A 144,179-nucleotide genomic window follows, 5' to 3' on the forward strand; every position below is an offset into this window, starting at 1 on the left:
TCTTTTCATGTCCATTCGGCCAGCTTCTGACCCTGTCTACACTCTCATCTCCCCTTCAGACAGGAGATGTCAACATAGTCTCATGTGTCTGCTTGATCCAAGAAGCTCACTCTTCACCAGTATCATAGTCTATCCCATAGTCCAGTCCAACCCCTGTCTGAAGAGTTAGCTTTAGGAATAGTTCCCGTCTTGGGCTAACAGAAGGTCTGGGGACCATGACTTCCAGGGTCATTCTAGTCTCAGTCAGACCATTAAGTCTGGTCTTTTTACAAGATTTTGGGGTCTGTATCCCACTGCTCTCCTGCTCCCTCAGGGGTTCTTTGTTGTGTTTCCTGTCAGGGCAGTCATTGGTTGTAGCCAGGCATCATCTAGTTCTTCTGGTCCCAGGCTGATGTAGTCTCTGGTCTGTGTGGCCCTTTCTGTCTCTTGGGCTTATAATTACCGTGTGTCTTTCGTGTTCTTCATTCTCCTTTGCTCCAGGTGGGTTGAGACCAATTGATGCATCTTAGCTGGCCGCTTACTAGCGTTTAAGACCCCAGGCCCTATGCTGCAATCTTTATAGGAGCAGATCGCCAGGTCTTTTCTCCCATGAAGTCACTAGTGGGTTCAAACCACCAACCTTTCAATTAGCAGCTGAGTGCTTAACCATTGTGCCACCAGAGCTCCTTTGTTCTTCTGCTTGTGTGTTTTATTCTGTCATTGCTTTTTAAGATTTTCTCTTTATCACTGGCTTGCAGCATTTTAATTAAAATGTGCCTTGCTGTGGTTCTCATTTTTATTCTACTTAGGAATCATTAAGTTTCTTAGATCTATGGGCTTAGAGTTTTCATCAAGCTTGGAAAATTTCATTTCTTCAAGTATTTTTTGTTTTATTCCTTCTGTGGCTCCAATTACACGTATGCTTGACATTGTCTCCCATATCACTGAAGCAGTGTTCTTTTTTTCCCACTTTTTCTGTCTGTTCCTTTTTGTCTACCTACTCCTCTTTCAAAACTCAGCCCAAGTGCCATAGCCTTTATTAGAGTGTCACCTCTTCTCTGTAACTCATTGGAACCTAAACAAGTTCTTATCACAGGATCTATAATCTTTGAATGCATTTGTATGTCTGTCTCTCCATACCAGACTGTGAGCAAGTTGAAGAAAGAGCTGGAACAGTGCATGGCGCATGACAAATGCTTGAGCAAAAAAAAAAGTTCTCAAATGCTAGTGCCTCACAAATTTTGCTTAGCTCAGACAGACAAAATAATAATTAACTTGACTACCATTCATTTTTCAAAGTGTATCAGTGCATTGGCAAGTCAACTGATTTGGGTGTCTGAAAATCAGGCAACAAGCTGCATTTTTGGATCTCACGTTAAACATAAAAAAAAAGGATAAGTTTAAAGTAGGGACAAATTCTCATATGGAAGCATATGATGTAGCATGCTTTTATAAAAATCATTGTACTGTGACATTATAAATATTTCATTAAAAAAAAAAGGCTGTCACTGAAATTGTGTTTTAAAGTAATTTACCTGGCCTGGAAAGTTACTGCTAGGGTCAGCTGAAATAAGTACACCATCTTTATTCTTTTGAAATCCATTGTGAGACCAATAGGCCAGGTCAAAAGTAAATGTCTTCACATGCTCTGGATTCTTGGGGTCTTGTATAGTCGTGGTGGTCCTGGAATGCATGGAAAAATACATTTGCTCCCAGAATTCTTCTCTCTCTGTAGTCAAATTACAAATTCAAAATCAATCATTATCATTTTTTTTCTCATCCAAGTTAATTGTTTTGCAAGTCTTTTTACCAAGTAAGAAATTAAGCCAGGAATTCATCATTCGTTTTGTTCCCTAACTGTGTTTTTCTTAGCAGCTGTTATGTTAAGCAGTTGCTCTTATACACTGTCAGATTTTTGGAAGGCTCGTCTCTAGTTTTATTAGCTTTCTGAGAATAGCCTGCTCTCCAACACACAACTATGATACTAATATCAATAACCATAGCAGCGGAGAGGTCAACTTCCAGCACGACAGTGTGAAGAGCTCTACTGATCTGCTTCCCACTAAAACTGGTGAAAATTATTGTAAAAACAGAACCAATTAAATCCTCTGGAAATGGTCCTAAGGGCCAATAGCAAATGAAGAAACATTTATTCAAGAAAATCTACAAAATTCAGTAAGGTCAGAGTCTATGCATTTGAAGGAAGACCACTCCCTTTCTCCTCTCAGCTCTGAACGGTGGGGGGGACTCCACTTAATACTTCTACTACCAAAAACACATGGTTCCCTCAATTTCCAGCTCCTGGCCAGTGGGTCTTCTCCCCAGGAAGAGCAGAATGTCAGTGTTTCTTGTCATTCCCTCATCTACTTGTTGCTGAGGCTAAGTCCCACGTGAGTAAGGGCAAGAAGCCTCTCTTCTACTCAGCCCCCACTCATTGGATGGAGGCTCTACCTTGGGTACAACATGCTGAAACTACTGCGGCCTTGATCACAGCCGGCTGTGATGTAGTAGTCTCAGGTTAGAAGAGACAAGCTGAGAGGACCTCAGGCTGCTGCCTCCTCCACTGAGCACTTGGCTTCTAGAGCAGGGGTTGCTATTGTCCCCACCCCCAGCTCCATAGCTGGGATTTAGAGATTTTGCCTTGGGGCAGGGGGAAGCAGGCCATAAAACATAACTCTTAATCTCTCCCCAAAAGAATGGACTTTATTTGCAGAAGATGGTGGGGAAGTGGAAGCCTAAGGCACTTTCAAGAACAGAGGAGTTTTTGGTGAAAAGCCATCGAGAGATTCAAGATAAATGCTAAATTGTTGGTTGGCTAGTTAGCAGGAGAGAACCAGGAAATAATATGAGAAATAAGACATCTGGGAAAAGCCCTCCTGGTATCAAAATAAATATCAAACACTGGCATCAGAAGCTATTCCTTATGAGAATTGATTGGTTAGCTTGTAGAGGTCCAAAGCATTGTTGAAAACAATAGAGCAATCGGCCAACAATCAGTGGGCTTAAACATCTGGGTATGGTCAGGAAAAGGGGAAGGGAGGCCTACCAAAACCATTTTCTTTCCAGGGTGACTGCGGGCATACACAAAGCTATACCTCCCTGGGGGGCAAAATCAGAGGCTTAACATTGTAGAGGGGAAATAGACTTTACTAAAACAATGCAGCTTGTCACTAAACAAACAACAATAACGAGCCCTGGGGTGGAAAGAACAGGACCCAGAGTTGCTACATTATCTAATATGACCAAAAAATTATGAGACATGCAAAAAAATAGGAAAGTATGACCATACATTGGGAAAAAAATAGGCACCAAAGACTGTGGGAGAGACCAGATGTAGGATTTATAAGGACAAGACTTTAAAGTAGCCATTATAAATTAGTTCACATAACTAAAGGAAAGCATGATTAAATTAAAGGAAGGTAAGATGACAATGTTACATAAAATAGACAGTATCAATAAAAAGATAGAAATTATAAATAAGTACCAAATGGAAATTCTGGAGTTGAAAAGTCTAATAGCCGAAGTAAAAAAAAAAAAAAAAATCACTAAAGGGGCTCAGCAATAGATTTGAACTGGCAGAAGAAAGAATAAACAAACTTGAAGATAAATCAATAGAAATAAATAATGCAAGCTAAAGAACAGAGAGAAAAAAGAGTGAAGAAAAATGAAGAGCACCTTAGAGAAATGTGAGAAACCATTAAGTACACCAACCAACACTAACGAGATTACCAGAATAAAAGGAGGGAAAAGAAAAAAATATTTGATAGAATAATGGCTGAAAACTCCCCAAATTTATTGAAGAACAATAACCTACGCATCCAGAAAGCTCAATGAGCTCCACATAAGTTAAACACAAAGAGATCCCAAACCAGACACATAATAAAAATGCTGAAAGTCAAGGACAAGGAGAAAATCCTGAACACATCAAGAAAAAAATGACTTGTTACTTACAAGGGAACTTCAATAAGTTTAACAGTTGACTTCTCAGCAGAAAAAATGCAAGGCAGAAGGCAGCAGGGTAACATATTCAAAGTACTCAAAGGAAAAAAAAAAAAATCACAAACTGTCAACCAAGAATCCTATATTCATCAAAGCTATCTCTCAAAAATGAAGGAAAAACAGAGAGACCTTCCAAGATAAACAAAAACTGAGAGAATTTGTTCCTAGCAGATTTCACCTTACATGAAATACTGAAGGAAGTTCTTTTGGCTGTAAGCAAGTTACCCCAGATGGTAATTCAAATCTACACTGGTAAAGGTATTATATAACTATATAAACAAAACAAAGCAAAAACAACTATATAAGTTTATAAAACTATATAACTCAGTGCCGTCGAGTCGATTCCGTCTCATAAAACTGTATATAACTATATATAAAAAAATTTTCTCCTTTCTTAACTAATTAAAAAGCAAGTTATAATATGTATATATTGTTGGGTTTATAACATAGAAAAGAAATCTATTTGCCAATAAAAACACAAAGGAGGTGGGTGGAAGCAAAGCAGTATTGGGCTAAGGAAAGTAATAACTATAAAGAGTGTCACAGTAAAATAATAATTATGACAATGTATTGTTGGGTTTGTAACATTGATAGATGTAATATGGATAACAATAGTAACACAAAAAGGGAAAAATGGAGTAAAGCTATACAAGAGCAACATTTCACTGGAGTTAAGCTTGTATAAACCTGAAGCTGATTCTGACAAGATGTATATGGCAAACCTTAGAGGCACCACTAAAAAAAACAAACAACTAACAAAATACAGTGAAAAAAATCATTAATTAAAATTGAAAAATTAATTAAAACAAAATTTTAAATTAATTTTAATTAATTAAATTTTAAATTAATTAAAATACTACATTAGAAATTGTGATGGTTAATTTTATGTGTCAACTTGGCTAGGCTATGATTCTCAGTGGTCAAATACTAGACTAGTTGCTGTTCTGTAATATGATCACCTTCCAAAATGCAATCTGATGTAATCAATCAGTCAGTGGAAAGGAGAATTTTCTTAGGGTTGGTCTACCTTGAAACTATAAATATATATTTTGGTAGAACTCTCTCTCTGGACTTCACACTCTTCCTGTCACCTGACTGATGAATCTTGTGACACAAGCCTGCAGAAGTCTCCAGCCTGCTGCCTGACCTATAGATCTTAGACTTGCCAGCCCACTACAATCATGTCAGCCAGCAGAAGTCTCCAGCTGTTGCTGGACTTATTAATTCTGGACTTGCCAGCCTCTACTATTGAGTCAATCACATTAAATAAATCTCTTATCTATCCATCCATCCACCCACCCACCCATCCATCCATCCATCCATCCATCCATCCATCTCTTATCTGTCTATACACACACACACCTCACTGATTCTGTGAGAACCCTAAGACAAAATATTTGCTTAATGCAAAAGAAAGCAGTAAAGGAGGAATAAAGATGTGAGATATAACAAAAAACAGAAAGCAAAATGGCCCAAGTAGACCCAACTATACCGACATTACATGTGATTAAAAAATCCAATCAAAAGTTTTCACACTAGATTAAAAAGAATGACCCAACTATGTACTGATTACAGGAGACATTTTAGATTCAAAGATGTGGGGTAAAGGACCTAGAGTTACCGCAGGTAAGATGGCCTTTGTCTTTGAGTGAGTGCAGAGAAATAACCATTGGAGTAATTGGGACATCTTGATCTGGGACTTCCAAGCAGTATCTGAGAATTTGTTCTGGCAAATAGGAGCTGGCTAGATCAGAAAAGACTCACCTGGGAGGCCGATAGCAACTAGCCTCAGGAAGCATGATTTAGCCTATCATGCAGGACTGATATATAAAAGCCCTGAACCGGGAGATTCAAAGAGCTTCTTGGTTGGTGAGCATATCTGTTCTTGGGAGGGTGGTGCATCCCTTGGGACATGAAAGCACTGCGTTGGGAACTCTCCCAGACCTCGCCCTAGGAGTCTCTTCATTTGTATCCTTTGGGCTATTATCTGTGGTATACTGTCTGTGAATTCTGTGAGTCGTTCCTAGTGAATTACTGAACCCAAAGAGGGGTAGGAGCTAACATGTCAGAAACTAAGGATGCTGTGTAGGCTCCTAAGCTTGTGGCCAGCATACTTAACGGGTTGTGGGAAACCAGCCCCAAATTTGTTGACAGCAGATCAGAAGGCTGTAAATCTAAAGATTTAGAAGCAAACTGCCTCATCTTTCTCCTGTGGAGCAGCTGGTAGGTTCAAACTACCAACTTTTCAATTAGCAACTGAGTGCTTTAGCCACTAGGCCACCAGGTCTCCTGTATTGAAGGTAAAGTATGGAAAAAGATACATTTTGCAAAAAGCAATCACAAGGAAGATGGAGTGGCTATACTGATATAAGACAAACTTTTAAAAAAAAGTCATTAAAGAGGGACATTTTATACTGATAAAAGGGTCAATCTGTCAGGAAGATATAACAATTATAAGCAGATATGCACCTAAAACAAAGCACCGAGATATATGATGCAAAAACTGACAGAAATGAAGGTAGAAATAGACAAGTCAACAATAATAGATGGAGACTTCAAAACATCACTTTCAATAATGGACTGAACAATTAGAAGATCAATAAGGAAATAGAAGGCTTGAACAACACTATAAGCCAACTAGACCTAACAGACATGTATGGGACATTTCACCCAACAACAGAATATATATTCTTCTCAAATGTACTTGGAACATTCTCAGGAGAAATCATATGCTAAGCCATAAAACAAACCTCAATACATTTAAATGAACAGAAATAATATAAAGTGTGTTCTCCAACCACAGTGGAATGAAATTAAAAATCCATAGCAGAAAAAAAAAGGGGAGCGGGCTGGAATTTATCCCAGGGATCTGGAATCTAAACAACACACTCCTAAATAACAAATAGGTCAAAGAAGAAATAAAAAGAGAAATCAGAAAATACTTTGAGATGAATGGAAATGAAGATACAACACATCAAAACTGATTGGATGCAGCTAAAGCAGTGTTTAGAGGGAAATTTATAGCTGAAAATGCCTGTATTAAAAAAAAAAAACTCAAATCAATAACCTAACCTTCCACCTTAGGACTGGAAAATGAGATGCAAACTAAACTTGAAACAAGCAGAAAGAAGGAAATAATAAAAATTAGAGCAAAAATGAATGACATAGACAATAGAAAAAGAGAAAACCAAAGGAATCAACAAAACAAACTTCTAGTTAGATTGACCAAGTAAAAAAGAAGACTTAAATTACTAAAATCAGAAATGAAAGAGAGAACATTACCATCAACCTTACAGAAATAAAAAGGAGTATAAAAGAATGCTATGAACAATTTTAAGTCAACAAATTAGATAATTTAGACAAAATGGACAAATTCCCCAGAAAGATACAAATTACTGAATGTGACTGAAGAATCTAATTAGGCTTTTAACAAGTGAAGAGATTGATGCAGTAATTAAAAACAAAACTATCCATAAAGAAAAGCCCAGGCTAAGATGGCATCACTGATGAATTCTACCAAACATTTAGTAACAACAACTCTTCAAAAACTCTTCCAAAAAATAGGAGAGGGAATGTTTCCCAGTGTATTTTATGAGGCCAGTATTACTCTGTATCAAAGACATCACAAGAAAACTACAGACCAGTATTTCTTATAAATATGGACACAAAAATCCTCAGCAAAATACTAGCAAACTGGATACAGCAACATATAAAAATAATTCTAATCATGACCAAATGGGATTTATCCCAGGGATGCAAGATCGGATCAACATCTAGAAATCAATATAGGACATATCAATAGAATAAAAACAAAAAACACATGATCATTTCAATAGACACAGAAGCAGTTGACAAAACCCAAATATCCTTTCATGATAAAAAAACATTTAACGAACTGCACTTAGAAGGGAAATTTCTCAACCTGATAAACGGTTTTCTACAAAAAACCTCACAGCTAACATCTTACTTAATGGTGAGTGGACATTTCCCCCTAATATCAGAAACAATACAAGGAAGTCTTCTCCTGCTACTTACATTCAACACTGTATTGGAGGTTCTAGCCAGGGAAATTGGCGTGAAAAATAAAAAGCATCCAAATTGAAAAGGAGAAAGTAATCATTAACTGCAGACCATATGACTGACTTATAGTGAGTCTATATGACAGAGTAGGGTTTCTAAGGAGCAGCTGGTGGATTTGAACGCCAACCTTTTGGTTAGTAGCTCAGCACTTAACCACTGGGCTGCGGTTAGCAGTGCTGGGCTGCTAACCAAAAGGTCAGCAGTTCGAACCCACCAGCTGCTCCGCAGATGTTGCAGTCTGCTTCTGTGAAGATGGCAGCCTTGGACACCCTATGGGAGCGGTTCTACCAGGTACTACGGGCTCCCTGTGAGTTTGAATAGACTCTGTGTTTTTTTTTGTTTTTTTTTTTTTTATGGTCAATTCATTTTTTAAAAAGGTGCCCAAAGGTCACGGAAGCTCCACAGACACAAACTCCCTGAGGGACCAAATTACTGGGCCGAGGGTTCTGGAGACCATGGTCTTGGGAAACATCTAGTTCAATTGGCTTAACATAGTTTATAAAGAAATGTTCTACATTCTACTTTGGTAAGTAGTATTTGAAGTCTTAAAAGTTTGTAAGCAGCCATCTAAGACAGTCCACTGCGCTCACCCCATCTGGAGCAAGGAAGAGGAAAACCTAAGACACAATGGAGAGATTAGTCCAAAGGACCAGTGCACCACAAGTACCGCAGCCTCCACCAGACGGAGTCCAGCACAACTAGACAGAGTCCGGCTATCACCACTGACTGCTCTGACAGGGATCACAATAGAGGGTCCCGGACAGAGCTGGAGAAAAATGTAGAACAAAATCCTAACTCACACACACACACAAAAAAGACCAGGCTAGTCTGACAGAAACTGGAGAAACCCCGAGAGTTTGGCCCCCAGGCACCTTTTTAGCTCAGTAATGAAGTCACTCCTGAAGTTCATCCTTCAGCCAGATTAGACAGGCTCCTATAACAAAACCAGACTAAATGGGCACATCAGCCCAGGGCCAAGGAGGAGAGGGCAGGAGACAGGAAAGCTGGTAATGGGGAACTCAATGTCAAGAATCAGAGTGTTGACGTATCGTGGGGTTGGCAACCAATATCACAAAGGAATATGTGTATTAATTGTTTAATGAGAATTTGATTGCTCTGTAAACCGTCATCTAAAGGACAACTAAAAAAACAAACAGAAAAAAGGTGCCAAGACCATCTTCTTGGTTTAAAGGACAGTCTTTTTAACAGAAGATGCTGGATAACTGGATAGCCACATGCAAAGGAATAAAGTTGGATCCTTGTCTCGTACTACATACAAAAATTAACTCAAACTGGATCAAAGACCATTGTAAGAGCGAAAACTATAAAAATTTTAGAAGGAAACACAAGAGTAAATCTTCACGATCTTGAATTTGACAATGGCTTCCTAGACATGACACCAGAAGTATGAACAAGAAAAATAAACATCATCAAAATTTGAAATGTCTGTGCTTCAAAGGACACCATCAAGAAAGTGAAGAGACAACTCACAGAAAGGGAGACAATATTTGCAAATTAGATACCTGATAAGGGACTTGTACCTATAATATATAAAGAACTCTTACAACTCAATAATAAAAACACAAATTAAAAAATGGGCAAAGCACAAATACATACATGTCTCCAAAGATACACAAACAGTCAATAGGCACATAAGAAAATCTTTTAAAAAGTCATCAGCAAATCAATACCACTTCACACGCACTAGGATAGCTAGAATCAAAGTCAGATAACAACCAATGCTGGATATTGGAATGCTCATACACTGCTGGTGGTAACTTAAAATGGTGTAGTCGTTTTGGAAGTCTGGCAGTTCCTCAAATAATTCAATATGCAGTTACCATATGACCCAGAAATTCCACTCATAGGTATATTCTCAAGAAAAATGAAAACATGTCCACATAAAAACTTGTATATGTTTACAGTATTATTCTAAATAGCCAAAAGGCAAAACAGTCCAAATGTCCGTAAACAAAATGTAGCACATCTATACAATGAAGTATTACTTGGCCATAAAAATGAAACACTGCTACATACTACAACAGGGATGAACCTTGAAATCATTATGCTAAGGGCAAGAAGCTAATCACAAAAGACCACATATGATTCCATTCATATGAAAAATCCAGAGTAGGGAAATCTATAGAGACAGAAAAAAATCAGTGGTTCCTCAGGGCTGGAATGGAAGAGGATAGGGGAAAACAGAGGAGGATGATAGCTCAAAAGTAATGGGTGTCTTTCTGACATAAGGAACATGTTCTAAAATTGACTGTGATGGTTATATGTATCTGTATAAAAACCACTGACTTGTACGCTTAAATGGACGAATTGTCTAGTATGTGAATTATATCTCAATAAAGCTGTTAAAAAGAAATTACAGCAAAAAAACTATAGCAGCTGATATTTATGTCAGGCACTGTAGTCAATGATTCACACATATCTCATTTAATCCTTACAATAGAATAGGTATCAATATCTCCATTTTACAGATAAGGAAACAGGTCAGAGTTTAAAAATTTACCTAAAGCTACTCAGATTTTAAACTCAAGTGCATTTGACTGCTTCAAAGACTCTTGAGAATGTTACTGTAAAAAGTCCCACAAAGTTGGTCGTCTGATTCCACAAAGAGATAAAGGTTGGATATGTGGTTAGAAAATTAGGCAGGATCCCAGGTCACCCAGGACCTTGTAAACTGTAGCATTTTCTTTTTAAGCAACTAGAAAGCTTTTAGCAGGGAATTGCAGCAAGGTCATGTCCGAGGTATTGCAGTTATACAGTTGTTACCCACGACCATTTCTCCTCAAATTCTCTTGAATTCATCCTTTTTCCTTCCTTGCTATGTACTCTAGTCTAAGCCAATCAATTTTGCTGCTGGACTTGAATGAAATGCCATCTTTTCACAAAGCAGCCTAAGGGCTCTGTAGCTATTTTAGTGCTCCCTCTTACAAATTCTTCTTTCGTATTAGCTGTTTAAAACTTGCAGTTACTATCCTAGAGGCCAGTGAAAAAAGACCCCTGGAATAACCACTTCCAGTAAGTTCATAAGTTAGATTATAAAATGGTTTTATTTCCTCTTTCTTTCTGGCCACAACATTAGATTCACCGGTTCCAAGATAACTGACGTTTTTGACCAGATACTTGAGAAATCATGCCAGTACAGATGCCTTGTTGCTGAAATATCTTTTTTAAAATATAGATGTCAGGAACAGGAAAGAACTGATACCAAGTGAAAATGGGCACAGCAATACTGAATACTGATGGGAAAGACCTAGTACAAGTTCATCATCATATTCTATTCAGGATCAGTGACTGTCAAGTCAGTCTTCCCATGTTGCTAGCATGCCCTTATCCAAACCTCACTCATCTCCTTTAAAGTCATATATCCAACAGTTCTACCTCCAGGAAGCCTTTAAGTTCTCTCCAAGAGGAATTAAGTATAACTGACCTCCCTCTGCACACCAGGAGTATTCACCCTACTACTATGACACATACGGCTATCAATTATATACTTACATAAGACTGTAAGCTGATAGAGAACAAAGAATTTCCCTTTGTACCCTTGGTATTTAGTATAGCATTTAATCCATAGCAGAGAGTCAAAAGTTTGTCAAACAAGCCAACTGTTCAGAATTATCTGACAACCTAACCAATGCATTGATAATCAAAAGATATGCAATACTAGGTCTTAGAATGAGTAAAAATTCAGTTTTTCCTAAAAAAATGCAACACATTTCAATGAGCAATGTTTTAAAAAAGGTCATATAAATATAGATAATGGATTTAAAATACAGAGTTCAGAATTGGCAATTTGTTTGCTTATAAATTACTGTAGCAAGAAAAAGTTTGGGGTAAAAAGTAAATTTATTAAAAATAGATACCACACATTTATGTTCACCAAATTGCACTGGTTTAAAAAATTATTAACTTGACAGGACATTTTTCTAATCAATTTTTTTATTGTGCTACTTGTGCAAAGGAATGAAATTAAGTGCTTACTAAATTCTGCTTAGATCTTTAAATTACGCATTTGACAAGTTCAGTTAAATAAGTTTAATATTCCATAAATGACAAGCAGCTTAAATACAAATTTTTTAACTATCATTAAAAAAATTAATAAATCAAAGTCATAGTCAAATTTCCCACAAGGCAATGCAGCAGTTATCACTAATCTGACTGAACGGCCGCACCCGCACTGCTACTTTCACACTGTCAGTACTTGGCATAGGCATTTCCATCATTTTTCCCTTATTTGTACTGCTATTTGGTAGAAAAATAATGTCTGGAGCAAACTGCTTATGCTTCAAGCTAAAACATTAAAAGCTTAACCAACAAAAGCAGTTTGTTTCTAGACAATCATTAATGGTCCGTTCATTATACACTCAATTACCTGCTATAAATTATTTTACAACACTTACTAATTGATGAATTTTATAGCCTACATCAAGTATTGCCACTTAATTGCACACAGTCAGACTGCAAACAGTGTTTTTGTTTTTTTCCTCTCCTGTTCCCACATTTAGTCACATTCTTTTCCCATCTTCAATAGTCTTGTGCCTGAGGTCCCATAAAAATTTGCCAGATTTAAAACCTGAATATTAAAACATTTCTGTGATTCAGTAGCAGGTTCCTTCACAGCAAGAATCATATTATAAAATATGTTTGGATTTCCATCGTTCCAGCGTCAGGCACATACGAGGTGCGCTGAACAACCACGAAACTGATTTGTTTTACATTTCTCTTCCTTCTCAAACCCTTTTATGAAATTGCTAGTGAGCAGTGAACCGGTCAATCTAACCTGGATAATTAGTCTCTGAAAATTAAGAGACTTTAAAGATAAATAGCCTTTGAGCTTGCTGAACAAGAAATGCCAACATTATAGTTAACCAATGCATTACTTGAGGTAGATTACACAAAACTTGTTAAACTACAAAAAGGCAGCAAAATTTCATGCCCGTAATTCAATTTCACACAGTTAACACCCAAAAAGAAGAAGAAAAAAAAAAATACATTTTTTGATTAGAAATCTTAATCACAGAAGCAAAGTGCATAAATTATAAAATAGCAACTTAAAAAAAAATTAAATCATTCTTATTGTAAGATGGGCTTAATACTTTAACTGTAGAGAAAGAAAATGGGATCAATTACTACTAGCATACAAAATCATTATTAAAACAGGAATCCCCTCAAAAATCTACAGACACAAACTATTGTGAAGTATACACTTTATTTAACATTCCAATATTAAGCCATATTTACATATTATATAAAGGTATGAAGTCTTAATATAAAATAGAAAAACTACCTATGACTAAAAGAATCACACTCCATATGGAGTTACTTTACTTATTGAAGATCTTTGTTTACAAAAATTTACAATAATTTATATAAACTATTTACTTCCAAATTAGATGATTTTTAATAATCCACACAATTTTGATGACTTTACAAACGGGTGTATGTTAAAAACTTGGAAAAGAATTACAGCATTTTCCTGCGTAAAATTTGCTTTGGAAAGGAAGATGGTTTCTTTCTGCCCCTTCCAAGAACTTTGCCTGTTGCTTCTGTGGTCTTTCTTGGTTTGTTCTTTACTCCATCAATTGGGCTTGCCAAAGGAGAAATCAGCTTAATTTCTACTGGAGGAGGTGACCAAGAACTTTCTTTTTCTGTTTTTCTGTAAAAAAGATACAATTCAAGTAAAAATAAAGGTATTTTATTATAACGTGACTCTCAACATACTTAAAGAAACCTTAGGAATTACCTTGTCTAGTGCTTTCATTTTATAAAAGAGAACAGTTGGAAGAAGTGAAGTGAAGCTAAGGTGAAGCAGTTAGAATTAAAACCAAAGTTTCACTTGGGGAGATGTTTTCTTTTTGATTTGGACGTTTAAAAACAATCATTCCTGAATTTTCCTTTAAATATTTCATATGTTTTAACCAATACTAGCCCAAGCTGGTCCCTGGGTGGAACAAAGAGTTAGGTGCTTGACTACCAGCCCAAAGGTTGGTGGTTCAGACCCATCGAGAGGTACCTGGGAAGACAGGCCTGGTGATCTGCTTCTAAAGAGTCAGAGCTTTGAAAAATCTGCGGCGCAGCTCTCCTCTGCACACCGTGGGCCGGCCTGAGTCAGGATGACTCCACCGCAACGAACAACAATGAATAAATACTATGGGTGACAGCATGGGCTGAGTACTAGCAGTCACTCCATGAAATAGAGTCCAGCAAGTCATGAAACGTGAAAAATGACAATTCCCAAATACCAGCACTTAGCAAATTTCTCAATTAGGAAGCCGTTTTCTACACATACACACAATCAATTACGCATAAATAATTTGGGATTTATAAGTTTATAATTTTACTAATAGTTACCCATCTTTACTAACTAAAAGATTAATGAACCACCCCTCTCCCCTCCCCCATCCACTGCACAAGCAGAGAGATCCATTAAGTGCCAAACTAGCCCCACTTCATCACCCTTCTTAAAAAGAATGGGTTTCACGCTGCACAGAAAAATCCACCTTCACCAATAAAACCCAACGTTAAGGAGTCAGTGCTTGTCGTAAAATGTCCCTAAGCGTTACCGTTTTCTGATGAGCTTCATTTCCCTTTTTAAATTAGGCTCTTCACAAATCTAATGTTGAAAAACAAAACAGATAAAAATTACAGCAGAGAAAAAGTCATACTTGCTTGCTTCTTTTGTCTTTGCAGTCCTGATTCTTTTCACTTTTTGTTTTTCCACAGTTTCTCCTGATTTAGGATCATCTTCCTATGGGTTAGAAGTTCAAAAAACATAAACCTTAATTAATTAAACATTTGAAATTTAAATTCAGAAAGTTCTACCTAGAGTTACGGAATAGTGCCAAACAGTGCTAATAAATTTAAATTCAACAAGTCCGAAGTGACTCCTCTGATATTCAGAAGCAGAAACCTTGGTCATCTAGAACTGCACACACTCGACTGATCCCCAAGTCCCGCCAACTTCATTCTGGAATGTTGCCATTCTCCACTGCCCTTTTGTTCCCACGGCCTCTGTCCAAATCCAAGCTCTGATCATCTCAACACCAATTAGGCTACAAGAGATTATTTTTCCTTCCCAGAACTGACAGAAACTATTTAACATGCAAACACGCTGTCTGCTTGTTCCTTAGTGCATCCCTGCAGCTGCGTGCCTTGCGCCTTTCTTTGCATTTGCTATTCCCTCTGCTGGGAAGGCCTGTCTCCTCTATCTTTGTCTACGGGGATGCTTGGGTATAAATGATTCTCTCACACTGTGAAATAAGTATTTATGTTTCTGCCTCTTCAATTAAACTGTTAAGTTCCTGAAAGACAAAGGAATTTCTATGATTTATTTTTCTACAGTACCTGGCAGATGGCAAATAATTCAATACATGCTTATGAACTGATAATGGTAAATTTAAGGGGCTCACACATACACTCAATCCTTTATTTGTATTTTAGGTTTTGATGCAAGTTAGGCAATTAGAATCAACTCCGAAACACTCTTCTCTGAGTGTGGTCTGTGGATGACGTTCCAGGGTTTGGGAATTCACATTTTAAATAAACACACCCAGACATTAAAACTTAAAAAACCGTTCCATTAACAAGTAATTTAAATTGCAGCTGCCAGTAATACCATCAGTAACAGCCACAAATTTGTCTTAAAGGATAGGGTCTCCAAAGGCACAGATAAGGCAATTCTGGGCTTTTAGTGTAAATAAATGTCTGCTAGCTTTAAAGAAGTTTATTTAGGAGACGTTGCTTTAAAGAACAAATAACAACTGTTTAAACAACCAAGAAAATAAAATGCATTCCTTACCGGTTTGTCTACAAGGTTGGACATATTGGATGCATTTTTTCTCCTAGTCCTCAAAGTAGGAGGTGAGAAGACAAACGATGAAGATAAATCTGAAACCAATTCTTTCAGCTGTGCAGAAGCTTCTACGTTTTTAGCTAAAGAAAGGTTAAAAAAAAAAACCCCACAGTATTTGTAACTATTTACATATATACCCATTGCCATCAACTCAATTCCGACTCATAGGGGCCCTATAGCACAGAGTAGAACTGCCCCATACGGCTTCCAGGGAGTGGCCGGTGGATTCCAACTGCCAATCTTAATGGTCAGCAGCCAAGTTCTTACCCACTGCATCACCAGGGCTCCATTCACATATATAGTTCAACAAAATCTTGGAACAAATGATGTACATTAGAAAGATGCAAATATCCTAAAATCTGGAAAACCTTTGTACCCTAACTCAATTACCCATGTTAGAAGAGAAAGCTGACAGGAAAAATCCCAACATCATTTGGGTAAACTAAATGGTTAGGAATATTTAATGCTTCAAACTAAATAATGCTACCATATAAAGAAAGGACCTAAAAGCAGGTACAAAGCTGTATTACTCCACTAGTTTGGGTCATCACTGCTCCTCCAACATCAATTTGGTATATAACTTGAGCTAGTCTGCTTCATCATTTATACTATTTCAGGGACAAGGTTTATCACACAGGACTTAGTCTCATTTTTTTTGTTTTAATTAGAGGATTTCCATATTAATGGCAATTATCAGTGTCAATTGTGGAAGCAATTTAGGGAATTCAGTGCAGTCTGCCAGGGATTAAATCACAGGTCCTGGAATTAGTAGCCGTGGAACCAAATACACGCAAGTTACTTAAACCTCATAAAGTTATTGTGAGGATTAAAGGGTTAGAACAACGTGTGGTATATAGTAAGTGCTGCAAAAACCAAGCCAAACCCGCAGTCATCAATTCCAACTCATAGCAACCCTACAGGACAGAGCAGAACTGCCCCATAGGGTTTCCAAGGAACAACTGGTGGGTTAAAACTGCCGACAATTTGGTTAGCAGTCGCAGTTCTTAACCACTGCACCATCAGGGCTCCAACAGGTGCTTATATATGCTATGATGTTATTATTTCATGTATAAAACCTTGAACGGAAATTCTCAAATTATAGTTCAATGTTATTTCACATTCTGTGACAATTAAAAGAGTTCTATCAGATGTCAAATTGTTCTTAGAACATACGGTTCTTAACAAAAGGCATGAGGTCAGAAATACAAGCCATCTCTCCCCTCGCTATTAAGTGGCAGAAACAAGAAATCCCAAATTTCTTCTCATCTTCTCCACCCTCATCATCTCACACTAGAAACCAAAAAGCAAAAACAAAAAAACCATTGTCATCAAGTTGATTCTGACTTTTTCTGAAGAATAAGAGTGAAAATGCTCATGAAGTGGGGAGGAAGCAGAATATATACATATATACAAACACATTTTAATTTTTCCCCCCAAAATTATATAAACACACAGAAAAAAAAAAGATTGGCAGAATATACAAGAAAATGTAAACAGTGGTTAGTGGTTCTCTAGATTGCTAGATTATACACTTTCAATTTCTAATTTTCTAAGGAAAGCATAGGAGCCCTGGTGGCACAGTGGCTAAGAGCTCGGCTGCCAACCAAAAGGTCGGCAGTTCAAATCTACCAGCTGCTCCTTGAAAACACTATGGGGCAGCTCTACTGTCCTATAAGGTTGCCATGAGTAGGAATCGACTTGACAGCAACGGGGTGTGGCAGGAATGTATTAGCCAAAAAAAAAAAAAAAAATTATAATAGGTATATAGATGACGAATCTCTAAAAATGACTAATAAGAGAATTACTGAGATATACTTGCTATGCTGTACCAAAATAATGCCCGATTTCTAGGTACACTTCTGAATCCCATGGAAAGTATAAAACAGTTACGTTAATGACGTTCTTTTGAAACTCTCACTGTTGTACTTTTTCATTTTAACTACCATAGCAAAATAAAGGAACAATAAAACGAATATTTAAAACTACCAGCAACCCAAAGCAAACCAGAGGAAGAGATAATTACTAAAAAAGAAAAAAAAAAAGAAAAAAGGTGGTTTAAATAAAACTTAAATAGTAATCTTTCGTTCTCATGAATCTTTTATTCTTTTTCAAGTATCCTGTATAGAAGACCAAGAAAGGGTCAAAGTTCAACTGCCCAAATCTAATAAAATTTGGCTAATCAGCAACTGGTATTTCTGAACTAAAAATACTGCTACACGTCACCTTTAGTTCCACTTATGGAACAAATGGTCTTATTCCACCTTTTGAAATACACAGACTTCCTGGCTCCTCCTCTCTTCCTCATCCTAAGCAAAACAAAATTATGCTTTGTAACTCAGCATGTGCACTGAACTGCTTACTAGCTAAAATCTGATACATTTCATTTAGCCATTTAAACATTTAAACCGTGCTTTCTCGACATCATGAGGAAAGTGAATTACACAGTACTACCAAAATTAAAGGAAACCCTGGTGGCATAGTGGTTAGGTGCTATCTCCTAACCAAAGGGCCAGCAGTTCGAATCCACCAGGTGCCCCCTGGGAACTCTATGGGCAGTTCTAATCTGTCCTGTAGGGTCACTATGAGTGGGAATCAACTTGACGGCACTGGGTTTTTTTTTTGGTGGGGGGGCTAAAATTAAAGGAGCAATTGGGTGGCACAAATAAAGCGCTACGCTACTAGCCGAAAGGCTGGCAGTTCAAACCCGCCTAGAAATGCCTGGGAAGAAAGGTGTGGCCATCTTCTTCTGAAAGGTCCCAGCCTAGAAATCCCACGGAGTGCAGCTGTACTCTGTACATACAGGGTTGCTGTGAGTCAGAATCACCTCGACAGCAACTAACAACGATCTAAATCAAAGGCCTGATCAAACTGGGCAGGAGGTACCCCTACAAGGACAAATTATCTTTAGGACAAAGAATCAATTTCATGGGGAGGGCCCTTTCCTGGGCTCAGGCCATGTAAGGTTTTTGCAGAATGAATGTTTAAGACAAAGTTTCAGTTCACAGATTGTTAAATGGCTTATTTTTCTCTTGGTCTTCAAGTCAGGATGAAATTACATCGGATTTTCACTCACTAAAGGAGCCCTGGCAGCACAATGGTTTAACACTCCACTGCTAACTGAAAGTTCGCAAGTTTAGACATCTCTGAGGGAGACAAGACCCTGTGATCTGCTCCTATAAAGGTTACTACCTAGGAAACTCTACTCTGTCATATAGGGTTGCTATGAGTCAAAATCAACTCGACTGCATGTAATAATACATTTAAAAATATACACATGACAGTTTTTGTTTACCTAACCATTATTCTCACCAGTTCCCTTTAAAACCACCCAAATGGGATCTATTCAGCTATACCAGGGTCTCAACTTCCCCCTTATTCCCTCCCTTCCGCTGAAATTTTTCCCCATGAAATTTTAGTATTTTCTGCATCTCTTTATGTACTGTATGGATATCTGCACTTTATACATAAAAAAGATATTTCTGCCCCCATGGGTGCAGTATCAACCCGATTGAGAAGGATAAGCTGCACCAACCAAACCATATAAACATAAACTCATCAGTGGCAATGAGGGAGTTTGGGCATGCGGCCACGCCTGTGTGTGGGGGAATGATTTAAATAATTTTGGTATACTGGTCAATAAAATCCTACTTCTTTTTTCCCTCAAAACGATCCAGGCTTGTGGTTATCACCTGAGACATGACTCAAATGCAATGGTACTGAGCTTAAAAACGCTGGTTCTACCTGGGAGAAATCAAAACTAAAGCCATTTATGATAGGGCAGAATGAAGATAAATGATACTACTGTAAAAAATTAAACCCACGTCAAGTGAATTTAAGATTTAAAAAGTCACACTGAATCAGGGAATTCTTGAATCAACTCTGAAACATGAATCTTTAATTTTTACTATCAAATGATCAAAATCTTTTTGGGTAGAGAGTTCCTTATAGCTATTTTTTAAATATTTTTAGGACAAAATCAATTACTGAAGGCTTTGTATGAGATGTAAACTGTGCTTTAAAAAACAGAAATATAGAAGTACCTTTCTCTTTTCTTGGGACTTTTGACACAGGAGTAGAAAATAAGAGAGGCTCATTTTTTGGTTCAGAAAGGTCTGGCAACAAGGCGGCCTTGCTAGATCTAGTCCTTGTGCTACGGGAAGATTTAGTCAAAGCAGCTGTGGCCAGCGTTCCTTCCTCCTGGCTATTTGGTTCATGGTGCGTCATTTCATTATCAAAGCGCTCTTCTGATACTGAGTGTAATGGACGTTTTTGGCTTTGACTTTCGGTCCTTTTTGTAAGCTTCTTCTTAGAGCTCACCACAGTAAATAGTTCGTTTGGCAATAAAACAGATTCTTCTAAAGCTGGTTTTTCGACATCAGTATTTTCACTCTTAGCTGGAGTGTTTCTTGTAGATCTCCTTTGAATGCTAAGAGCTTTTCTCTTTTGGGTACTTCTCTCTCCCTCGACAGCCTTCAATCCTAGATCTTCAGCTTGATCTATTTTTCTTGGTCTACCCCGTTTCCTAGGTGTGGTAGGAATATTGAATTCTGCCTGAGGAGTCAGCTGTGATGTACCAAGTTTAGACTGCTTCGTCACATCTGATGCACTAACTTCTCTCTCTTTGACTCTTCTACTATGTTGAGCAGGCAGTTGCTGGTCACTGGATGTTCCATCTTGTTTATATTCTACATCTTCAGGTTTCAAATCAGTGCGTCTCAATTTTCTGATACTTCTGCTAGGACTTGCCACTTTGTTAACTTTTGGATCATTTATAATTTCAACACTTTCCTGATTTTCAATAGACTTTTTAGTTCTTTTAGGAGTCCTTTTTGTAACAGATGTACGTTTAACTTCTTTGTTAAAAGAAGCTTCTTCAGTTGCTGGCTCCAAAAACTGAGATGACTTTGACCTTCTTAATTCCCTACCTGTGGTCTGTAATTCTTGTCCCATAGGGTTAATACTTTCTAATGTGTCTTGATTGACGTCTTTTTTTCTCCTTCCTCTCCTAGGAGTAACTGGATTTTGAGGTATTTGCTGGTTCTGAGATATTCCTTTGACATCTGAGTAGACATTTTCAGAAATTTCTTTTGTTTTCCTAGTTTTCTTCGTAACTGAAAGCCCCAGTATCTCAGGAGTAGCAATATTTGCTGCCTCTTCCTGTTGTGATTTCATATTCATGCTTCGGACACGCTGTCCTCTCGTGCGAGTTCTGGAGGAAATCGTGTCATCTACCTGGCTGACATTTATAGTCACTGTACTGGTTTCCTCAATAGTCTTAAACGTAGACTTGACTAATTTGGTTGAAGACACTACCTTTTGGTTTATTAAAGGTATGTTTTCACAAATGGGCTGCTCCATTGTGTCTGAAGTAATTTCTTTACTTCTTGTGTCTTTAATTACATCTAGTAGGTTTTCTGCAATAGCTACTTTAATTGGTTCAGGCACATACGGTAATGTCTCTACCTTTTGGGACTCTTGATCACTAGTTATGATAGACGGCAAATTGGTAACATACCCATGATTATCACTCTCCCCAATGCACACATGTTTTTCCTCAGTTGCTGTGTTAGCTGCTTTAACTAATACGTTAGATGCTGCAGAATCAGCCATCTCAACTTCTTCTTCACCTTCTAATATCAAGGTAAAATTACTCTGAGCAACAAAAAGTTCCCCATCTACTTCAGCAACATCACACTCAGCAGAGTCTTTATTATCAGGCAAGTCACAAAACTGTTGCTCAATGGTATCAAAATTGTATTGAAGCTTAAGAGTTCCTGAGGGATATAACTCAGTGTATGAACGATTCCTAGCCTCTTCTCCTGTATCTTGAGCTTCAACTTTTTCATGTTCAATCACCTAAAAAGAATTAAAGGGAAGAGATTAGTTACAGAATTTTAACACATATATTTAACCCCTAAAGCGGAAGGGTTTTAAATGACCATCTCACCTTCGGTGTATTTTTAAACAAAATTACATTTGATATGACTTATGGGCTTACTTTATACAATATCCATTTAAACAATCACACTTTCTCACTCAGTCAAAATAACTAAATAAAAGATTTTGAGATTATGACTGGAATTAAAGTAGAAATTCCACATTTCCCTGGCTAAAAAAAAAAAAAAAGACAGTCTTAACAAAATCTTGAAAATTATCATAATGGTAACAGTTGTGAGAAGAATTAAGGACTTATTTCTATTTTCACTCAAGAAAAATTTAACCGGAGAAAAAGAAACAACCCCCAAACTGTGTGTTAATGATAATCCCCAAATTACCTAACTATCCACACTTTTCTCAACAGCATGATCCCCATAAGGTTGAAGAAGAATTCACCTACATAAGCTCCCTTGGGCTAGACTCAATCCTCTTCCCTTTGCTGGGGCTGCATAAACCATGAAATTCCTAAGGCTTTCAAGTTCAGTACCTCTCCTGCAAGGGTTTGGTGGAAGAAGGAATGGTCCTTGCATTTACCTTTTGGTAAGGGAAGGGGAGAAAAAGGAGGAGGTAGAAAGTAACAGAGAGATCTCCTGACCAAGAAGGTTGAACATTACCACCCACCTACACAATGACATTTTCCCACTCCCCAAACATTCAGTGAGATGATAGATGGGAAATACCTAGAAATAAGGATTCCCACTCATACCAGGTACCCACAATTTTTATTAGGTTCCCAGATGAAGGATTAGGGATTTTATCCTTCTATTTCAGAGTGAGAATATTCATGAAGACCAATATGGGTAACTAGGATATTTCTGTGAGTTAAGAAACTTCCCAAATTCTATATAATCAGATTTGTATAAAGAGTTGGTTGTTCTTCATCTTAAATTCATTTACTGTATAGAAGTTGTCTCTTAATAATAAAAGAGATTTGGTGGAATTCTTATAAATCAATAAGTTATATTAAGTACCCCCTCCAAAAAAGATCCTCTCTGGAGTTTATGGGAGGGTTCAACCCCAGCCAGCTGAATACCATTCTCCTCCAAGTAGTGATGGAGAAAAAAATCCTGTCCAGCTGTATCTGATTCTTTTCAGATATATGCTGTGAATAGTTTAAATGTCATACTAGTCTCTGGAATAGCCATTACCTGTTTTCTTATGGCTAAAAAACTTTTCATTTAAACCAGATACTAGACAAAATTAAATTGCTAAAATTATACTTTCTTTAACAGTCTTTGGTTTTCATGAAAACCAATTTTTTATTCACATGTGTTCTTCTGTATTCCACAAAACATTTAAATGCTTAATTTCTAAAACAAAGATTTTCATAAAGAGTTTTTTTTTAGTAGCAGTTGAATGAATTGATGTACTAGGTTTGAACTATGATCTCTTAAGGCCTAACTAAACCAAAACTGAATGACTAAAAAAGAAAAAAAATAATAAATAAAATTTTTTACATGAATTTCTTGAGTATCAGGAGGACCATCAGAAATTGGAGTCTTTTCTTCTGGTAAGTCAACACTTTCTTTTAGTACATCAACTTCTATTTCATGATCTTCTTTAAGGTTCAATGTTATTTCCTGATCAAGCCTATGTTCAGAGACACTAGGACTTTCAGAGGTAACAGGCCCAGAGCTTCCACTATCACTGAGGGCATCTGCCGTAGCTGAAAGAAAAATCGGAGTTAATCCTCTACATTTTACATTGGAAACTATGATCCATACACAATTAAGGAAGCAAACAGAAAGGGAAAGGCTACACTGCATCTGAGAATATTATCTTGATAAACATCATTTGCAAAAAAAAAAGTTTAACATCTAAGGAAAAAGCCTAAAAGGATTTATATACTAGTCCTATTTTCTTCAGTATTCTATCATTCAGTTCAATGTATTTACTTTCCACGAAGAGAAAACATGGAAGATGAATTTCATATTTAAAAAAGATGACACTGATTTTTTCCAACTGCAATATAATTCCTGCCCTTATTGTGAAACTTTAGTGAGATGACAAACGCTGTGAAGAGCTCAGAATGTTTGTTCCTTATTAAATTAATCTGAAAATTATATTCACCAGGTGACTACTAGACAACCAACTATCTTTGTTGAGCCATTATAGAATTAATGAGGAACATGCAGTCTCACCTTTGATCTGCCTACTAAAAGTACTAAATGATTCTCTTTTGGCACAAAGCATCCAAATGGCCACAAATGTACTCTACCACTTTAAAAAATTAACTTCCAACCATCTATATGAAAGTAGTATACAATCTACATCAGAGGAAACAATAAAATATTAAATGCACATATTCCTTGACCTAGCAAGTCCGTGTTAAGAATCTACCCAACAGAAATGCTGACATAGAATGCGCAAAGATAAACATACAGGAATATTCACTGCAGAACCAAAATAGTAAAACAAACAACAAAAGTGGCGTCCAGACCAAATATCCACCAATAAGCAATTAGTTAAATATATCATGGACTCTCCGTATTATGGAATACTACTACAACCATTAGAAATAAGACTCAATCCATATTATGGACACAGAAAGATGTCATAAATACACTGTTAAGTGAAAAATGCAGGTTGTTTTTTGATAATAATAAATGATAATTGATAATAAGGCTAACATTTACTGACCTTTTATTAAGTGCCTAGCACTGTTCTAAACACTTTACATGCAACTCGCTCAATCACATTAACTATGCAGTGGGTACCATTAATATTCCCATTTTACAAAGAAACAGAGGTAGTGTTTAAGAAACTACCCAAAGTACCAGGGCAGAACTCGTTATGATGCAAGAAGTCTGGTTCAAGTCCTGTGCTCTCTAGCTACCATGCATGTCTCCTCTTTGACAAGTTGGAGCAAAATATGCATAGAAAAAAAAGGGCACTTTGAAAAATTAACAGTGAATCCCTAAAATGGGTAACCAGGTTACGGGGATTTTTTACTTTACATGTCAAGATAATTTTCTCTTATTTTACAATAAACATGTATTACATTCTTAACCATGGGACAAAACCCAAGATTGCTCAGCCCTGTTGTAATCCCTATTCATAATGGGACGGGCAAAAGACATCATAGTTAAGAGCAGGGACTCTAGGTCAGATGGTAACTACCTCATAGCATAGCTGTGGAGATTAAATGAGTTCGTACATGTGAAATCCTCAGACAAGTTTTGAGCATATAATAGGCATTCAAGGTGTCTGTGTTCCCTAAACCCAACTGTGAACTCACTAAGGAAAATGTATTTTCCCCATCTCTGTATAACCGGGGTGTAGCAAGGAGTCCAGGTGGTACAACAGTTAAGCACTCAGCTGCTAACAGAAAGGTTGGCAGCTCGAACTCACCCAGCAGCTCTGCGGGAGCAAGACCTGGCAATCAGCTTCCAGAAAGATTACAGCCAATAAAACCCTATGGAGCAGCTTCTGTCACATGGGGTTACTCAGTCAGAACTGACTTGATGGCATTCAACAACAGCAGCTAACAGTAGGCACTCAAAAAAAAAATGTTCACTGGATGAAAAGTTAAATGAGTTCTAGATATTTGTTAATTTCCCTGGAGTAAATCCTTCATTTCTGAGCCATTTCTAATACTAAAAAGCCATTCTTGAGAAGATGCCCCATGTAGATATCTAAGTCCAGCAGATCAGATGGCAGTACACAGTCTAGCTACAAGCTAATTTACATAGCTCCCTTTGGATGTTTCAAAGTAAAACATGTGCATGAAAACCATTCTAGGACTTCTACTATTAGAGTCGCAGAGCGCTTTCCAAGCAACACACTGTTTTGATAGCTGATACACCTCCTCGGAATGCTAGTATTTTGCCAAGGAAGCTGACCAGTCTGAGAGAAGAAGAACTGAGAAAAGAAATCTGGGTAACAGACTCTCTTCTTTCTAGAAAGCGCTTTACTGAAACACTAAAGTGAAATAATCCTGAAGTTAAAAAAAATAATACTTACGCTTATTGTTATCTGTTCTACTTGGAGAGGCGCAGTTTTCAACAGATACTAGTCCTTCATCCAAAACTGGTGCCTTGGATTCCGGAAAGAGGATTTTCCTTTAGAAATAGAAATACATACTTTAGTGTAAAAAAATCCCATTCTGTTCTAACCTTCTCTAACCCTCCCCCCACCAGTTGTCATTTTGCTGATGAAAACTGAGGTTCAGAGAAATTAGTACCATTCAAGTTCATTTTACATAGCACTGTAAAATTTACAAGTGAATTTAAACAATGCTGTACTTGTTTTGTCTATTTTTTGCTATTTTACTATTTTGGCAAAAATGGCACAGACATAAACTACAAATAAGATGATTTAAAAATGTTGGTCAGCTAAATGAAGTACACTCAGGCCAATTTTTAATAATCTGTGGCCAAACTGTTCAAATAAGCCTGTCAGAGTACTAAGGAATATTTCTTATGTATTCAGCAGAGTCAGGTTCAATGTTTAATAATGCCCAGGAAGAGTATATGAATGACTCAGAGTGGGAGACCACCGAGAGCTGTGTACTTATCCATGTGATGAAAATAAGTTCTGGAAATAAGCTGGACAGTGGTCACTTTCTGTTTTGTGCTGGTCCATCTCCCAAACTCAACTAAAGTGATGTGTTGATTTTTAAATTGGACACTTATAAAGTAAATTCAAGGAAAAGCAGGCATTTAGAATATATACACATTTACTTATTTATAGATATGTTTGTAAAAATTATCTCAATCACAGTACTTATAAAAAGGATAACGATAACTGAGAACCAACAATAAATTTCCACAAAATGTCAAATAAATTTATATTTAAAAAGGAACCACCCTGCCGAGATGATGAATATTCACCTAGATTATTATTGGTGCCCACAAAGTTTCTCCTCATGACTGCTCTTTGTGATTGTTAAAATTATCCATTAAACTCATTATAACAAATAACATTTAGTTTTCATTAAATTCACTAAACAATAAACAATTCGGACAATCCTTTCGTATTAGTTTCTCTTGCTTTTTCTATGACGCTTTGCAAAGATTCCAGCTAATCTGACTTTCTCTTCTCAGAGCTAAAGTATGTGATCAAGTTGAACGTTTAAGAGTTGACTATTATGATACTGATTTTTATGGGTAGTATGTGAAGTCATTCTCATTATTACTTACAAAGTAATAAAACATTTACAATCCCTCAAATCATTAATCTTAATAAGTTACCTTTACTGTTTCTTGATAATTGAAGCTGCCACATTTTTTGTATCCTCTGTAACAGTGCCACTCTCAAAGTACTGATATGCAAACTGCTTGTGTCCAGTCTTACGAATGTGCCAGAATGTAAATCAATTACTAAATCAAACTGCTTAGGTTCAGCTGACTTTCAATAAAGAAAGCAGTGTACTTCCAATGTAAGCTGCTTAAATAGTTTGGTAACAGGCATCAATCTAACATACCACAATTTCAATAACACCCCCCCATAGCATCTAGATACACCCCCCCACACCTACAGCATCTGCTAACACCCCCCACACCTACAGCATCTGCTAACACCCCCCACACCTACAGCATCTGCTAACACCCCCCACACCTACAGTACCTGCTAACACCCCCCACACCTACAGCATCTGCTAACACCCCCCACACCTATAGCATCTGCTAACTTCCCCCACACCTACAGCATCTGCTAACACCCCCCACACCTACAGCATCTGGTAACACCCCCCCCACCTACAGCATCTGCTAACACCCCCCCATACCTACAGCACCTGCTAACACCCCCCACACCTACAGCATCTGCTAACACCCCCCACACCTACAGCATCTGGTAACACTCCCCACACCTATAGCATTTCTTAACATCCCCCACACCTACAGCATCAGCTAACACCCCCCACACCTACAGCATCTGCTAACACCCCCCCCACACTGATAGCATCTGGTAACACCCCCCCACACCTACAGCATGTGGTAACACCCCCCCACACCGACAGCATCTAGTAACACCCCGCCACACCTATAGCATCTGGTAACACCCCCCCACACCTACAGCATCTGCTAACACCCCCCCACACCTACAGCATCTGGTAGCACCCCCCCCACACCTACGGCATCTGCTAACACCCCCCCACACCTACAGCATCTGGTAGCACCCCCCCCACACCTACGGCATCTGCTAACATCCCCCCACACCTACAGCATCTGGTAACACCCCCCCACACACCTACGGCATCTGCTAACATCCCCCCACACCTACAGCATCTGGTAACACCCCCCCCACACCTACAGCATCTGCTAACACCCCCCCACACCTACAGCAACTGGTAGCACCCCCCCCACACCTACAGCATCTGCTAACATCCCCCCACACCTACAGCATCTGGTAACACCCCCCATACCTACAGCATCTGCTAACACCCCCCCACACCGACAGCATCTGGTAATACCCCCCCACACCTACAGCATCTGGTAACATCCCCCACACCGACAGCATCTAACACCCCCCACACCTACAGCATCTGCTAACACCCCCCACACCTACAGCATCTGCTAACAACCCCCCCACACCTACAGCATCTGCTAACACCCCCCACACCTACAGCATCTGCTAACACTCCCCTACAGCATCTGGTACAGTGCCTTTTCTGGCACAAAGTGCTCAGTGTTACTGACTGATTGGTAGCAAAACAGATCAATTAGTCATTAAAAAACAAAAACTTAACTAGAGTCTTATCAACCAAATGGTAGGGAACAAAATATCTCTCAGCCATCTCCCCCAGGCTCCACCTTGGTGCTACAGGAGACCTGTACCTGGTCATCCCAAAACCACTGAAAAGGGGAGGACATGGACAAATGCAGGGCTATGAGTGAAAATTTTGGTCTTCAGCAAAATTAGAATCACTAAAGAATGTAAGAGTTTTGTCTCAATTCATCGCATCTGTAAATATTCAGGAAATTCTAAGAGTTTATGGTAATTACTAAATAATACACAATTATAACTGAATTTCTTTCATAACACAGAACACTACCAAAACGGAAATGTCAAAGATCTAAATAAGATTTAATCTACACAAAGACTACATCACTGCTGGTTCATAGTTTCATTAACCCTTTTTGGTAACATCTGAGGTTTTCTCCATCAACTTACCCTTCATGGATTGACGGTGCACTAGGAGAAGCTTCGGCTCCCTGAATGGCGCTTAGGTGATTCTGAAATTCTGAAAGTGCCTCCTCCGGGACTAGGAGACCTTTTGTTTCTGCATCTTCTAAAGTGCCTGTAAGTCAGAAAGATAAGGACACGTAGGTATTTACACTAAACGCTTCCAGATTACTCATGGTCTTGGACTATCATTTTTCTTTTTAAAAGTTCTCGGGTCTGCTGTTTCGTTCTTTAGGTTTAGTCCCTTGGCATCAGACTGTCGGCAGTTCTGTCTTCTAATTCTGAGTCCAGCCCAGGAGACTCCCATCACCTCCCACTTCTCACTTTTGGTTTAACAGGCACTGTTTCAAGTGCTTTACACATTCGGACTCAATCCTCAACATCTAAGGAAGCTGACTATTATCACCATTTTATAGATGAGAAAACTAAAGTTACATAACTGAGGTTATGTTGCTTATTCCAGATCACAAAGCTAGGAAGCAGCTGAGCTAGGACTCAAATCTAGTCTGTGTGGTCCCAGAGTTTGTGTTATACATATGATCCCTCATAAAAACAATACAAATTTCTATTTGAAACTGTCTAATCATTGTAAGAAAAATCAATAAAGCTACTGTCGTGGACATTTGCATCTAATATCTACCACTGAAGTACTTTATTGGAACACGACACATCAAAAAAGCAATGTAAATTTCTAGACGTGTTATTATGCACATAGTCCTAAGGTTCTTAGAGCAATTAATACCTGCTTATTAAGGAAAGACATAAGCTCACAAAATTCACATTTTAAGAAATCTTAGTTCAGCCTTGACAAAAAAACATTTCCCAAAAGCAATCATTTATGACACAGATGTTTATATAAGCCTTAGGTTTTACAGATTAAAAGTCAGGGGTTCCCTTTAAATAAACTTGTAAAACTATGTCTAGAGTAAGCAACATAAAAATAGGCTAAGTTTTCCGATCCACCAATTCTAAGCCAAGTCTTTCTTTTTCCTACTTTGTCCCTCGTCTCTTCTATGGCCTCCAGGATAGCATTTATCATACTGCATTATAATTACTTTGCTTGTCTATATAGGCCACTAAGATCCAAATTCCATGTGGGCAGGTACTCTCCTCACTATCTGATCCTCAATACTTAGCACACGCACAGTAGGAGATTACCTGGTGTACACATATTGAAGGCTAAAAAATTTGCTGATAAATAAATATAAAGAAAATAAATTCATGGGCCTTTGGACATTTATCCTGATTGCCCAGTGATTATTTCTGGTGGTGCGCATGGAGAACAGTTTCTGAGCAGCATTAAAGAAAATTGAGGCTGCTGGATAAGATAAAAATTATAACATCAATCTACTCTGTAAAGTCAGTTATTATTATTTCTCATAGTGATAGGAAGACCTTAAAAAAGTAATCAGAAATCTGACTATGGAATCTTAAATTCCCCTCCTTAAACATCACTGTTCTTTTCCAAATTTCATGGCCAAATAAAAAGAGTAACACACACAAGTTCCCCTCCACCAAATCTCATACCTACTTACAACAAGTGGAACAATGTCCATCTGTCATACTAGTAAGTTGAAAGAATAGCATACAATTATTATTTGACCTTGATGCTTTACTTATGGTGGAAAAAAATTCTATTCCATATTTTACTGAGGGACATTAACAGCAATTTTTAATACTTTGAAACCGAGTTTTTACCAGTTTGTTTCTCTAGGTCTGGAGGAGTTCCTTCTGACTCAGACACATCTTCATCACCTTCCTTCTCAGTCTGCTCAGTTAAATTAGTACGTAGTTCAGTGGAAGGGCCTGCTGGTTTAGTGACTAGGAAAATATCCTCAAAGTCTTCTGGTCCTGGCGCGTCCTGATACTCCAAGGTAGTCTGGTCTGATCTGGTTGAAGCAATGCTGTTTTCTTTGCTCATGTCCAGTTTCTCCAGACTTTGAGAGGGTGTATCCGGTGACCTCATATCCATTTCCTGATGGTCCTTCTCAGGACTAGTCAGGGAAAAAGATGTGGTTTTATCTTTGCTCTTCACCCATTCAGTTTCTGCTGGAACTCCACATTTATGGAAAGGTGTAGTAATAAATACTTTTGTTTTGCTGTCATCTGCAACCTGTAAAGTAGGATTTTGCAAGAAAAAAAAAGTTTAAATTTTACTGTAAAAATCAAGTCAGGTTTAGTCCTATGTTATCCATTCCAATCATACCCACCCTTTCTATACTCCTTATTTCTCTTCCTCATCAAAACTCACTTGTCCTAAATCCGTTCTCTTCAGATACATGATTAAATTTTAATGGCTGTTCCTGTTTCCTTAATTGGTAATAAAATGGTATTTTTAAAACACTAAAACACAGAACAAGCAGGATCACCAACAATCAGTAAATGGGCTCCTATTAAGCTTCAATGGAGCTCTGAAGACACATCTTAAATAGATAACCAATAAGGAAACTTAAATCTCAAGAGAAACAACAAAATACACCAAGAATTAAGAGGTCTGGATTCTAGTCCCATTTTTGCCACCAAATAGCTATTTGACTAACAGGCAGCTGACTTGGTGCTTCTGAGCCTTATTTTCTTCACTTGTAAATTGACAGGTTTGGCTCAGCCAGGCCTTAAGTTTCTGTCAGATCTAATGTTTTCTGATTTCATGACTGATGATTATATAACAAAAATCTACAGTGATGTTATTTAAATTGATTTGTCTAACTTTTTACTTGATAGGAGCTAATATATTTTTATTAAGTTCTTTCTAATGATTATTAAACTTACTCCAGCCGTCCATTTTGTGGTCACGCCTTCTTCCATGAATGAAATTCTAGTTTCTTTAAGTCGTAAAGGAGGAGTAAGAGACCTTCCAGGTGACAAAGAGGGAGATGCTAAAGGTGTTGTTCGAAGACCAGACCTTAGGATGGATTGAGGAGTAAACTCGGCAAATCCAGAGGAAGTAACCGACATGGCCAAAGTTTTAGCTTTCTATGACAAAGAGCAGATGAAATTCCACCATTACTGTTTGTAAATGTCACTTATAAAGGGCAGACTGGGTCAATCCACAGTCACAATAGTGGCTACATTTTCATCTCCAATAAGCACATTTAATCCTATATATAACATAGGCCATGAATAAACATTTTTATGCCAAATTACTAAAAAAATACAAAATTCTAGTCAGAGCTTTGTATATGTGAGGACATTGTTTCTGTTGCTGTTGTGTGCCGACGAGTTGATTCTGACTCATAGCAACCCTGTATCACAGAGTAGAACTGCCCTGTAGGGTTTCCTAGGCCGTCATCTTTATGGGGGCAGACTGCCACATCTTTCTCTGGTGGAGTGGCCGGTGGGTTCGAACTACTGACCTCTCAGTTAGCTGCTGAGTACTTAACCACTGCACCACAAGGGCTTGTTTTATGTAAGGCTACAAAACATAAAATTCCATTCAGAATCATTCTAAAAGCTTTGGTTATTTCCACCGCAATGCAACTTCAAAAATAAACTGCCAAGTAGTAAGACAGAAACTAAGTGTTAGATAGCTAATAATCTTATTAACTTCTTTTAATAGTTATCTTAGGACTAGCATTTATTGAAGTATCTTTTATTCAACTTGAAAAATAAAATAATCCCCTCGTTTTCTGGAGATCCAGAAAGATAACTTAGAAACAATTTAATAAAAGAAGAAGAAAGCTTCTGGGATCCGGGACAGAACACTGGACAAGGAGCTAAAAGGAGATACCATCTGTACAAACACTTTGAAAATGGGAAGGTGTAAGATCATTGCGCTCAGTTACCACTAGTAATGGCAATTTAAAGACAGACACACTGACAGGAGGAAGGAGTAATAGTTTAAAGTCTTATCAACGGAGTCAGAAAATTAAGACAAATAAAATAAACCTAAGAACTCAAAAGCACTTGACAGGTGGAAGAAATAACAGCTTAATGGTACCAGCAACGGAGTTACAGAAAGAGAAGGAAGAAAAAAGCAAGCAAGCAAACCCGAGAAACGCGAAAGCTATTTTGCAAAGAACAAAACCCAATTTACAACAACTACACAGAGCCTTAGAATACATTCCAAACAGAGTGACTGATAACCTTAGGTATCATGTTACTTAAGCAGAGAAGGGTAAATTTAGTAAGCTCCGTTTAAGAAGATATAAAAATATAAAACGTAAGCATTTTAGGAAGACACCTATTTGAAAAAGCAGCAGTAGCTTAAAGCCAGTGATGACCCAGAAATATCAGTTAAAAAGCTTATTTTCTCTCTGACACTTGAAAATAAGAATTCTCTAGCTTCATTTGCTGGGTATATAATACTCACCTTAACAACAAGAGGAGTTTCAAGTAAATGCAATTCTGATGCCCTCGAGGCGTCTTGATGTGATCCTTTTAAGTGACTTAATGGCAATGAAGTGGATGCTAGGTACAAAGGAGATCTTGTGGAGGGGGTCTGGGTTTGCTGAATAAAATCCACATACTGAGACGGCTGGGAAACAGGACGAACCAAATCCAGCAGTCTGTAATCAGAGTACACGTATGAACAGAAAAATCCTGAACACTTATTTATTAAGCTATTCTGAAGAAACAAAAAAATTTAATATTTCATTGCACTACTCAAAACTTCTATAGTGCTATCTATATTCACTAGTAAATATGACAGCCTTATGAAAATATAAATTCAGTCACGTATATTAATGTAACCCAAACTGCTACCATTAGTTCAAAAGGTCAGAAAGTTATTAATTCAGTAGTGAAGAAAAGAACTCTAGAACTCCTCCCTCTCTTTTACCAATATTTACCAAGTCCCTATCATGGGCCAGGCACTTACTTTCAAATGAAAATGAAATGCTAAAAAAATTTTAAATATTGCGACGAAGACTAGACTGATTAAAAAAGGGTTAATTTTTAAAAATGACTTTTGATGACAAAATATAATCTCAAAATTCTACTGAATGCTTTCCCATAATGTCCCAAATCCGTTCATATCAACTAACGCTGATGTCATTGATGGCTTGTATTAAAACATGCATAGTCCCAATAAGCTTAAAAACTTAATTTACAGATAAATAATTTAAACTCTGAAGTGAAATTTTCAGATTACAATTTGTGCTGGATCATTTGCACAGGTCACTTCTCTTTCCCCAATCTACTAACAGTTTTATTTTATGGTTTTATTTTCTAGTGATGAAGCCCTAGTGGCGCAGTGGTTAAGAGCTTGGCTGCTAACCAAAAAAAAAGGTCAGCAGTTCCAAACTACCAGCCACTCCTTGGAAACCTCTATGGGGCAGTTCTACGCTGTCCTATAGGGGCTGCTATGAGTTGGAATTGACTCAACGGTAACAGGTTTGGTTTGGGTTGGTTTCTAGTGATAGAAACAACACCCTTTTACTTCCCCAAAATGCCACTGTGACTTAGTACAGAATAACCAGAAAAATACAGCCTGCTTTAGTACCCAGAAATAAAAATGTCCAGTTGCTATTGCCTTCCTCGTTGCTCTATCTTCTGTTCAGAGGAGATTTTTGCTATTAGGGCTGGTAGACCAACACAGGCCACAGCTGCTTTAACACCCAACCTATTACCCAGTGGAGAAATATTTACAGGAAGCGTTTACTTAATACAGGGTCTGTCCAACTTGTTATTCTGTCCTAAGCACAGCTTTGAGATTTCCATGAACAATGAAGAGATCCAGATATCTCTTTCAGGATCATGCTGCTAGACGTTAATTTTCTGTTCTAATTCTTTTCCTTCTCTACCTTTTTTATATTCAAATTCTGTATATGTAAATTTTTCACTTTTATATCGAGTTATCCAATATGGAACCAAATGGAAATTTGGTTAAATGCTTTCCAGTGTGTAAATATTATGTCTGAGGTACCCATTTATGAATGACCGCTTCCCCAAAGCAGAGCCTGTACAACGAATGGCACAGAGCAAATTATTACACTAATAAAAACAAAATTACGATTATTTAAGTCATACTAGAAAATTTATCAAGGCAAAATATTTTTAATTAAGATACTTAAGAAATTTTAAATACTATATTAGGTCTTGGGATTTCCACAACTGATTCAACAACTTTTTTGATCATGATCCAAATAAGAAATACATTTTGGATCACACACATAAACAAAACAGAAATTACCCTAAACAGCACTTTCCTTTACTATATGCAGTGTCTGCTGACACTATATTATCCTATTTCCTTAAATATGCTAGTCAGAACCCATTAAACTTACTACTCACTAATGCAAACCAGTTTGAAAATACAGAATTAGGGATAGAATAATTTTTATAAAAGATAAATATTCACATTTCAATCGGCTCTCTTCCATCTAAGTTGATATTGGCTTTAAAGAATTCTCACTGGACACATAATACCTCTTTATCAAGCCCTTGGGCCATTCGTAAAAACCCTAAAAACTTTTATAATGTCCCTCGATGCCCTAAAAATCCCACAACTACTCAAGCACAAAAGGACCAAGAGAAAATGACATGAGGAAAATTAAAACTACTGATAGAAAGAAAATGTCATGAATAATGACTTCCATTTAAAACTAGTTTCTTACCATCTCATGAGCATAATTAATGGAAAACAACTAAATATAATGCAAAGAAGAAAAAATCCCTTTAACCTTTGAAAAGATGCCAATTATGCACTCTTCGAACAGCTTTGGCCTCAACTGTTTGTAAATTGTTCTTACCCTGAATATCTTATCCTTAGTATCAAATATTCAGATAATTTATTCCTATAAAATATTTCCGTACTTGATAAAATTTACAATCACAGGTATGTTACTAATGATAAACGACCAATACATTGATTATGAATACTTTTCAATTGGTTATGGTTCTTAAATAAATAATACTTACACTCACAATTTCATCCTGGATGCAAATCTTGAGAAGTATTTACTTTTCTAATACCATAGGTAAGATATAAAAGTATTCCTGTATCATAAACCACTTAAGACATTCTAGTAGTAGCTTCTGTTGTATAGGAGAAAATTTCTAGGAGTCAACCAAATTTAACTAGAAATTAACTATAAAACCAAGTAACTCAGGGGTCAACTGACAAAAAGCTAACCAAAGAAAGTTCCAAGTTTGCTTGTTTCCCCTAAGCAGTCTGAAATCTCTCTTTGAGCAAAATTTTAGGTAGAATACCAGTTGATGCAAAATTTCCTAAAATTACTATACTACTGCTCAAATTAAAATAAAAGCCAAGTACTAAAAAAAACCATTCAAAGGAGGCAATATGGGAACTCCCTGAACCTTACGTACCATTCTTCAGTAGACCTAAAACTGCTCTAAAAAATTGTCTAGTAAATACCAGTTTGGGAGGAGGGGGATCATTCAGAAACTTAAAACAACATTTGTAACATTTTAAAGATAATTAAAAATTATAGCTGTAATTATCATCTAACATTGTGTCCTTAAGAATGATTAAATTTTTACCTAGAAATTTTTTGTGATGTTTTTGAAATTGGTGTTCCAACAAATGCCTCAGGTAGCTCTGGGTCTGGGAGAGAATATGCTATAGGAGATGGTTCTTCTATGTTAGGACTAGAAAGAAAATAAGAATTTAACTTTTGATTATGTATCAAAAGGAACGTGAACTTAAAACTGCTATAAGAAGGTAGGATTCGGTGAAAGAGGAGAGGGCTTTCATCCTTTACTCTGTACATTTCTGTATTATTTACAAATAACGATAAACATGTATCACTTAAATTTAAAGATAAAAACCATTCTTATAAGGAAAGTAGCTAATGTTAAAAAAGTTTTTGCTTTTTATATACATTAATAAGTTACGAGGAAATCCTGGTGGCATAGTGGTTAAGAGTTACAGCTGCTAAGCAAAAGGTCAGCAGTTGGAATCCGCCAGGTGCTCCTTGGCACCTCTATGGGGCAGCTCTACTCTGTCCTATAGGGCTGCTATGAGTCGGAATCGACTCCACAGCACTGGCTTTGGTTTTTGTTTTTTCTAATAAGCTAGGACAATCAGGTTGGCTTGTTTATAAATGTTGCTGACATCCAAAAGAGATTAACAAGTAGTATGAAGAGAAACATACCTAATATAAGGAGAAGTGCTATTTTTAGGTTCACTGCTTGCCCAAACTTCTCCAATTTTAGATAACACATTATTGATGAAAGCAGATCTTGTTAACACAGTCCCTGTTACAGGTTGCTTGGGAACTGCTGATAATGGTCTGGGTTTAGAAACTGTAAGATAAAGAATATAATAGCATTTAATTTCATCTCTACCACCATGGAATTTATTAATAGAAGAATTAATATAAAAGAATGGTTGGAAACAAAGATCATAAAATACGCATAGTTAGAATTATATTTGGTTTAACTGTAGTTAAGCAGGAATTTAACAATTTGGGCTTTTAGGAAATGGTGATAAAAATCATTCTACATTTCTCTAGAAGTTGGACAAGAGTCATCAACGGAAATAAAAAGAGTTATTTCTTCTGCACTATATTTATCAAGTAGGAAGGAAGGGCTGGTGATCTACTTCCAAAAATCAGCCAATAAAGTAAAACCCAATGGCTCACAAAGGTCTGACCCCCAACCGACAGTGGTAATGGAGCAGGACTGGGCCGTGCTTGGCTCTGTTGTACATGCAGTCTCCATGAGTCGGGCCAACTCGATGGCAGCTAACAACACATTACTAAATAAACTGTAAAAAATTCTGACAAAGTCCTGCACTTCTTGGGGAAGAGCAGCCACTAAAAACACAGGGACCTGTGCACAGAGCAGCAAAACAGTTAAATGTCAGAACTTTTTACAGTTTATTTAGTAATGTGTTGTTAGCTGCCATCGAGTTGGCCCGACTCATGGAGACTGCATGTACAACAGAGCCAAGCATGGCCCAGTTCCGCTCCATTTTGGTATCTGAAAGGTAAGCATTCAGTATCTTTTCCAGCAAAATAATTTGCCATTCTTCAATGAAATCTTACCTTCTCGAAAAACTGATGATGTTGTCAGATGGTAAGGTTTAGCTCGTTCAATGGCTAATTTTCGCTGGACTCTAGGAAGAATTTTCCCATATTGGTCTAATATAGAATTTCGAGCCACTGATCTCTCACGTAAACGAGGATCACGATCATTCTAACGAACATATCATAATTGGTAAAAATTTAATCTTAAAAAATGTCAGGTTCTAGGTTTATATATTTACTATTTTATTATAATTATGAATATACAATATTTTTCCCCCCTACATATCCATTCTTCCAAATCAAGGACCTCATACACAAACTTATTTGTTTTACCAATAAATTCCAAGTCTCTGCTAATAAGCCTTGATTCTTCACAACTAAAAAAAGCAATGGCTCTCATTTTACAGGCAACATCTACATGTGTCAGGCAGCATGTTACTTCACACACACCTCTCTGTAGCCTCACAACAGCCTCATAAGGAGAGTGTATCTTTTTACAGATGAAGAAACCCAGGCTCAGAGAGGTAGAGGGAGGTGTCTCAAGTGCACAGAGTCCCAGGAATCCCACGTTCTTTCCCCTATATAACCCTTACTAGGTCTTCTACCTCTTCTTCTTTTCTCTGAGTGAAATCATTAGTCTGGCAGGTCTGGGCACACGTATGAATAGTAACGGCATATATAAAAGAAGCAGGTAAATAATAACACCCTGTTCCCAATTCTGCTACAGGAAGGTGAGAAGGATCTCATATTTCCAAGTTCAAGATTATATAGGACACAATGGTCACCAAACTATAAGATCTTATGTACCAATAATAAAAAAAAGTCTCCAGTTTTCCTTATCCTCTTGTCTCCCATAATAAAACAAGTATAACCATACCATAAGATTAATCTTCAGAGTTTGGTTCAGCTTCAAGGCAGGAATATAATTGGCACGCTGCAAATGGTGAACTAAGAGGAATTCATGATTCTGAACGCTGGCACTGGACTGCAAAAATTTCACTAAACATTCCTAGGAAGAATAAAATAGATTTGTAAGCTACTGGTTTTTCTTCAATTTCTGATATGTTTACACTGATATGTCATTACCTGCTCAGTGTCTGTAAATGGTAACTTCAGTAAATCCTCCATTAAGCCCATTTCCTGACAGACTTCATACGTGTGCTTTAGTAACTCCTCTGCATTCGACCTATTAGAATGGTGTCGTAATAAAGTCCAGGCCTCAACCATGCACCTGAAAGCAGTTCAGTTAGTTTTAGACAATCCATTAAAAATACGTAAAACAAGTAATCCACCTAAAGAATGTGAAAGGTTCTTGTACAGGTGCTTTAAAAGTGCCCTAAAAATCTAGTGAATATTAACCACTGCACAATAAACTTTGCTAATTATGTCAAAGGAAGACAAGGCATCTTTAAAATTTAATTATATGCTGGTCTGTATGATTATTTCAGATTGTAAGTGTAAAATAATGGGAAAGCAAGCATACTGGACTTCAAAGAAGACAACAAACTAATCTGGATTACATGGCTGGGAACTGAAACACTGGGAGGGGTGTAGAGGGAAAAGTCAGTCTTTCAAGGAAGCGACACTCACATAAGAGCGGAAAAGAAAATGGGTAATGGCCCATGGGCAGAAATAAGCACGATGGGTTCACTAGGACGTGGAGGGTATAGTTTGGTAGATGGTTTTGGACAATCTACAGCAAGAGGAGACCGGAAAACTTGTGTCAAATTAGGTATGAGGAGACACTGAGATTTTTTCTGTGGGCAATGAGGAGATCATTTAAACGAAACCACATTTCTTAACAGAAGAGTATTCCAGAATCAGGCAGGGACTCTGGGAGCTTTAAAAAAAAAAAAGCCAATGTTCAACTCCCATACCTCAATGATAGGAGTAGTAAAACTACATACAGGCTAGGACCCAACAATCCCACTGCAAGGAATATAGCATAGAGAAATGGAAATGACACGTACAGACTTATGGACAAGAATATACAGTGATACAGCAGACTACAACGTAGTCCTTTGAGGCAGATATAGATTAACTTGGGCAATCGTGCATTGTTAAGTAAAAAAGGCAAGTATAAAACAGTGAATACAAAAAACAAACCAATAAATAGTGAATACAAAAAACAAACCAATAAACATTATCTGCAAATGTTTATGTATTTATTTAAATAGATAAGAAAAAACCTTGAAAATGGACTTGAAACCTGATACTTTCTTAAATCATTTCAACAAATGCTTCAGGATTTCCTTTCTATGAGACGCAGTGGTGAATGCAACGACAAAAATCAAATGCAAATAATTGCAACACCCAAGCAACCAATATTAACATAAAAATACCAGAGCACCATCCCCAGGATATACTCTCAGAAAATATAATTTATAAACTCTATGTGACTTCATTCTTCCTCTCAATTCCTGGCTTCATTTCAGCAAAATCAACTCTCAATCTTCCATCCAGGAGACTGTCAATGTTGCCAACCATCAACAGATAAAGTTTTAAATCCCAGTTTGACTTTCCCATTTACTCGAGGTACTTCTTACTCATCTCATTATAGAAAAAAGGTGCTCTACATGTTTTTGAATGTTGAAATATCAAAAATTGTAATATGTAATGCAACCTATTACATATTACAACCATTTTTACATTTTATAACCATATTACAACCATTACAGTATAACCCATTACATTATAGGCTGCTACTGTCTTTTTTACCAATTCAAAAATATTAACATATATGATGAACAGTTTAACTGTACTTCAAAAGAACGCACTTGGGAGGTACTGCCTACGGAGTACTGATTTTCTGTTAAGGGGATGAAAAAAATCTATGGCGATGCTTGTGCAACGTAGGGAATATTAGTGATGTTACCGAACTGTACATATAAACAAGTCTGAAAGGGCAAATGTTTTGTTATGTATTTTTCAGCACACAAAAGTTAAAAGGCTATGTACTTACCTGTTAAAAAGCAAAACGGTGAGGTGAAGGATAACATCATTACCACTGGACACTGGCGGCTTCATTGTCTGAATATATCTGAGGGCTTGTCTATGTTCACCCTGAGTCATGAAGGCCTGAATAATCTTTGAATGTTGCCACGGCACAGGTTTTGCAGTAGCTGGGTGAAATAAAAGATCCAAAGCACTCTGCAGAAATGACATGAAAAGTGCTAAATACAAATACAATCCTTTGCATTTAGACAAAGTAGCTGACGTCTAAGAATACAGGCAATACTGACACCACAGTGGATAATACAAAAATTAAGATACAACCAGTTTAAACATAAACTGAAAAAATCTCATCTATGGTATACTTTTTATGGTGTACTTTATTTTCAAGTACAAAAGACTTAGCAAAAGCCTCATATTTTGAGCCTTCTTTAGTATATAAAATCTTTTTATTATCAATTCCATACATCAATGCCAAATCCTGCCTTCTATGGTCCACCCAACACCCCAAACATACTTCTAATAAAACAATTATCATATTTGCACTATTAGTAATTGTTTACTTGTTTGTCTCCCTCTTTAGAGAGTAAGAAAACTAGCTTTCTGAAATGTTTTATCTTTGTGCTCTTGCTGCCTAAGACCATGCCTGGTGAACAGTACTGATTAAACTAAGTCCTTCTTAAACCACCACTAGAAGCAGATCGCATCGTATCTTTAGACTTACCTCATAGTCATTATGATCTAGCAGCCAAAAGCCTTGAATGAGTTTAACTTGGCCCCAAGAAATGGCAAAGGCAGTGGGAAAAGATTCAATTGAAGTATCCGTTTTGTTTGGAAAGGAATACATAATATCAAGCAGCAAATAAATGGTCTTTTTTTTTTTTAAGAAAAAAAAAAAAAAAAGGATTAAGGATAATAAACAAAAACAAAAAACTTCTTTATGTTTAGGATAAGTAGCAAAAGAACGCAGCATAAAAGAGGCTTGAAAGACTTCTTTTTTAGCATAAGAAAGCCATTTTGGATATCCAGCTATGGAAGTACAGTTATATAAAATGTGGGTACAGAAAGTCCTACAACTAACTTTATTCTTTCCCAAGAGTAGGCACTACCACAAAATAGACGACTAAAGCATGGGCTTTCTTCATGAAGTCACGAGCTTAGCAAATTTAAGAAACAAAGCTACAGACAAAATTCCAGTTATCGAGCAAAAGTTGGCAGTTCAAGCAGACACATCACATACCTTGTAAATTATGAATGAAGTATGCATTATTAGACTTAGAAACTATCACAAGCATAAAAATCTTATCTCAAAGACTACAGGACTCAAATGCAATGCCAAAAGTAATATCAAGGCAATTCACAATATATTCTTATTCAGCACACAAGTTAACTCCATTGAGAATAACCACTTGCCAGCAACGTTTTAGAGCAGTTGTTCTCAACTTTCGAGTAACTTGGACACATTTGAGAATCTGATAAAAGCCATCAACCCTATCGCTAGAAAAACAAACATAAAACAAAATTTTCCACACAGTTTCAAGTTAACCACAGACCATCTGAACCCAACCAACGGATTCTGGGTTAAGAACCTTTATCTTAAAAGAAATTCAAGCATGAAAATGAAATGGTTTTAAACGATATGCTGAGTCCCTACTACCTTGAAATCTTATGATTTTGGTAGTACATGAATTATTTGATAAATTTTAAAAGGATACAACAGAGTGCTTGATTGCTTCAGTAACACTGTCTAGTAGGTATATGTCAAGCAGTGCCTACAAAAATAAACGATATAAGCTTCAGTGCATTTTATAGATTCAATTATTCATACTCTTTGTTTTTCCCAGGCCTGTACAAGGTGTGAAAAAATATAGCTAAGCATGCCTCCTCCCACCCCAATTTTGCTTTAAGTGATACCGTTACTGCAAACCTACATGTAGACTAGTAGGAGGATATTTTCCTGTGCCTCCTTCATCTCGCTTCCACAACTTTTCAACTCGATCTCCTAACTGGGAAACCATTCCATCGATCATCAAGCAATCAGGGTTCCACTTCCCTCTGCAATAAAGGCAACATTAGGATTTAATAATTTAATAATTAATAGAAGGGTTAATTATTATCATCAAAACAATATTAAAATTTTAAAAGCAATGAATCCCAATTATTCGTGAAAGGAAAATTGAGAACTGGGATCCATTTAACAACACAAGAACTCCAAACATCAAGGAGAGTTAGTAGATAAACCCCGAAGCTGCCTCAAGTTCTGTCATCAGCAAGCCAGTCAGTTTAGGTCAAGACTCTGTGGAGAAAGTAGTCCAGCCAGCCAAATGCCCAAGACTATATATATTTCACCATCCTGACCAAATTACCATAAAGTATGACAGCCAGCCCAGTGCACTGAAAGTAATACTTCAATTCAATGTCAAAGAATTACAGTTTGTTTCATCACTTGGGTTAGTCATTTAACCTCAGTGATTCCTTCATTCAAAAAATACACAAATGAGCACCAACAATATGATAAGCAGATATCTCTACTTCATCACCTGAAACAAGAGCAGCAGCAGTTACTACTTCTTGAGCTTTTCCTATGAGTCGTGCAATACTAGGTGCCTTGCATATATTATTTTATTTAATCTTATATGCTGACTATAACTTACATGAACAAAAAGGATTAGAAAGCTTGGCTAGCGAACTTGCCTAAGGACATACAGGTAGTCCCCATGCCCTTCCTCCTTCCCCTATACACTGTTTCTACCATGAAGAGGCATTTGTTATCAATGATGAACCAATAGTGATACATTATTACTAACTAAAGCGCTTAATTTACATTACGGTTCCTTGGTGTTGTACCTTGTCTTACGGGTTTTGACAAATATATAATGTCACATATCCATCATTACAGGGTTTACCACTCCCCCTGAATTCCTGGAAACCACTGATCTTGTTAATGTCTCTAGTTTTCCCCTTTACAGAGTGTCCTTTAAGAGGAATCAAAGAGTATGCAGCCTTTTCAAACTGCCTTCTTTTGCTCAGAGATATATATTTAAGGTTCCTCCGTGTCTTTTTGTAGCTTGATAGCTCATTTCTTTTTATGACTGAATAATACGCCATAGTATGGCTGTACTACAGTTTATTTATCTATTCACTTCTTGAATGACATCTTGGTTGCTTCCAATTTTTGGCAATTTTAAGTAAAGCTGCTACAAACACTCACGTGCAGGTTTTTATGTGAACATAGTTTTCAAATCATTTGAGTAAATACCTAGTAGTGCAACTGCTGGATCACATGGTAAGCCCACGTTTAGCTGTACCATTTTACATTCCCACCAGCAATGACCTGCTGGATCACATGGTAAGCCCACGTTTAGCTGTACCATTTTACATTCCCACCAGCAATGACCTGCTGGATCACATGGTAAGCCCACGTTTAGCTGTACCATTTTACATTCCCACCAGCAATGAACTGCTGTATCACATGGTAAGCCCATGTTTAGCTGTACTGTTTTATATTCCCACCAGCAATGAACTGCTGTATCACATGGTTAGCCCATGTTTAGCTGTACTGTTTTATATTCCCACCAGCAATGAACTGCTGGATCACATGGTAAGCCCGTGTTTGGCTGTACCATTTTACATTCCCACTAACAATGAACGGGAGTTTCTGCCGCTCCAGATCTTCGCCAGCATGTGCTGGTGTCAGGGTTTTGGTTTTTGCCATTCTCATTGCTGTGCAGTAGGCGCAGCTAGTACGGATTCCCAGGTGACATCACAAACTGGGAATCAATGTCCATGCATCACTGCTCTAAATGTTACATGCTGCTCTGTAATTTTATTATTGCAACTTGAGAAAGAAGGCTGTTTAATCCCAGAGTAGGGCCAATGCTCTAAAAAGTATTCTTCTACTTCTTCAACTTGGTTCTTTCAAAGGAACCAATTAGGCTAATATTTATGTATTTAAAAAAAAAAAAAAAAACCCAAAAGAAAAAAGAACAAAGTAAATAAATTGTTGAAATGTAACTGTTATGGAAAGAAAGTAAGATAACTTTAACTGGTGATGCATTTTATGCCTTTTTGATGAACAGCAGCTTCTAGTCTTTTTCTGAACAAAAATTATCAGGGGAAAAATGCTTAAATCTCCTCTAGTAAGTCATTCATAAGAATTTCACTCAGGGAATAATAAGCAGCTATCCTGGAATCCAGAAAAAACCATGCATTCTCTGGGTCAGGATAAAACATTACAACTAAAATAGTAATCTGGTAACAAATTCTGATACTCTACCAGGTATTCCACCCACTGAAATGTTTTATAACATGATGAGCTCTAATAACTGGTTTATCTGAGAAAGTTTTGACTTTAAAGGTTTGGGATGTACCATACCTGGATAAACGCTCACACTTCTGCCGACGACTGGTGTAGTAGCTCTGAATTACAGGGTAGTTGTAGCATAACCTTGACAACTGCACAGCATCATCTAGATTTTTTTTAAGAGTTGGAAAAATAGCTAGTAATATTTCCAAAATACGCCAACAACACTTAAGGTTACACAGACTGATATTTTACTGCAATTTTATAATGTTGCATAATTCACAGGCTGGATTTAAGTGATAAAAGAACACTACATGTCCCTTTATTTACAGATGTGCAAACAAGAAAACTTGAGTCTCTCACAAAGTCTGTAACCAACAAGGACGGTGGCTTAAAGCCCTGGAAAGGCTGACCTACATAATGATGTTAAATCTTAGGTATGAATGATAACGAAAGCAAGCAATGTTCACCATTTATTCACGTCAGAATCTAATAAAATTATGAAAAATTATGACCAACAGCAATTACATGCACAGTGACAGAAACATTTCTACATAAAATCCAATGTGCTTCCTGTTGGAAGAAGCTGGAGGCTTCAGAAGTATGCTCTAAACAAATATAGTAAAAGGCTAATTCTCTAATCTTTGTATTGGCATCAATCATTAGATAAAAGGGGTATTTCATTGATGGCAAATAATGTTAGCTAATAACCACATTAAAAGAGCCCAGAAAACAGAAAGAGACTAGCAAAATAAATGATAAAGATCAAAGTTCTGCAGGTCTAAATTATAGCTGGTGATATTGTTGAACACATTTTCAGAAACTATGTTTTCTCAAATTAGCTCTCCTTCTAGATGCAATTAATTCAGTAAAAATGTATGGAGCACCTTCCGAGTACCAGGCATGGGCTGATTCGCTGAAGATACAAAGTAAGGAAGAGGGTAAGAACAGAAGGGAAATAAGTAAGGGGAAAGCAAGGAAACTGGAAGCATTATAAAGATTTAAGAATGTTTCAATTAAGATTAATAGAATAAATAAATATTTTACCTAAGCCCTCTGGTAAAAGCCCAGAATGAGAGAACCAAAGAACCATTTGTGCATATTGACAGATGAGCTGGGTAACCATATGCTTATTGCTTAAGTCCATCAGACCTGTAGAGGATAGAGCTTAACATCAGTTCCTTAACTTTCAATCAGCCAAAAAAGAAAAACCAAAATGCTCAACAGTTTTCAAAAGCCAATTTCTTGGTGATTTTTAACAGTAAGTATATATATACATTTTAACAAATTCAGCTTGCATTTATTTTACTTAGGTCCAAAATGATGGCAGGTAAATATATCCAAAATGCTAGAATAAATAAAACGAGTCACTGACTAATAAGGAGACATTTTAGGTGAATACACTTCCATCTTAGCTGTACTTCCATTTAGCTAATCTCAGGAGTCCAATTTATATAATAATACTAACTAAACACTGTGTGATTAATATAAGTTGTTCCAACCAGGCCTTTAAATGAAAATAGCTTTTCTGGTTTTGTTTAAATGATAAAACAGAAAGAAAAAAAAAACATGGCCTCTGTGAATAAAAATATACATATTTTAAATTTTTGAAATTCCACAGGGAGTATACTATCTTAACAATCATTTAGTTTAATTCCAGAATTTCCCAAGCTTATTTAAGCTTGGCTCATGGAATGTCTAATAATAACATTCTATAGCTCTTCATAAAAAAATTCTAGTATCTGAGATATAATGGCTTCTTTATGCAATGATCCATCTAAGACATACAACTTTATTCTTTTCCTAAGTCAAGAAGTAAAATGTAGTAAAACACATATTTCTATAAACCGAAGAGCACACCTCTCTCAGTGACCTCCTGGGCCTCTGCAGCAAAACAGCTCAAGACGGTATTAAGGTTGCTAAGAAGTAAAATGTAGTAAAACACATATTTCTATAAACCGAAGAGCACACCTCTCTCAGTGACCTCCTGGGCCTCTGTAGCAAAACAGCTCAAGACGGTATTAAGGTTGCTAAGAAGTAAAATGTAGTAAAACACATATTTCTATAAACCGAAGAGCACACCTCTCTCAGTGACCTCCTGGGCCTCTGCAGCAAAACAGCTCAAGACGGTATTAAGGTTGCTAAGAAGTAAAATGTAGTAAAACACATATTTCTATAAACCAAAGAGCACACCTCTCTCAGTGACCTCCTGGGCCTCTGCAGCAAAACAGCTCAAGACGGTATTAAGGTTGCTAAGAAGTAAAATGTAGTAAAACACATATTTCTATAAATCGAAGAGCACACCTCTCTCAGTGACCTCCTGGGCCTCTGCAGCAAAACAGCTCAAGACGGTATTAAGGTTGCTAAGAAGTAAATGACATTGCTGGACGGACTGTACGGTCTGTGGATCGATGAAACGACACGAACCGTCAAATAACGGAGCACCTTTGGAGGATAAAATGTAAGATTAGGTTCCACACAGTAAATCTGAATGAATTTGAATCACAAATGCAAAATTTCTCAAATTCCCACTACCTACAACATTATTCTATAAATTATGGCAAAGAACTTCACGGAATCTAGAAGGTACAAGTTATTATTAAAAATGCAGAATGCGGTAAGCAATGAGCACAGGTGAAGGTGACACAGATCCACTGCAGCTTCACTAGGTAAGTTATATTCATAGGATGCTTCTGATAAATTTACTTTTATATGAGACCTTTTATACATATTTTATAAAAAGACCTGCTTCCTACACTTCTAGTCTTTAAAAGGGGAGACACTAAAATTAAGACACACATAAAGAGACTTGTTAGAAACCCTGGGGTAAAGGCTTATTACAACAAAATTGAATGCTTGTAGACCCTGCTGCTGCCCTTTTAAATTTCAAATTCAAGGCTGAGTTTGACGAATTTATATTTTGGGGGGATACGGGTGTTTTAGTCGCTGATGGTTACACCTTTCAGAGAAATTATATAAAACAGTCTCTAAATAATGTCAGGAATGTTTTAATGGGAAAAACTCCAATTTAAGTAAAGTTTCATTCAAAATCTGATTAAAGAAAAAAGTATACAGCCATAGTTGTAGTAACTGGGAAAATAGCTGGGGTAAGGACTACCTGTGTTTTGAAAAAGTTCCTCAGGTGGTTCTTATATGCCTTAAGGTTGCAAACCAACAGGACAAATTAAAATTGGGTTAAAAACAGTAATAAGCACTGAGCGTTTATTACTTGCCAGGAGCACTTTACATAGATTAATGAACTAGTTTACATCTTCATGAATACTCTGTGAGGCAGGTACTACTACTATTCCCTTTTACAGATGAACAATTTGAGGGACAGAGTTAGGTGACTGCTTTCAGTATAAAACTAATGGGAAAAGATTTCAACTCAAGTAATCTAGATCTAGCGCCCACCCTTACAACCACTACACATCAAGAGATTAAGGCATTTGCTTTGTAATGACCAATTGCATTGTTTTAATATTTATGTGTAATTTGTAAAGAAAACAAATTTCTTAATTCTAAAATCCTTTCTCAAATTAAATTCTCATTTGCTTTACTTTCAAATATACTTAAAACACTTACTATGCTTTGCATTTTAGGTATTCTTACAGTTAAAAAAAAACTCCATTAACCAGTAAGGAGGCTGAAGACAGCAACAATGGCTGAGGTGCCAAGTTTAACCTTAAAACAAATTATGCTGGAATCATATAATGATAATGATCCTACAATTTATGTATTAATTTTTTTCTTTCCTTACATAACTTATATACCGTATTTTTACCTAACTAACACGTGCCTTCTATGTTTCTTTGCTGATTGCTTCCTCCCCCTCGGAAGTATTCTCGTAAGAGCCTCTATGCCATTATTTTTTTTTAAGACGGTGCTGTTAAAAAAAAAAAATAGCACAGCACACTTACGAAATTACCTTGCAGGGGTACAGATTGGTTGGCAGACAAACATAGAAGGTGCACATTATTTGCATAAAAACACAGTTATCAGCCCTGCGAAAACATTTTCCTCTTAAAAACTATATTTTACCCTGATCTTGAATTACTGAGTATTCCAAACTTTGACTGTATTAATTGAAAAATAAAAATATTTAAACCTAATTAATCATTGCATGTTTATATTTTTACAAGCATGTCCTAAAAATACTGCAGACACTCGTATCTTTCCATCAAATTTGGTTGGTTTAGAAATTCTCTGAGAATAACTTCTTGTTGTATGGCATCTAACCGATTCCAACTCATAGCGACCCTGTAAGACAGAGTAGAACTGCCCCAAAGGGTTTCCAACGCTATAATCTTTATAGAAGCAGACTTTCACAGATTTCTCCCACGGGGCACCTGGTGGATTCAAACCATGGCTTAACTACCATACCACCAGAGCTCCTTGAAAATAACTTAGGTTATGAAAAACTATAGTTGAATGTCTTCAAAAGTCCATTTGTTCATTCTTCATGACACAGAACTTACACTTCTAAATAAACTTAAATTTCACTTTCACTTACAGTGCAATTATTAGCCTGTTGCCAGCTTTACAATCTGTCTGCAAAATCTTGGGTCAAAAATTAACTTTGTCATTTTAATGTAAAAAGAGTTTTCTTCCACAACTTCTTTAAACTGTAAGGGCTTATAACTTAAAAATAGTACATATTAAATTTATTACGTACTTAAAACATAAACCAAGACGAGTTTTCTTATATTAAATCCTTCACTTTATCCACAGACTTTTAATACTTACATAGTCTGTCGAATTCCTCTTTTGTGAGGATCACTTTATTCCACGTCCACTCAAGAACAAAACGCAAATTAGCAGCAGAATTTGGTTGTTCTTATTTGTAAATATAAAAAGAAAAAATAAAGAATGATTATTTATGAATTACAAACAGAAAGTTAGTAACTTTACAGTGGAGAAACCTGGCAGATATCACCCTAACCTAGCGAATGAAGTTAATGTCACCAATAATGGAGACACACTGTTACCATATGTCCTTCTCAGTGCATCACATCACTTTATGCAGTGCTCCTTTCAAAAATGTAAAGTTTGAATCTAATTAGGAAGAAAGATCAATAAACACAAACTGAAAGGCAGTCTACACAGTAACAGGCTTGTAGTCTTTAAGAAACGTCAATTTCTCGAAAGATGAAGGCTAAGGAACTGCACCGTATTAGCGGCAGCTAAAAGACACGAAAACTAAATGCAAAGCATGATCCTGGATTTCTTCCTCCTCCTACCCCAGAAAAAAAAAGCTTTAAAGGACATTATTGCAACAGTCGATGAGATTTCAGTAAGTTCTACAGATTACTGTATCAATGTTAATTTTCTTGATTTCTGTAATTAAAATGTGGTTTTGTAAGTAAATGCCTTTGCTGGTAGAAGGAGGCACATACTGAAATATTTAAGGGTAGAAGCAGCATGATACCTTCAACTTATTCTCAAACGGTTCAGAAAAGTGTGTGTGTGTGTGTGAGAGAGAGAGAGAGACGGAGAAGTGTAGCTAGAAAAGGGCAACACAGGGATGCCTGTGGTGACGGAAATGCTCTGTATCTTGACCGTATCACTGTAATACTGTAGGATTTGTGCAGATATTACCATAGAGCCAACCTGGTATGTGAGCTCTCTGCATTGTCTTACGACTGCATGTGAGTCTACTACTACATTAAGAAGTTTAACTAAAAACAAAAGCAGTGAATCGATAATTTAAAACTGTAAAACAAATTTTGTTAGAACTCCGAATCTTACCTTCTGTTATCCACCTTTTGATACATCCAGTCAAAAGTCCTAGAGAACTTGTGTGAACTGCTGCTGACAATATAGCTTCTAACTGTTCCTCCTAAGCCATACGTTAAAACAAAGAACACAAAGGTAAGAATAGAAAAAAGACAGGAGATCGTATCAGACTCAGAGGCAGCAAGTTCTAATTCAGAATATAAAATTTTAAAGGCTTAAAAATCATTACGACCCACTAAAAAAAGGATGGCTATAATCAAAAAGTCGGATTATAAAACAAGCCTCGAGGAGGATGTGGAAAAATTGGAGCCCTCATACGCTGCTGGTGGGAATGTAAAATGGTGCAGTCACTTTGGAAAAATCTAGCAGTTGCTCAAAATGTTAAATATAGTTTTCTGAAGACCCAGCAATTCCACCCCTAGGTAAATACCAAGAGAAATTAAAACATTTATCAACACAAAACCTTTATGTGAATGTTATTCATAATAGCCAAAAAGTAAAAACAACCTAAAAGTTCACCAGCTGATGAATGGATAAACAAAACGTGGTATATGCATACCATGGAATATTATTTCACAACAGAAAGGAATAAAGTACTGATACATGCTATAACACAGGTCGACCCTGAAAACATACTAAGTCAAAGAAGCCAGTCACAAAAAACTTCATATTGTATGACTCCATTTATATGAAGTATTCAGAATAGGCAAATATATAGAGATAGAAAGTAATTAGTGCTTACCTAAGGCTGGGGGAGAAAAGGGAGAAAAGTTGAATGAATCCTAGTGGATACGGTTTTGGGAGAGCTGATAAAAACTGATTGTGGTGATAGTTACACAGCTCCGTAAATATACTGAAAACAGTGAATTCTGTACGTTAAGTTGAATAGCTGAACTGTATGGTATGTAAATTATATCTCAAATAAATACTTACTAAAAAATCAGTATGAATCTGATGTAATATCAGATAAATCTATGATTTCATTCATTAGAGTAGCAAATTTAAGACTTAAAAAGGAGCCACAGGAATAGATAAATACATAAAGAGGAGTAAAGGGAGCTGTACAGTACTTAAAAAAAAAAAAAAAAGACATTGCTGTGAAGTCGACTGCAACTTATAGTAAGTAACCCTATCGGACAGAGCAAAACTGCCCCATAGGGTTGCCAAGGAGCAACTGGTGGATCTGAGCCTCTGACCTTTTGGTTGGCAGCTAAGCTCTTAACCACTATGCCATCAGGGTTTCGTACAACATAAAGGTTCCCCAAAAACAAGAAAAGCATGATTCTAAACAGAGACTCAGTAAAGCCATTTCCATTGAAATCGAGACAAAACGAAGACGTCCGCTATTACCATTATTTACCCTATGGTTTTTATAGGCTCTACCAGGTGTGATGAGAAAATGAAGTACTAGAGAAAAACGGAAAAATGTAAAGGCCTATTTTTGCTAATATGACTATTAAAAAACCCAAAATCCATTGCCGTCGAGTCAATTCCGACTCATAGCAACCCTACAGGACAGAGCAGAACTGCCTCATGGAGTCTTCAAGGAGCAGCTGGTGGATTTGAACTGCCAGCCTTTTCGGTTCGCACTGAAGATCTTAACCACTATGCCACCAGGGCTCTGATATGACTATACACATAGAAAATCCAAGAGGTTTTACAGATATTAAATAAGTACACAAAAATCAATTGCATTTATATACTAGCAATAGCCATCTAGAAATGACTATGGGAAAAATGTTCCATTAATAAAAAACAACAGAAACCATAAAATATTTAGGGATAAAAATAGAAAGAAATCCACAATAACTACAGACTCTTCCTGACAGATGTAAAACAAAACCTGAAAAAATGGAAAGATACTATCATTTAGATTTGAATGGGAAGATTTAAAATCATAAAAATGGCTGTTCTCAGATTAAATTAACATAAAAATATAATAACACTGAAGAATTCCAATGCAAGTACTAGATACGATCATCTTATAATTAATACAAAACAATGCCTACGAACTGCCAAGAAAATTATACAAAAGAGGGCTGCATTACCAAATATCAAAGCAGTATATTAAAATGGCAAAGAAACAGATAAACTTATCGGTGGAACAAAATAAACGCCTAGAAGTAGAACCTAGTACACATATTCATATATGATAAAAGCGATATTTAGTAGCATGGGAAAAGGATTTCTATGTTTTACTGCATAAATGCAGAGCTAGCACAGCTGACTAGTTTTATCTGGGAAAACCTTTACCTGATTTGACACACAAAGATGAATTAAACCCTTAAATATTAAAGAAACCTAAGTGGTTGGAAATTTTTTTTTAAACCACAAGCAATTAAATACATTTGACAATAAAAATAAAGTTTGTATGTGCCAAAAGATACCATCTACGAAAAAAGAGAAAAGGCAAGTATCTATTTAAAAAAAAAAAAATTCTATAAATAAAAAGAAAGCCCAATTAAAAAAATAATAAAATATATGAATACATAATTAATAGAAGAGCAAAGTCTGATTGGCCAATAAATATGAAACTACATAAACGATACCTTTTTCACATATATAGGGATATACAGAGAGATGCAGAAAAGACTGATGAATAAAATATTAAGTGCTTCCACACATTTATTTTCTGAATGTAAATTATCTGTTTATTATTTATATAAGAAAAAGAAACCAACATGACAGATGTAAAACAAAGATTACCAAGTTTAAAATATTCAGATTACTAAATTTAAAATATTCACAGAAGAAAGATTAAATGCTGTTTTTATTCAACATGGTTGTATTACAGTTAATTTTTTCCCATTTTCATTTTTCTTAAGAATTTTTAGGTATCATTGCTGTTTTAAAATATATAACCAGGGAAAAACATCAGCGTTAAGTTCTGTGAAGTAAAAAAATTACACAGAGCACCTAAGAGTACCCCAGCCATCACCAATTTGGAGCCTTCGGCAGGACAACCCAGACTATTTCGATCTGTCCCCAGCATACCAACAGGCTGGGCCTCCAGGGCAACAACTGTCTGAAGTCTTTTAATGAACTTAATTGGAGCTGCATAAAGCCATTTCCAATCTGATTTTTTTTCCTATGTTTTTTCTTGCGGGGGAGAGGAAGGAATGGATGTCTACTAGTCCAAATACATGTGGCTGGAAATAAATAGCCATAGTTAGAGGTGGAACAGTAAATATTCCTAATACCACCTGGCAGCCCAAGAGTATGTTAACGAAAATCTCCTATGATATCTAAAAGGGAGCTTTTCCCAGGGATTCCTCAAGTTATATTTTTTGTCGTTATTTAAATAACCTAACCCACAAACACTACTTGGGAGAAAGAGTTTACAAAACCTTTCTCCGTGGGAAAATGACCTGGGGTTTTCCTTCTCCTAGCACTGTTTCCCAGGCAAATAACTGGAGTTTAAAAAAATGTGAATTATTAGCTGTGTCACCAGGACAACACTTTATTTTAACAATGTCGTCCAAGAGGTAAAATGAACTGGGACTAGGAGTCTGTGAGTGGACCACAAATACTCCCTGGGAAGTTAAGGTTTGGGCTCCCATCAGTGAGTTTGATTCCCATACTGATCTTGTTTCAGGAATCTTTACTGACAGGCTTTCACAAGACACAGATTTCTACAGATCACTGGTTCTCAAACCCCTGCAACAGAATCGCATCAAGGGTCTGTTTAAACAGATTTCTGTGCTCAACCCCTGGTGTCTGAATCAGTAGGTCTGAGGTGGGGGCCAATAACTTGCATTTCCAACAAGTATTCATGTGATGCTGATGCCGAGGACCAGGACTCGTTGCTGCAGAGCACGAGATGCACCACAGCCAGGATGGCTTCCTCTCATGCAGTCTCATTCACTTGCACCCATGCTGCTCTCTCTGGGGCTAGAAAATAGCCCCCGGACTGCTAAAAAAATTACACTCCTGACGCATCTTAAGTAGGTACCATGCTGTTTCCTGTTCGATACCCTTGCACACAGCTAAGTAGACCTGATGCCAGGTTATGACCTACTGGTCCTGGGAGTATGAATTTTAAGCCAAACCCAAGACCACAGCCGCTGATTTTGCAAAGTGGGTGTTATACTACTTCACCTACCTTTTCAGAAATTATCTGATTGATTTTTATAATAGAAAGCTAATAACATCTCATTTAAAAGAAACAGTTAAAAACCATCTTACCTGACTTAAGCTGGAAGGCTGAATATCAATAAGTCTTGGTGAGAGAAGGCCAGCCACAAGACAGCGATTGTAACCATCAGGAATGACTTCATTAAGAGATGGTCCTGACTTCTTTAAAAAAGTCAAAGTCTGTAACAGATAAATTGGTAAGACATCTATTAATACTCAATATAAATAATCAAACTTGAGAACAATAATTAAACACATTATCCTATGTTACATTTAACATTTTGAATTCAACTATAATATACTGATTAAAAGTTGTGGAAGATTATATTTTTGTGCTTCTTGCAAAGAAAAGGGTTTATAGGTTCTTCAGTTTACTAGTTTATCTTGAGATAAACCAGTGCTTGCTAGTTATAAATGGTAATACTTACTGAATAAGGTACTTTAGGTAGCTTATATATATTTTTATGAAATGTAACCTTGTTACCTTCTCTAAAGCTGATAAACTTGGTGAAAGATCTTGAAAAACTGGCAGAACAAAAAAACCCCAGTTTATTCCTCTTGATCTAATGTGAAAGACTTGATATGAAGTAAAAATATGGCACTCAGAAATTAGCAATTAAGAGATCTGCCTCCTCATGTTTCCCTAGAAAATTATCCTTTCAACATAGTGTCTTCACCCACTCTGTGCCAGGCACTGTGCCACTGTGCTAGGTTCCTTATATGCATTATTTCATTTATTCAGAAAAGTAACAGCTTTCTGAGAGAGAGAGAGAGAGAAGAGAAGAGCTAAAAAGGACAAAAAATGATGCAGAAAGGGACTGACCTACTTTGCTCTTTTCCTTGGGGTTCAAGTAGCTAACAGCCCGGTAAAGTTGCTAAAACAGTTCAGTGCCATCTCTGGTGGCTAACGCCACTAGGTGCTAATCTCCTAAACTTAGGAGAAGCGATATTATTTAAGCTAAAACAATAGTTTATATAATTAACACTAAGTAAAGTTTCTATCCATGAGTCACTGTAGTACTCCAGTTCCATTACACTCAGCCTGTATTGATAACTGTTACCTACCTCCTTCTGAAAGCCAGTACAAGTTATATGAACAACTCCCGAGTTTAACAAACAAGTGGCATCTAAAAGAAAAAAATAAAGATTAAAAAAAATCATACATATTATATTTAAATGATACTAACAGGACACTATCCTAATAATAGACTGCTAGGCAAGGAGGAAATCTAACAACAACAACAGTAAACCACGATTTTTTCTAGGTATTCCCATCCTAACTTAGGTTAAATAATAAACTGTATTACAAATGTACTAACTGTAAAAGAGCTAATGTCTCTCTTCTAGCAAATTCAAAACAGTGATAATCACTTTATAAAGTACCAAACTCTTCATAAATATTAAACTTCCCATGTACATGTATCTAATTAACTTTCCAACTTATCCACACGATAACTAACAGCAGTGCAGTACTGACAGATGAACGGGTAATACCATATATAAACTACAGACAAACACCTACATACTTTCTGCATGTTACTTTTCTCAAAAGATAATGTTAAAGGCATACATACCAAAATTATAAGTACTCGGGTTAAAAAACTGCTCAGGAGGTGGATACAAAGGAGGAACTCCTCGACTTAAACTTCTCTCATGTACTAATATATCCAAGATGTAATGTGGAGAAGTCCTACTTACAACAGAATCCAACGACCACAGTGCAAAATAAGAGCAATTATGTAGATATTCTCCTGATCTAAAATAAAATGTTACAGGATTTACTAAGTCACTGACCTGTTACATATACAAATGCCAAAAACAAAAAAAGAAAAACAGCAAACGTACCTTAACGAATCTGGCATTTGCGCATGATACCAACGATTTATGTCGAAAAGCCCCAAATATATAGAAGGCTTTCCCTGTCCATATATATTCACCTGCCAGGTAAAGACTGAAACACTGGTGTCAGGAGATAGAGCTGAAAGGTATCCAAAAAAAAAAAAAATTTTTTTTATACAATAAAAAAATCTCAAAAAAAAAAAAAAAAAATCCCTCCAAAAGAATTATGGCAAGATTTTCCCACAAATTAAGAGGTTTGATTCATATTTTATTTGATTTTTCAAAACACATTTCTATTATTAGTTATATAAGAGATTCACTTGTATCTAGGACCATTCGTTTGTATCCTGATTATTTTTCTATTTTAAGAAGACCTTATTAAAAAGTACAAATGAGAAAGTTAATGTTAGACAGGCTTGTTTTAAGTTCATACTTTAGCAACTCTGAGGTACTGGACGTGAAAAGTAGAAAGTGATTTGAATGAATATTCTCCCACGGATGGTACTCAACTAGGAGAAACGGATGCTTAGGACATTAGGATTTAACTCTTTGGAGAACCCTAGTTGAGAACGATCAATCTAGTTATATGGTTAAGGGAGAAAAAATACAAGTATTTGGATGGTGGCTGTGGGAATGGAAAGAGATTAAAACATCAACAAAAGAACCAGATCAAAATAAAGGGGATGGAAGAGACAGGGGAGTAAAAACATGAGACACTACTAATGACAAATGAAATAAAGATATGGGTAGGAAATAAAAAGAGAGCACAATGGGACCTGTTTTTGACATGTTTAATTGGATGTGAAAATTGAACCACAATGACAAATGTGGGAACTACAGCAGAGGGATCTCTGGGATGGATGAGTTCACCAAGAGAACACATCACGGTAGGAACACAAAGAAAGTGAGGGTCCCGGTGAGCATTCACAGAACTAAATGAGACTAGAAGATGCAGGGACAATCACATTCTCTCATCTAATCCTCACAACCACCCTTTAAAAATGTGTAACTGTATCATTCCATTTACAGATGGGTAAACAGAGGCTCAGAAATGCTATGATTTGTCAAGGTCACAGCTAGTAACGAGGCTGGGATATGAATCCACATTGGATTCTAAAATCTATCCAATTTTTACTATATTAGTATGCTTCCCAGGAAGAAAGGATGACACTAAAGGAGATGAAGAAAAAATTCAAGGCAACCAAGACACATTTGCCATATATGGCTAAAAAATTGGAGAAAAAAATTATTCAGAGGCTAAGAGGCATTCTTCAGCCTCTACTGTAATCCTCTTAGTACAAACAGGATGATACAGTAGAAATGTTCTGCTTGTTATTTCACACTAGTTAGGACAAGAGGCCGCTTTTGTTTGTTTGTTGAGAGAATTGGATTAAAATACTAGGGTCCCTCATTACCCTAATCTACTCAATTATTGAGTCTATGTAGCAATCTAAAGGGCAAGAAATACCTAATCTCTCATAAAGACCTGAATAAATTCCATAATTATTATTGTAATTTTTTAAGTTCCAGGAGTATGAACTCTAGAAGCCCCTAATGTGTCATAACCTTAAATTAACAGTGTCCACGATATCGTAAGAGTATGTTCAACCAACCTTCATTCACGCCTTCCTCCCTGTCGCTGTGAGATCGAAATTTCTCTATACTCTGGCAACCCAACAGTTTGGTATTACTAGTCTGTCCTCTCAAGGGAAACAAGCTGCCTGTGAGGTCCAGTGTGTACCTTTCTTCACAGTACTCTAAACCCTGAAACATCAAATGTACACAACTTTTAGATTTTAGTAGGATTCTAAGCAAAAGGTCATGCTACAATTAAACATTCTCCAAATTTAAAGATTTTCACACAATATAAAGAAAACAAAATCTTTTTCAAAACAACAAAGTTAAAGGCTGAAGAAAACAATTACCAAAAAAGCCTCCATAAAACACAAATAAAAAGCTAGATTGAGTCTCTCACGAATAATTACCAGTACATTATCTAAAGTCGTCACTAAATATAGGGATCCTCATAATACTGGTTAGAGTGTAAATTGGAATAACTATCGAAATTCCATAAGCATTTGTAATTACATTATATTGTAATAACATAACAATGTAATCGCATGATGTAATTACATCACATTGGTAGGCCAGCAATCCTATTTCTGTGCTCTCACAGAAATTCTCGCTCTAGAATATTAAGTAGTCTTTAAACTTTCTTTTACTCACTGATTCCTTTAACAATCTGACAAAAGCTATGAGTCTTTCCCCAGGAATATGCTTAATCATAGAAGTTCTATTTACAATTTCAGGGACTTTATGGATTCCCTAAAACCCACTCATATATCCCTTAAATATTAAGTTAAGAAACTGTCCTAGAGACAGATATTGTTGTGAGAGTTGGCAAAATACGGCTATTAGCAACATCCCACTCTTTCCTCAGATATTAAGCCAGGAAAAAAAAAAAAAAGGTAGCCATCTGAAAGACTGGATTCATTTGCCCTCTTTTACAATTGTAAATGGCAAGACTCTTTATAAAGTCACCCCATGGCTTACTGCTTGATATGCTAAGTCCAAGCAACAAACTGCAATTATTTTTTTCTGGCTATCAATTAGGCCACTAATTTTGAAGGAAAATGATACCTAGAGATGTTAAGAATGCTAAACCAACCAAACCAAACCCAGTGCCATCGAATGGATTCCGACTCATAGCAACCCGAAAGGACAGAGTACAACTGCCCCATAGAGTTTCCAAGAAGCGCATGGCGGATTCGAACTGCCGACCCTCTGGTCAGCAGCCGTAGCACTTAACCACTACGCCACCAGAGTTTCCCTTAAGAATGCTACCCACGTAAAATAGCTAATCTCCTGATCCCTAAGCTCTCTTCTACTAAATTATGAATACAGTATTACCACTTACCTCATATAAGATTTGTCCTGATGCCAAACACTTTCTATCACCGAAGGCCAGCTGGAGCAGATGCAAACTCAAAACATCCCCTTCACTGAAATAAACAGAAATTAACTTAAGGAGATACACTGGATACCATATTAATACATTAAACATCTCTTATTCCTCAAATAAATTTAGTTGGTGCAACACTGAATGCATGTGACAAAACTAAGGTCACTGTGAAGAAATTAGTCTTATTTGGTTGTTTCCATAAAATATAGTCTTTGAAACAGTAACTGATTTTTACTTTTTATTATTCTAATTAAGCTGGTGTTGTTTGCATACTTTAGGTGCCACCTTATGTGGCAGAGACTCTTGTAATTGTTTACCCAATACTGTTTCTCCCCTTAGTTAGGCACATGTTTGCCCAAAATATATACTACCCTTCCCAGCTTTCTCTGCAGCTAATTGTGGCCGCCCCGTGGTCAAGTTCTGGCCAAGGGGATGTAAGCAGAATTACCCCGGGCAACTACAGGGAACCTCCCTAAGAGACGGCATGTCCTTTGCTCCTTCCACCTAGTCTCTTCCTCCATCTTGTTATGCTTCCAACTAGAGTGAAGGTGTTGCCCTAGATCATGAGGATAAGGGCTATACAACAAGGACATAAAGCGAAGTATCAAACCAACCCTGTACTCCTCAAGTACAGCATGCAGAAAGTGTTAAGAGCAGATCCCAGAGCCACACTGTCTGAATTTAAATTCTGACTCTTACTGGTGGATCCTTCTTAAAACACTTCTTCTACTTGGCTTCCAGTATACCACGGTCTGCTAACGTTCCCCATACCACACTACTCAAACATGTAGAAACAATAACGTAACCATTAAAATCACTTTAACTACCATTTAACTAATTCACTAAAAGAATTAAGTCTCTTTCACTAAAGAGAAAACAAAGTACAAAGCCTTCGAAAAATAAATAAATAAATAATCGCTATTCCATTTTGACGAGTATTTTTGAAAACCACATGTATCACACTTACCTCTCCTGTGTAGACTGAACAGCCCACAAGTAACAGCAATTACGAGGATCGTTCTCGGGTTCTTGAAAAGTAACAGCATATACAGGAACTCTTCCACCTTCCAGCTGTGTATAATATCTTTAACAGATGTAAAAAGAATGGTACATTTCATATTTTAAGCTATTATTTCATGAAAAAGGAAGAACAGGAGGGCCTTGACGTAAGAATACGTGTCAGAGTAACCCCAGTTCACGCGATCGCCAAGATGGACTGATCTGGGGAGCATGGCCAAGTTGTCTTATCTTCAAAAATACACAGGGCACAAGGCATCAAGACTATGGCTGTGGTATATATGTATGTGTAAACTAATTCTTCCATTCACATAAATACGTGTCACTAAGCACTGTTCCCCAATAAGAGGTGCCCTAGAAAGAGATGAAATTCTGCCATCACACTCCATTTCAGCCACCTGGGTTTAGAGCCAGTTTTCCCACTACCAAGACAGAAAAAGGGTTAGAAACCCTGAAGAATTCCCATAATCTTCTTAAAAAGGTGAATTAGCCAAAAGATGGCAGTAGCTAGAGAAAACACTGTTGTACAAGTCAGGACCCCCAGGCATACCTTAGGACCAATTTAAACACAAGAGCTGATGAACTAACAAGGAGATCAGCAGAGAAAGTTCAAATGAACTTCTCATAAGGAGCTACTAAGCAAGAGCATAGCTACTTCATCCCTAGTATTTTGGAGAAAAATGTGATTCTGAGGAAGTCCAGGGACATTCAGTGTTTGTTTAATAGTATTCTAGTATTAAATAATAGTACTCCAATAGTATCTAATACCAATCACTCAACAGTAAAAAAAGGCCCTGGTTTGAGACGGAGGAATTTACATACAAGCTATTTTCCATTTCTCCTTATTTCTTCACTTCAACTCTGCACAAACATTTATTACCAGACCCAGGTAACTTGACACTAATTTGCTGGCTCAACTAATTGAGCAGAAAGTTTGGGAGGATGACTATTTTATTTCATTCACTCTTATTTATAATAGATTACTTGAGGAAAAACTATCAACATGCCTTGGAAAAATAAACAAACATCAAATTGACAATAGGTACGTACTTTAGAGATTAACTTGAAAAATTTATAATGCCTGTTTGCTACCTCCCTCAATAAAGGGTTATGTCCTCAGCAATTTTACTCTATAGGTATTAATTAAAAGTATCAATATAATTATATTTGGGTGAGATATTGACAGCATAAAAACTTTTTTAAAAAACAAATATTTCTGACTTTGATTTTTAAAAATCCTTTGTTTTTCTGTCAGCTGAGAACACTTTATTAACTGCTATTTTATACAGAAGATTATGGGAAAAGGTGCTTTTAAAAGAACTCATTCTATACAAACATGTAGCTTTATCTTTATAGAGTTATATTTTAATACCAAATGGTGTACCACAATAACTGAAATGTCTTTTAAATAAACGCTGAAAGAATCAACCTAAATTCATGTACTAAGTCATTCTTCTATCATATCAAGCTTTGAGTTCATGCAATTAGATATTATTCATACTCATTCATCTTCCCTACTCTTTTCTCTTCATGCTAATTTTCAAATATTAATTATTCCATAAAATTTATATTAAGAAACTACCAATAATTAAATAAGAGAAAAGTTATACTTACTCTCTTTTCATGCTTTTCATATTCCAAAGTGCTAGATAGCCATCAGAAAAGCCTACAGCGAGCTGATTTGTCCTGCTTATGTAACTGAGAGTTGAAACAGCTGTTCCTGAAGGACTTACTAACTGGAAACACAGATGACGCCCCTCTCGCATCACATTTTCCCTGATGTGTGGAACTTCAGCCGGGATACCAGTTATAACTTCAAGGTCTAAAAACAAAAACAAGTAAGATCAACAACACGAACAGCAAAAAGAAAAACACATCACCAGTATTCAATCTACAAATGACGACTACTGGAATCAATTAAAATAAAGGTTAGTGGTAACGAAGCTTGGTCAACTATATAACAGCCATCCTGATCTATCTAAATGATCCAACTTTCAAAATACATTTAATTCTGTAATTAAAAAAAAAATCTGACAGTACACCTCAAATTTATCTAAGGTAGAATTTTGTTAAGGTTAAACAATTTTCTGATAGTTTATTTTTTCAAATTTAGAACTACAACCCAAAAATTCTACTTGGAGAGTTGGCTGATTCCAGTTCTAGGCAAGAAACACACAAGATGAGCCTAGCACAGCTCGTGCCAGAAATTTAGGAATCTATCAACTAAAGGGGACGCCAACAACAACTAAAAACCGTGTGTGGTTACATATATATGTACATACACATATGGATTAAAAAAAAAAATGTATGGGGGTACGTAAAAGAGCCCTGGTGGTGTAGTGGTTAAAGCACTCGGCTGCCAACCAAAAGGTCAGTGGTTCGAACCCACCAGCTGCTCCACAGGAGAAAGATGTGGCAGTCTGCTTCTGTAAAGACTTCAGCCTAGGAACCCTTTTGGGGGTATTCTACTCCGTCCTATAGGGTTGCTATGAGTTGGAATCAACTTGATGGCAGTGGGTTTGGTTTTCTTGGTTTTACGGGTAAGTACTAAATGTACAGAGCCCTGGTAGCACAGTAATTAAGAACTTGGCTGCTAACCAAAAGGTTGGCAGTTCAAATCCTTAGAAACCCTATGGGGCAGTTCTATTCTGTCCTATAAGGTAGCCATGAGTCAGAATTGACTCGACAGCAATGGGTTATTATGTGTACATATGTGTGCACATATACATGTATCTATTTGTGTATATACATGTTATGTCTGTGAATGTATGTACATCCACATATGTAATTAATCACATAGGGGGCAATTATGGATACTTCTTAGATACAACCAAACACCTTTCGAGACTGGTTTTTTGGGTTTCAAGGCTTAGGACATAGTCTTGTGGGACAACTCTGTCAACTGGCATAGTACAGTTCATAAAGTTTACGGTCTACATCCTAGTTTGGTGAGTAGTGTCTGAGGTCTTAAAAGCTTGCTAGCAGCCATCTAAGGTGCAAATGTCAGTCTCTAATGGTCTGGGGAAAAAGAGAAAGAAGGAAACCAAAGACTCAGAGAAGAAATTAGTCTGCAGGACTAACAGTCTACATGAACCACTGTCTCATCTATCCTGAGACCAGAAGAATTAGATGGTGTCCAGCTACCACTAAGGACCATTCTGATCAGGGCCACAACAGATGGATCCTAACAGAATGGGAGAAAAACATGGAACAGAACTCAAATTATTAAAAAAAAAAGTCCAGACTTACTGGACCAGTTGAAACTAGAGGACCCCCCCCAAAACTATCACCTTGAGAGAGAAACACTCTTCAAAACCTGAATTGAAACCATCCCCTGAAGTCACCTACCTTTTAGCTAAATAACAGATTGGCTCACAAAGTAAAGAATATCATCCATGAGTACTGTGCACCTTTAAAAAATCATCTACATGAGACCAAAGGGTCAGCAATTACTCTAAAGGGAAGACGGAAAGTTAAGGGAACAGGGAGACTAGACTGCTGGAAATGAACATTTAGAAAGGAATTAATGAGAAAGTTATAACACACTGTGAAAAATGTAACCAGTGTAACTGAACAATTTCTGTAGTAATAATTCAATGGGAACCTAATTTGCTGTGTAAACTTTTACCAAAAACAGATACACTAAAGGGGATAATGTCAAAAAGACAGAGGCAACAACATGAAAGGAGGGGTTCCCATTGCAAAGACGGGATAAAAATGAAAATAAATGACTGAATCACATTAAGTATGTAAAACCTAAAAGTGAAAAATAATATTCAAAAAATAACAGGCTCCTTCATTCCTGAAAGACCTTACTGCATACTGCCTGAAGTAACTTGGTACTAACTTCTTACTCTGAAAATTAGTACTTAAAGAAATAGTAAGCACTTATCCTGCCTTTTCTGTATACACTGTATCTCAGGGTAACCAAATAGTCCTAGCTAATGAGGAAATTTTTTCTTAGATTGACAGAATTTAAAAATTGTCATTCTCCAGTCCTTAATGAAATAAGAGCTTAACTAAGGCAACAATTTCAAAGGAACAAAGTTGAGTTTCTAAATCTCCACACTACTGACATTCTTTGGTGTGGAGTAACCGCTATTGCTGAAGGGTCTCCAGATGTTGCCAAACATTCCCTAAACCAAAAACCAAACCCGTTGCTGTCGAGTCGATTCCAACTCACAGCGGCCCTATAGGACACAGTAGAACTGCCCCCACAGAGTTTCCAAGGAGCACCTGGTGGATTCGAACTGCCGACCTTTTGGTTAGCAGCCATAGCACTAAGCCACTACACCACCGGGGTTTCCTATACATTCCCTAAAAAACCAAAACCAAACCTAGTGCCGTCGAGTTGATTCCAGCTCATAGCGATCCTACAGGGCAGAGTAGAACTGCCCCATAGAGTTTCCAAGGAGCGCCTGGCGGATTCAAATTGCAGACGCTTTGGTTAGCAGCCATAGCACTTAACCACTACGCCAACCAGGCAAAAATCACTCTTGATTGAGAACCACTGGCTTAAAGTTTGATAGGAAAGTTAAAAAGGGGACGATTACACTGACATCATCTGAACCCACTTATCACTAAACATGAAACAACCAGATACCATTTGCCTCCTAATGTGATACAATATAAAGGTACTCATTACCTGAGAAGTACCCTTGCCAAAACGTTAAACCAAATCTTATCAGAGCTAACTTACATTTACAGAAATACAAAATATAATTGACACCATATGGAAAAATGCAGATAATTCCAGAATGGGGGGCACTTTACCAGGTAACTAAGTTTCCTGAGCAAGTCAGTGGCATCAAAAATAAATAAAAAAGGAAAGGGTAGAGAGATGATTATTCTGCATTCAAGGAGACGTGAAACATAACTATCAAACATAATGTGTAGACCTTGTTTGGATCCCAATTAGAACAAACTGAATGTAAAGGGAGATTTTAGAGACAATCACGGCAAATTAGATTATGGACTGGATACCAAGGAACTATTTTCAATGTTGTTAGGAGTGATAATGGAATTATGATTATGTAATAAAATATCCATAACTCACTTTAAATCATGCAGAGAAAAAGAGGGAAAGAGAAAGAGAGGAAGGGAAATACAGGAAAACAGAACAGGATATATGAAGCACATATGGTACATCTTGAAAACTAACTTGAATTTGGGTGATGCGTATATGAGAATTCTTGTACTCTTCTATCTACCTGAGGACGTCTGAAATATTTGTAAGAAAGAAGAAAAAAATTCAGGTCTGTATACAATGTATGTAATATACGTAAGGGCAGGTTTCCTCAATGATGTTAAAAAGAAAAACACATCACATTGTACTTGAATTGTTACCCTCCCAATTCCTTTTGCTTCTGATTGCTTTTTCAGAGATTAAATAGTAAGTGATCAAATTTTGCCAAATAGTTCATATTTATGGAATACAGTGGAATACTATAAACCGAGCCAAAATAAAAAGGTCGATCTATAAGCACTGATGTGGATGGAAATGTGTAAGAAATGATGGTAAGTTTGGAAAAGTTGCAAAGCTGTCATTTATAGTACAATACATGTTAGGAACTTTTTTCCTATGTTATGCATATTTAAGTCGAGTTTGAATAACTGCAATTACAATTACTTTTGTAAATAAAAAAGGTAAATTTTGAATTAAACCCCAAAACTCAATTTTTTTGTGCTATAAAATTCAATGGCTTAATAATTCTCGAATGTTTTTCAACAGAATCTAGAGACTTCCATCATAAACTTATCCTTGTGCTGAATTCACCTACTGACTGCTGACTGCTGAAATAAAGGATTTTTTTTAAAAAAAGGATGTTTTCATTCTACCATTTTTGATCTGGAAAGTAATAATTATGAATACAAGCATTTTATTTTTTTTAATACAAGCATTTTAATTCACCTTACATTTATAATGACAACACTGACAAACCACACTCTAGAACAAAACTCCAGTAAGCCTATTTAATTCCTTGACTAATTTTCTACAAAAAGCAGTTAAACTATTTTCTAATATTTTCCACACTCATTTTTAGTTAGTTGTTGTTATTATTAGTCAATTCTTTTCCATCTCAACTTTACCCAGGATTTATATACATCAAAATGTATATAATTTCTACTACTGAATATTTACGTGTATGTATGGTCATTATTGTCTGCCGAATCAAATTTTTTGGGGTCGTGTTTTGCAGATTTGAATTTTGTTCAGATGATTTGGTTCTTCAGTCAACTTCTAGTCAAATATAATTTTTTACCACTTGTAGTTTTAATCAATCAGTTTTAGATAACTTCTACTAGTTTGTTCATTATAAACTGAATAAAATACTGATAGTTTGTGTCTATTTCTCAGTCGACCCCTAAGTGAAGAGCTCCCCACTGATATTCCAGGACTGCTTCATCAATCAAGACAGTCCTCAGGGTCAACACCTTCTCATGGTCAAATGGTCCTTTTCTGCTTTGTCTGAAACCTTGTAAGTAAAACACAAATTTTTTAGAGTTTTTACGTTAGCTCTTCCTCTCTATATAAACCAATCAAGAGTACAATAACTTAAAAAACTGAAAGCATTTGACAAGAGTAGGCTCATAAATACAAGTTTTAGTATCTTTAAATTTCTTTACATTTGACTGCCATTGTTTTATTTCAGGATATTATTATGTGAGGAAAACTTTCACCTTTAGGAAAACTACACTGTTAGCTCCCATTAAAAAACTTCATTTTTATCTTGGTCTTACCATAAACATTAACAGTATACCAAAAAACACTACATGGTTGAATAATTTTATACTGGCTGATAAAGATCCAGATTTTATACCTTTAGCTCTTTTTTCAGGTATTCATTTAATAATAGATTTTATTCAAATGAAGACCTGTAAGTCTATCAAGTCTCTACCTCTTCCATGATTTACCTTAGTGCATGCCTACTTCATCAATGAAGTGAAGAATAATTCATGCAAAAGGTACCAGAGTACCTAATCCAAACAATAAAAGAATCAGAGATACATAAACAAGTTTCTACATAAAAGGATTTGATTATTTTTTAAAACCAATCCATTATAAGAGAATTTTCAGGTACTCCATTTTTTGTTTCAAGGATGACTAATTACCTGATGCTTCTATTTCATTCTGACTGCATGACAAGTCATCCAAACACAGGTCAATAAGAAGGATCTGTCCAACATCAGTTACCACAGCTGCCACACCAAAAAGCCATCGCAGACTTGGATGTAAATGCTGAGTGCTTGCGCTGGCTCCTCCATGATTAATTATAGGTTCTATAGCAGTTACCTAAAAGGCAGAATGTATGAGTTGCTTTTCTTCTATGAAGTGATAAAAGTAAAAACACAACAAATTTTGAAATTAAATCAGGTTATCAGTTACAACAGCTTTTCAAATATAGCTATTTTCAAGTATAACCAAAAAAACCCCAAACCCATTGCCATCAAGTTGATTCGGACTCATAGTGACCCTATATAGGACAGAGTAGAACTGCCCCATAGAGTTTCCAAGGAACGGCTAGTGGATTGGAACTACTGACCTATTAGTTAGCAGCCGAGCTCTTAACCACTGCACCACCAGGGCTCCATTTTCAAATACAGCTATTTTTAAATACAGAGCCATAAATTTGCATTTAATACTGTGAATCCGAATAACATCATAAAACCATCAAATGTATTAGCAATTGCACTATTATCAATATATAAAAACACCATGCAATTGGAAACAATAAATGATGTTTTCTGAAACTTTATTACGTGCCCAGCATTGTGCTAACTGGCTCATGTAATGTTTATAATAACCCTTTGATACTGAACTACATCCACTCCTCACTTATCAACATGGTTAGGTTCCAGAGACCAGGCTGTTGTGTGAAAATTGGCATCATGCAAAAACAGAGGATGACCACATAAGATCACAAAATGGAAGATGACTACATGATTACATAGCTATCCAAACCACTGAGAATCACAGCCCAGTCAAGCTGACACATCACCTTAACCATCACACCCAGTGTTCCTTTCAACTCACACCTCAGCATCTTTTACTACCAGACATATGTTGTTAATGTGCAAAATCGTTGGACAGTAGGTTTTTTTTTTACTATTGTCGTAAATGTGAAACATATAACGAGATAGTCAATAAGCAAGGAGTAAGTGTCTATGTAATTACCCATGATAAAGATGGAAATATCTGAGGCTCAGAAGTCATATAGTCATTAAGTGTAAAATTCAAACCTAAATTTCTGACATTAAAGCTCTTAACCAGCCAGTCTATGATTACATAGCCTCTACACTTAAGAGTAAAAACAATTCACTCCAGAAAAATTTACTGTTTATCCTTATTAAAAAAAAATCTCCAAACACAAGATGTTTAAGTCATATTTATGTCTTAAAGCCTGCAGATGTCCAGCCTTCTTTAAAAAGTTTGTGTAGTAATGGATTTCACACAAAGTTTTGGCAGCAACTAGATCACTGACAATAAGGATTTCAATTATCTGAAAGCTCTAATTTCATGGATTTTCTTCCTTTTCTACGCTAATGCAATAATGTCTATAAATTATAATAAAGTATATTCTATTCAACTGCCCCGGTGAGGGATAAGAAATATGTCTGTTTGCATCGCTCATACAAATTATATGAAATGATTGATAATGCTATCTAATTTTAGAATAAGGCAGTATAAAGTAAACAAATTTAAGCGGTGATACTGCCTTAGTAAAAAAAAGGAAAAAAAATAGCTAACTGCCTGAATTTCTTTTGAATGTATGTCATTCTTCCTCCAATTTTTTCCTTGTCCTGTATTCCTTCTTCCATATGATGATACTAACCATTCACCCAAATAAGCGACCAAAAACTTATTACTTCTTGATACTTCTCAGTTAACCTTATCTAAATGATTCCCAAGCCCTGTCCATATTATTTCCTGAACGTATCTTGAATCTGACCCGTTCTCCACTTCTGTCATTTCCTTGGTTCCGTTTCTTCACGTTGTTTGCCCAAACTACCAGTCTCCTTGCTTCTATTTTCACACTCCAATCTAAGGAGCTTTTTACACTAGAGTTCTGCTTAAAATATAAAATGATTTTACCACAGTTTTTAGGAAGTGGCCCATAAGGGCAAACAAGGTCATTCACAATTTGAATCTTCACCATCTCTGACCCCCACTCTCCCTCTTCCCGTCTCCAGCCACTCCAAATTAAGCCTCAAGTTTCCCAAATGCTCCATGTTAGTGACTTTGTATATGCTACTCTCTTTGCCTGAAATGCACAACCCTCTCAGGTAGAAATTATCCAGGTTTTCTCCCTGTTTCAAGTGCTTAAATCTATCAAAGTACTTAGTATATTAATGCTATAATCTGTTTTTTCCCACTCGACTACAAGCTCTTGGAAAGCATGGACCAACTTTATTCATCTACATATCCCCAGAATCTAGCATATAGCTTGATTCATAGTACCAACCAAAAGCAAAGTCATTGCCGTTTAGTCAGTTCCGACTCATAGCAACTCTACAGGACAGAGGAGAACTGCCCCATAGGGTTTCCAAGGATCAGCTGGTGGATTCGAACTGCCAACCTTCTGGTCAGCAGCCACAGCTCTTAACCTCTGCATCACCAGGGCTTTGATTCGTAGCAAGTGTTGTTAAACTGCTGAATTAATTCTGCCTCTAAAATCTCTTTTTTCACTATAGTCTATTACCACTGGCGAGTATAATACATGTAAGATACCAGGCTATAAACTATTTCAGTCTATCCTATTATCTCACTCAGCCTCAGTTTCCTCATCTGTAAAAACATGGTATTTTGTCATTAAGATCACGTATAACTTTATAGAAAGAATTTTATTCTTCTATGATCTTATATTTATGTGTGTGGGTATTTCTAAGTGTATACTTTAATTCTCTCACGTATAGGAAGAGCAGCAATAAACCTGCTGAAGAAACAACTCAGAATTCAAAGTATTTCTATAGTTACTATTAGCAGTATCTGACATACAGAAGGCAACATACATTAGAATTACTAAATGGCAATTATTAATCAACCAATTATTTAAACATATTATTAAAATCTTAAACAACAGTAAAGACACGTTTTCCAGACTGCTCCAAGACTATAGTCTCAAATTAAAGGAAAAAAGACACACTTTAAAAATATTATAATGAATATAAAAATTTTTATAAACTTTCAGTGTCCTCATAAAACACAAGTGGTGATAAGAACAAGACTCAGGTGATACTTTTCATATAAAAGAGTATTAGAACACTACATGTCAAGTCATCATTATTCTTACTTTGGAATTTTCTAACCAAGAATAAGAAAGCTGTATTTTAAATGTTAACTCCCTTGTAACAGTATAAAAGTTTAGCTTTACAAAAAAAAAACTTTTTATTGAAGAATAGCATACATAAAGGTACATTAATTATGAGAAGAGCTCAACAGATTTTCAAAGTAAATACACCCATGTAACCAGTTAAGTGTTCAGAATTAAAAACAGAAACGTCTTGTTGCCCGAAACAATACCTACCCTGCCAGGAAGAACAACTGCTTTAACCACTCTTGATATACCAAGGTCATAAAGACAGAGAACACTCCCTTCTGCTTCTTCCAGTCCAATTAACAATCCAGTTCTCTTCTGCCAAGAGAATTCTTTCACTGCTAGGACTATAGGAGGCTGATCATTTACACCATTAAACCTATATGCAGACAAGCGCTCTCCTGTTACAGAGTTTACTACCTCAAGTTGTGGACCACAAGCCAAGCAAGCAAGTCCACTTTTCCCTAGAAGGAAAAAAAAAACAAAAATACAGCTTATTTTAATATTGTATATACACAGAAAACTAAATAGCAGTTAGCTCTTTTACATATATAGTATAAACCAAACCCACTGCCACTGAGTCGATTCCAACTCAGAGTGTGACCCCACAGGGTTTCTAAGGCTGTAAATCTCTACGGAAGCAGACTGCCACATCTTTCTCTCACAGAGCCACTGGTGGTTTTGAACCGCCGACCTTTCGGTTAACATTCAATTGTTTTAACCACTGTGCCACCAGGGCTCCTTGAAAGATATCATATATAGCTCATTATATAAAACTTTACATGTTATCCTGAAATTGAAATCTAAGCATTTATAAAGAGTGGCTATCGAATTAGTGGGAAAAAAAAAAAAGAACAACGAATACTATGATAATGAATACAATCACTCAGTAAAGGCACCATACTATATGCTTAAATATACCATGTCATTTATTCCTTATCACAATTCAACATAGAGATAAAGCAACTAAAGCTTAAGATGGTTAAATAACTTGCCCAAAGTCACACAGCTACAAAGCAGGAAAGCCAAAGTGGATTCTAACTTAAAAACTCATACTTTAACTACTACATTTTATCTTAAAGGATTTAAACTAGGACTTATAGGAGTTAGGAGTTACAACACAATTCTTTTCCTGAGGAACTTACAATCTAATTGAGAAGATGAGATGTAACTAGTACAACACTAGGAAGTTTCAGAAGCCCTTCTGGCCTTACTAGCGTATTCACATTTTATTCTGCATGCAACTTAAAATCACTGGAGGTTTAGGCAGGGACATGACAATCTGATTTTATTTTTTAAATGTGACACCAGCTGCTATGCAGACAATGTACAATACGGGGACGCACAGAGTAGAGGTGGGGGAAGACACCCGTGACTATGGATAGAGACCAGTGGACTGGCTGAAGATTCATCTGAGAGGTAGACCTAAGAGGATTTGTTGGCTGATTAATTAGATATGAGGAAGTAAGCAAGAGAGAAGAGTCAAGAACGAATCCTGAATTTTTGCTGGAGTAACTTTTACTATTAAATTTGAAATATACATCATGTATCTAAGTGAAAATATCAAGTAGACAGTTGGATCTACTGAATAACAGCTGAGAGATAGTTTCAGGAAGTAGCATGGCATACTGGGGATCCAAACTGCCTGGGTTCAAAGTGCATTTCTGCCACTATCTGCGTATGTGGGATCAAGTTACACAGGGACTCAGCTACGTAGATCAGTGCCTACTTAGAAAATTCTAATACCCACCTCAATGAAAAGTTGTCACAATGCTTAGCATGTAGTAAACGCTGTTACTACTTTTAGTATTCAAGAGAATAGCCCTGAAAATGGCTACATGACTGACAGATATGCTTTGCTGCTTTTCCGCTGGGGAGGAAGGCTAAAAAACTAATCTTCAGAAAAATCTACTGTGACATCTTTCGCTAGGCTGAAATCTGTAACATAACGGCCTCTTTGATATGGTTCTCTGCTATACTATATCATTCAAGCCATATACTAAGATCTTGTTCAGACTAATGAAATAAAAAAATAAGGCTTATTAAAAAAAAAATTTTTTTTTTTTCCACACAGAGCCTTATAATCAGATTTTTCTACTCATCAAGACTGTTTAGGTTCTAATTCCAACTCATCCCCAAAATAAACCTTATTGACTGATTCAAGAAAAGCCAGTTGGGTACTATTTCTACTTGCCAAATATACTTAATACTAAAAACTACAAAATAAACCAGAATTTTTAATAAGAAAAAATAACTAGAACAGTCCCAGAGATTCACTGAAAATGTATTCTAGATTATATATATTTATTTAAGACCATTCTACCCGAATTCTGCTTCTTTCTTCCCCTTTAAAGAAACTGTAATACATACTCATTACTACTTACCTTAAAAATTAGTAAATTTTCAGCAATACTATTTTACCTGTAGCAAACTTCCCACGGAGCACAGATTCTAGTGTTATTTCATCTTCTCCAAGGGCTTGAATAGTCACCTCTGGGAACTGCAGGAGACCACTAGTCACTTGTGCTGTTAAGTCTCGCATACTTCCACTGTAAATATTTTTAAAGATAAAATTGTTAATGATATATTTGTACTATAGTACACTTGATTAATCATCTCCAGCCAGAAAAAACAAGAAAAAAGTCAACTTACAAAAGTAACATAACTAAAACCTGATTATAAAATACATGTTATATACACATCTGGGTCCAAGGCATTCGCTCTTCTAAGAAAACATTTCCCACATAGTCTTAGGAAATATTAAGCCAGTTGTTCTAAGGAAACACATTATTTCCTAGATTCTTTGAAAACTGGTTTAACGCAATTCATGTTACTGCTCAACCTACTCTACTCTCAAAGAACTTCACACACGCGTGCATGCGCACACACACACGAAAAATTGATGTATCTAGAAAAATTACCTCTTTGGTAAAAGAGTTTTGAGAAAGACCATGAAAAAGGTCCAAACCCACAGTAGCTTTAGAAAGTGAGTTTGGTATGTGCCTTTCACTGGATAGGAAAAAAAAATCTAATTTTTTTTCATTTTCAGCATATATAGAACGACTCTTCCATTGTAAACAACCAAAAATGGTTAAAATACAAAAGTACGTTTTTGAAGAACCCAGAAGGTAAGAATTCTAGGTGAAATGTAAACCGGCTTTAACCTGGAAGGTTAGTTATCAAATATAATCCCGGTGACACTGACCTTGTTTTGAGCACTCTGAGGTTCACAGAGGCAGGAGATAAAGCTTAGAGCTAACAGGAACTAATGCAAGCTAAGAGCCTCCCCCATCCATTAAACTCCACAGGGCCACACCATCAGCATAAAGGCGATTGAGACAGAAACGTGCTTTCTGCAGAACGGGCAGCAATAAAGCTGTTCATTTTGACCATGGCTCCTCAGAAAAAGAAAACTTCGCTTCACACAAATTTATAACTAGAATTCAAGCTATTTTATCTGAAAAACCACAAATGAGGAATTTATTATGAAGTATTTTCAGGTTGGCAATGCTCCAAGAGGAGCCCTGGTGGCACAGTGGTTGAAGCACTCACCATTAACTAAGTGGTGGGTAGTTCAAACCCATCAGCTGGTCCACGGGAGAAAGATGTGGCAGTGTGTGTCCATAAAGATTCACAGCCTTGGAAACCCTATGGGGCAGTTCTACTCTGTTTACAGGGTTGCTATGAGTCAGAATCAACTCAGTGACAGTGAGTTTTTTGGTTTGGAGCGCTCTAAGCAACCCAGCTGTGGATTCTGCTTGCCATTTTACGCATTTAGCATTTTATTGTTGTTGTTGTTGTTAGGTACTGCTGAGTTGATTCCAGACTCACAGCGACACTGTGAACAACAGAACAAAACAATGCCTGGTCCTGCGCCATCCTCACAATTGTTGTTATGCTTAAGCCCATTGTTACAGCCGCCACTGTGTCAATCCATCTTATTGAGGGTTTTCCTTTTTTTCACTGACCCTCTACCTTACCAACCACGATGTCCTTCTCTAGCAGCTGGTCCCTCCTGATAACATGCCCAGAGTATGTGAAATGAAGTTTCGCTATCCTTGCTTCCAAGAAGCACTCTGGCTATACTTCTTCCAACACAGACTTGTTTGTTCTTCTGGTAGTCCATGGTATATTCCGTATTCTTCGCTAATACCATAATTCAAAGGCATCAATTCTTCTTCACTCTTAACTTTATTCACCGTCCAGCTTTCACATGCATTATGAGGTATCCGCAAAGACCATGGCTTGGGTCAGGCGCACATTAGTCCTCAAAGTAACATCTGTTTTTCAACACTTTAAAGAGGTCTTTTGCAGCAGATTTGCCCAATGCAATATGTCGTTTGACTCCCTGACTGCTGCTTCCACGGGTGTTGATTGTGGATCCAAGTAAAATGAAATCCTCGACAACTTCAATATTTTTTCCATTTATAATGATGTTGCTTATTGGTTCAGTTGTAAGGATTTTTGTTTTCTTCATGGTGAGGTGCAATCCATACTGAAGGCTGTAGTCTTTGTTCTTCATCAGTAAGTTCTTCAAGTCTTCATTCCTTTCAGCAAGCAAGGTTGTGTCATCTGCATACGGCAGGTTGTCTTCCTCCAATCCTGATGCCCTGTTCTTCTTCATATGGTCCAGCTCCTCGGATTATTTGCTCAGTATATAGAGTAAGTATGGTGAAAGAATACAACCCTGATGAACATCTTTCCTGATTTTAAACCATAGTATCCCCTTGTTCTGTTCAAATGACTCTCTCTTGGTCTACGTACAGGTTCCGCACGAGCATAATTAAGAGATCTGGAATTCTCATTCACTGCAATGTTACCCTTAATTTGTTATGATCTGCACAGTCGAATGCCTCTTCATAGTCAGTAAAACACAGGCAAACATCTTGCTTTCAGCCAAGATCCATCTTCAAGCCCCTAATTACATACTACACCAAGATATCTCAGCAAAGGCAGAAATGGTTTCCAAGACTTGCTGTCTTCCAGAGCACTGTGTCACTTTACTTTCTTGGGAGAAAAGATGTTAAAGCCCAGATGAGCAGAATACACTCCTAGCAAGAGTGACCCCGGTACAGATCATTTCACAGTGTTTCAGGTCCCTCCCAGCAAAGATTAGGCTTAATTGTAAGACAGCGCAACGTGTTCTCATGGAAGAAAGTCGATCAATAATTATCAAGTTGAATTTTGGTGGAAAACAACTAAAAACTCTTAAGGGATATTTTTCTTCTTAATTTATATATACATGTATGTAAAGATCACCTGCATTAAAAAATTATCAAAAGTTTAACAATTCCTTTAATTTCAGTTTACTCTTCTAATAAAATTAATTTTTTTTTACATAGCATTTGTAATTGATCTTATACTTACAGAGTTAATCTATGAATTCTTCCATCTGTGTATCTGTATAGATATGTCTGAAATAGTCACAAAACTAGTTAGTACTGTTTATGTTTATTTCTGTGTAATTCAAATTTGGGGTGATTTTTTCTTTTTACTTTTCAGTACAGCTTGGATTTTTCTAAGTATTTTTTACGTTTATAAATCAAAAGTAATTACTAAACGAACAAATCTGTCTTGGAAGAAGTACAGCCAGCATGCTCATTAGAAGCAAGGATGGCAAGAGTTGGTCTCACACACTTTGGACTTGTTATCAGGAGGGACCAGTCCCTGGAGAAGGACACCGTGCTTGGTAAAGCATAGAGTCAGCGAAAAAAAGGAGACCCTCAACAAGACGGATTGACACAGTGGCTGCAACAATGGGCTAAAACATAGCAATGACTGGGAGGATGGCGCAGGACCAGGCAGTGTTTCGTCCTCTTGCAGAGTTGCTGTGAGCCAGAATCGACTCCACGGCACCTAATAACAATAGCAATTACTAAAAACATACAGAATTTTTTCTTTTTTAAAATCCGAAATAAAATTAAACTTTAAAAATACATAAATATGTAACCTTAGGGTCGAAGATGTGAATTAATCTTAACAAGCAAAAAGCCAAATTAAATTATGAGAGAACATTTTGCCAACAAAATGTTAAGTTCCGAGACAACGTTTGTGTCAATCAACAATCAAAGGTACCAGGAACCAAACGTGCTTATCCCCTCGTGGGAGCATTCGCAGCTACAGCCTTTTTGGAGGTTAATTTGCCAGATCATAATTTTACACAGGCCAATCTTCTGATCTGCCAATTCGAGAACTCTTATCTCCTACGGGTAAAAGACTTCCATCCAACATCCCACTTTTTCAGATTACCCTAAGGATATCCCGTCGCTCCACGGCTTTGGAGTTCCTGGTTGGAGGAACAGTTATTGTGCTTAACTGCTAATGGAATGGCTGGAGGTTCGTTCTACCCAGCATCACCCTGGAAGAAAGGCCTCATCTTCTACTTCCGAAAAATCTGCACAGTTTAACTCTGACACACACGGGGCCGCCATGAGTTGGAACCTGATGGCTATCGGTTGGGATTCCACAGCTTAAAGTATCACATAATGGCAAAACCGCAATGCTTTCCAAAGTGACAGATAACACTAAACCATCCTCTACTGGGACACTCCCAGAGCACCTCTACCTGGCAGCTAACTTGCCCCCATTCCTGCCTGCCTTCCTTCTGTGCCTAATATGTTCCTTTTATATCTCATAAGTGGTTTAAAACACATCCTACACTAATGTGACCTCATTAACATAACAAAGAAACTATTCCTGAACAGGATCACACCCACAGACAGACACAGGGGTTAGGATTTACAGCACATATTTTGGGGGGCACAATTCAATCCAAAGAACATTGATAAACCAGTAAACTGAAATTAACACATTTTTCCTATTAAACTTAAAACTTACGTCATTTCAGAATTCTATATGGTGACTTTTTTCAAAGCTTATTCAAGGGAATGCTAACAGATATAAGAGACATAATAGATATGAAGCAAAAAAGTGCCATGATCACTGCAGTTCAATCAAGATCATCCCAACAGAATTTCTTAATGACCTTAATAAGGTGATTCTAAAGTCTGTCTGAAAGAATAATACACAAGTAATTTTTGAAAATGAAATATAATAAATATTCTAGTTCTTAAACTGACTGGTTTTGTTGTTCTGTTGCTTTAAATACAGAAGGAAGATTATCATGTGGGAGTACTGGTTAAACCTGATTTTTGAAACACAGAATAGAGTTATAATATTTGAAACAGAATTACAATTTCTACTCCAGATTTACCTTCCCAACTAAAAAAACAGACAAAATATATGAAAAAAGGGTACTGTGACACTGGACAACAGGTAGCATAGGACAGTGGTCTGTGAGAGAAAGAAAACAAACAGTAACCTCTGTGACTGTCCAGCTTACTGTGTAGAGAGTTTCCATGACAATGCAAAGAGCGGGAACCCAAACAGAGTTCAGGGGGTCTCTTGGAGTTGAGGCGACCGAGTCAAGAATTTCACAAAACCAAAGGTAGCTGGAATTCACAGGGCAGAGAACTGCAGAACAGAGAGCTATACCAAGAACTCCAGAGATCTAGCGTGGGTTCCTGAACGTCAGGTGATCAGTGTAAGCATGTACGAAACCTACCAGAGGGCAGGGAAAGAATCACTGGAAAAGAATAGGAGAAACAATCCCTAGAACTTACATGAGGCCAAGAATAGCTCCAAAGTGGAAAAACCTCATAATACATGGGGTACTGAGTGGAGTATTCGGAAAGGTATTGCTTGCTTCGGAAATGGGGAGAAAAATTGGCCTTGTTAAGAAAACTTAGAAGCAAACCTAAGAAGGAGCAAATTGTTTCCACGTAACTTAGGTAAGTCCAAAACAAAGTTTAAGAATACACAAAGTAAACAACAACAAAAAAAAAGTACCCTAACAAGGTTAAAATTCACAATGCCTGGCATCTAATAAAAAATCAAGCATGCAAAGAAGCAGGAAAAGATCGTCCATAATGAGGAGAAAAAATAGTCCATAATAACAAACCTAGAAATGACACAGAAGACAGAAACACAGACAAGGACATTAAATCAGTTATTCTAGTCACAATCCATATGTTCAAGAAGGCAGAGGAAAGCACGAGCATGCTAAGGAGAGATGTGCAAGCTATAAAAAAAGAACAGAGCATCAGTGAGCCATGGGACAACCTCAAGTAGTGTAATGTGTCACTGGAGTCTCCAAAATGGAAAAGGAACACAAAAATAGCCAAAAATTTTCCAAATTTAATGGTAACTCTAAACCCACAAATCCAAAAAACTCAATGAATCCCAAGCACAAGAAACATGAAGAAAGTACATCATAATCATGAGATAAAAAAGAAGCTGTAAAAGTAGCCAGAGAAAAAGGGCATGTTCCATAAAAGAACAAAGGTAAGGATGAAAGGAGACGTCTTCTTGGAAACAATGCAAGCCAGAAGACAGAAGAATAACATATTTAAAGTCTGAAAGGAAAAACAAAAAGCTGTCAATCTAGAATTGTATCAGGAAAAAATTATATTTAAAAAATGAAGGCAAAATAAAGACCTTTAAAGATATATAAAAGCTGAAAGACTTGCTTACCAGCTGTGGTTGATGGATCACCTTTGTGTGGCCTTTCTTGCCATGGTCTTGTCACTCCCACCCAAGTGACTGGGCGGGACTGTGTAATAGGGTAATCATGGCCCACCAAAGGGATTGATTGGTCAGTTTTGCCATCCCGGTGGGCTTGAGGTGAGCGATCTCAGAGGCAGGGAAAGGCCAACACGTCCTTTAGACCTGCGATCCCTGCGCCGAGAAGCTCCTAGAACCAAAAGACTGAGGAAGAGAGAGAGACAGAAAGCTTGAGAAGCGGTAGCAAAGACGGCATAGTGGGCTTCCCCGTCCACAGAGAAAGAAAGCTGAGTGCCTTTGGGCAGAGGCCGAGGGCCACGGAGACACGTACCCGGCTGGGAAGAGGCTGTCCTGATGGAAGAACTGTCTCCTTGAGCGTTCCTGAACGTTAACTGTAAACAGTTACTTCCCTAATAAACCCCCTAACTACGAGCATTGTCTGTGAGTTCTGTATGACCACTGCAATGAATCACGGAACCAAGCAAAGTAGAGAGTGCTCTGGGAGGGAGGGTTGGTCTCAGAGCCGGTAAAGACGGCTGAGAGAGGAGGCATGACTGACCTCTGCCTCACAGGAATCGGCCTTCGGCTGTTGGTCATGATTCTCCTTCCTCCTGGCAAAGTTAGAGGAGGTCAGACACCACCCCCACACCATTTTTACACCAGCAGATTGGACTACAGAAATGCTCAAGTTTCTCAGGCAGAAGGTACATGATATGAGATGGAAATCTGGATCTATGAAGAGCCACGGCACCAAATGAAGAGCACTTGTAAGTCAACATAAAGCACTCCTTTTTTCTTACTGTTTTTCTCTCTTTAAAAGATAACTCTATTTGATATTGAAGAATTTATAATGTGCCAAGTAAAACATGACAATAGCACAAAGGCCTAGAAAGAGGAAATGGAAGCATATTTTTGGAAGGTTCTTATACTATATGTGAAACATTATAATGGTATTTAATTTTTTTTTTTTATAAATACCATTATAATGTTTCACATATATTTATAGGCCATGATAAATTAAAGATGTATGCAGGTAGCACCTGGGTTATGAACAAGATCTGTTTTTAAGTTGAATTTGTAGGTAAGTCATAACAGGTACATACGGTTCTTAGTTACCCACAGTGAAATGTATGTCTTACTACATAATTCGTATTTTACCTTTCTATGCATATAAAAGAAACCTTGGTTTTATGCACATAAATTCTATGCATATAAATGGGAGCCCTGGTGGGACAGCGGTTAAGTGATATGGCTGTTAACCAAAAAGTCCATAGTTCGAATCCACCAGTCCCTCCTTGGAAACTCTATGGGGCAGTTCTACTCTGTCTTGTAGGGTCGCTATGGGTCGGAATCAACAATAGCAAAGGGTAATGCATATAAAACACTTAAGAAACACTCCCAAACCTGCAATGCTTTCACTAGCGTCACAAAGTGGTAGTACATGTATTCGTTACTACAAACGACTGTACATACTTAACTCAAAATTTTAATATAATAGGCTTTACTGCAGTCTGTTCTTAAGCATGAGTTGTCTGTTAAGTCAGACATTTGTAACCTGGGGATTGCCTGTATTATAAACCTTAGAACAACAACTTTAAGACAAAAAAAGACATAGTTAATAAGCCAATGAAAGAGATAAAATAACATCGTTAAAAAAAAAAGTCAACTCAAAGGATGACAGAAAGAGGGAAAAGAGAACAAAGAACAGAAGGGAAAAATAAATAAGGAGGAAGATAGTAGATTTAAACCTAACCATATTACATCAGCAACCACATTAAATGGAATGATGTAAATAAAAAAAAAAGCAAGATCCAGTTTATATAAAAAGTCAAGACAGGTTGAAAGTAAAACAATGGAAGATATACCACGCTGAGAGCGGCTATCAGACACAGGAGAACTCACAGCAAAGACTATTACAGGGATAGATAGGCTCATTTCATGAAGACGTTAACAATCCTAAATGTTTATGTATCTAATAATATAACTTCAAAATGCATGAAGCAAAAACTGATACAACTAAAGGAAGAAACAGTATAACTGGAGATTTCCATACCCCTCTCTCCATAATTGATGGAACAGCTAGACAGGAACAGCAGTAAGAATAAGTTTTGTTTAACTTGACCTAATTGAAATTTATAGAACATTCCTCCCAGCAGGAGCAGATTACATATTCTTTTCATATGCACACAGACGATTTACCAAGATAGACCATATTCTGGGCCATAAAAGAAGTCTCAGTAAATTTAAAAGGATTCAGATCATACAAAGTTTGTTCTCTAACCACAATGGAATAAATTAGCAACTAATAACATGTGGAAATTTTCCAAATGTTTGGAAACTAATTAAACACATTTCTAAATGACCCATGGATCAAAAAAGAAATTAGAGAAATTCAAAAATATTTTGAACTGAACACAATAAAAACAGGACACATCAAAATGTGTGAGATGCGGGCCACATAAACCAGAGATTACATCAGCCTGAGACCAGACGAACCAGATGGTGCCCGGCTACAACTGATGACTCCCCTGACAGGGAACACAGTAGAGAACCCCTGAGGGAGCAGGAGAGAAGTGGGATGCACACCCCAAATTCTCGTAAAAAGACCAGACTTAATGGTCTGACTGAGACTAGAAGGATCCCGGTGGTCATGGTCCCCAGACCTTGTTAGCCCAAGACAGGAACCATTCCCAAAGCCAACTCTTCACAAAGGGATTGGACTGGACAATGGGATAGAAAATAAAGCTGGTTTAGAATGAGCTTCTTGATCAAGTAGACACATGGGACTATGCTGGCATCTCCTGTCTGGAGGGGGGATAAGAGGACAGAAGGGGTCAGAAGCTGGTGGAATGGACATGAAAAAATAGAGTGAAGGGAAGGAGTGTGCTGTCTCATTAGGGGGAGAGCAATTAGGAGTATATAGCAAGGTGTATATAAATTTTTGTACAAGAGATTGACTTGATTTGTATACTTTCACTTAAAGCACAATAAAGATTTTTTTTAAATTTGTGAGATGCAGCTAAAGCAACTTGTAGAGGGAAATTTATAGCACTGAACACCAATAAAATCACACGATCAATGACCTAGCTTCTACCTTAAGAAACTAGGAAAAGAGCAAATCAAACCCAACAGAAGTAAAAGAATAAAGAGCTGAAATCAATGAAACAGAAAACAAAAATGACAGAAAATAATGAAATTGAAAGGTGGTTCTTTCAGAAGATCAAAACAATCATACTGTATTAACACAGAAAAATAGATCAGTGAAAACAAGAGACCAGGAACTGAACTATTTTACTTATGACAAAGATAACATTTCAAATCATTATGATTAATAAACCTAAGAGAAATAATGGAGGCATAGCGGTTAAGGGCTACAGCTGCTAACCAAGAGGTTGGCAGTTCGAATCCACCAGCTGCTCCTTGGAAATCCTATGGGACAGTTTTATTCGGTCCTATAAGGTTGCTATGCATTGGAATAAACTTGACAAAGATAACATTTCAAATCATTGTGGAAATTAAGAATTTTGATTGATAAACCTAAGAGAAATAAATTTAAAAAATATTAATCTATCAGTAACAGAACCCAAAGCTGTGTGGACAATGCACATCAAATATTTATGATGTTTTCAAATGTTAAAAGGTCTCAAGCACTCTAAAAGATCTGGCCTATGGTCCAGATAGTTCCCCAAAAGGTTAACACTGTAACATTGTTAACTCAGTGCTATCTTTCCAAGCTTAGATTTGAAGACTACCTTGTGTGCTATAAAGTTGATTCTGACTCACCGTGACCCTACAGGACAGAAAAGAGCTGCCCCATAGAATTTCCAAGGCTGTAGTCTTTACGGAAGCAGACTGCCACATCTTTCTTCCCTGGAGCAGCTGGTGGGTTCAAACCACCAACCTTTTGGTTAGTAGTCGGGCACTTAATCACTGTGCCACCAGGGCTCCTTGAAGCTTCTCAACTTCCTTAGTGATCCTACTCCTTTCTTACCTCCCACATTCAATGGATAATCAGTTTATCAATTCTGAGTCTATTTCTGAATTCATACAAACAATAAATGTTTACTACAGGCTAAAATGCTGATGGCTCATTAACAACCTGCATTATGCAGATGACACAACCTTGCTTGCTGAAAGGGATGAGGACTTAAGGCAGTTACTGATGAAGATCAAAGACCACAGCCTTCAGTATGGATTACACTTCAACATAAAGAAAAAAATCCTCATAACTAGACGGAAAAACAACATCATGAAAATGGAGTAAAGACTGAAGTTGTCAAGGATTTCATTTTACTTGCATCCAAAATCAAAACCCATGGAAGCAGCAGTCAAGAAATCAAAGGATGCATTGCACTGGGCAAATCTGCCTCAAGGACTCTTTAAAGTGTTGAAAAGCAAAGATGTCACCTGGAAGACTAAGGTGCATCTGACCCAAGCTATGGTGTTTTCATGTGAAAGCTGCACAATGAACAAGAAGACTGAAGAAGAATGGATGCCTTTGAATTGTAGTGTTGAAGAATATTGAAAGAATATACCATGGACTGTCCAAAGAACAAACAAATCTGTCTCGGAAGAAGTACGACCACTATGCTCCTTAGCAAGGATAGCAAGACTACGTTTCAAGTACTTTGGACACAATATCAGGAGCGATCAGTTCCTGGAAAAGGACATCATGCTTGGTAAAGTAGAGGGTCAGTGAAAAAGAGGAAGACCCTCAAAGAGATGGTCTAACACAGGGGCCGCAGTGATGGGCTTAAGCTAATAGCGATTGTGAGGATGGCGCAGGACCAGACAGTTTTTCGTTCTGCCGTACATAATAGGGTCACTGTGAGTTGGAATTGACTTGACAGCACCTAACAACAACCAGAAAATGTTGAATGCATAAAATGACAAGCAGAATTCACAGATGCTTCTCCGCTTTCAGTAATTTGGCCCCCTCCTAAGTGTTCCCCTGGAAACCCTGGGGCACAGTGGTTAAGTGCTACAGCTGCTAACCATAAGATCGGCAGTTCAAATCCAGCAGGTGCTCCTTAGAAAGTCTATGGGGCAGTTCTACTCTGTTCTATAGGGTCACCATGAGTTGGAATTGACTTGACAGTAAGGGATTATTTTAAGTGCTCCCCTACCTTTATCTCACCCTCTTTTTATTAAGTTGTTTAAATTAGAATTTACTTCTGGGTCCTTCAAGTTGCTTTGACTTGGCTTCACATAGCCACTGAAATTTACTTATTTGCTGGTAATTACTTAGTTTCTCTGAAATTAGTGCGATGTTTCAAACTTCCATAATATATTGTTGCCTATTTCAAAAGGGAAAAAATATTCTCAAAACCCTCGGCGTCTGGGAAACACTAAGTACTACTACAATCATAGGTTCCATCCAGAGTACTGGAAAGGGCACAAACTTTGAATCAGACAGAATGTCTTTGAATCGAGGTTCCACCATTTACTAGCATGCACATGTAATCTTTTACTTCTGTATTGTCTTCCCTCCTTTCACACTCAGGCTTCTACAACAGGGGATTATGTCTCTGACTTCAGGCTTATCACGGTAGCTAGCACAAGGGAGTTCAAAAAAATGTTCAATGAATAAAAGAAAAACACTTTCAAATTTAGAAGTTAACCCTTGAATTTACAGGGCAAAAAATTGGTTTCAAAACCTTTCAAATCCCAAATTTAGTATAAAATTTAACATTTTGAGCACACTGAAGAGAACTTCTAATAAGAGTATTATTAGAAAGAATGTCTCACGTAAAGGCGTGTATGTTCACAAACACACATTAAGCAGCTATATTCAGATTGTAGCCCCTATGACAGGCCAGGATTGGCAACCTCTGAAAAGTAATTAACAAAGTTTCAACTCCTTCCTGCGGTCTAGATTGGAACATTCTGCCAGCTGTCAATAAAAAATTGGTCATGTTCTTGGTAAAGCACAAATGGATTATGTCATTCCTCTGCTCAAAAACCTTGGATGAGTCTCTACTACATATAAAAGCAGACACTTCTGCCCCAGGTGGTCTAGGCCCTCCTCAACCTGACGGTGGCAGACTTTTAAAAAAGCTTTGTCTCCCAGAACGGCTTCCTTCACCAGCCTGCACTTTCACTTTTATTTATGCTGTTCCCTGCTCAATCTCCATCTGCCAAAGCTCTACCCATCATTCATGGACTAGCTTCCTAGTGTGTTCTGGGTAGATCCCTCTCTTTCTACTTAGTCTCATCTCTGAGCTCACCCTTTTCCACCTTCATTTTACCAATCTTAATATTATTTTTAAAAATCATTACTTGTGACTGCTTCTGTCTTCCCGACTACACTATGAATTCCTAAAAGGCAAAAATCATCATGTCTTATTCTTGAGCATTCCATAGGGTCTTGCAACTAAGAGATCCTAAACATGTAGGACAGCAAGATATGAAAAGGGAAATGGGATAAGCATGTTAAACAATACAATCGATTTTTAAAAACTCAGTATGTCCCAACTTATTTTTAAGTATACAATGGTTCAGTATTAAGAAGCAAAAACAACTCATAAAATTACTAAGAAAGATATCAAAACAGAATATTGTACAATGGCTCAGTATTAAGAAGCAAAAACAAATAAAATTACTGAGAAAGATATCAAAATAGAATATTGTAAATCCGTTTACTGGGTGAGACATACACATCGCTGAAATAGTTGCTTTTAACTGCATAAAACAGACCTCTAATCTAGTTGCTCAACAATTATATTGCAACACATTTTGAGCAAACATTTTGTATATAATTTTATTTTTCTTTTTGACTAATAAAGAAAATAATTATGATTTAAGTGTAAACTATCAGTGGACCCAGAATCTTCCAGCCCTTTAGTTAATCTTTAATTCAAGCATTTATTAATCACCCATTACTTCTAAAATGGAGAGCTGGTGGCACAATGGTTAAGAGCTCAGGCTGCTAACCAAAAGATCGGCAGTTTGAATCCACCAGCCACTCCTTGGCAACAGTATGAGGCAGTTCTACTCTGTCCTTTAGGGTCGTCATGAGTCGAGGACAAAGGGTTTGATTTGGTTTTGGTTACTTCTAAAATATCGTGTTGAGAAGGGAACGCAAGGGAAGAAAGATTCCTGACCTCAAGAAGTTTATGATCTAGAAAAGGAGTTTACATTCTAGATGAGGAGATACATAATCACAAAGACACACATGCTACAAAAGAGGTACACATGCTGTGAGATTCCAGGGAAAAAGTTAGATAAAGGGAATAGTGGCTTTGGCTATGGAGGATTTGAAATTTGAGAATTTGAAAAAGGCCAAGACGGTGCCCCAGGATGAAGGACAGAAGCAAAGGAATATGAAAGTCCATCTTCAAGAAAATGGGTCCAGGGTTGGTGAATACTCTGGAATAGCTGAAGTATAAAATTTGTGGGTAAATGAGGCTAGATCGCAGAACACACTTACTGCAGACACCTCTAAGCTAACCTAAGGGAATTTAGGTTTCATTTCATTTTGAAAAACATGAGTCCCTGGAAATGTTCATGATTACGAGTGAAAGCCTGAAAAAAATGTGTTCTCTTAAATCAAGTTACGTACGCCCTAAAACTGCTAATGACCGTCTTCTTAAAAATTCTTTAAATAATTATTGTTGCTTTGAGAACTGGTGACACTTTGGTACTGGGTTATCGGAAAATTAAGATTAAAAAAAAAAAAAAGAAAACCCACAGTACAGAGAAAATACGTAGAGCATCCTAGCACACTTAGAGCATCCCTCAAACATTAACTTGAGCTGGGCTTGTCATCCCTGGTCAGAACCTCCAAAATAAGTAAAATAAGTAAACATACACTAATTTCCTTTCTCCTTACAGACTCAAATCAGGGAAAACTCACGAAAGACGGTTCTTAAAATCGACAGGCTCTTTATGGTATTTTGGGAATAAATCGAAGTCTACAATTTACGAGAGACTATATTTTCTCCTAAAAGACCCAAGTTCTTCTAGAAATCTACTTGGGAAGAAAAAATAATAACGCTCATTTCACCTAACTATACACACCTAATATGACCTCACTGGTCCTGAGAACAAAACCTACCCAACAAAAGTAATCGCCCTCAATTTCCAAGTGGGGACAAATAAGGCAGACCGATACCTACCCCATTTTAAACCTCTTGTACTGACCAATTCACTGAATACGTGCCTCCCGTTTCAAATCACGAGTCAAACTGCAACTTCTCCCCCGCCTTGGACTCACCCTAGCCAGGCCCACGAGCATGTGGAGCACACGCCAACGGAAGAGGAACTCAAAGTGCTAGCGGCTTCCCTCACTGAAAGACCCGCCAAGGTTTCAACCGCACCGGAGAACAACAGTGGCCAAGAGGCGCCGCGGGCCAGGCCGGCCCAGGGCCAGACAGGACCCGGAGGCCGGCGCGGGGGGTGGACCCCGCCGAGCGCCTCCGCCGCCATGTGCCGCCGTTTCTCCCGGGAGTTGGTTATATAACGCAGCCCCCGAGCCCTGGAGCGTGCAGCACCCGCCACCGCCCGCGTTCGCCCCCGCGAGCCCGATGCGCGCGGCGGGTCCCCGCTGCTCCCCGGCGCGCAGAAGCCCGGCCTAGGCCAGGCGCGCGGAGGCCCGGCGGGCGCGGCGCGGCGCGGCGCGGAGGGCGGGCGCAGCTCGGACGCAGCTCGCAGCCCAGGCCGCGCCGACCCGGCCTCCGCCACGCCGGCCCAGCCCCGCTTTCCCCCGTCCCCGTACCTGAGAAGGGGTGGCCGAGCCGCCGCGGCCGCCCGGTCCAGCGGAGCGCGAGGCGAGGCGCGAGGTCCGCCCGCGCGGGTCCGTCACAGCATCTCCCAGGAGACACGGCCGGCCCAGCCTGCGTGCACACACCTCCGGCCTGCGGTCGCTGCTTCCCTCCGCTCCGGCCTCCGCCGACCCAGCCTCGCCCCCTGAGATCCACTCCCCCCGAGCCGGCAGACCGCTCAGCGGCTAAAACGCAGCCGCTGTCCGCGCCGCGGCGCCGGGTCCTGCTCCTCGCGACTCTGCCTCCTGAGCTCCGGCAGCGCCGGCCCCGCTCTGCGCATTACCCTTGGCAGCCAGACCGAGCCCCACATAGCCGGGAGGAGAGGGGAAGGGAGGGGAGGGGACGGGCAGGGTGGAGAGGGAGGGGAGAAGGCGAGGAGATCGCGGCTGCGGAACTGAGTTCTCGCGAGGACTCCGGCCTCCTGCGCCTGCTCCGCGGGAATTTTCAAACTCTCCTTGAAAAAACGGTGGGGGGAGAAAAGGGAGGAAAGGGAAGCTGGATCGGGAAGGGAGGGTCATTTACATAAAGTAAGGCCTACCGGCCCCGACGAACTGACGAGGGAGAAACACTACGAATCCCAGAATGCTTTGCGCGTGAAGCCGCTCCGGCGGCCAGGCCCCCAGTTTGACGCGCAGTTCACGAAGCCGGCGGTGCTTCCACCGGGGAGACCTGCCACCTGCTGGGCCGCTCGATTTGGCGGGAGAGCCTCCAAGTTGTCATCAAGCTCTGACTGCTGGCAGTCGAGTGAGAATCTTTGCCCCCATGGCAGCCGCGTTTGCCCTCTGTTGTTTTTCGTTCTGTTTTCCGACTTTTCAAGCCAAAATTGAGTCCCAGACTTCTGGGGAAACAGTTTTCCCCTCCTATTATTTGTTCAGTAACCCGGCGTGCTTTCGTGTCCGTTTATGCGCACGTGGCCCAGCCTAATCTTTTTCGTCAAAACTACCCCAACTCCATATTAGCTTTTAGGTCACCCTGGGGTTTCATTGTGGAATTTCTTTTATTTGTTGTTAGCATCTTCGTTTGAGGCTAGTCCAAGCACTAAACACGTTCCAAACAAATAGATACGGAATAGTCTGTATAAGTGGTCTATACAAGGAGCCCTAGTGGCACAGTGGTTAAAGTACTGCTAATGGGAAGGTCGACTGTTCTGTGGCCTGTTCAAACCCACCAGCCACTCCATGGAAGAATCCACCAGTCGGCTTCAGTAAAGATTTAGTGAAAACCCTATGCGGCAGTTCTCTGTCCTGTAGGGTGGCTATGAGTTGAAATCGACTTGACGGCAATGGGTTAGTAGTCTGTAGTAGCAAATAGAAAAGACCAACGTAGACGTCAGAAGAGGGTCTGAAACTTGGTCGTAAACGTAGAGTAGCTAGAATGAATGTAAGAAATGAAGAGCTGAACTGAAGGTTTCAAAGGGCAGCTGAGAAGACAAAGTAATATAACGAAATGTGCGAAGACCTGGAGTTAGAAAACCAAAAGGGAAGAACACCCTCAGCATTTCTCAAGCTGAAAGAACTGAAGAAAAAATCAAGACTGAAGTTGTAGTTTTGAAGGATTCTATGGTAAAATTGCAATCAACAGCCATGGAAGCAGCAGTCGAGAAATCAAAAGACGTATTGCATTGGGCAAATCTGCTGCACAGGACCTCTTGAAAGTGTTGAAGAGTAAAGATGTCACCTTGAAGACCAAGGTGTGCCTGACCCAAGCCATGGTATTTTCAATTGCATCATATGCATGTGAAAGCTGGACAATGAATAAGGAAGACTGAAGAAGAATTGACGCCTTTGAGTTGTGGCGTTGACGAAGAATATTGAATATACCATGGACTGCCAAAAGAATGAACAAATCTGTTTTGGAAGAAGTACAACCAGAATGCTCCTTAGAAGCAAGGATGGCGAGACTGTGCCTTACATACTTTGGACATGTTGTCAGAAGGCATCAGTCCCTGGAGAAGGACATAATGCTTGGCAGAGTACAGTCAGCGGACAAGAGGAATACCCTCAGTGAGGTGGATTGACACAGTGGCTGCAACAATGAGCTCAAGCATAACAACGATTGTAAGGATGGCTCAGGACCAGGCAGTGTTTCGTTCTGTTGTGCACAGGGTCACTATGAGTCAGAACCGACTTGATGGCACCTACCAATAACAACAGCATGGGACAATTATTGAACAACCCATGAAGCATCAAAAGAAGATGGAAGGACTACACAGAATCACTATGCCAAAAAGAACCAACCATTTTTTAAAAAAAAAAAACCCATTTCAGGAGGTAACAGATGATCAAGAGCTGATAGTATTGAAGGAAGAAGTCCAAGCTGCACTGAAGGTATTGGCATAAAACAAGGCTTCAGGAATTGATAGAATAGCAAGTGAGATGTTTCAAACAAACTGATGCAGCGGTGGAGGTGCTCATTCGTCCATGCCACGAAATTTGGAAGATGGCTACCTCGCCAACCGAATAGAAGAGGCCCATATTCATGCCCCATCCAAAGGAAGGTGATCCAACGGAATGTGGAAACTTCCAAACAATATTAACATCACACACAAGTAAAATTTTGCTAAAGATAATTCAAAAACAGTTGCAGCAGTTATATCAACAGGGAACTGCCAGAAATTCAAGCTGGATTCAAAAGAGGATGTGAAACAAGGAATATCATTACGGATGTCAGATGGATCTTGGCTGAAAGCAGAGAATACCAGAAGTTTACCTATGTTTTATTGACTATGCAAAGGGATTCGACTGTGTGGATCATAAAAAATTAAAGATAACTGCGAAGAATGAGAATTCCAGAACACTTGTGCTCATGAGGAACCTGTATGTAGATGAAGAGGCAGTCTTTTGAACAGAACAAGAGGATACTACATGTTTTAAAATCAGGAAAGGTGTGTGTCAGGATTGTATTTTTTCACCATACTTATTCAGTCTGTATACTGAGAGTCATGAATTGAATTTTTTCCTCCAAAATATATGTATCAGCTTGCCTAGGCAATGATTCCCAGTACTGTGTGATTGTCCACCATTTTGTCATCTGATGTGATTTTCCTATGTATTATAAATCCTATTTCTGTGATGTTGATCAGATGGGATTAGCGGCAGTTATGTTAATGAGGCAGGACTCAATCTACAAGATCAGATTGTGTCTTGAGCCAGTCTCTTTTGAAAAGGGAGAAGTGAACAGAGAGGCATGGTTATCTCATCACAAAGAAACAAGAGCCAGGAGACTAGCGCATCCTTTGGACCCGGAGTCTCTGTGCTGAGAAGCTCTTTGACTGGGAAAGATTGATGTCAAGGACCTTCCTCCAGAGCCAATAGAGAGAGAAGGCCTTCCCCTGGAGCAGACACCCTGAATTAGGACTTCTAGCCTACTAGACTGTGAGAGAAGCAGCAGTCAAATCAAACGACGTATTATATTGGGCACCTGAAGGACTAAGGTGTGCCTGACCTAAGCTAGGATATTTTCAGTCTCCTTATATGCATTCAAAAGCTGGACAATGAACGAGGAAGATGGGAAAAAAAAAAATGATGCCTTTGAATTATGGCGTTGGCAAAGAATATTTGATATGCCATGGAATGCCAGAAGAATGAATGAGTCTGTTTTGGAAGAATTATAGTCAGGGTGCTGCTTGGAAGCGAGGATGGCGAGATTGTCTCTTGTACTTTGGAAATGTTATCAGGGAGGATCAGTCCCTGATAACATCATGCTTGGTAAGGTAGACGGTCAGCAAAAAAGAGACACTCTCATCTAGAGGGACTGATATGGTAGCTGCAACAATGGGTTCAAACATAGCCACGATTGTGAGGATGGTGCAGGACCGGCAGTGTTTCTTTCTCTTGTACGTAGGTTTGCTGTGAGTCAGAAACAACTCAATTACACTTAACGACAACAATAAAAAAAAATCAAACTTGGTGGCATCGAGCTGATTCCAACTCATAGCAAACCTCTAGGACAAAGCAGAACTGTCCCATGGGGCTTCTAAGGAGCAGCTGATGGACTTGAACTGCTGACCTTTTGGTTAGCAGCCCAGCTCTTAACCACTACACCACCAGGGCTCCAACAACAATACCAAAAAACCAAACTCGTTGCTCTTGAGTCAATTCTGACTCACAGTGACCCTATAGGACAGAGTAGAGCTGGCCCATAGGGTTTCCAAGGAGCACCTGGTGGATTTGAACTGGAGACTTTTTGGTTAACAGCCATAGCTCTTAACCACTACACCACCAGGGTTTCCACAACAATAAAAACCAAAACCCTTCGCTGTTGAGTTGTTTCTGACTCATAGCAAGTCTATAGGACAGAGTAGAACCACCCCATAGAGTTTCTAAGGAGCACCTGGTGGATTAGAACTGCCAATCTCTTGGTTAGCAGCCATAGCTCTTAACCACTACACCACCAGGATTTCCACAACAATAGTAAATAGTGAATAAAAGAATTATAACAAGGTAGAGGGAGGATTCTAGCAAGTTGCTTTCCTTTATTGGGAAAGTTTATCCTTTTCTGTTTGCCTCTCCCGTATACTTTCTGAGATACTGCCTTTCAGAAATTTAATTTCTTTTGCTTTTTTCTATGGTTTTTGTTTCTTTATCGACAGCACCTTGTGTTTATTTGCACAAGGTACAAGGGTAAGATGTGGCATGGAGCGGGTTAAAAGAGCACAGTTTTTGCCGTAGGAGGTTTTTGGCGGTTCTTTAAAAAATTACTTTAAGTAGATCTCTTCAAACAAGCCATTCCTCTGTCAGAGGCGCTGATTTATGTCCTTAACTTGCTCCCCATTCTACATTTCCTTTTTTGGCCTCATTTCATGTTCTTCATGAGCATTCCTTGCTATTCAAAAGACCTGAGTTCTCAACTCAAGTGTACTGCTAGTGCACTGTGTGACTTTAGGAGAATCAAGTGACCCCTCTGCACTTCAGATTTCAGATCTGTAGAGCAAGGGGAACTAGTTTAGAGGATCAACTGGTTATTAGATGGGTGTTTATTAGCTTTATTCTAAGATGGCTTCTAGTTTTAAAATTCAAAAGCCTATCATCACACTTAACATCCAGAGTAATGGGCCTTCTACATGATCTTTCAGATTTTAATATCTCCTTCCATTATTAAAATCTGAAAGATCATGTAGAAGGCCTTCCATTATTAGGAATGGAATAATTTCTGTACGAGTGTCTACAATCTGGACCGATTTACTTGTCCTATCTTAATTCCCTACATAGTTCCTCAGAACCATTTCTTCACTGCCCTCCAAACAGCCCCTTCCCCCTGTCTAAACCTTTTTATTCTTCAGGGTCCATCTCAGGTCCCTTTTCTCCCCCAAATCTTGCCTTCAACTTCAGCCTACATTAATCACTAAAAACTTGCACCGAAAATGTTCTATGTGTTTCCGTTTTTGCTCCTGACACCCTCCACTTCCCATCACCCCATCTCCTAGCTACACTGGGAGCACAGACTATGTGCTTACTCCATACCTGCTAGTTTTTTTTTTTTTTTTAATTGCTTTGTAAGCTGAATTTCCAATTCAAAACTCTCATCTAACCCTTTTTCTTCTTTCAGCCATTTAACTAAGCATACACCAGATTATTTTTATTAGTTACAAGAAGTGTGTTAATAAGTATTAAATAAAATGGTGGGTCAAACAAGTTTGAGGAGACGTTAGTTAAATGAAATTAAGCATTTCTCTTATGTAATACTTCCCTGCCTTTACTGTGCTTAGCATTTTCCAAAGTTGTTTGACCACGGATACCATTTATTGTTATAGAACTTCTTGCCTCATTACTGCCGCACAGAATAGACTTTGATAAACACAGCTTCAAAACTTTCACTTATTGGAGGAAGCATTTTGTAGTGAAAAGAATGAGGTCATTTGAAGCCAGTCAAACTTGGATTTTAATCCTGATTTACTACTTTCTAGCAACGTGACTTTAATCAAATTACTTCACTGTCTGAGCCTGTTCTCTCATCTAAGAAAAAAAGAATGTTACTTACTTCCGTTGCAGAGTTGTTGCAACGATTAAAGGAACTTTGTGCCCAGCCCATGGGGGCTGTGGTAGCTCAGTGGTAGAATTCTCACCTTCCATGAGGTAGACCCGGGTTTGATTCTCAGCCAATGCACCTCATGCGGAGCCACCACCAATCTGTCAGTGGAGGCTTACCTGTTGCTATGATGTTGATAGGTTTCAGCAGAGTTTACAGATTAAGATGGGCTAAGAAGAAAGGCCTGAGGATCTACTTCCAAAAATCAGCCAATGAAAAGCCCTGTGGCTCTTCAGCGGTCTGATCCACACCCAATCATGGTGGTGGCGCAGGGCTGGGCAGCGTTTCATTCTATCGTGCACGGGGCAACTCTAGGGCAGCAAACAACAACAGCATGTGCCTCACTCAGAATCTCATTCCCTTTTCACCTATATGGTTGTTACGAATTGAATTGTGTCCCCCAAAATATATGTTGTAAATCCTAACCTCTGTGCCTGTGTCCTAAAATTTTCATCATGATTATGGCTACACAGTCTTTTGTTAAAGAGTTTAAGCCTGTGACTGATGGATCTAACCAACTACCGTGGCAGAAAACCCATTAGACTAGACTGGAGGGGGCAGAGAAAGAAGAAATGAGAGAATGCTGTCTGCCTCTTGGGATTCTGTAGGCAGAAAATAGGCCAAAGGAGCTACAACTCTTGTCTTCCAGGAGAAGAAAAGAACCATCCCTGGAGCAGCTCAGAGGTAAACAGAGCTGTCGGAAGGAGCATGGGAAGCAAAGCTGCCTTGGCCTGAGAAGGTGGGGCCATGGCCTTGGGGTGTCAAAGGGTAGGGCCACAGCCTCCTAGGTTTCAAAGAGTCAGATGTTCACCAACTTGGTTCTGGAACATGGGGCTGCCATTCAGTGTGGCCAAGAGGATGGGGCCACTGCCCAAAGCTGAGGAGGTGGGGCTGCCACGCCCAAGGGGCAGAAGAATGGGGTCTGCCAGGGCCAAGGGGGTGGAGTTGCCATTCAGATGGACTGGGAGAATGAGGCCACCCAAAGCCAAGGGAGCAGAGTTACCTTTCCAGTGGGCCTGGAGGGTGGAGCTGAACCCCAGGGCAGAGGTTGCTACCACCCAAAATCCAGATAACGTGGCAAACACTGAGTCTAGAGGGCGAAGCCATTGCCCAGATGGTCTTAAAGAACAGAGGATTGTTTTCAAGCCCTGAGAGCTAATGTAATGTGTTCTTCCAGGTTTTGGATTTGCTTGGTGCCTGTTGTCCCTTCTTTTCCTCCAATTTCTCCCATTTGAAAAGGAAATGTCTACCTTGTGTATGTTCCACCATTGTACTTTGGAAGCAGATAACTTGTAGCATTGATTTCTCAGGAATTTTGCCCCAGGATGGAATATGCCTAAAGTCTCAAGCATTTTCGATTTAGACAAATCAAAAGATGAGATTTTGGTCTTGGAGTTGATTTATGACTTTTGGGATGATGTGATGGGATGAATGTGTTTTGCATGTATAGAGGATTTGAATTTGGGGGGGCCAGAGGGCGGAATGTTATGGATTGAATTGTGCCCTCCAAAAACGTGTATTGTAAATCCTGACCTCAATGCCTGTGGTTATAATACTATTTGGGAATGGTTATGTTAATGAGACAGAATTAGTGTAGGGTATATCTTGAGTCAGTCTCTTTTGAGATATAAAAGAGATTAAACAAGCGAGCAGAGGAGAGATGGGATAAGATAGGTTCCAAGACCTGGAGATCTCCAGAGGACCAGGAAGGAGAAATTGTAGAGACAAGGACTTTCCTTCAGAGCGTACAGAGAAAGCCTTTCCCTAGATCCAGCACTCTGAATTTGGACTTTTAGCCTTCTAAACTATGAAAAAATTAGTTTCTGTTTGGTAAAGCCACCCACTTGTGGTATTTCTATTATAGCGCACTAGATAACTAAGACAATGGTCTTTAATTATTTTGGTAAAATGCCTAGAAAATGATAATGATTAGTATAGACCTTCATGCTTCCATTTAGATTTTTTTTTAAGAGGTGATGTTTCAATACCAATTCAGAATATTGGGATTGACTGACAACTATATGATTTCAGAGAATTTAGAAACTCATTGATGTGTTCTGAATTAGATATTGTTTGTTTCGCAAAGTAATAGGAAAACCCTTAATACTTTCACTTTTTTAAAAAAATAAAGGAGCTTATCTGTCTCAAATAAAGACAACTGCTGTTGCCCTGGTGGTGCAGTGGTTAAGAGGTACGGCTGCTTACCAAAAAGGTCAGCAGTTCGAATCCACCAGGCACTCCTTGGAAACCCTATGGGGCAGTTCTACTCTGTCCTATAGGGTCACTGTGAGTTGGAATTGACTCGACGACAACGGGTTTGGTTTTGGTTTTGCCTTTGCCCTAACAGCTACATTTTCTTTTTTGTTTTTATAGAGCTTATTGGTTAGAGTAAGTACTGCCCTACCCTTGATTTCGCCAACTGACTTTAAGCTTGGTGAGTAGAGAATTATGTTTTTTTTTTTTGTTCCCCACTACATTTCCAGCGATGACATAGTGTCTGGCACATAAATAAATGTTCAAATAACTGTTTAATGAATGAATAAATATTTGTCCACTTCACCATTAAAGGCAAAATATACAATATTTGATTAAAAGGAACTCGAGAGATATTCTAGGTCAACTAGCTCATTTTATAGATGGGGAAACCAACCATCAAATGATTTCCGCAAATATGTCATAGCTTAACCTAAAGGCTTTAGTATAATATTTAGATTTGTTTGTTTAAAAAATATATTGTTTTTAAAGGAAAAAGCTAATATAAATATTTATATCATTAAAATATAGTCTTTATGCACTTAAAAAATTGCTTGTAGGAATAGTACAAAAAACTCCAATTTTATTTTCTCTGAACACTGATACGTTTGTCATAAACATAGCACCACAATTGACCTCTTCTTAAAAATTATTCTCCTTTCTACCTTTCCCTTTCTATCACATCCTCGTCTTCCCAAACTCCAAAGTGACTTTAAAAATATCTGTATATTTTAATTAAAGCTATCAGAGTTCTAATTTCATGTTCCTTTAACTCAAAGAACATCATTAATGATGGATCTTGAAATTTTGCTGTAGATAGTTATAGGCTGTGTACTCATGTATTGTACTTTTTTCCCCCAACCTGTAAATCCTCAAGACCCATGCCTGCCTTAGAACAGTGTTATGCTAGATTCCCGAGGGCACGTAATAATTGTATGTTTACTCTAGTTGTTGGTGTTGCAAATATGGCCCACAAATCTCTCACTTGCCTGAAGCTCCCTGCTTGTAAGTTAACCCAGGTAACAAAAACTGGCTCTGCACAGTTAGAAAGTGGTGGAAAATGAGAACTGTCACATGCAATATTCCATTGAGAGTATAGATCACCCATTTGAACAAATGTTTTGTGCCCAGTTTTTCAGATGGATTCTCAGCCTTATTTTTTCTCATGAGCTTATTTTGATCCCATTGGATTTGCATTTCATATATTAACTGTGGTGTTTACGTAGTGCTTTAAGTTTTCAAAGCGTTTTAAATTATCAGTCAAAACACTATCTCTAAACTATATCTTTAAAACAATATGTTTAAATGGTAAGCTGTGGATTTTTTGCCTTTTGGGATGATTTTTACTCCTTCTTGGGTCCCCAGCACAGTTTTTAAATAAGCTGCAGGTAGACTTGTTGAATTTGGTTAGTGAAGAGTATACATGATGTGGTATCAATGCTTTGCCATTAATGTTTGGGAATATAAAACAGCAAGATGTTAGCTAGGATACCCCCAGTAACAGAGCCAGAAATGGAATGCCCAGAATAAAGTTCAGCACACTCTAGAACACTCTTGTCCTAAAATAAGTATACATGTAGAAGGTCTTCAGGATTTAGAAGTGAATTATTTATCAGCAGACCACATAATTCCTTGTTTAGTGAAGAAAACAATGAAGAACTTCAGTAAAACCACAATTACATGTTTAAAGTTCTAAATCATGATTCTCAAGTAGTATTTTTCAGTGTATTTTTATTATTTCAGTTGCCTATCATTCATTCATCTATCAAATATTTATTGAATGCTTTCAGTGGTGCTAGGTATCATTCAAAACACTGAGAATGCAAAGCATGAGACCACTATTTGTGTCCCTCAGCAGTGCCATCAGGACAATATAATTAAAGGAACAAAATCATTTTTTGTTTGAAGTATTTTTAAAAGCAGCCTTTAAAACCAAGGAGAGCTACACTTCTTTCATAAGTACTTTATTGATAATTACATTAAACACTCGGTGTTCTAGTCAGTCACAGGAATGTTCTAGTCATACATTCCGATTTTAATCGAGCCGTTTATTCACTGGAATTAGTTGGATCACAGACTTTCATTTCCCATCAGTTGGACAAACGTACTTTTAAAGGAAACCTGCCACCTTTATGTTTGGAGTGTTTTTAAATGACAGCTCTATAATCATCTCCCAGATTTCTTTTGTTCTTATGATTCTGTCGTTGTTGTTGTTGTTAGGTACCATTGAGTCAATTCCAACCCATAGCGACCCCATGGACAACAGAACAAAACACTGCCTGGTCCTGCGCCATCTTCACAATTGTTGCTATGCTTGTGCCCATTGTTGCAGCCACTGTGTCAATCCATCTCGTTGAGGGTCTTCCTCTTTTTTGCTGACCCTCTACTTTACCAAACATGTTGTCCTTCTCCAGTGACTGATCCCTCCTGATAACATGTCCAAAGTATGTGAGATGTAGTCTTGCCATCCCTGCTTCTAAGGAGCATTCTGGTTGTACTTCTTCCAAGACAGATTTGTTCCCTCTTTTGGCAGTCCATGGTATATTCACTGTTCTTCTCCAACACCACAATTCAAAGGCGTCAGTTCTTCTTTGGTCTTCCTTTATTCGTTGTCCAGCTTTCACATGCATATGAGGCAATTAAAACCACCATGGCTTGTGTCAGGCGCACTTTAGTCCTCAAGGTGATATCTTTCTTTTCAACACTTTAAAGAGGTCTTTTTTTTTTTTTTATTGTGGTGAAAATATGCAAAACAGAACATAGGCCACCTCAACAATTTATACATGTGCAATTCAGTGATGTTGATTACATTCGTCAAGTTGTGCACCCATTCTCACTATCCTTTTCCAAATCATTCCACCGGCGTTAACAGCAAAAACTCTAGAGTCTCTGAGTGGTGCACACAGTTAAACGCTAGACTATTAACCAAAACATTGGTGGTTTGAATCCATCCAGACGCACCTTAGAAGAAAAGCCTGGTGATCTGCTGCTGTTTTGTTTTTTTACTCGTGCTTTAGGTGAAAGTTTGCAGCTCAAGTTAATTTCTCATACAAATATTTACACACATGTTGTTAAGTGACACTAGTCGCAATCTCTATAATGTGAGAGCACAATCCCCCTTTCCACCCCGGGATTACCATGTCCATCCAACCAGCTCCTGTCCCTTTCTGCCTTCTCATCCCACCTCCAGACAGGAGCTGACCATTTAGTCTAGTGTTAAAAAAAAAAAAAAAAAAATTTATTTTTTATTTGCTTGAACTAAGGAGCACACACTTCATGAATATTATTTTATGTTTTATGGTCCTGTCTAATCTTTGTCTGAAGAGTTAGCTTCAGGAATGGTTTTAGTTCTGTATTAACAGAGAGTCTAAGGGCCATGTCGTCGAGGGTTCAGGATTTTTTTTTTTTTGTTTTAATAATTTTTATTGTGCTTTAATGGAAAGTTTACAAATCAAGTCAGTCTCTCACATAAAAACTTATATACATCTTACTACATACTCCCAATTACTCTCCCCCTAATGAGACAGGCCACTCCCTCTCTCCACTCTCTCTTTTCATGTCCATTTTGCCAGCTTCTAACTCCCTCCACCCTCTCATCTCCCCTCCAGGCAGGAGATGCCAGCATAGTCTCAAGCGTCCACCTGATCCAAGAAGCTCACTCCTCACCAGCATCCCTCTCCAACCCATTGTCCAGTCCAATCCATGTCTGAGGAGTTGGGTTCCGGAATGGTTCCTATCCTGGGCCAACAGAAGGTCTAGGGGCCATGACCACCAGGGTCCTTCTAGTCTCAGTCAGACCATTAAGTCTGGTCTTTTCATGAGAATTTTAGGTTTGCGTCCCACTGTTTTCCTGCTCCCTCAGGGGCTCTCTGTTGTGTTCCCTGTCAGGGCAATCATCGGTTGTAGCCGGGCACCATCTAGTTCTTCTGGTCTCAGGATGATGTAGTCTGTGGTTCATGTGGCCCTCTCTGTCTCTTGGGCTCGTAATTACCTTGTGTTCTTGGTGTTCTTCATTCTCCTTTGATCTGGGTGGGATGAGACTCATTGAAGTATCTTAGATGGCTGCATGCTAGCGTTTAAGACCCCAGACGCTACTCTTCAAAGAGGGATGCAGAATGTTTTCTTAATAGATTTTATTATGCCAATTGACTTAGATGTCCCCTGAAACCATGGTCCCCAAACCCCTGCCCCTGCTATGCTGGCCTTCGAAGCATTCAGTTTATTCAGGAAACTTCTTTGCTTTTGGTTTAGTCCAGTTGTGCTGACCTCCCCTGTATTGAGTGTTGTCTTTCCCTTCAGCTAAAGTGGTTCTTATCTACTATCTAATTAGTAAATACCCGTTTCCCACCCTCCCTCCCCCCTCCTCTCATAACCACAAAAAAATTTTCATCTCAGCTTAAACTATTTCTTGAATTCTTATAATAGTGGTCTTATACAATATTTGTCCTTTTGCAGCTGACTAATTTCACTCAGCATAATGCCTTCCAGGTTCCTCCATGTTATGAAGTGTTTCACAGAATCATCACTGTTCTTTATCGATAAAGAGTATTCCATTGTGTGAATATACCATAGTTTATTTATCCATTCATCCGTTGCCGGGCACCTTGGTTGCTTCCAGGCTTTAAAGAGGTCTTTTGCAGCTGATTTGTAATGCAATGCGTCTTTTGATTTCTTGACTGCTGCTTCCATAGGTGTTGATTGTGGATCTAAGTAAAATGAAATCCTTGACAACTTCAGTCTTTTCTCCATTTATCATGATGTTGCTTTTTGATCTAGTTGTAAGGATTTTTTTTTTTTTTTTATGTTGAGATGTAATCCATATTGAAGGCTGTGGTCTTTGATCTTCACCAGGAAGTGCTTCAAATCCTCTTCATTTTCAGCAAGCAAGGTTGTGTCATCTGCATAATGCACGTTGTTAATGAGTCTTCCTCCAATCCTGATGCCCCATTCTTCTTCGTATAGTCCAGCTTCTCAGATTCTTTGCTCAGCATACAGATTGAGTAAGTATGGTGAAAGGATACAGCCCTGATGCACACATTCCTGACTTTAAACCAGATACTGTCACCTTGTTATGTTCAAACAACTGTCTCTTGATCCATGTACACAATTAAGTGTTCTGGAATTCCCATTCTCTGCAATGTAATCCATAATTTGTTATGGTCCACACAGTCAAATGCCTTAGCATATTAATAAAACACAGGTAAACATCCTTCTGGTATTCTCTGCTTTCAACCAGAATCCATCGGACCTCAGCAACGATATCTCTGGTTCCACGTCCTCTTCTAAATCCAGCTTGAATTTCTTGCAGTTCTCTGTTGATATACTGCTGCAGCTACTTTTGAATGATCTTCAGCAAAATTTTGCTTGCATGTGATTTTAATGATATCGTTCAATAATTTCCGCATTCTGCTGAGTCAGTTTTCTTAGGAATGGGTACAAATGTGGATCTTTTCCAGTAGGTTGGCCAGGTAACTGTCTTCCAAATTTCTTGGCATAGACAAGTGAGCACCTGGAATGTTGCGTCCATTTGTTGAGACATCTCAACTGGTATTCCATTAGTTCCTGGAGCCTTGTTTTTCATTAGTGCCTTCAACTCAGCTTGGACTTCTTCTTTCAGTACTGTTGGTTCTTGATCATATGCTGCCTCTTGAAATGGCTGAACATCGACCAATTCTTTTTGGTACAATGGCGCTGTATATTCATTCCAACAACTTTTGATGTTTTCTGCCTCATTCAGTTTTCTGCCCATTGACTCCTTCAGTATTGCAACTCGAGGCTTGACTTTCTGACTATGTTATCCTCTAATTTGAGGATTCTTTCTTCTGCCTGATTTAATCTGTTGGTAAGTCCTTCTGTTGTGTTTCTCTTTTCAGTTATTGTCCCTTTCAGTTGTAGTATCTGTTTTTTTAGATCTTCACTTTATTTGTACATTGTTTTCCTTATTTCTTTTAGCTCTTTGTCTATGTTTTCCCTTAGTTCTTTAATTATGTTTAATGTTTCACTCCCTTTGTCGTGTTTATTTTAATGGGCCGTTACTTCTCTGTTCTTTGTGTGTCTTGTGATTTTTTGTTGGGGCATTGGAATTTCTTGAGAGTGTTTACTTTCTCAGTTTTCTCTTTGCCCATACTACTTTCTCTAAAAAACTTAACCAGGCAAAGTTTCCAACCTTTGATAACTGTTTCCTCTCCCTCTCTGTGATAGCTCCTTCTCTGTCCCTGGTTTAATTAGGATTCAAAAGTTCCAGCTCCTGGTTTTCAACTTTCAGTCTCTCCCAAACACACCAGAGAACATGCTGTGGTCAGCCTGTCCACATGTGGGCACCACCACTCTGGCGAGATACATACTAATCAATCTGTCCTCCAGTGGGCACAGTCCTCTCTCTCTCTCTGGTTATTATTTCCTTCTTTTCTCTCTTTCTGCAACGATGTTTTTAGTCAGAAAACCCACACCCAGGGAACCCTCCTCCAGGGCTGGGTACTGTGCTCTGGTTTTGCCTGAGGCTTCCTTCCCGGCTTTGTGGGGGCTGCTTATATCTGAGCTGACATTCAGGGGAAGCACAGGCAGGCTTTCCTCTGTTTCAGGAGGAGGAGAGACTGGCATTCCCCAGAAGGATCTTAGAAAGATCTGTGTTGTTGGTTTCAGAGCCCAGTGGCCCTGTTTTGTTTGGGGAACAGTCTCCACTTAGGTAACCCACTTCTGACTTCACCGTAGGAGTGTGTGTCACTCCAGCAGCCAACAGTTACCAGTTGGGGATGGGGTTGTCACACTCCATGCTGGCTTGCAGGCAACAATGTCTGGGTCTGGATAGGGTTGTCATGCTCCAAATGGACCACCCAGGTGTACCTTGTTGCTATCAGAGCCCCCTCTGTAGTATGTTGGCTATGGGTGTAGCCTCCACTAAAGATGCCTGCTTAGTAGCACACAGCAGCCTCAGTCAGCAGTCCTCAGCACCAACTGAAATGGGGAGCAGACAGAATTGAATTGACTCATTGTGAGGTCTGTCCTGTTGGTTTCAGAGGCCTGACCTATGGGGTGAACAGGGAGACCACTAGAGCGTTTACTATGGGAGCAGATTCCACAACATGAACCTTCTGTATCAATTCGCAGTAGGCTGCAGCCGACCATGTTCAAGTGAGGGAGGTGCTGGCACATGTCAAGCAGACCCTGGGGAAGTGTGCATTGTTGATATCAGAGCCCGCCTGTAGTATATTGGCTGTGGACGTAGCCTCCACTAAAGATGCCTGCTCCTTATCACACAGCAGCGTCAGTCAGCAGTCCTCAGCACTGACCGAAAGGATATAATGCAAATGATCCCACTTTTGTAAGAAGATAAAAATATATATACAGAGACCAATATCCATTGGTGGTTACCAGGGATGGGAGGGGAGAGGGAATCAGTCTCTAGATCGTAGATACTTGTTATTTTTGATGATGGGAAAAGTAGCACTGAACGTGGGTGTAATGAGCACAGCTTGACCAAAGTAAATGATGCAACTAAGAAATGTACAAAAGAAAAGGATATTTGTGCTGAAAAATATGACATATATAATTTAGCAACCACAGCAACGATAACCAAAAAATGAGTGCAGGGCCACATATGTATGTGTATAGGTATATATGTGTACGAGTAGGTATAGGTATGTGCATATGTGTGCAGAGATAGAAGTATCTATAGGTATGTATACATACCGATATGTGTGCACATGCACGTGTAGCTATAGAGGGCACAGTTACAGATATGTCTCAGATATAACCAAATACCTTGCAAGATTGGTTTTCTGGGTTTGAAGGCTTAGGATCTTAGTCTCATTGGACAATTCACTCAACTGGCATAACATAGTTCACAAAGTTCCTGTTCAACATCCTAATAAGGTCATAGCATCTGGGGTCTTAAAAGCTTGGGAACAGCTATCTAAGCTACACCTATTGGCCCGTACTCATCAGGAAAAAAAGGGGAAGAAGGAAATTAAAGTCTCAGAGAAGAAACTAGTCTACAGGGTTAATAGCGTACATGAGCCACGGCCTTATCTGACCTGAGACCAGAATAACTAGATGGTGCCTGGCTACCACTACCAACTATTCTGATCAGGGCATCAATAGATAGACCAAGATAGAATGGGAGAAAAACCCAGAACAGAACTCGAATGCTTAAAAAAAATCCAGTCTTAACTGGACCAGTTGAGATTAGAAGGCTTCCTGAAACTATTGCCCTGAGATACTCTTTAAACCTTGAACTGAAATTATCCCAAGGTTACTTTTTAATGAAATAGCAGACTGGCACACAAAATAAAGGATATTACCCATTGCGATCATTAAGGTTGTATGTCAACTTGACTGGGCCATGGTTGTCAGTGGTTTGGCAGTTATGATGTAGTTTGGCAGTTGTATAATATGATCACTTCCATGATGAGATTTGATATAATGTGATCACCTCCATGACGGAATCTGCGTGAATAGTCAGTCAGTTGAAAGGGAGCTTCCTTGGGGGTGTGGCCTGCTTCGAATATAAGTAGACATTTTAGCAAGGCTTGCTGGGTTTCACTCGCTCTTGATCCTGCAGGTGGCTTCTGTTCATCTGGCCTCCAGCTCTTGGGACTTGAGCTAACAGCTTACTTGCCATCTTGCCTGCCGGGCTTAGGATTCGTGGATCTTCGGATTCATGGGTCTTCACAGCCTGTGAGCAAGAGCCCTGCTGTCTGACCTGCTGATCTTGGGTTCACCAGCCCCTGCCTCTATCCTGACCCATAGACTTGGGACATTCCTGCCTTTGCAACCATGTGAGCGATTTCCTTGATATAAATCTCTCTATATATATATTTATATGCTTTGCTGGTTTTGGTTCTCTAGAGAAGCCAGTCTAAGACACCTACAATGCTTCATTAAAAAACCATCTATAGAGACCAAAAGGCCCACATTTTCTTTAAAGCGAGGATGAGAAGATAAGGGGGCAGGAAACTGGAAATGGAACTAAGGCAACTAAAGAGAATGGTGACACATTGTAAAGAATGTAACTAGTGTCACTGAACAGTTTGTATAGAAATTGTCAAATGAGAACCCAATTGCTGTGTAAAGTTTCAATGAAAACAAAATAAAATATTTTTTAAAAGAGGAATATTAGCATGATACTTAGAAAACAGCAACCATACGCAAAATTTTTCTAAAGGTAATGACTCCAGAACTCTAGGAAATTTTCAGATATAGGAGTAAAGAAGCTTTAAAAGTGAAGATGGGAATATTATACTATGGTATTTTCTTGAAATTAATTATGTGAAAGGCAGGTAAAACTTTGAGACCTGGCTCAATCCAGTCATGTTGGATATGATAAGACCAATTCCTCTATCTTAAACCATGGGCTCTCCTTCCTGACTAAGCTGAATGTTTTTATTCTCACAGGTTTCCCAGAGTCACTGATCCTTTCCACCTCCTCCAGGATCCCTTATATCCTTGTATCTTCTAGTTATTGACTTTGTGGTCAACATGATTTCACATTGCAAACAAATGGATAACACTAATTACTACTCTTACAACCATCAATTGCATACTAACATTTGTGTATGTGTGTGTGAACATAAACATATAAGAGGTAAATTGTATGGCAGGAAAACATATAGGGAATCTAAGCAATTCAGCTTCAGAATTTACCACTTCAGTAATATTTTCCACTTTATCTCATGCCACAAAAAAGAGATGGTATTGGTGTTTTATTTTTTTAAGGGGCTGTGTGTTTCTCATTTTACAAAAAAAAATAAATAAAATCTTATTGTACTAAAATCATAGGTTTCAAATACTAGAAGCCAAATGAATGAGCTGTTGACATAACTCATAAAATGCTTTTCAAATTAAAGGGAGACTATGACTCACCACTTTTATCCGGTCACCTCCTACTTTTGCTTAATTTTTTGACTTGTGTTCTTTTAGGAGAAAGCAGAGATGTTGTATGTTTATTATCAAGTACAGTACCTGAATATGTAACTAGAATGGGCTCTTGAATGGCATAAAATACTTACGGAAAAGATGCAGGTTTGTTGTCCTTTGTGATTATGTCTAACACTTTAAAAATAATGCCTCCAATACAAAAACATGAAAATCACAGGGGTTTGTAAAGCTAATCAACATTTTATTGCTCTCCTGACTCTGTCACTTCCTAGATGAATAACAGGTTACTTAACCCCACTATACCTCAGTTTCCTCATTTGCAAAATATAAAAAAATATTAGTTTTATCCTCATAAGAGTTATTGTGAAAATTAAATGAGTTAACATGTGTAAAACATTTAGAACAGTATTTGGCACGTAGCAAGTGCTCAAGAAATATTAAATTGTCTTATGATCACTTCAAATTAAAAAATATTGAACAGCTGCACCTAGTTTCTTCAAGTCCATGTCCTCTTATTTATCACCAAACATATAGTTTGTTGGTTTGTCACTAACTCCATGTTGTTAGTATGGAGTATATTATGAAATGGGTATAATTCTTCTTACATGAATCTTGTACTTTTCATACAAATAAAGTATTGACATACAGTTAGCTTCATGTGGAGGCACTAAGCCAACCATGTGCATGCTCATTCAGTCATTATATCAGTCACCCCAGTCTAGCCAGTTGTCTTGGGAACAATTGACTGAACTCTTGGTCTCTAAGACCAGAAACTAGAACTGAGAGGCCGCAGAGAAGCACCAGTCCTTAGCTATAAAAGATTCAAGTTGTCTAGGAAACCAGCTTCTATGTGGAGGATGCTAAAACACTTGCCTATGTGTGGGAACTATTGGGACCTTTGGGGCCAGAAAGGGATAGAATAAGGTTCACTGGCCTCATCAGAGAAGCTTTCTCTGATCTCCTTACCTAAAGTGTACCCCTCTTCCTCACTCTCTATCCTCTTACCCCGCTTTTTCTTCACAGCACCAGCTGACATACTTTATCCTTATTTGTTTACCGTCTGTCTTCCCAAGTACCACCTCTGCCACTAGAATGGAAGTTCCATGAGAGCAAGGACCTAGTTTTGTTCACTGTTTTTGTCTCCAGCACATAGTAGATACTCATTAAATATTTGTTAAATGAATGATTGAATAAGTAATGACACTCTTCTTTTATTCTCTATGTTTAATTCACTTTTCTCCTCCACAGTATTCAGCAAGTTCTTTTTTGGAAATCATTGCCTAGCTCTGCCATGTCAAAAGGAACCTAGGAAAAGGACTTGACCATGCTTTGACCATGCTTTAGAATGTGCGTGCTCCGACCACCATTCTCCACGGGTTCTCAGTAGTCATGTTTTATCACATTCCCAGAATCTGGGTTCAGTACTAGGTTTGCTCTACTGTATTACATGTTTCTTTTTCATATGCTGAAACAAAAATATCCCCTTTGGAGAGAGGTTCAGTAGGACATTGGCAGATTCCAATATATTTAAATGGATTGATGCGTCATTGGTAGCTATTGTTTTATTCATGAATGAATGCTGAAGGATACCAAATTTGTAAATTTGGACCTAGATGCTGATTGTTTATTTTAAGAAAACCTACATAAAATTCTCAATAACAAAAACAAACATAAAACTCAGGGTAAGTGTAGCACATGGGACTCAATGTTAAGATTCTAAGAAGTCCTTAGAGGATAGCCATTTAGCATTATAAATCCTGGAGTCCTCAGTTTTGCCACCTGTCTTAGGCTTGTCTAGAGAAGCAAAACCAGAGAAGCATATATATAGAGAGAGAGAGAGCAAGAGAGAGAGAGAGGTTTATTTCAAGGAAATAGCTCACGAGATTGTAGAGGCTGGCAAGTTCCAAATCTGTGGGTCAGGCATCAGGTTGGACGCTTCTCCTCATGGTTTCATGGGCTGATGAACCCAAAATCGGCAAGCCAGACAGTAGGATGCTGGCTCACAGGACTATGGGAGCTGGCAAATCCCAAAATCTGCAGGTCAGATGGCAGGCTGTTGACTCATCCCAAGAACTGGAGGTCAGAGGATGACGAATCCCATGCAGTATCGAGAGAGTGAACTTTGCCAGAACATCCATATCTATTGGATGCAGGCCACACCCCCAAGGAAACTCCCCTTTTGACTGATTGGCTGCTCATATCAGATCACAAAACGGAGGATGATTACACAATATCTGCCAAACCACTGAGAATCATAGCCTAGCCAAGATGACACATAACCTTAGCCATCACACCATCCCTAAAGCAACTATTCTTGAGTACAGGGACTAGCATATGAATGAAAAAATGATTTCATTTTGTTTTGGGCTGGACAGACCCCTTGCCCATCAGGCCAACCCTAAAGTAACAGAAGGACCTTGTCCTGAATTTCACTGCGAGCCACCAGCATTAAGAACTGTTAAACCAGGAAAATAAAACCCCAAATATTGACTCCCACTCACCAACTACATTGCTCAGCAGGTTAAAGCCAAGGACAGGAACAGGCAATGCCTACCTGCTGGTCCAGGGGAAAGGATCCAAACTGATCTCGGTTTCAGCTTTACTTAAATTCAGCTCATAGTGCTGGAGAAAACCCACCATGCTTCTGAGTGTGTATGGTTGATCAACAGACAATCTCCAATACACAAAGGTTGTCCTGCTCCTTCAGCTCTGACAGGACAGTCAAGAAAATCCATGTATCTGGAAGATGATGAATGAAGATCAGATAACACGAGGTTCTGATCATCTTACCTAATGTGCAGAATTTCAAAATTGGGCTCCTACGTATGAAAACTGTATGTTTCTAGAGCCTTAAATTTCCTGTAAATTCCTCTAAAATGGTCACTGATGAGCTCATCTGAAAACATGTGTAATCTGGATTAGATGATTTTTTTTTTTAATTGTGCTTTAGGTGAAAGTTTACAGCTCAAGTTAGTTTCTCATACAAAAATTTATATACATATTGTTATGTGACGACTAGTTGCAATCCCTAGAATGTGACAGCACACTCCTCCTTTCCACCTCAGGTTTCCCGTGTCCATCTGTCTTAGTCATCTAGTGCTGCTGTAACAGAAATACTACGTGTGGATAGCTTTAACAAAAAGAAGTTTATTCTCTCACAGTCCAGTAGGCTAGAAGTCTGAATTCAGGTCTCTGGCTCCAGGGAAAGGTTTTTCTCTCTCTGTCGGCTCTGGAGGAAGGTCCCTATCATCAGTGTTCCCTTGGCCTGGGAGCATCTCAGTGCAGGAACCTCAGGCCCAAAGGATGTGCTCTGCTCCTGGTACTGCTTTCTTGGTGGTATGACACCGCCATGTCTTTCTGCTTGCCTCTCTCTTAAGAGACACTAATCTTGTAGATTTTAGCAATTTGACTGTCACTAATACATCGCATTACATCATAGTGATAGGATTTACAATACACAGGTAAATCACATCAGATAACAAAATGGTAGACAATCACACAATACTGGGAATCACGACCTAGCCAAGTTGACGGGTATTTTTCGGGGACACGATTCAATCTGTGACACCATCCAACCAGCTCCTGTCCCTTCCTGCCTTCTCATCCTGCCTCTGGGCAAGAGCTGCCAGTTTGGTCTCGTGTATCAGCTTAAACTAAGAAGCACACCTTTCACGAGTACTATTCTATGTTTTATAGTTCAGTCTAATCTTTGTCTGAAGAGTGGGCTTCAGGAATGGTTTTAGCTCTAGGTTGACAGCCTCTGGGGGCCATGACTTCAGGGGTTCCTCCAGTCTCAGTCAGACCATTAAGTCTGGTCTTTTTACGTGAATTTGAATTCTGCTCCAGACTTTTCTCCCGCTCTGTCAGGGACTCTGTTGTGTTCCCTGTCAGGGCAGTCATTGGTCATAGCCAGGTATTATCTGGTTCTTCTGGTCTCAGGCTGATGGAGTCTCTGGTTTATGTGGCCCTTTTGTCTCTTGGGCTAATTTTCCTTGTGTCTTCAGTGTTCTTCATTCTCCTCTGCTCCAAGTGAATTGGGACCAACTGATGCATCTTAGATGGCTGGATTAGATGATTTCTAAGGCCCGTCCTGGCTCTAATCTCTGAGTTTCACCATCTCTGCATTCTAACATGGATTTCTTGTTTACTAAATATTTGGGAAAATAATAACTGGGTAAGTCAAAATTTAGAAATATTATATGTCACGACGCATATACATAAATTACTTAATTAGAACCAGAAGAACCTCTTTGGGGAAATTTTAATCTAAAATGGGTATTAGGTAATATTATGAGTCTATTATTCTTATATAATAACGGCGTGATTATTTAGAATAATGTCATTCTTAGGAGACGCATGTTGCTACAGCAATAGCTACAGACAATATCAGGATATCTGAATTAACTTCCTCACGGCTCAGCAAGAAAAAAATTGAGATAAAACAAATCTTGCAAAATATTAATATTAATTAAATCTGTGTGGATCATTAATGGGTACTCCTTGTACTACTCTCTCAAATTTTCCATTAAAAGTTGGGGAGAAAAGGCAGTGGAAGAAATCACAGGGGAAAATAGTATATGAGACTATGTAAATGAAAACTTTAATCTTCTCTAATTGTGGTTAATTACAGTGTTGGGTTTTATTGGAATATTATTTTATTTTTACATTTTTCTGAATTTTCCACATGAGCAGATATTATATTTGTAATAAAATATATTAAAATTTAAATCATGCAGCAGCCATGAGATGAATCTGTAATGCCTTTCTAGGAGCATAGAGTGGCAGATTATATTTTCCAAACATGGCTCCACCTACGTGTTTATTCTACCCTACATGCTTTTCTTGGAGTCCCTGGATAATATAAACAGTTAGCACACTCGGCTGCTAACTGAAAAGTTGGAAGTTTGAATCTACCCAGAAGTGCCTTAGAAGAAAGGCCTGACACCCTACTTCTGAAAAGTCAGCCTTTGAAAACTCTCTGGTGCACAGGTCTGCTCTGACACACGTGGGGTCAACATGAGTCACAGTTGACTCAGGGCAACCGGTTACTGGTTACATGCTTTCCTTACAATGAGAATGACACTTCTCCCACAGATCTGTGGGATCTATGTTCCCTTCCTTTGAATTGGGGCAGGCACTTGTGATTGCCTCAAGCGTTGGGGTATGGCTGAAGAGTTGCTATGTGACTTTGAAAGCTAGGCCATAAAAAGAATATAACTTCCATCTCTCTCTCTCTTTCTCCCTCCCTTGGGATGCTTGCCCTTAGAACTCAGGTACCCTATTGTGAGAAAACCGAGCCCGCATGGAGACGTCTACTGAGGATATCCCAGCTAACAGCTCCAGCTAGCCCCCAGCCATGTGCCAGCATTAACTGCAGTTGTATCATGTGAGTGAATGTTCCTTCAGATGAGTCCAACCCCCCACCTCTGAGTCTACCAGTTGATGCCCCAGACATTGTGGATCAGAAACCAGCCGTCCCTACTATGCCTGGCTTGAATTTCAGACCACGGAAACAGTGAGAGGTAATATATAGCATGGGATTACTATGTTTTAAGGTGATTTGTTTAGCAGCCATAGTAACAGACAGGGATGGTGAAATCCTCTGAGGTGGAAAATGTGTTTGTTATTGATTTAGGGAGTGTGTGTGGTAAAGTGCAGCATGAATCCAATCCCCAAAATGTGGAGATTGACCCACTCCTCACATTCCCACTTCTCCATTGTCATCACCAGCTGCCCTTAGAGCACTCTCTCTCTCTGACCTTAGTCATCCTGAGCTAAGTCAGAGCTCACAAGTTAAAAGGACACCTTCCTTCAAACTGCCAAATAGATTCCAGCCATAAATTTGGGGAGTCCACACGACACCCCAACCTTCTGACCTGCTGGGCACAAATTTGAGGCTGGTTTTTTTTTTCTTTTTCCACTGCCCCTTCAGGATACCAGCCGCCAGCTCGGGAATCCAGACAACACTCTTGCTTTCTGACCTGTCTCCTACTGCCCCTTTGGGCTCAATAATTTGCTGGAATGACTCAGAATTCGTGGACAATACACCATACTTGACCCTTAGTGGCATAGTGGTTAAGGGCTATGGCTGCTAACCAAATGTTGGCAGTTCACATCCACCAGCTGCTCCTTGGACAGTTCTACTCTGTCCTATAGGGTCACTATAAGTCGGGATGAACTCAACGGCAATAAGTTTGTTTGTTTTTTATACCGTACTTATGACTACAGGGAAACCCTGGTGGCGTAGTGGTTAAATGCTACGGCTGCTAACCAAAAGGTCAGCAGTTCGAATCCACCAGGCGCTTCTTGGAAACTCTATGGGGCAGTTCTACTCTGTCCTGTAGGGTCGCGATGAGTTGGAATCAACTTGACGGCACTGGGTTTGGTTTTTGTTTTTTTTTCATGACTACAGATTTATTATAGCCAAAAAGAGTACAAGTGAATAAACACCTAGGGTGAGGTCTGGGAGAGTTACCAACACGGAACTTTCATGTCCCAAGGGTTATACTACCTTCCCAAGAGCAGGTATTCTTATCAACCAGGAAACTAAGCCTTTCCTGTTCCAGGCTTTTATTGGCCAGTCCTGCATGATAGGCTAAATCATGCCTCCCCAGGCTAGTTACTGTCAGCCTCCCAGGTGAGTCTTTTCTGGTTTGGCCAGTCCTCACTAGAAAAAAAATTTTTTTCACTAGCCAGCACAAATTCTCAGGTGTGGCCTGAAAGTCCCAGACCAAGGCTCCCCAATTCCCCCAAGGGCTATTTCTCCAGAGCCAAGGACAAAGGCCACCTTACTTAGGGTAAAACTAGGTCCTTTACCCCATAGATTGTTTCTTGTGGGGGAGAAGAATTAAATTACATTGTAAGTTATCGTTAATCTCCAAGCCAACAGCTAATTAGATATAGTTTTTCTTCAGAAAGAAGCTTTTAAATGTTTTGAAAATGAATGTCTGGTTACCCCAGAGAGGCCCCAAAGGGCATTTTTAGAACTTGGACTACTAAGGCTATCCCATTTGTCTATAACGTACCACTGCTCTGGGCCAATACACAAGGAGGTAGAGGCTACAGGTCCTTAGTTCTTCCACTCAAGGGTAGTTCTGATGATCAGCAGAGTGGAGTATTGCCCTCAGCGGTAAAAAAAACGTTTCAGTAGAACTGGTGTTCCTGATCCATTAGCTCTATGGCAACTGTACCAGTTTTTATTACTATGGTTAGATATTTTGGTAGGTTTTTGTCCCGAAAAAATTAAAATTTTCCCCTCAAGTCAACACCTGTAAGTATATCAGAGTATATGTTTCACAAATATACTCTTTGAAATACCAAACTGCATTGAAAAGCCCAGTTTTCTTTCATCAGAACAAAATTCAAGAAGTTCCGTGAAGAACTTACTTACAGTCATTTACTTTTGCTGTCAGTTTTCACACATTTTACCATGTCACTATTTAAGGGAACTCAATCATATTGTAATACTTCCTCTTTTCTGTACAAAGAAATTGTAAACATATCGGCAAAAGGGGAACCGTAGCTTTATCTGAAATATTACTGTATTTTTATGAAAATAACTCACGCCTTTTACATTTGTTTGCCAACTGCACCCTGCCCCTGAAAGGTATTTTCATAAGTGCCACTGTGCCAGTTTTTTTTACATGTTGTTGTAAAAAAAAATTAGCATAATGCACTTACAAAAATACCTCGCAGGGGGAGGGTGTGGTTGGCAGACAAACGGAAGATGGGCATTATTTGCACAAAAATATGGTAATATGTTTGAAGAGTGAACAACACAGTCACCCTATGACCTCCGAGTGATTCAGGTGCATTTTCCTGTAGTCAAACTGGGTGCTATGACTGCTGTTTCAGAAAATAGAAGTTTTTTTTTTTTAATTTTTTAATATACTGTTTTCTACAGCAGCCTTCTGCTTCCTTCAATGGTGCTTATCATATATGAAAAAGTAAAGAGAAGTTGATGTTGTGCAGTGGCATAGAGGACAACTTATTTCCATTCAGGGTGATAAGATTACACAAGATCTGTTTGGACATTCAGGGCAAGTTTTTTCCTTCATTTCTGTCCAACAGTTCAGGTTAAGTTTTAATAAAGAAAGCTCTCCATCTCCTAAAGAACAAAACACATAGCTGGAAAAGAAAAACAAAAATGAACCAACAAAAAAACCCTCAGGATCTAAAAGGCTCTTTTGAACTCAAAATGTTTTCATTTTCTTTTATCATTTTTTAGATGTTTACTATGAAGGTGGGCCTTCTGACTTGATCCACTCATTGAAACTCGTAGTAGGGTCAGTTGATGGTTGGGTTGACAGCCAAGAGAAGTTAGCTACTTCAAAACCATGGGATATTACTCTTAAAGCCAAGGAGTAGATACTCAACTGTCTCACTGGGTATTTGATGCATAGCAAAATTGCCATCATTAGCAGCATCATTAAAAAAAGAAATTACATATGTGTCATTCTTCTAATTAGGTGTAACACTTTATATATGCATAAAGCTACCTTCAACTGTACCAGTCTATGGTGATCTGTTTATTCCACTCATGTGACAATTTTGTGTTGCTACCTATTATTTTATGTGCGTGTAGGTACTTAATAAAGGCCTTTTAACTGAGTGAACACACATCTACAGAGCATGCCTTTAAATCCTCACCCCCGCTGTTACCATTCCTCACAACCTCCATTCCATAAAATGGAGGGCCATTGCTGTATAAGCAGCTTGTATTCAGGTGAGTGGCTTTAACAGCTCTCTCCATACCACAGGTGTGTTCTGATTTCCTTTTCAGACCCTCAGGGAATCTTTCCAGGATGTTCCCCCCTACTAAATCCACTCCTTCTCCCACTATCTCTGCATATAGTCCCTTTGCTTCAGACCCCGCTTTCACCTATCAGCCTGGTCCCTCTGATAGGTGAAAGATGCTTCAGACTCTCTTCTTGGGTCTTTTCCAGCCTGAGGAGGGACTTCAGACAGCTTGGGTTCATTGGTAAAGGTGGTCTGGCTGACCATTGACTCTGAGGTTCAGCAGGCTGGTTACCAAAGTGTCTTCTTCACCATTGCCCTCAACACTCAAATGAAGGGGAAAGATCTCAGAAATGAGAGGCATAGGTTAGCTCCCCAAAGACGCATGAGCTCAGTGTTGAGCACCATGCTTTGCATAAATATTTGTGGTTATGGTGGATGATGTAGCGATGATCTCTGCTACCTGTACTTTTGTAACCTTAGACAGATCTGAACTTCTCTTTAGGGAAACTCATGCATAATTTCCTTCTTCTGTTGCTTCATGAGGCAGCTAAGGTGCGGCAAGAAGTCACAAAGTCCTGTCTAACAAATTAAAGCAACGCTTATATTATGGTCTTTCATAATGGAAGGGAGACCGCTGACTAATGGTCTCTGTGTCAGACTTCCTGCCATCAGCTGGGCTTGCACATATGGGAAACACAGACAAACGGCTTGGGCTTGGAGTCCCATCATCACTGGCCCTCACCAGCCGGTAACAGGAAGATGACAAGTGAGGCTGCATGATTGCTTTACCTCTATATTCAGTTGATGGCAACATCATCCCTCAAGTCACCCAAGCTAGAAATCTGGTTGTCATCCCAGGCTCCTGTTCTCCTCCACACCTCACAACCTACTTGTTTACCAAGTCTTGAAGATTTCACATCCTAAATATGTCTCATGTCCATCCCCTCTCTTCTCAATGCCTCTGGCTGCTGACTTAATTCAGATTCTTATCATTCAGCATCAAGCTATTGAAATGAGAACCAACTGGTCTCCTTGTCTCTGGCCTCCCCATCTCTAAACTGATATCTTCTGCCGGAGTGAAATGTCTAAATTACTAATCAGATCAGGTTTTACCGTGCCCTCCACCCCCTCATCTTAAAATCTTTCGATAACACCCCACTGCCTTTAGGCTGAAGTTCAAACGCCTTAGCTTGGCAAACCAGCCTCTGCCTCTTGGCCATATTCCCACATGCCCTTCATTCCAATTATATCCGTTTAATTTTAGTTTCCTGATCATATCACCCTCTTTCCCCTTAAGTGCTTTTCCATGCCATCCCCTCATCCTGAAATGGTAATCTTCACTAATTACCTCACTCCTAACTCTTCTTCAACATTCACTTATTCTTAGAATATTTACTGAGGTTTCCTCTGTGCCAAGCAGTATTGTAGGTGCTGGGCATCAGCCAATAAAACAGATAAAACTTCCTGGCTTGTACAGCTTGCATCCTAGTGGCTGTGATGGTGGTGGTGGGAGGAACAAATAGGTAAATTATATAATGGGCTAGAAACAACTAAGTGCTATGAGAAAAAGCAAGCAGGGGAAAAGGATGGGGAGTGCAGAGCGGGTGTGGGGGTTGTTTCATTTTTAAATGCATGTTCAGAGAAGGCCTCACCAAGTAGGTGACATTTAAGAAAAGACTTAAAGGAAATGAAGAAGCAAATATGTGAGCATTAGGGAGAATATTAAGAGGAAAGTGAAGGGCAAGGGTGAAGACCCAGAAGCAGGGATGTACCTTGAATGTGCGAGGAACAGGAAGAAGGCCAGCGAGGTCTGAGGAGAGTGAACAAGATGCAGAAGAGTAAAATACAAGTGAAAAAGATCTGGGGAGACCCTGCAGACCATTTACTCTAAGTGAGATGAGGAGCCATTGGAGGGTTTGAGCAGGAGAGCTACATATTAAAAGATTCACTCTGGCTTCTGGGTTGAGAATAGATTGTAGACAGGCAAGGGTGGAAGCAGGAGACCTCTTAAGAAAATTCTGCAAAAATCCTCAAGAAATGATGGTGGCTTGGACCAACTAGTGGTAGCAGTAGAGGTGATGAGACATGGTTGAATTCTGGATATAGCTTAAAGGTAAGTCTCACAGGATAGGTTGATGGTTTGGATGTGGCATAAAAGAGAAAGAAAGGAAACAAGGATGACTTCAAGGTTTTGGTCTAAAGAACTCTAAGGATGGAGTCACCATTAACTGAGGTACAGAAGACTGGTAGGAGCAGGTTTGGGGGTCAGGAGTTCTGATTTAGACTTGTAAAGTTTGAGCTACTTCAAGACTCAACTTGAGTGTCCTCTGAAAGCCTTTCCAGTTCTCCACCCTCACCTAAAATATGCACTGTTGTTATTGTTAGGTACCGTTTAGTCGATTTTCGACTCATAGAGACCCCATGTGACAGAGTAGAACTGACTCATAGGGTTTTCTTGGCTGTAATCTTTGCAGGAGCAGATCACCAGATCTTTCTCCCACCAGCCACTGGATGGGTTCTAACCATCAACCTTTCAGTTAGCACTTGAGCTGTTAACTGTTGCTCTGCCAGGATTGGGTAATACTATTTGGTTCTCCCATAACTAAGTTTCTATTGTTATCATAGCCCATATTACATGAAACAGTCCTTTTAACACAGGAGTTTTAGATTAAGCTTGTATTGACTCAGATTAAAAAAACAAACCAATAACCTATTGTGGCAATGAATGAGTAGTTGAAATAGAGCTTTCCTTTCTGGCATAAATAACTAGCAAACTGGACAAAATATATGAAACAACTGTGTTCAGATACTAATATGGGAGGCAGTATAGAATGTGTAGAACGTGATTCCTGAAATGAAGGAAGTAAACAAGGTGAGCCCTATGATCAACCCACTACCCGGCTGTCAGTTTGTCGTACTACAGTGGCTTACACGTTGCTGTGATGCTAGAAGCTATGCCACTAGTGTTTCAAATACCAGCAAGGTCACCCATGGTGGACAGGTTTCAGCGGAGTTTCCAGACTAAGAGAGACTAGGAAGAAAGAATTGGCAATCTACTTCTGAAAATTAACCAGTGAAAACCCTATGGGGTACAACAAAATACTGTTTGATATAGTGCTGGAAGATGAGCCTCCTTAGGTTGGAAGGCACTCAAAATACACTGTGGCTGCCAACAACGGACTCCAGCATACCAACGATCGTGAAGATAGTACAACACCAGGCAATGTTTCATTCTGTTGTACATGGGTTGCCATGTGTTGGAGCTGACTCAGCAGCGTCTAATAACAACAACAATCACCTCAGCTTTCTTGAACTGCCTTGGAAAGATGGGGCAGGGACCCAAGCAGAGCACAGAGATCTTGTCTGAGTTGAGAAAAGAAAGATTGGAGTTGCAGGGGCTACGCAACTGGAATTTGTGGGGGATAGTGTTCCAGAGGAAAAAGCAATATAAAGGAGCATATAAAAATACACGTGTATTAAAAGGAAAAGGATGGGAAAACATACAACATATATTCCAAACACTAACCATAAGAAAGCTGGAGCGCTTATATCAGTATCAGACAAAGTAGACTTAAGGGTAAGGAATATTACCAGATAGGCATTTCATAAAGATAAAAATACTCATTAAAAATATATAACAATAAATTTTTCCTGAATGATTGAAAGTTATTTTATGTTGCTGATTAAGAACACATCCTTGTTTTAGTTAGGAGTAGGCCACTTGACTGAGTGCACAAAGAAGGGCCAAGAGATTGCTCATTGGCAAGGCACACACAATCTCAGAAAATTTTCTGAGTCTGTTCCAGCACAGGGACTAAAGTTCAATTTCTACGCTATAAAACATAGTCATGATAACTTAATTTTTTTACTTAGGTATTGAGAAATAGCCAAAGCAACCATTGTAGAGCCTCAATAAAGTACCCATAGAATGTCTAATACCAAGAAAATTAATTGACTGGATAGTCTGGGTGAAATTATGGACCCTATTCTGTTATACATGTCTAATCATATTCCAATACCACACTGTCTTGGTTAATATAGCTTAATAGTACATCTTAAAATCATGTAGTATTCCCATCACCATTGAGTCCATTCCAACTTATAGTGACCCTGTAGGACAGAGTAGAACTATCCTGTAGGTTTCCAAGGAGTGGCTGGTGGATTTGAACTGCTGACCTTTTGGTTAGCAGCTGATCTCTTACCTACTGCACCACCAGAGCTAAGTCTTCTTTTATTTCTACTTTTTCAAAGTTTCAGGTTATTCTAGGACTTTGCATTTCCTCAAAAATTTTAGTATAAGCTTGTTTGTTGGTATTTCGATTAGGATTCTATGGAATCTGAAGAGTGATTTGGGGAGACTTGACATCTTAACAATGTCAAGTCTTCTTATCTATGAACAAAATACGTTTCTTATTTAGGTCTTTAATTTCTTTCAGCAATATTTTGTTGTAGAGGTCTTCACATATTTTGTTAGATTTATCCAGTGGTATGCTGGTAAACTGGCTCTGTACAAAAAAAAAAAAAAACCCTAATTTTTAACATTTGCCAATTTGTGTGACAAATACTCACACTGTGGTTAATTTCAAGCTCTCGATGTAATGTCACCAAACACCAAGTTAGTAAGTGTGGGCCTTTCCAGGAGGCTAAGATCTAAACGATGAGGCAAAGAATGGGAGGAGAATGCAAGGTTGAGGGAACAGCAATTGCAAAGGTCCTCAGGCATTAAACAGCTTAGCGTAGTTGAGGAGCTGAAAGAAGACCAGTTGGTAGAACACAGACATGAGTGGGAGGAAGACACAGATTGGAAAAATAGGCAGGGGCCACCTCATGCACGCCTTGAAGGCCATGGGCCATGGTTAGGAGTTTGCACTTTTACGCTAAGAGCATAGGTATGACTTGATCAGATCACTTTGACTGTTCTAAAGGGAATGAACTGGAGAAAAGATGGGCATAGGGAGACACATCAGCAGGCTGCTGCTGTGGAATAGCTAGCTGGTGAAGAGTTCTTAGAAAATCTGAAGGGGTGTGACCCAAAAAGAAAAACACTAGATTTCTAACAAGATCAAGTTGGACCGCAACAAAATACCACTTCACACCCGCTAGGATGGCTAGAACTAAAAAAGTCAGATAAGCGTTGGAGATGTGGAGAAATCAGAACCCTCATACATTGCTGGTGGAAATGTAAAACGGTGCATCTACTCTGGAAAACAGCCTAGCAGTTCCTCAAAAGATTAAACATAGTTAATATATGACCCAGCAATTCCACTCCTAGGTATACGCCCAAGAGATTTTTAAAATACATGTCCACGCAAAAACTTGTCCACCAATGTTTGTAGCAGCATTATTCATAAGAGCCAAAATGTGAAAACAGTCCAAACATCGGTCAATGGATGGATGATAAATAACATGTGGAAAATCCACACAATGCAATACTATTCAGCTCTAAAAAAGAATGAAGTAGTGATACATGCTATAACACGGATGAACCTTGAAACATTTGCTAAGTGGAAGAAGTTAGTCACAAAAGACCACATATTATCTGATTCAATTTATATGAACTGTATAGAATAGGCAAACCTATACAGACAGAATGTATATTTGTGGTTGCTTAGGGCTTAGGGGATTGGGTGAGTGAGGGATGGTAGCTAAACAGTTTCTTTCTGATGAAAATATTCTAAAATTGACTGTGATGATAATTGTATATATCTGTGAATATACTAAAATCCATTGAATTGTACACTTTAAATGGGTGAATTGTATGGTATGTGAATTATATTTCAATAAAGGTATTTTTAAAAAAATCACAGAAGAGGTGAATTTGGGGCTCAGGACATTAATAAAAAAATAAAAGAGCTATATTCAAGCTGGTGAAGTGGGTCATACTGGTGACTTGTTGTAGACAGGTACTTTCCAGTCATGGTCTATGCAAAGTAGTTGAATTACTAAAGATTTAACAGGGACATTTCTTTCTCCTTAAGGGACTTCTCTAGAGAGAAGAAAATTCTTTTCTCTGAATGATAAATGGCATTTCAGTATCTCAGAGTCAAGAATCAGGTTTTATATGTAAGCCAGCTGGGAACAAAAAAGACGAAATTGGCCTAGCAGAGGTAAAATTTGTTCCAACACGAGAGCTACACTGCTGCCCTCTTTACCCAGGCATCCACCCTACCCACCGTCTCCCATGTTCCTCTTCCCTCAGCTCTGCCCACTCCTTCCTTCTCGCCATGCCCACCATCTTAGCCTGACTCAACCAAATGTGCAGAACATGTCAGGGAGGGGAACCGTTTGTCATCAAAGACACTGGTTGATTAACAATGCAAAACATATAGGACATTTAGCAAAATTTATTGAGTGTTTTTTTTTTTAACATGTGGATAACAATATAGCAGAGTGGGACACAAACAGAACACAGTCTTTGTCCCAGAGGAACACACACATCTATGGCAGAGCCTGCCCTATCATCTCCAGCTTTTCCTTCAGTCCCTCCAGTTATGAAAACCAGAAACTCAGACGTCATCCTTGACAACTCCCTCTCCTCACCATCGCCCCCAGAAAATGCATCAGCAAATCCTGTCAGCGTTAGTCCTGAAGATCTTCCACACCTGTCCACCTCTCTCCACTGCCACGCCCTCCCACCCCTGCCAAGCTCCTGTCTTCTTCCCCCAGCCTCTACAATGGCCCCTCTCTGGCTGTCCAAGTCTATTCTGGGTTCCTTTCAAATCCATTCTCCACACTGCAGCCAGAGAAGTCTTTCAAAATGCAAACCTGATCATGTCACTTTACTCCTGCTCCATTAATGCCATCCTTCTGTTTTTTTTTTTTTAGGAAAAAGACCAGACTCCTTAAAAAGCCAAGCCAGCCAGCTCTGGTCCCTCAGACAGTGCTGCCAGCCTTGGGTTTCTAGCTGTAATCACACTGGTCTTGTTTTCATCTCCTATGTTCTCCATATTCCCTCTTGCTTAGGGCCTTTGTGTATGCAAATCCTCTGCCTAGAATACTCTTCTCTCCACCAGTTGACACTTTTACTCATTTTTCAAATTGCAGCTTAGTATCACTTCCGTGGAAACACTGGTGGTGCAGTGGTTAAGCACTACGGCTGCTAACCTAAAGGTTAGCAGTTCAAATCCACCAGGTGCTCCTTGGAAACTCTGTGGGGCAGTTCTACTTTGTTCTATAGGGTTGCTGTGAGTCAGAATCGACTCGACAACAGTGGGTTAGTTTTAGCAGTTTTTTAAAATCACTTCCTTAGGGAAGCCTTCCTGGACCTCCTGATTAGGTCAAATCCCCTCAGACAGCAGTGTGCACTTTTCCTTCATGAGGCCTATCACAGTCGCAACCCTACATTTATTTGCATGGGATTAGGGTTAGGGTTCAGTGGTAGAATTGCCGCTTTCCATACAGGAGATCTAGGTTCAGTTATCAACCCATGCTCCCCATTGGCAGGCACCACCATCTGTCAGTGGAAGCGTGTGTGTTACTCATGCCGAACAGGTTTCAGCGGAGCTTCCAGACTAAGATGGACCAGGAAGAAAGACCTGGTGATCTACTTCTGAAAATCAGCCAGTGAAAACCCTATGGATCGTAACCATACAATCTGATCATGAGGATGGTGCTCTTGTTGCCAAAAGCCAGGGGCTGACTCAATGGCAGCTAACAACAACAAGGGTTAGGGTTAGGGTTAATATCTGTCTACCTGGCCCTAGTCATGAGGCTCTCCTGCCTCTCTGCCTGTCTGCCCTTGCCCATGATAACCAGCCACCCAGAAACAGAAGGCAAGACACATCTGGCTGTGGGGCTTGGAATAGAAGGGGAGAGAGATGATGGCGATAATGACAGCAAAAGTATGCCTGAGGCCAGGCTCTCTAGAAGCAGAGCCTGAGATGGGGTTCCTGGTGTTGGTGACTTATTGAGGGGATGTTCTCAGGAAAGAGGGGACACTCCTCTCAGGAGGAAGGGAAGCAAGACAAATGTGGGGAGAGAAAGCACTGAGAAAGGATGTAGTCTCAGTTCAGGTAAAGTCTAACCCAGGTAAAAGATGTGGTCCCAAGTAAAGTCTAACCCAGATAAGTGATGTGGTCTCAGGTAAAGTCTGACCCAGGTAAAAATGATAAAAAAAAAAAAAAAAGTGATATAGTCTCAGGTAAAGTCTAACCCAGGTAAAGGATGTCATCTCAGGTATAGTTTAACAGGGGGAAGACGCTGGAACACAATCTGCACTGAGGCAAGGGGGCCAGGCTTTCAGACACCTGTATCAGTCAGTCATTGGCCGTGAGCTGCCGCCTCCTCCCTGGGGAGAAAGAAGTTCATAACTGCCCAGCAGGGCAGCACTTGTCAGCCAAGAGCAAGGGGAGGACAAGAGGAGCAGCTGCGATGTGTTTTCAGCCAGCACTCTCAGCAGCTGGGGGTGGGCGTGCAGCTGCCATTAGGGATCTGGCAGGGCACCAAGGCATCTACAGAGGGCTAGCCATGGTTCTTCTTTTAAAAACATGTATGGGAGAATTCAGATAATAAAAAGGTAAAAAATAAAATTTAGTGGTGGTTGAAGGGAGTTTGTTGGACTGCTTTTGTTTTGGTTTTTTTTAACACTGAATCAGAAACACCACCCTAGATTCAGAACTGGGAGTTAGTGAAACGAAGAAGCAAGGGAATCTTTTCTGGTTACCACCTCCAGTGGGAGTCAGAAGCGTCGGCGTGACAGCCGTGGGGTGTCCCCTGTCCAGTGTGGGCAGGGTCAGCAGTGTACCTGCAGCATCTGGTGCTCGGTGGCAGGGACAGTGGTGTCCTTACTGGACCCATCTGTAGTGGACTGGGTCTTTGTTTTTGTTTCTGTCTCCTCCAGGCCTGATTTTCCAGTCTTTCTGGCAATTCTGAGGTACCCAATATCTTTTCAGCATATTTGTTTCTGTTGTTATGACTAAGATCCCTGATGTACACCTCAGGGCCCTTGCTGCACAACCCCAACCCAACTCCCCTGGCCTCGCTGACTACTGAGGATATATAGGCCTGATGACAGCAGCCTAGTTCCTGACCCCTGGGGTCAGGTCACAACCACAATGCGCTGGAGCTCTGGGGGCAGGTAGGGAGAAAGGGAAGTTGAAGGTTCTGCCTCTAGATCAAAGCACTTATGGACTCAGGATATAGGGAGGATTTGTGGAGCAATCCTTGGTCTGTCAGGCCTGGCTTCTAGAATGCTCCAGGGCTGCCCGGATGGAGGTGAACATTACCAACAGGAATTCTCTGAGGAGGGGCCGTGACTCATAAGCCCTTCCTCATCAAGCTGCTCCTGGAAAGGCATGTCAAGAGCGTAGTGTTGTTCACCGCTACCCAGCCACCTCCTCAAGGACTCATCCTTTTTCGTATGCTTCCAACTCTTGTCTCCAGCACTGGCAAGGACTCACCATCTCTCCCACAGTCCCAGCTTAACTTGACCTAGCCCAGCCTCACACTGTTGAAAACCAACAATTTCTCCAGCATAGGAGGGATTTCTCTCAGAATCTGGCAGCAGCGGAGGTTAGATGACCTCTTTAGAATGGGGCCTTTTTCTCAGTTGTCTGCCTGATGACATCCTGCGTTGTGGCTCTGCCTCTGATATCTGTGCCTGGGGCAGCCCGAGGATTGTTGCACATTCTCCAGCCTCAAATGACCCTGGAAGATGAAGCCTCTGGGTTTCTTCTCTGGCCTTCCTTGCGTGTATACCCCTTGCTCATTCCTATGGTAATAGGTGCCTTCACCAAGATAGTATACTTAATGCCAGCAGGTGACCCCCTACCGTCACAAACTAGTGCCAACCCATTTAGCTTCCAAGGATTATGGGTTATATTTTAGACCAGAGTCCCCAGGTGACGCAAATGGTTGAAGTGTGTGGCTCCTAACCAAAAGGTTAGAAGTTCAAGTCCACCCAGAGGGACCTCAGAAGAAAGGCCTGGGGATCTACTTCCAAAAATCAGCCACTGAAAACCTTATGGAGCACGCTTCTGCTCTGATACACGTGGGGTTGCCATGAGTTGAAATCGACTTGACGGCAACTGGCCATATCTTAGACCATCTCAGCCACCTCCTCTTCTGGCAGCAACTATCCAAGGCTTTGTACTATTGCCAACCATCTGTAGTTTGTCAAATGGAAGTTATGAATGAGAAGATAATGTTTCTTGGTTATAGGCAACAAAAACCAACTTCAGCTAATCAAACACAAGAAGTTTGTTGAAGGGCTATCAGGTTTCTCACAGAGTAGACAGGAGGCTGGAGAGCCAGTATTTTTTTTTTTCCCTTCTCTCTCTCTCTCTTTTTTTTTTTTTAACAGGGGAAAGCACTAAGGCAGTCCCCATTACCACATATTATGCAGTTGAGTTCCCCACATGTGGGGAAATCTCGGGGGTCAGCACATCCACAGTGCGATGGATGAGTCTTGCCCTTCATGATCATGGTATCTCCTCTCCACTCCAGCTAAGTATGGGGATCTAGTCTTGAAATGGGACAGGAACCAAGGCCACTTCAGATATCCAGACAACGGAAACTGGTCAGCTACCTTATCTGCGAGTTACTGAGGAGGTGGATGAGCTCCAAGTGCTCATTTCTGCTGATGCCTCACTTTCTGTTTAAGATTCACTGTCATGAGTGTCTCTGGAGAGAGTCTCAAGGGAGAATCTGAGTGGCCCAGCCCAGATCATGTGCCCACCCTTGGCTATGGGGAAGAAGGCTCCTTGATTTCTGTCCTACCAACAGGGCACACAGTGAGAGAGGGTTAACTCCATCAACAAAACTTGGAGTCTTCCAATAAAGTGGAAATGGATGCTGGGCAATTAAAAAAGCAAATGGCCACTGCATACCTATGTTGCTATAAGTCCTATCAACCACATGACTAATCAGCCCACCTCGCCACTGCTCCCTGGCACGTCTTCACCCATCCTGATCTGTAACCATGTGGCTTTGACCCCAGCTGCTTTCAGATTGGCTTCCACTGATCATGGAAGCTGGTCAGTACTGGAGAGGCTGCCCAGAATAGCCTCCAGGGTGCCCTCTGGAGGCCAATGGCAAGTATAACCTGCTGGAGGACAGGAACTCAGTAAAGTTTTAGTGAATGGAAAATTCAAACTAGCCTAAGCCCCAGGGCATGATGTTCAAGTAGGTGTCTGGCTCTATTTGCATTATATACACAGCATCCATCCACCCTGAAACCTGGGGGGAAAATACCTGGGACTTCAAGATTCTAGAGTCATCATTCCAGTGGCCTTCTGACTCTAATGGTCTCTCTCCATGCAAATCCAACCTACGGTTCCCTGGTCCCTGTGCCATTTACCCCACTGGGACATTATTAGCCTTCCCTCTCTCCACCAGTGACCCACCCTGTGGACCCAGGATGGAACAGGAGATGTTGGACTTCCAGTAACACAGTCCAGTAAGGCTCAGGGAGAGATGCCACTGCAGAATACTACCAAGCGGATTAAAGGCATCCCACTAAGTTCCCAAGGAAACCCTGGCCTGTTCCACTCACGTTATGGGGAGTTTGCTTCTATACTCACTGAACAAACCATAAAAAATTGACATGTCCACTAAAATTCACTCCACAAATATTTCTTCAGCATTTACTATATGTCAGGCACCATGCTAGGTACAGGCGATACAATGATGAATTTACAGGCGTGAGGGGTGAAGCAGACATTCATCAAATAAGTGGACACATATGCAGTTAAACTGTGATGTTTGCCACGAGAAATTTTAGAGTGGACAGCAGAAAGATCCATTTTCTGCAGCTCAGGAAAGGTTTCCCTAAAGAAGTGACTATTGAGGGGCCATATGAAGGGTGAATGGAATTAAATAGGTGGCGGGGGAGAGATAAGGAGCAGTGTTCTTAACAGAAGGGAAGCAAAGTCCTGGAAACAAGAAAGAGCTTGTTTTATCGGGAGAATTGAAAGATCTGTGTGCTGGTATACAGAGTTAGAAAGATTGGCCACCAGGTGAGATGAAGTGGCTGGTGGTGGGGGGCAGTGTTAGGGAGGAGGCAGCTGCTGGGCCACGCAGGGCCCATGGATTGTGGTAGGGAGTTTAGTCTGAATCCTAAGAGCAACCAAAAAATAATAAATGGTCTTAAGTGGGCTGCCAGGTGGTAAATGGATTGAAGAGAGCTAGGGAACATTCAGGGAGGAGGCTAGATAGAAGGGAGCTTTGGATCAGGAGAGAAGGAAGCGGGAATGGAGAGAAGTGGATGGTATGAGGATGTTTTGGACTTGGAATTGAGAAGACTTGATAATGGATTGGAGATGGGACAGAAGGAAAAAAAGCCTGCCGAAGAATATTCCCAGGATTCTGCCTTGCACACTACTCTGTATTACGTTAAAAAATAGGTATTTTATTGTGTTTTGGATGTAAGTTTACACAGGAAATTAGGTTCTCATTTAACAATTCCTGTGAATGTTGTTTAGTGTCATTGGTCACATTTTCCGCAATATATCAGCATTCTCATTATTTCCATTTTGGTTGTTCTGTTTCCATTAATCTAGCTTCCCTGTCCCCCTCCTCCCTCCTTGCCTTCTCATCTTTGGTCTAGGGTAAATGTTTATCATTTGGTTTTATTTAGATGATTATTGTGAGGCACACAGTACTCACAGGTGATATTATTTATTTTATGGGCCAATCTGTCATCTGCTGAAAGTTGATCTCTGGGAGTGGTTTGAGTTCCAGGTTTGAAGAGTATCTCAGGGTGATAGTTCTGGGAGTTGATCTAGTCTCTACCAGTCCAGTAAGTCTGGCCTTTGTTTTAGGAATTTGAGTTTTGTTTTACATTTTTCTCCCATTCTATCCAGGACCATCTGTTGAGTCTCTGGTTAGAATGGTTGGTGGTGGTAGCCAGGCACCATCTAGTTCTTTCGTTCTCAAGGTAGGTGTTGTTGTTTGTGTAGACTATTGGTTCTGTAAGCTAGGTTCTTCTTTGAGTCTTTGGTTTCCTTCTTTCTCTTTTGCTCCGGACTAATAGTTATATCTCAGATGGCCACTTGCAAGCTTTTAAGACCCCAGACATAAAATCCTATAATGTTCTAGGATGTAGAACATTATTTTTATGGACTATATTGTGCCAAATGACCAATTTACTCCACATAGTCTCTATACATTTATCACAAAGAGTTGCCTATTATCGTCTGTCCGAAACTCTAACCTTGTCAAGGTTGGGGATGTCGTTGTACGTCTGCCACTACCACCAGCTGCCGTGGAGTCAACTCTGACTCACAGAGACCCTGTGTACATCAGAGTAGAACTGTGGTCCATACGGGTTTCCATGGCTGCTATTTTAGAACTAGATTGCCAGGCCTTTCTTCTGAGGTGCCTCTGGATGGACTCGAACCTCCAACCTTTTGGTTGGCAGCCAAGTGCGTTAGCTGATAGCACCACCCAGGGGCTCCCTCTTACGTATTATACATGTGTTGTTGTTAGGTGTAGTTGAGTCGGGCCCAACTTATAGCAACCCTATGTATAACAGAATGAAACATTACCCAGTCCTGTGCCATCCTCAAAATAGTAGGTATGTTTGAGCCCATTGTTGCAGCCATGTGTTAATCCAGCTCATTGAGGGTCTTCCTCTTTTTTGCTGACCCTGTGCTGGACTATACGAAGAAGAACATGGCATCAGGATTGGAGGAAGACTAATTAACAAACTGTGATATGCAAATAACACAACCTTGCTTGTTGAAAGTGAAGAGGACTTGAAGTACTTACTGATGAAGATCAAAGACCAGCCTTCAGTACAGATTACACCTCAACATAAAGAAAATAAAAATCCTTACAACTGGACTAATAAACAACATCATGATAAATGGAGAAAAGATTGAAGTTGTCAAGGATTTCATTTTACTTGGATCCACAACCAACCCCCGTGGAAGCAGCAGTCACAAAATCAGATGACATATTGTTGTCGTCGTTAGGTGCTGCTGAGTTGGTTTTGACTCACAGTGACCCTACCTACAACAGAAGGAAACACTGCCTGGTCCTGCGCCATCCTCACCATAGTTGTTATGCTTGAGCCCCTTGTTGCAGCCACTGTGTCAATCCATCTCACTGAGGGTCTTCCTCTTTTTCGCTGACCCTCTGCTTTGCTATGCCTGATGTCCTTCTCCAGGGGTTGATCCCTCCTGATAACACGTCCAAACTAGTCTTGCCATCCTTGCTTCTCAGGGGCATTCTGGCTGTATTTCTTCGAAGAGTTTTGTTCGTTTTTCTGGCATTCCATGGTATATTGAGTATTCTTCACCAATACCATAATTCAAAGGCATCAATTCTTCTTCAGTCTTTCCAAGGAGGGGCTGGGGGATTCAAACTGCAAACCTTTTGGTTAGCAGCCATAGCTCTTAACCACTTTGCCACCAGGGGGTGCATAAGAAATATTTGAATGAATGACTTTTCTCTTCCAGGACCAACAGTTCTGCAGTTCTCACATCTCCCGGGAGGTGGCAGCACACGAAACCCAGCCAGTCACTTTTCCCTGTGACCTGAAGCTCATTTTCCGCAGCCTGGCGACTTGGACTCCCGTTCAGAGTTTTTCCGGCAGTCCAAATTCCCAGAAAAGAACTCTTTCCCTAGCTTTTCTGAACTGCCTCAGTGAAGGGTGTGACTAAACCAGGGAACTTTTCATGTGAGGGCCAAGGTCTGAATTTACACAGTAATTTTGTGGCCAGGGCCTCTCTATTTTCGTCGGCAGTGGTTTTGCTCAGGCTTCTGTTGTCCCATTCCTTGCCTTTCACACAGCATTCAGGCGGAGAAACTCAGCGTTTCTGATAGGTCCAAGCAGGACATCTCTTATCGCCTCCTGTTGATCCAGCCTGGGTACGAAAGAATGAGAGAGTCTAAGTGAACTCTTTTCAGCTAGTAAAGGGGAAATGGGGAAAAGTCCAGGGGTCAAAAGGTGGGTTTAGAGCTAGGAAAGGGAGGTTAGAAATCAGATAAGGAGGTGAGCAAGGCCAGAGAGAGGACCAGTTCTGGAACTACCGAAGCAGGCTTAAAATGCCCCTGGATGATGTAAGTAAAAGGGCTGGGATTTACCAAGAAGTGTAAGTCACTGAGTAAAGAGTGAGGAAGATGGGGCGCTAGGGTGGCAGGAAGGAGCCCTGGTGGTACAACGGTGAAGTGCTGGGTTGCTTAACCAAAAGGTTGGCAGTTTGAACCCACCCAGCAGCTCTGTGGGAGACAGACCTGGAGACCTGCTTCAGTAAAGTTTAAACCCAAAATCAAACTCATTGCTGTTGAGTCGATCCCAACTCTTAATGACCCTATAGAACAGAGTAGATCTGGCCCGTAGAGTTTCCAAGGAGCGGCTAGTGGATTCGAACTGCCGACCTTTTGGTTAGCAGAGGAGTTCTTAACCATTGAGCCACCAGGGCTTCTCAGACAAGAAAACTTATGGGGCAGTTCTACTCTGTAACACATGGGGCGCTATGAGTCAAAATCGGCTCCACTGCATCCAACTACAACAGGGTGGCAGGGTGAGGAGAGGCATCGAAGCAGACAAAAAGTATAAAGAGTGAAGACCTGATGAGGGACAGAATTGAAGGTCACTTTATGGGGCACAACGCCAAGAGGAGCAAAAATCAGAATCCAGGACTCCCTCACCTAATGCCAGGGACTGGTTACTGTAAACTGATGTGAAGGCCTGTGGCCACTATGCGACAATGTACCCAGGACTCCTTTGTTTCCCATCGTTGGGAATTCTTTGTCACGGTCAACACTATGATGAGTTTTATTCCGTAGGGTTAATTGCAAGATTCGTCAGACCCATTACCACTCTTCTCTGCTGAGTGCCCACCATCCAATCCTTGTGGCCTCTTCTTTTGTTCCTCACCCTTCCTGCTCCTTACCCCTTGCCCTTTCTGGCTCCTTGGCAAATAGAAAGAACCAGTGGTTCTCAGTTTCAGGGACCTCAGTATTCTCCTAATCTCACAAATATCTCCTTCAACCTCTGACTGGTACCTGAAGTACCGTAAAGTCATTTCATAGCTTTATATTTTAGTATATTCATTATCTATTATATTGATATTATTTTTTATCTTTAGTCAGTTCAATTCAACAAATGTGGTGAGGGTTTACTTGGTGAATGGCCCATCCATCAAGTAGTTCAAACACACATGCTGTGGGATGCTATGCTTATTTGTCATCATTTTTTCCTTAATTTTGAATTCTGGTGCTCAGGGCTCACATGTAACTGGTCTTATATAATCATTTTATAATTTAGTACCCTGACCAGGACTGCCTGCTATCATCTCTCCTCTCAGTCCGTTGGTAAACATGACCCAGCCTTCTCTCTGGCTACCCCTTGGTTGTACTTCATGTGCTCCAGCCGCCCTGAGTGACCTGTAGTTCTCTGAATGCATCATTCTATATCACACACCTGCATCTTTCCTTGTTACCTTCACTGCCTGAGATACTCCTTGACCTGTTTTCATCTGGCCAATTCCTAGCCGTTTATTAGGATTTAGGGTAGTTGTCATCTCCTCCAGGAAACCTTCCCTGACTACGCTGTGCTAGCCACTGGGAATCCAAAGAGAAATAAGTCACAGTCCAGAACCTAAAAATGCCCACAGTCCAGGGGCGAGGATGGCGTGGTATGTAATAAGTGCAATGATGGAGGTATGCCCGGGGTGCTGTGGGAATGCTGAGGATAATCACCCAGCTCAGATCGAGGGCGAAGGGACCCAGAGGAGGTGACGCTTCAGCAGAGGTCGACAGGAGAGGGAGTTGGGGAGGGAAAGGATGTTCCCGACCAAGAACGGCACGTGCAAGGACACCCTGGTGAAAGCAGTTGTAACACATTTGGGCATCTGCTAGTTTATAAGGAGCTCAAAAGAGAAAGCAGGACGTGATAAGAAGGAAGGCGTGGGCCATAAGCAGGGACCTCAGTCATAAAGGGTCAATCATTCTAAGGACTTTGGGCTTTCTCCCGAAGGTGTTGGGAAGCCCCCAAAGGATTTTTTTTTTTTTTATGGCTGATTTTTTTTTAAATTAATTTTTATTAAGCTTCAAGTGAACATTTACCATTCCAATCAGTCTGTCACATGTAGGTTTACATACATCTTACTCCCTTCTCCCACTTGCTCTCCCCTTATTGAGTCAGCCCTTTCAGTCTCTCGTTTCGTGCCAATTTTGCCATCTTCCCTCTCTCTCTATCTTCCCATCCCCCCTCCAGTCAAGAGTTGCCTACACACTCTCCCCTCAAAGGATTTTAAACAGGGGAAGATAGGATCAAATCTGCATTTCAAAGAGAGAACTCTGGTTATGCAGTGGGAAGAATAAGTAAGAGGGAGCAAGGCAAGTGGCAGGGACTCTCATGGCTGTTCGGATGTGAGATGAGCCTGGCCTGAGCTCAGTGGTCGTGGTGGGACAAGGTGGGGAGAGTGGACAGGTCCAGAAGATACTGAAGAGCTAGATTTGCTAGCATTGGCAAAAAAGCCACCCAGGTTTCTGGCTTTGGCTCTCGGAGAAATGGTGGTGGCGTTTGGCAAGATGGGGAACACCAAGGGGATCGGGGTTTAGGGGAAGTATTAGTTTTGAGCAAGTTGAGTTCAAGGTTCTCTAGGATATTCAGATGAAGATGTCTAGTCAGCAGTTGGCTATTCCAGTCTAGGGTTCATAAAAGCTGTTTGAGCCACAGATAGAGATTTGGAAATCATTAGAATATCTGGATGGTAACTGAAGCTGCCATCTCACCTAGAGGGAGGACAGAGGGGAAACTGTCAGTTGCAGAGTTGGCAGAAAAAAAGGAAGACACAAAGGTGCCTGAGAAGCAGCAGCCAGAAACAGAAGGAAAAACAGGAAGGAGTGCTATCATCTATGTGGAGGGAGGAGAGCATGTCTCAGGGTCAGAAGCTGCAGAGTGAGGAGGACTAAAAAGAATCCTGTATTTAGCAACAAAGAGAGTGTTGTGCCCTAGGTGAAGGCAGCTTCGGGGGAGAGGTGCGGGAGAATGCAGATTGCAGTGGGGTGAGGAGTGTGTGGGCTGAGGAAGTAGAGAGAACACTGCAAAGTCTTAGGAACTTGGCTATGGAGGGAGGAGGAGAGAAGATGGCGATGGCGACAGATAAAGCCAACTATCATAATTTGATGATAAGATCATTGGTGTTGCAACTTGCTCTAATTACATGCTCACTCAGCATCCTTCTGTATATATCCTAATTCCAGTTCCCATATGAACATCTGGTCTACCTAACAGAGTCATTCTGACTTTAGAAATTGGCACTCTATTTGATACACCATCCTCTCAAGAACTTGGGTAGCTCAAGGAAGCTTGCTGGACTCTAAACAACTCTGGTGAGATCAGGTTTTTGAAAGGGCAAAGTTCAAAACACTGAACTGGTGGGCATGCTGTATCTTCCCCATGTTTTTCCTAAGCTGTCCTCTCTGCCTGAAATGCCATCCCTCTGACACACACAACTTGGTTAATCCTCACACATCCTTTGAGACCCTGTTTAGGCTTCACTCCAGAAAGCTTTCCCTGACCCTCTCCTCTGCCCCCAGGCCGGGTTGCATGGCCCTCCTCTGCACAACTTCCGTGGGGATACCATGCTCTCTCCCCAAAGGACACTTGCCCCGTTGTATTGTGGATATTTGCTTGTGTGCCTGTTTCCCCACTGAACTGTGAACTCCCGGAGAACTTCTTGACTTTGTAGCCCCTGCTGCCAGCATATTGTAGGTGCTCAGCAAGTGTATATAGAACTGATGGGTGAATGGCAAAGAAACATCAGGCTGAAATGGCCTAATGCATAAAAAGACAGGAAACCCACTCTTTAGAAAGCAGTATTTATTATTGCCTGTTTGCTGGGCACACACCAAGATGATGGGTAATACAGAAAGATATGGACCCTATCCTTAAGGAGCATTTACATGGGAGCTCTTTTATCACATCTTTCATGTTTGAAAGAGGGATGGTAGTTATATTTGGCCTCTGTGCTCTCAAAATTATTTGTTCATACTTGACGCTGGCACATTTTGCACAATAAGTCTTTGCTGCATAGATGAATGAGCCTTTATTATAGAACAAATAATCTGATTTTCTAGTTTTTATGTGTGATTTTCTCCTCTAGATTGTAAGCTCTTGGAAGTCAGGGACTCATGTTTGTTCACAAAACCTAGCATAGAGCTTTGCACATAGTAGGTGTTGAAAAAATGTTCATTAGCTGAAAGAATGAATCTCTAATTGAGATGAAAGCAGTGCACACACGTACACAAACATGTATTCTACGCTCTCTCCCTCCGCTTTTTTTTCTCACCATGATTTTTTTCCCATAGGAAAACAGGTGAAAACCCCATTTCTTGTAATTGGATTTTAATGGGCCTGAATGCTTCTGCAGGCATCCCCAGCAGTTTGCCCTGGCAACTGTAAGCAGGCTTCCACTGCAGGGAAAGAGGTTCTATAAGGATCCAGGAGGAAGCACAGCCACTGGGGGAGGGGTGTGCCTGGTTCTCCTAACGCCGGAGACTGTGATGGCCACCGTGGCACGTAGGCTTTCTCTGGGAGGTAGGGCTCCGGTTAATTGAGATCTGCCCGCATGGAGAGATGTGTGGTTATGACACAACTGTACACCCGGGGGAGGAGGGGGGGAAGAAGGTTAGCTAAGTCCACCCAGCTGAGCTGCATGCCTAACTTTATCAGATTCTCCAATGAGTATATTAGATTCACCTATAGGCACACAAAAGGGAGGCACCCAGGTGGTGTTCAGTCTAGATTTCCCCTCCTCTGACCCTTTTGTATAGCAAAAGGAACTCCTCTACCCCCTTCCTTTTTTTTTTTAAATAATATTTTATTGTGTTTTCGGTGGAAGTTTACACAGCAAGTTATGTTCCCGTTTGACAATTTCTACATAAGTTGTTCAGTGACATCATTTACATTTTTCACAGTGTGTCCGCATTCACATTAATCCTGCCCTGGTTGTTCCGTTTCTAGTACTGTGGTTTCCCTCCCCCCCTCCTGCCCCCCCCACCATCTTCTCACCTTTGCTTTAGAGTAAATGTTGACATTTTGGTCTCAGATACATGGTTTTTTAATGGAGCCCCATACTCGAGGGTAATATCCTTTATTTTGTGTGCCAATCTGTTATTTCTCTGAAAGGTGCCCTCAGGGGATAGTTTTGATTTAAGGCTCAGAGTATCTCAAGACAGTAGTCTCAGCGAGTTCTCCAGCCTCAACCGGTTCAGTAAGTCTGGACTTTCTAAGAATTTGAGTCGTGCATTTTGATGAAAGTTTCCACAGAAGAATCCTGGTCAAAAGGGGGAGAATGCAGAACAGTATTTCAGATTTTCATGGACTGTAGACTTCCTGGAGCCATGAAAGTTGGACGAACCACTGAAACTATTGCCCTGAGATAATCTTTAAACCTTAAACCAAAAATATCCCCTGAAATCTTCTTAAAATGAAACAATAGTTGAGCTTAACTAGTAAAAAATGCCTGCCTTGAGCATTATGCCCTTTTAAGAACTATCTATGTGGGATCAAATTGATAACAGCAACTGGAAAGATTAGATAGGTACCTTAGGGAGCAGTGAGTTTATGTTAACAAGGGAGGACCAACTCAGAACAGGAGCGTGAAAATGGTTGCACAACTTGAAGAATGTAATCAGTGTCACTAAATGGTACATGTAGAAGCTGTTGAATTGGTGTATGTTTTGCAGTGTATATTCTCAACAACAGCAAAATAAATGGAATTATACTTAAAAAGAAAAAAAAAGAATTTGAGTTCTGTTCCACATTTTTCTTGCGTTCTCTCAGGGTCCATCTCTTGTGTCCCTGATCTGAACAGTCAATAGTGGAAGCTGGGCACCATCTAGCTCTGGTCTCAGGGTAGATGAGGCTGTGGCTTGTGTAGGCTATTAGCCCTGTAGGCTAGTTTTTTTCTCCGAGGTTTTGGTTTCTCTCTCTCTCTCTCTTTTTTTTTTGGTCCATTTTTGGTTCCCATTTTTGTCCCGCCTGCAGGGGAGATGAGTTTGTCTAAGCAAGGATGAGGTTCTCTGGCAGGGTTCAGAGGAAAGGGTGAATATTTTCTTTAGTGATGGAATGAGCATATCAAAGAACAGAAGGCAGGTCCTCAGTGCCATGGGTGATATAATTTTGAATGTTGCTATGGAGTCCCTGGGTAGTGCAAAAGGTTAACATGCTTGGCTGCTAACTGAAAGGGTGGAGGTTTGAGGCCATCCAGATCAACAGGAAGAATGTCCTTGTGATCTAATTCCATAAAATTGGCCTTTGAAAACCCTATGACAGCATGGGGCCACCATGAGTCAGAGTCCACTTGATGACACCTGCAAAACTGGCTGTATCAGAGCAAAGATGACAACTCCTTCTGCCTGTTCTTTGGCCAGCTCAGCACCACGTGTCTTGACACTCTTTGGCCCTTCAGCCTTGACACCTTCCTTTTCCCAGCCTGGGAACGAGCACCCTAGTGGCTCATGAACCTTACTTCACCACATGATTTTACTGCCTCCCTGCACCAATGGGTAACCCCAAAGTGGCAGCTGGAGGTCAGCCATTGAGGAGAGTGCCCTTGAAGATGGTTCTCTGTCCTAGGTCTTCTAACATTTGACTGCAACTCCATAAACAGTGGTGGGAAAGGCTTAAACTTTAAGGATCTATAGCTTGATTTTTCTTGGACTGGCCTAATTGCTTTCCTACTGTCTTTCGGGGGTCGTACAAAAGCATGTTGTGTTTATTCCCAGAGAAAAGAGCTGGCTTCCTCTTCAGCGATTTTTCTGCTCTTCATTATTTGTAAATTCCAACTCCTCAGCCTCCAGCAAGGCAAATTTACAAGTTTGGAAACCTCATATTCGAAATGTTTTCTGATAAGAGAATGAGGACATTCTTTGTTAAAAAATATTTCAGCAATACGGAGATTGTTTCTCTTTATTCTAGCTGCTCTCCTCTTTGTTCTCCTACCCCCCTCCCCAGTTCACGGCTGCACACAGTCATTTCACAGCTTTCAACGGTTGCTTTTTCATCTGACACAATGTTAACAGTTAGTAATTTCAGGCGGTGGGAAAATGGGTTTTAGTGACAGTATCATTCATACTTTTCTGTAACTCTTACATTTATCAGGGAAAAAAACCTTAAAATAAGTAGCTTTTGGTCCTCTTTCCTGTGGGTGTGTTGGTGGCTCTGCTCTATCTCAGTTCCCTGGTCCTTCCCGCTGTTAGAGGGCCACATTGTTTCCTTTGTGTACAGGAGAGAGATCACAGTGTTCCAGGTCAGTGTTTCTCCCACCTAACAACCGAGCCTTGCCAACCATTCTTGCTGGACTAGGAAGTGAACCACTGATCCTAAAGATTAAAAAAGAAAATGAGATGTAGGGTCCCCAGGGGCCTCTCTGCTTCACTGTGAATTACTCACTCTGCTACAATGGTGTTGGTCCAGTCCCTGGAGAGATCAACAACCAGACCCAGGGGGTGGGCAAAACCAACCACTTGAGTCGATTCTGACTCATGGTGACCCTATGTGTGTCAGAGTAGAACTGTGCTTCATAGGGTTTTCAATGGCTGATCTTTCGGAAGCATTTCGCTAGACCTTTCTTATGAAGTACCTCTGGGTGGACTTGAACCTTCAACCTTTCGTTCAGCAGCTGAGCATGTTAACCATTTGGGCCCCTCAGGGACTCCATGAGGTGGACAGATCTGAATAAAGCCACTGGGGTGGTCTGGACCAAGCTGGGGAAGCTGAGTGCACAGGATGTAAGTGTGGATTCCAGAGCTTCACATTTTATCTAGACTTGGTTGCGCTTTCATTGGCCATCTGCTAACCAACAAACCCTGCATGCTTCTTCAGCATCTTCATTTAGAAAAGTGATTCTCAGACTTAAATGTGCATCAAAATCACCCACAGAACTTGTTAAAATACAGATTTCTGCACCCCCACCCCCCAGAGCTTCTGACTCAGTAGGATGAGGGGGAGACCTGAGAATTGGCATTTCTAGCAAGTTCCAAGCTGAAGCTGCTGCTACTGGCTGGGGACAACACTTTGAGACCCCCTGATTTTGAAGCTATGATGGGTGATTTTATCTTACCTGTGTGCTACGATGAAAATAAAGCTCAGGAGAAGAGAGAAGTGGTAGTTTTTGCATAGTCCTGTGCTTTTAAGGATACTTATAATTTAGCAGCAGTTAATGTGCTCAGCTGCTAAACAGAAAGTTGGAGGTTCGAGTTCACCCAGAGGTCCCTCAGAAGAAAGGCCTGGCGATCTACTTCTGAAAAATCAGCCAGAAAACCCTGTGGAGCACAGTTCCACTCTGACACACATGGGGTCACCATGAGTTGGAGAATCAATGTCAACCGATATATCTTAGTGGCATACCATTTCCATTACTCTGAGCTCCAAAGGAAACCCTGGTGTCACAGTGGTTAAGCGCTACAGCTGCTAACCAAAAGGTCAGCAGTTTGAATCCATCAAGCACTCCTTGGAAACCCTATCGGGCAGTTCTATTCTGTCCTATAGCGTCACTATGAGTCAAAAGCGCTCCAAAAGTCAGAGGGGAGGTTTGGGGGAGTGACACATCAATGTGAATCCCTATTCAGAAGGTACGTTCTCTGGTCTTATGGTGACTCCTGCCCACGCCCCAGAATGGAAGTCAACCTGAAATTTGCATTTCTAGATTGTAGGTTTACTAATGGTGTTTCTCAAAGTTTCATAGTCTGACTGGTATTGAAAGCCTTGTATCCTAATCCCACCCTCTCATTCTGCTTGCTGTTCCCATGGCAATTTATCACCCAGAAGCTGGTGGAGTATGTGGCGGTCGTCTGTCTATGCCAGCCTCCTAGCCCAGTGGAGGCCCTCCTTGGGGAGTTCTGCAGCAAGCCTCGATGTACTGCAGACCAGCTACCTGCGTCCCAGGAGTTCCCAGAGTTCTGGCTGTCTGCAGATGAGGTTTAAAGTTGGAGTTATTGGTGACACTAATAAACTGCTGAAGAAGTGTAAAATCCCTGACACGTGTGTCTGCGTGTTTGGAGAAAGGGGAGAGTGTGGGAGTGAGGAAGGGCATTCTTTATTTTCATCGCTCAGTAAACTTCCCCAAACAAGCCCCACTTCCAACATTTAGCACTGGGAGGAAAATCCCCAAATAAATTATGGAAATCTGAAATCTTGGTCAGCAGGAGCAGAGGGCAAGAGGTTGATTATCTGCTATCTTTTATATAGCAATAAAATTTAATTTTTGCCTTGGGAATTTATTTTTAGAGCAGTGAATGGTTTCTATGTAGAATTATGGTTTAATTTTTTATCCTCCTCTCTGTAAATGATAATTCATTACACGTACTGTCTTGTACGGATGTTTCTGTTGTTATTAAATTTTCATCTTTGGGGAAGTTTAAACACTATCAACTTTAAGCCTTATATTGTATACTTTGGGAGTGTTTTAGAAGTATTTCTGTTCTCCCTGATGCTTACAAAAAAACGCACCTTGTTTTTTCCCAGTAGTCTAATTACAGTCCAATTTCTTTCTCTCTACATTTAGTAGGTACCAGAGATCTTAGATCTGAAACTAGTTTTTTCTTTATGAACTATGGGGACCATTCAGTGAGCTATCTGGAGAGAAAGCATGATGCATTATAAATATTTGCTATGAAAAAAAATTGTAAGGGTAGTCAGTGGTCCCTGAACTAGGTTACGATTGTGTTTTAATGCACCTCACCATTAGATGGTAGTATAGTAATAAAAAAAAAATAATAGACATAACAATTTGGGGCAGAGGCAAGTCTCCTCACCCATTTTACATAAGCTCAGAGAGGCCTACTAGAACCCTCAGGTCCTTGTCAGCCCCAACAGGCTAGATTTGGGCCTGGGGCCCTTGCCCTAAGACTTCATGGGAAATCAGACTGAGGACCAATGCTGTAAACAGAACTTACTTTTGGTTCCAGGTGCCTGGTTACCTCCAAATAAATAAATAAATAAATACCCAAACCAGTTGCCATCAAGTCCATTTTGACTCGTGGCAACCCCATGAGTTGCAGAGCAGACCTGTGCGCTATAAGGTTTTCAAGGCTGTGACCTGTTGGAAGCAGATCACCAGGCCTTTCTTCCAAGGCACCAAGGGGTGTGTTCAAATCACCAACCTTTCAGTTAGTAGCTAAGCGGTTAACCGTTTGCACCACCCAGGGATTCCCTGGTTACCTCCAGACCTGAGAGAATTATTATGGAGGCTTACGAATGTTTGCATGGGCATTGGGGTATTGTTCTGAGACTCCTTAGCATAGCTTTTGGCTTCACTATTTTCTAAATTTAAATGTTAAAATATATAATTTATCCCCCATTCCAAACAAATCCATTTCCTCAAATCAGTATTTAATTTCTCTTCCCCAACCCCCCAGTGCCTATACTTTCCTAAGTTGATATTTAAAAAAAACAACCATGACTAGTGTTTGGCTACTTCTCTATAATTTGTGACCTGGGGGAGAAAGTAATCACTCTTCTCACGTCCTGACCCTCCTCAGTTTTAAGAGCCTGCTGCCCTTCTGCATTGGTGTCTTCCTATTTTCTGCAGTGACCCATACAGTGTCACAATTAGGGATTCTGGGCCCGATGAGGACAAAAGAAAACCAGGTCAAGGAGAATTTCACCGAAACTTAAACATTTGTAAGAACAGAAAGTTTAGCTTAATTTCTAACATAATTGAAAGACTGTAACAGTATCAGAAAGCTAACGGGGCTCTGCTCAGCTGGTAGAAACAGAAAGGAATCCACTTAGACCTAGTTTTCAGTAAAGATAATAAGTCTAGAGTTATTTAGATGTACAAAGATGAAAACTAATGTGGAAAAATAGAGAAAACAGAGTGAATTTGATTTGCAGAAGCTTTCCTGCCTTAGGAATGAAGGTGATAGATTCTCAACTGGGCCTCCTGGGTGGTAGGTGGATTTGCTGGGGCAATTCACTCCATCCACTTGGGGCTCTATTTCCTCACCCCCAGCACAGTTACTGCTCCTTGAGGGGCTTAGTACAGCCACCACTCATTGAGTTATTGCCACAGGCTGTTGCATTGTTTTTGGCCCCTGTTCCCCAATCTCTTCAGGGGCCATAATTGCCACAGCCAGGACTGGTTCTTCCCACCCTGAGCCTGGGGCACACACCAACCTTGGCCTCTTCCTCTGAGTCTGGCTCCCTGTGGGGAGGATGCCAGGCCATACAAGCAAAAACGTACACTGCGCACGTGCTCGGGTAAGACAGCAAGTGTTCTCCAGGCCTTGCTAGCCCCTAGGAAGGCTTCCACCAACCTGAGTGACTACGGAAGATCCCCTCCCCTCCCCTACTTCTTCCTGGTATAGCGGCTCTCACCATCCATGATTCTGCTACATTCAGGGGCAGAAGGCTGACCACAACCACGGGGCCATGGAGGTCACACTGCTTGTGGAGCTGGACAGCCTCACGGCTCCGCTGGAGTCACCTCCCCTGCTTCTGGGCCCTGGGAAAGTCCTACGAGTGCTGAGATTTCTCCAAGCCTGAAAACAGGGCAGCCCTGATTCTGTAGGCCACTCTGTAGCCATCCCAGCCATGTTCTCACTCTGAGGGATACAGACCCACTCCTCCCCACATCTGTTAATAAATTACTTTTTCTAGAAAATAGGTGCTTCTTCAGGCCCTGACTACTCCGCTGTCCTTCTCTTTGGCACGCCCTTGCTGGCTACTTCTGGGATTTTCCTAAGTGAAGTGAAGGTATCACTCTTCTGTCTTCTCCATCATGGCTCTAACTGGGAGCCTCATCTTCCAGCCATGCCACGCGAAAGCTCCAGATATAGAAATATATAACAGCAAGATTTATTGCGTTTATAGTTGCCTGCAGTGGTATGCTGGTAATATTTAATAACCAGCTTTGGGGGGTGGCATGGGGAGGAGGAGGAAGCCCTGACTTGTAGTGCTTGCTGATCACCAAGGCCAATTTCAAGCTACCAACATGGCATTACTGAACCGATGAACTGGAAAAATATATACCTGAATGGCCTTCATGGGCAGATACAAGTGGGCTCCAGCACACCACTGATGGTGTGAACTTCTCATTTGATTTTTTCCAGATCTCGATGATACCTTTGTGAGATGAGAAGGGCAGATATTATTTCCATTTTAGAGAGGGTGACTCTTGTGAGTCTCAAACAGGTGGTTGGTTGAATAGTATATTCATTTGAGGCATGTCTGTTGTAACAGACTATAGTCAGACTTTCAAAGAATATATCATAAAACTGGTTTACAACGTGTAAAAAAATTCCTCATCTATGAAGGGATATAGATAGATCAAGAAAATGGAGAGAGGGCTATTGATGAGGAAAGTAATTTAAAGATTGGGGCTGCCCTCCCCAAGAGGGGTGGGGTTGAGGGGGTACATGTCCTTCACATCAAGTCTTGCAGGAAAAGACTTTCTTCTACAGAACCACTCTGAGCCCTGCGTTTGGGAAACTCCTAAGAAAGCTACAGCAGCCTCTGGCAGTTGGGCTAGGAGAAGAGAGAGAAAATAGGGCTTCTTTAGGAAAGGACTGCACTCCCATAGAGATCAGGGATCAAAGAATATGCCACTGGCAAAGACAGCAGGCCTGGACACTTTTCTAAATTTGATCCAAGAGCTGGCCTGGGAGGGTGAGGGGATAAGACTAAAAAGGGAGTCTCTGTGCGGGGAGCAGTCAGCAGAAGGTGGATCCCATCAGTGTGGGTAAAACCCATTGCCATGGAGTCGATTCCAACTCATAGCGACCCTATAGGACAGAGTAGAACTGCCCCATAGGGTTTCTGAGGAATGGCTGGTGGATTCGAACTGCAGACTTTCTGGTTAACAGCCAAGCTCTTAACCACTGCACCACCAGGGCTCCTCAGAGTGCATTAAAGAGACTAAAAACAAAAACAACAAAAACAATGAGGATAGAGAGTCCATTTAACCATCTGGTAGGTCCAGAGAGAGCCAAATAAGAACTGTGCTGTCTTCTGACCTCTGCTCCTTCCTTTCCGCCATGCACAGGAAGTACTGTGAAGCCTCACCTTTGAGTGAATATTAAAACCAGTTGCTCATGGCGACCCTATGTGTGTCATCGTAGAACTGTGCTCCATAGGGCTGATTTTTCGGAAGTAGATCTTCAGGCCTTTCTTCCGACATGACTCTGGGTGGACTTGAACCACCAACCTTTAGGTTAGTAGCTGAGTGCATTAACTATTTGCACCACAAAGGACTCTTGTGTGTCAACATTCTGGATACTGGGCCCAGACATTTAATTGCTAAAATAAGACTGTTTTGTGACTTAAGCACCCATAGTACAATCTACTTCCTCAGAATGAGCAGAAAAATTCTGGAGTCCACAGAGTTTTTATTTAAAGGCAGGAAAGAACTTTCCTTACAGAATACATTTTCAAGGAGCAGTGAGTGAAAAAAATAAAGTCGCATTTTGATTACATCCCACAGTGGTGCTTGTCCACCGTGTGAATTTGGTGGACTGACAACGCCCAGGCCTCCCAAGACCAGCATTATCTGCAGTGTTCCTTGCAGCTCTGAGGTAGCAGAGCCATCTGGGAGGAAGGTGCCAACCCAACCTGACTCCATGGAGAGGGTGCTTCAACTGACTTCTGAATTGTGGTAAAGGCTGAATTTTAAAATGCATCTTTTAATAAGATGATACATTGGCAGACAGAGCTATTGCCTGAGTCAAAATTCAGTGGGACAGATTCCCACTGCATTTGTAGTCTGTGAAATATCTCCCAGCCCCTCCCATGACTCACAAAGGATGGGAATTTTTTCCCTCAGAGTCTCCTTGAGAAGCCAACACTAAAATCGACCACATTAACAAATTTTCATCCTGGAATC

At 39.5% G+C, this 144,179-nt stretch overlaps 1 protein-coding gene and 1 pseudogene across 1 annotated transcript; both read right to left on the reverse strand.

The window, feature by feature from the left end:
- Window positions 1–9,658: 9,658 nt before the first annotated feature.
- On the reverse strand, window positions 9,659–73,728 carry AHCTF1 (AT-hook containing transcription factor 1). Its single transcript, XM_003410925.4, has 35 exons — window positions 73,601–73,728; window positions 71,390–71,643; window positions 67,977–68,157; window positions 62,478–62,685; window positions 60,814–60,930; window positions 59,802–59,886; window positions 58,498–58,648; window positions 56,891–57,023; window positions 56,620–56,801; window positions 56,111–56,172; window positions 55,097–55,225; window positions 50,924–51,014; window positions 49,922–50,011; window positions 47,480–47,620; window positions 46,223–46,327; window positions 45,248–45,341; window positions 42,804–42,927; window positions 42,588–42,644; window positions 41,597–41,743; window positions 40,883–41,070; window positions 39,007–39,151; window positions 38,798–38,929; window positions 37,939–38,089; window positions 37,045–37,195; window positions 36,431–36,538; window positions 33,300–33,495; window positions 31,760–31,963; window positions 30,689–31,103; window positions 28,979–29,105; window positions 25,826–25,923; window positions 23,320–23,528; window positions 19,966–21,781; window positions 15,872–16,005; window positions 14,739–14,821; window positions 9,659–13,729 (listed from the first exon to the last, which is right to left on the reverse strand). Exons 1-35 carry the CDS (start codon window positions 73,719–73,721, stop codon window positions 13,537–13,539), a joined length of 6,822 nt encoding a protein of 2,273 aa, XP_003410973.3. The 5' UTR covers window positions 73,722–73,728; the 3' UTR covers window positions 9,659–13,536.
- A 51,968-nt stretch (window positions 73,729–125,696) lies between these two features.
- On the reverse strand, window positions 125,697–125,849 carry LOC111750950 (U1 spliceosomal RNA; annotated as a pseudogene).
- Between the last annotated feature and the right edge of the window lie 18,330 nt (window positions 125,850–144,179).

This window comes from Loxodonta africana, chromosome 25 (assembly GCF_030014295.1).
Source record: "Loxodonta africana isolate mLoxAfr1 chromosome 25, mLoxAfr1.hap2, whole genome shotgun sequence".
Classification (NCBI taxonomy): domain Eukaryota; kingdom Metazoa; phylum Chordata; class Mammalia; order Proboscidea; family Elephantidae; genus Loxodonta; species Loxodonta africana.

Bases quoted from the DNA above. Each gene is read 5' to 3' on its own strand.
- AHCTF1 (XM_003410925.4), bottom strand. From the start codon at position 73,721: ATGCGAGACTTAACAGCACAAGTGACTAGTGGTCTCCTGCAGTTCCCA. The intron at 55,226-56,110 runs GTAGGTAACAGT...TATCTGTTACAG, and splicing joins GTACTGGCTTTCAGAAGGAG to ACTTTGACTTTTTTAAAGAA. The intron at 38,090-38,797 runs GTATGGTTATAC...TATGTTCGTTAG, and splicing joins CTCTGAAGATTAATCTTATG to AATGATCGTGATCCTCGTTT.